The 144,179-nt window shown below is 38.1% G+C and overlaps 1 protein-coding gene across 4 annotated transcripts; it reads right to left on the reverse strand.

Moving 5' to 3' along the window:
* Positions 1-7,102: 7,102 nt before the first annotated feature.
* Positions 7,103-107,404, reverse strand: FAT1 (FAT atypical cadherin 1). Of its 4 annotated transcripts, XM_071556361.1 has the most exons (29): positions 106,940-107,110; positions 96,984-100,269; positions 71,165-71,479; positions 57,284-57,345; positions 54,204-54,533; positions 53,462-53,672; positions 49,178-49,317; positions 41,142-41,417; positions 40,713-40,923; positions 34,293-38,360; positions 33,466-33,662; positions 31,962-32,115; positions 30,341-30,574; positions 28,737-29,126; positions 27,044-27,258; positions 26,512-26,649; positions 26,066-26,209; positions 23,526-23,723; positions 18,707-19,508; positions 17,753-17,884; positions 17,484-17,647; positions 16,438-16,900; positions 15,752-15,905; positions 15,401-15,511; positions 14,580-15,211; positions 14,210-14,347; positions 12,183-12,242; positions 9,447-9,482; positions 7,103-8,543 (listed from the first exon to the last, which is right to left on the reverse strand). In XM_071556361.1, exons 2-29 carry the CDS (start codon positions 100,246-100,248, stop codon positions 7,918-7,920), a joined length of 13,866 nt encoding a protein of 4,621 aa, XP_071412462.1. In that variant the 5' UTR covers positions 100,249-100,269; positions 106,940-107,110; the 3' UTR covers positions 7,103-7,917. The 4 variants fall into 4 exon arrangements, with proteins under 4 accessions (XP_071412462.1, XP_071412463.1, XP_071412464.1 ...); XM_071556362.1 differs by lacking the exon at positions 12,183-12,242; XM_071556363.1 differs by lacking the exons at positions 9,447-9,482; positions 12,183-12,242.
* Between the last annotated feature and the right edge of the window lie 36,775 nt (positions 107,405-144,179).

Here is a 144,179-nt window from a genome sequence, read left to right on the forward strand (position 1 = left end):
TGCCAGAGTTTGTTCTTTCTTTTTCTCACTTTTGTAAGATTTGAACCTCCTGGAGTTCATAGCCTTTCTTGCTTTCCTGTTGTACTGTGCCATTCTGCTTTTAGTCTTTCAAGTCTTGCTGACATAAATGGTACAAGCTTGCCAATATGACATCTTTGTACAATCTGTGCTCCATGCTAAGAATTGCCTTTTGACCTGTCTCCCTTGGCTCTCTCTTAAAATTTTGTTCACTTCTGTTGTTTGGATGGTTTTGGTCATGGCAGAAGTTCTGTCTTTTGATGCTCCTACAAAGTTTCATTTTCAAACTCTCTTTGTTAAATACTATGTCTTCAGCAGTATTGGTACTTGTTGGATGGTGTGTAGGGACAAATCGAAGAGCTGATTTGGCTCCTAGGGACTCATGGCATATTTTATGCATTGAAGGAGTCACTGGCAGAGCCGAGGCTGAAAGATGTTCTGGGTGTGCATGAAATACGTTTGCAAGTGGGAACTGGGGAGAGGAAAAGTACCCCACTCATCTTAAGGCAAGGTACTGTAGAACTAAGCTTGCAGGAAATGAACAATCATTAATTACCCTGAAATGCTCTGTTTAGAGGATTCCCTCTTAAACTTTCTTATCTCTTTTGAGACTCTGTAGGTATTTTCTATTAATGGATGTCAATATATCTAGCTATTCTTAATGACAAAACTACTTAAACATAGTATAGGAATGAAATGTTTTTCAACTTTGTACACTAGTCCCTGGACATGGATGGAACTGTTCAGTACAACCTCTGTACTTAAATCATCTTTTTCTACTAAATCTGTAGAGAGATAGACAAAACATGCTTATTACAAGCTTTCCTTAAGACTTTAACTCTGTTGTGAGGGATTGGCCAAGCTGGACACTCCTGAATCTTTTACCTGAAGACCATTCTTTTCTGTATTGGATCCTAAAATGGTTTGAGTTGAACAAGTTTTTGGTAGAGTGTTTAAATTAAATATTAATATGGGGGAAGATATTTCTGTCTCTTCCCATGAAAATTGACTTTCTGTCTCTTCCAGTGAAAACTGACTAGTTACACCAAAAAATCCCTGAAACAAACCCACCAGAAAACCACAACAAAAATCCCAGACACACCCCCTAAACATCAGGGGTACATGCTTCACTTCAGATACAGGGAAATAATCTCTGACATTTAAAGTACAGCATAACTGTACCTGTTCCTTGCTTGAGAGGTGACTCAGTAATATCTGAATTCAGATATAGTCAGAGCTGAATGTCAGCCCCTTAATGCAAGATCTTTTCTCCACTTGTTTTAATAGCAAGTGTGAGTACCATTGCCTTCTGGAGATATAAATCCACCCCTCCCTCCCATGTGAGTGTGCTGTGAGGCAAAGTGGATGTAGACCATTTAGCAGGGCTTTGACAACAGGATTTATTAACCTCAACTAGGACTGAAGTTAGTGGAAGTGAAATGAGGTGCTGTCCCCATGAGGCTGAGGAGACTTAGTTTTGAGTCCGGCTCACTTCGTCATAGTGTAAAAATATTGATTGTGGTATTTTCAGGATGGTTAATGGGTAAGTCATGGCAGTAGTAGTGATGCATGCAGATTCTAGTAGCCCTGCTAAGATGGAAACTTATTTTCCTCTTAGGAAGGCTATTGAGGACAGCTTAGAAATGTTTACTATATCCCAGATAAGATGGGGCTTTAACTTGAGGAACTCCACATCTAACTCTCAGAAAATCTTCCATACTGAGTAAGAATAAGCCCAACTAAATCAGAGGAAGCCTCTAGGCTATGAATTTAAGTGTCTAAAATACTTAAAACACAGCCAATGAAAAGACTTTGAAACTGCTATTAGGATATAATTGAGCTTAAAGCAAAATCTCTCTCTGCTGCAGCCATTCTACTTTTAATAGGTGTTTTCCTCTGCTTTTCAAAATTCCTCACGTTTTGCTCCTGTGCATGCCTGGCTCTGAGCTGGTAAGTTGCTGTTGTTGTGAGTTGTGTGTTTGTGTGAGTTTGGTATTAGTATTTGGTGGGGTTTTTTCTGTAGTTGTTTTGTTGCTCATTTTCATGGGGCGCCAGGTGCATCTTTTGCCTTTATCTTTTCCTGTTGCTCAGGTTAGATGGCTTTCTTGCTTTCTCAGCCTTTTCCAGCTCTCGAGGTGGGCAATCAGTGAAAGATATGGATTTAAACACTTTGTGTCTAACCTAAGCCAAAGTGAATTTTGTTCTCCTGCTTTCTAGGTGTTTCTGAACAGTCACATTTGAGTTTTTGGAAGTGAGTTCTGCGAAATTTTAGTGGGACAGAACAGTGTTTGGCTTTAAACCAAACCAAAAGCTCAATATGTACAATCAGCCTCCCAATTGTCAGGGTAATTATATTGTCAGCCTTTTTCTCTGTGAGTTGAGCTCTTTTTACGCCTGCGAAACTCAAAGCAGAAGTTCTTCTTACCTGTATGGCCATAGTGAGGTATTAGTCATTTAAATAGGAGGCCTTTGAACTTTCATATTATAAATTACTGTCAGTGTTTCAAGTTTTCTAGTAAAAGATGAAATTAGAAAATCAACTTTTTGATGCAGCAGCACAATCCTTCCCTATGTATTTCAAAGTTAAATGCAAGCTCTCAAAGCAATTCATCTTGCTTAGCATGTTTTCCAATTGGGACCCTGGGGATTAGCAATAGAATGACTCATTGACATAATTGGGCTTCTCAGTGCTTTTTCTTACGATGAAGGTTTCAACTCCAAGCCTATAAGAAAATAAGAAACTGAGAAATGACCATCTGCAGCAAAAAGTATAGAAAAGCATGTGGCTCAGCTTTGATAATGCTAAATGAGACTATTTGTTCTTATTCTAATGATAACAATGTTACATTCTTACTGATAGCCTTGACTCTTGGGTGACTGCTTCCAATGTCTAACTTGTTTCTGTGTGAAATTTTAGATGTGTGTTGTGATTGGAATGCTTCTGTGAGGCAGGGTTAGCAATGGATGTTGGGCATTGGTAATTAATAAGCTTTTTCTATTATCAGCAAGCTTCTTCTTTACATGAGGGGAAATAATTTAATTAGTTTCTCTTAAACTTTTTTTCCTAAGATCAAAGTGAAGATCTCATTTTACTGCTTTGCAGCTGTACTGGATATTGCACTGTGCTTCTATGATTTTTATTCTCTCTCAGTAGAGCTGTGGAAGACTGAGTAAGGCCACCAAAATTTATGTCTGCTTCAGCATGCTTGGTTTAATGGGTCTTCATCTTTTTAGTATTTTTATGAAGGCTTGTGTAGGCTTGAAAGCTGTCTAATGCTAAAAATTAAGAGCTATGAAAAGAAACCAAGGTACCCACCTCTTAGTTGTCTGAGTTTTGTGTGTGGAGTGTGTGCAGAGCTTTCAATGAAATGCATAGACTCCTTGTGTGGATGCTGTGGGTACCTTGGTGTGGCAGTTTGCAGGTACTGTTAGTGTGCAGAGCTGTCTGAACAGAGCTTCTGAATCACATGGTTAGGGTTGAAGGGACCTTAAAGATTATCTTGTTCCAATCAACACCCCCAAGTCCTTCTTGGCAGGGCTGCTCTTGATCTGTGCATCCCCCAGCCTGTATTGATTCATCAGGGTTTGCCCCAACCCAGGTGCAGCACCTTGCACTTGATCTTATAAAACCTCATAGATTCCCATGGGCCCAATTCTCAAGCTTGTCCAAATCTATCTGGATGGCATCCTATCCTTCAGGTGTGGCAACTGCATGACAGCTCAGTGTCATTGCAAATTTGAAGAGAGTGCACTTTATCCCTTCATCTTCCTACCCCTTTCTAGAGGATGGACAGCAGGATGGGGACTGGGGGAGCAAGGTACCTCTGACTGTAGGCAAAGATCAGGGTCATGACCACCTGAGGAACCTGAATGTACGTAAGACTATGGGAATCCTGAGGGAATTTGCTGGTGTAGTTGCCAAGCCACACTGCATAATATTTAAGAAGTCATGGCAGTCAGAAGTCCCAGGTGACTGGAAAAAGGGAAACACAGTGCCCATCTTTGAAAAGGGTAGAAAGGAGTACCTTTGGAACTATTGGCCTCATCTCTATGCCTGGGAAATTCATGGAACAGATCCTCCTAGAAGCCATGCTAAAGGCACAGGGAGGACAAGGTGGTGATTCGAGATGTTCAGCATGGTTTCTCCAAAGGCAAGGTTGAGTCAGGACTTGGTGAACCGCATTTACTCAGCACCATTTCCTTTGGAGAAAGGTGTCAGCCATGACCTCTGACAGAATATGGACTTATTCCTGCAGCTGTCTTCCTTCAAGGGTTTTATAGGTAGATTCAAGGTGGAAGTAGTGTATTCCTTCTTACTCCTTTACTCCAGTAAAAAGTGGATTTTTGTGTCTTGTGGGATTTCATACCTTCTTTGGCTTGTGCAGATTGATTTGTATCCCTTGGGCAGTGCAGGAACTCTTCTTATATGTGGTTGCTTGGGCCAGTATTTCTTTCATGGAGGCAAGAGGGTAGAACAGGGAACAGTAGGAAAACATTCTGAGTAAATATCCTTGAAGGAGAAGCCAAAACTTGGTACTCTTGTCATGTTCCTCCTACTAAGTGTATATACCTCAACCCTGGAGCTCTCAGACCAGGCATGGATGTTAAAAATTAAATGAAAGACGTTTTATAGGGTTGTCTGTTGCTGTTTCTTCCTCAATTATTCCTGATCAGCAGTCTGTTCTCTATTTCAAGGCAAAGTGACATTTCATACACTGCAAATAAAATGTAGAATGGAGAAAACAGCAATGAGCTTGACTCAAATCTACTCAGTAAAACTTTAAATTCTACTAGCTCACAAGTATTTTAAAATAGAAGACATTACTTCCATAGGGGAGTTAACTACAGTTCAGCAAAGGGCCAGTAAGATGATAAAGAGACTAGAAACTCTTTCATATGAGAGGTTGAGAGAACTGACTGTTCAGTCTGGGCAAAAAAAGAAGGCTCAGTGGAAAACTATGATTATAAATACCTGATCTGAGATGTAAGACAGAGATGGGCTCTTCTCAGCAGTGCCCTACAGCAGGAAAAGAAGCAATGGGTACAAATTGAAACACGTCTGAACATAAACCTCTTGCTGTGAGGACAGATGAATACTGGCATAGTGGACGTGTGACTTCACTTCCCTGAAATTCCCTATTTTAAAATGTTTGGCTTATAAATTAAATCACATTGCCGATGCTTTTGAATATCTTGGATTACTGTTGAGTCAAACAGCAATGGTCTGCTGTATCAGTTTTAATTGGATTTAAAATGTCACCAGCTTGGTCTGGTGTATTGCTACCTCTGTATGGAAAAACAGGTTTAATTGCAGTTACTGAACCTGAGTTAGGTAATAAAAGCTCCCTACAAAGGGAGCATTTGTCTAAGTGGTCTTGCTTTGCTCACCAACTGCAAAGCTGTTGTGGAGTTGAAAATGCCTGCTATTTCTGCTGCTTTGTCTTCTGCTGTGAAGTATAACCTGGGTGTTGCATGTTGCCTAGCAGCACAGTTCTCATGAAGAGGGGGGGAAAAAAAGGATATTCTGATACTTTCAACAAAACATTTTCTTACGCTGACTTGGAATTTCATTGTAATGAGACATTATTTCTTTTCAGCATGAGCTATGTTAGCCTTCAGTTCACAGTACTGTGAATAAAAGTATATTTAAATGTTGATATTCCTGTCCTTCACACTTGAATTTTAAAAATCTGTTTTCAGGCCTTTCTTCTGTAAATGAGTAACTTTAGAAAATGTATATGTAGGGCAGGCTTTCATATTTACTAGGAATCCTTATCAGCTGAGAAAGGATGCAAATCTGTGCAGTGTTTTTCTCTTGCTGAGTCCTGAGGCTCATTCCTACTGAGAAGCAGGTACTACGGAATCTTAAGCAGAACTGCCTTCATAGTTCAAGATGGATGTTAAACTGTGATCTGAATTACTAGTGTGTGATACCCTCTATTCACAGTTTTCTAAGATTCTTCTGAGGCTATTCAATAAGAACGTGCTAACACTCAAGCCAATTATCAGGATGAATATTGCAGCACAAATTCAGAATGTGGTTTTTTTAAACCCATTGATTTTTTTTTTAGCCTTTTTACATAAGTCATGAGATTCTTATCTGCATATGGGCAAGTTAACACAGAAATGTCTGCGCCTGGCTTTTTGGCTCTGTCCTGTAATCCATCCTTTTCCATTATACAGCTACCAAGCTGGAAGTTGTTCCATTTTGTACATAAATAGCACTCCAAATACAAATCCAGTACTCTTTTCTGCTAGATGGTGGAAAGCTGAGGCTTAGCTCTCATGACAGAGAATCTAATACTGTACCTTTCAAGCTACAAAATTTTATGACAGTATAAACAAAATAGAGGTGGAGCTGAAAGGATTCTGGGCTATATTAAAAATGTACAACTGTGCCAGGAAATCTATTCTGAACTTAAAAAGCATTCCTCAAGCAAGAGACAGAAAACACAGTTATTATTCCTTTTGCTTACCATCAGGGCAAATTTATGCTAGAGAACTCTGTTAAAGGCTTTGTTCTTCTCTAGTCAGAAAAGCAGCTGGATATATGCAAAATGTATCCCATTTTGACTTCTTTAAGGTACACTTCTAGCATGAACGTCATGTAAGAAACCGCAATTGAAATATAATTGCATAAAAACACCAATGTATTTAGCACAGACACCGGCACAGACATTTCAGCATTCAGGTGCACAATTCAGATGTTAAAGAAGGGGAGAAACTGCTTTAAAGAGCTTTGGGAATTTTCTTGTATATATTTGGGACTTCATAAAAAATACTCAGTAATTTACATAGCTGATAAAGAAAAATGCAAACTACCGAGAAGGCTACTGCAGGTTGATACCCATCAATCTTTATTCATACTGGCCCGATTACTTTTAAAAACACCATTAAGCAGACACACACTGCCATCTCGTGAGCATCTCTAACACAGCTGCAGGCTGATTTCGGAGGAAAGGAAAACGAGTTGCTTGAAGCAAGTAACTTAATACAGTACAAAACATATACAGACTTAAAAAATGCTGCACTGAATGCTTTGTCAATGGTATATAATAGAGATACACAGAGAAAAGCTAAAGTATTTTATTAATAATTTATTGTCAGTAAGAAAGACTGGCTAATGGTAATTTTCAGTAAAAACCTTTACAAGACCATTGGATCACAAATATACAGACACTATAAAAACTGTGTCATGGTGGTTTTGGTTCTAAACTGGTATGTAGAGGGTCCCCAACACACTTTCCAAGAAGGGAAAAAAATGTTTACATTTCTAAAATACAGCAACCCATTTAAGACATTTCCATATAGCTGACCCAGAAAAATATCAGACCTAACATATGTACAATTGAAATTGTGTGAATATGTTGAATGTTTTAGAATGAAATGTCAAACCTTAGTGATGCCCTGATTATAACAAGTCAGGGTGCTCATTTTTAATGGCACACTAACACCACTAGTTTCAGTGGAAAACAAATTCACAAAATATCTACAAAATCTAGTTAAAACTATTAAAATCAAAACTGTACATAAAATTTACAAAAAATAGGAGAAAATTAATTGCATTAGAACTATATAAATATATGCATCATGCTAACATGGAGAAGTGGTACGTGATTTTTTTTAAACATAGACAATGTAAGTACAAAAAAGGATGTTCAGAAATGGCACAGCCAATGGAAATCTTGGAACTGTCCAATTATCATAGGTCAGGAAATGGAAAGAGGCCGATTTAGTGAAATGAAGTGCATGATCCAATGCTGCCATGCCAGTTTAGCTCACTGGAACAAAAAGCATTCACTGTGGCTGAGAAAAAAAAAAGAAAAAATAAAAAAGCTCTTGAAAATTGTTCTAGATTTGATAAAGTTTGTTAGAGTCCAGGCACTTTTGTTGGGTGTGTCAGACTTCTGTATGTTGCTGGGAATCAAGTGGAGGAATTTTCACATCTTCAAAATGACCATCATCTCCACTCTCATAGTCACTCATCATGACTTCAGACTCCATTTCACAGCATGCCGACACATCCGAGCAGGAAGCTGTGGAAGCATACACAGACATGGACATGTTGTCTACAGTGGGTGCTTCAAAGTCTCGATTGTACCCTAATGTGTAAGGAGCATAAGGTTCTCTGTAACTGCCGCTGATACCACTGGTTGTGGTCTGAGGTTCTGACATGTCTGCAGGGTAGTGATGAGGAAGGTACTGGTTAAGGTTAAACCTCTGCCTGCTTCTCGTAGAAGAACCCAAGCTACCTATGGCTGGCATGTCTCTGGGTGGCTGTATTGACTCAAACTGGTCGCTGTATTCAGGTGGTAACGGTGGAAGCTCATCAGGTGCAGGGAAGTCATCAGGTGGAGGTGGAAAATCACTTTCTATGTCATAACCGCCAGGGTAATAGTCTGTATCGATGGCATTTGCATCTGTGTAGAGGGGAGCTGACTCCTCAACCACTTCGTAATTTGGATACTCTTGGATACCTGGCAACTGAACACTTGGCATCCAGTCTGATGTATCCCAATGATAACCTGAAAAGGTAATTTAGAAAAATAAAAAATAATATTACTATCTTCTATTCCAGTCAGTCTGAACTGAGAATACACTGAATACATGTATTAAAACAATGCAATCACTGTGATTAGGACACTACTTGTTAATCAGAGAGCAGTTTGCCTTAGTTCCACAAAAGACATTCAACACAACTTTACATTATGCCATGCATTAGACAGCGCATCATTCACACTTTAACTTTTAAATTTTCTCAGACATTGCACCTAACATGGGAAGGGCTGTAGTCACCTATGAAATGTGATGTCACAATGATATAGAATGGATAGCAAAGAATCAACAGCCTCCCTGGTGCAGCTAAACTCTCAATCAGTTGTTGAGTAAATTAGGGTGATAGCAACAGCCTATTTTTCTTAAGAAGGTATTTATTACATATAACCCATGAATTTTTTACAAAGAAGTTGTTTCTAATTGGTGAAGTATTCAGACCACTTAGAGTGACTTTACCTGATAAGTGAATTATGAAGTTAATTTTACAAAATGCTGTTAGCTCTACTGTAAATGTCACACCTCTGATAAAAATCTTTGACTATTAGTAAAGACATTCCACATTCAAATACAAGAACAAAACAGGAAAATCAAGCTTTATCATGCATAAATGAGTGAACTTGATCCCTCTCACAAACTCCCCTTGAATAGGTTTGTATTTGTCTGCTGGAAACTAGATGTCAGCCTAGTCTCATTAAATACCAATCATTTCTCTCATCTGAACACCAATAAAGAAAATAATACACATCTGTAAAACAGTGCAAATCTAGTAAACAGTAATCACTGTGGACAATCGCGCAGCAAGCAACTGATAGTAAGTCTGTGTTAAAACCAAATATTTTGGTGAGCATTAATCAACTGCATGCAGAAGTCACCTCTTGAATTGCTGAGGTCAGGAACAGCAAAAGATTCTTTAGGTGGCAGAATGAGAAGAAAAAGGAGAAAACATCTGTAGTTAGGAATCAAATAGTAGAACCAATATTAAAGACAAACACTGACTGTCACTATAATGTTCATGCTGCTTTTGTCCAGTTTACTTAGCAATAGTAAAGTTGGCTTTTGTGCTTTTTTCTTCTGGGCTCCTTATTTGTCAAGACTTTAACTGTAGGGCAGCTACAGAGTTAATGTACAGCCCACCTGGGACATGGCTTCATGGTGGCAAAATCTGCAGTCTGTAATTTGCTGAAATCCTCATATCAGTAGATTTAGGATTTCTCCTACAAAAGGTAACAAGACTTGATCTGATTTTTTTTCTTTCCTTGTATGAGCCCTTGTTGTTGCATCTACTAGGACTTACACTTGCAAGTATCTCATGCAAAGAAAGTAACTCTCCCATTAGTGTCTAGCTTCCATTCACAAGGCACTGCGAAACCTGCCTCCCTTTGTACAGCAATTCCAACAACTCACACTCATCAGAGAATTGTCCTGCATTATCTGACCAATTTTAAACCTCTCTCTTTTCAGAAATCTATATTCCCTATTCAAATCTGTGAGGATGAGTGATGCCTATCCTAATAGCAGAATCTCCTAAGAATTAATACTTTCATCTACTCTTGGAAGACTGAAGCGACAGAGGTTGATTCTTTGGTGGGAAGTTCCTCTTTTTTTTTTAAGGTTGCCTAGCCCAGGCAAGAAAAATACTGTTTAGACCAATAGAGATATCAGTCTGAAATCTGAGACTCTTAAAACGTCCCTGGCCTCATCTCCAGAGAAGTTGCTGACCACTAGTCTTCTTGAAAGACAACATTCTTTATTTTTCCAGGGAAATGGCTGCAAAACTAAACCAAATAGGCACACTTTGGCCTTAGGATTTAAAGCACCTTTACCAAGGAATGGGAAGCTCTTGGTTTTCCTCTTCTTCTAAGGCAAAGATTCTTTAACATAAACAAGAACCTGATGTGCCCATCTTTCTAGGTGATAGTCTGCTAGACTGGATCTGTATTTCCTCTTGCAGTGGGCGTCGGTGATTTGCATTGAGCTACACCCGGAGAAGCAGTGCAGAGAATGCCAACCTAAAACTATTCTAGGATGGGATTCATGCTTTCAGGATACCTGTTGGACAGAAGCACTTGAGGAGACTAAAAAGGTAAAGACCATCTTCCCAGAACCTGACCTTGCTGAAGGCTTGAGCAAGGATCCCTGCTGCTCAAACTTGCACCCTCCTGAGGGTGCTCAGAACTCTTTACCTAAGATGCTTTCAAAGAAGAAACTTATTGAGAGTAGAAACTTTCAAGTGTTAAGAAGCAGCTGAGCAGGACATGTTTAATCTCTCTACTATAATGCATAAAATGTTTGCATTTATCTTACAGTGATACTAAACCACCAAGCAATACTTTCAACTTTCACTTGAGAACTACATCCATCATTTTTAAGTTTTATCAATTAAAATCTCAATGTAATTATGAATAAATTATTAAATATTTCCACTGATAGATTTTGCCTCTTCTAGTCAAGTAATTCTCCCTTTCCCAGTACTGTGCATTGCAATTTTTTAGCGTTGAGGACTACAGTCCATAGGTACATATTAATGAAATATTCTTATGTAGTTAGAAGTCTTTGCATTTGCCTACTCTTTTGTGTGTCTGCATAAATTAAACAGGATGTACTTCAGAAAACGAACCAAAGAGAATCTTTGGGTACTATAACGGATTTTGTGTTTTAAAATGGTTTTATTTTTAGTAGGACTTAGTAATAAATGTAAGGTTTTCTAGTCTGTATCAAGAAAAAGGAAGTGTACACTGTAGATATTATTTCAGAAGTAACCTCTGTAGACGCATGGTCATGGAGTGAATTACTTGGTTATTACTGGAACTTAAAGTACTATTAAGTCAATAGTTAGCATTGTATAGACTCACACATTTTTATTACTACTATTACTTTGTAAATGAGTTTGTGTTTTCCAGAGTGGTTAGTTCTTAAATGTTGGCAGAAATGAAATAAAATTCCAAGGAAAATGTCTACTTTGCCTCTTTCTAACTTCCAATACTACTACACACAAATATATGTGTGTGTACATACATACACCCAGACATATCTTTCAGATACTGTTGTAAGGCTGGATAGTAACAAACTACTTAAACTGACAGGGACATGTATACCTATATACCTCAGCTGCATACTAGAAATAACTTTTTTCTGCTTAAGAGACAGATCGATCTGAAAACAAGGGAAGTGAGGACTGATACTAGACTACTCCAATTCTGCTGAGCTGGACAGGGTAACAACAGATGTGGGTGGGAGAGGAAATGGAACAGGAGGCTGCTACTTTTTCATCTACAGTACTATAGGTATTTGTCTTTGATGCTGCCTCAATTCCACTGGGAGCTTTAGTGTGAGTATTTTCAGAAGAGAGTAAGCACCAAGATCTTTTTGCCAATACTTTTGAATACAAAGAAATCACACTTTGAAACCTGTTCACAGGGCAGCTGCAGCATGCACAAGAAAGTATTACCAGACATACATAATAAATACATTATTTGCTAAAACTTATCAGAAAGTCTAAGTATTTATAATGCACATCTGCTAGGGCTACATTACTAGAAGATAATACTAGAAGACAAATGTGTATTATTCTGCCAAAGCAGTAAATAAATATGAAAACATGTATATACCTTCTTCTTCCACCGAGTCAACAACAGCATTGACAAGGTGTATTACAGTCACTACGGAAGCTTGTAAAAGGTATAAAAGGAGCAAATTAAAACAAACCTAGAGTTAGTATCACTTTAAACAGCATACAGATATGCAAAAAACACATAAAATTGCAGTTCATTACTATTTATAGAGTAAGATTATTGGTGTAGATATACATTTACTCTCGATCTAGAAAGCAGTTACGTATAGCACACAAAACACATCAATTTTATTCTTGCTAAACATGCAGAAGTACTTGTAACTACTCCTGAAGCAAACTTTGCATAGGCATAAAGTTGCTTTAGTTGTGTTCGAATTTCTGAAATGTTGCCTAAACACACTCATTTGCATAATACTTCATCTACATAAGCAACAAGCTAGACTTTTCTAAAGGCTTCTGTTGGGTGAATTAATGAGTACTGCATTAGACTTCCACTTTAAAAATGCAAATTACCTTTCCTTCTCCCCACCCCAGTGAAAAGATGAGGGAAAGAAATTTTCACTGAAATGAATTAGAAGTTTAGAATATGAAAAATATCCACTCAGAATTTCTGTTGCTAACCTACTTAAGTTGTGTGTGAACAGTGATATATATCATAATACGAATATCAAATTCAGGCTGTTACTTTCTTATTTAAAAACAACTAAATTGAATGTATTTTTCATGTCTTCCCTTTCCCAAGACACTTTTGGTAGTGAGGATTTCTTATAAGGTAGAATGAAGTAAGCACATGCAATTGTTTTGCATGCCTCAGGGATTAGATTTTGGAAGGAAAGGAAGAATATCTATGATGCTTACAGCTATTTCTCTTAGAATGATGTGTTAATAATCAATGCATGTCAAGAAATGGGAGTAAGAATATATGAAACATACAGGATGGAGAGGAGGGGGAAACAACATGTACAACACAAGACTTAAAACCACAAGAAAAAGGTTGAAAATTGGTATCAGGTCTACTGATAAAATGATGAGGACTGTTAAGTATAACATTTTACTTTCACCAATCATTAACACAGATTTTTTGTTTTGCTGTTAATAACAAATCACTCTACTTCACTGAGAAGCAGAATGTTATTTATTCCTAAACTGAAGGAATTTCAAGTTCTTTTTACCACACGGAGAAAAAAGAAGAAATTGGCATAAAGAATCAAAACACCTTAACTTAGTGAATTAAGTTATGAGACAACTGTAGCTTTGTCCAATCAGAATGAAATGTTTCTGAATACACAGATGCATTCATATCAACTGTAAAAGCATCTGTCATCACAAAAGGCTTCCAATTAATAATAATCAAACCCACAAATAGGTATGCAGATTTTATTTTGATGGAGTTGTGATCAACTTTTTAAATGTATGAAATGTTTTTATTAATTCGTTGTAATCATGGTGAAAGCCAAATATACTGTTCTATTATAACAAAATTCCTTTTTGTGCAGCTTCCTTCATTACTAAAGTAATCAAACTTACAAGTAGTCCCTTATACTCTGCTCTCACTCAGAACTGATCTGATCCATATGGGAGCTGAGGTCGCAGCAAGAAAAAGAGAAGGAAACAAATGAAACCGTAACACCAGAAAGCTTTTTACTGAGAGCTGAATGGCAAAGCGAAAGTTATATTTGTGCAGAGGCCATTGTTTAAATTCAGTGTATTCTCGTGTAAGGTGATAAATAATGATAACCTAGAAGACTTCCTCATATTTTACCACCTTTTAAACACAAGGCTCTGAAAACACTGAGCTGCATTTTCATTGTAATATTCCAACAGCAGAATGGTTATGTATAATTTTAAGGTAAAATAATTTACACGAGGTGTAAGATAGGTAAAACACTTTAAAAAAATTAACAACTTTGTATATTAACATAAGTAAATACAGATATATATTAAATAAGCTACTATTTAATATATATTCAATATATGTAAGTCCTGCTGACACTAAGAGATACAGATGCAAAGACAGAACAAATGAATCTAAGTGGCAGTACAGAGTGATTGTATTTTACATACCATTGTCATCACATGATTCAGACTGGAAGGAGCTGAGAGACTGGACCTCAGACATGCTTTCTCTAGCACTGTAAGGATGGGAATTCTTTTCATCCAGAGGCTTTTTGGAAAGGCAGGGGTCAAGATCTACTACTTTTGCTGAAAGAAATAGTTTCAAGCAAGACAATTAATAGATTGTAGAGTTAATAAAATTTAAGGCTGAGATTTACACGTTACAAAATTTAATAGAGCATGAAGTCTCATCACACTCAAAACCCATTAAAGTCACGATGTCCATTGTACCCTAACAGGCACAGACATAGACGTTCCACTCACATTATATCAGCACACACACTTAACAGAAAAGAGAAAAAAAAAGAACATTTCTTACTATCATAGTCAAAATCCCAGCTGGGTTTCTGTATTGAATCACTGTCTGAAGGTGAGTTGGAGGGAGGCGGAGGTGGCAAATTGGGCGCTACACTGCAAACAGCTACAGCCTTCCGATGACCGTGTACAGAATCAGGGTTAAAAGTACTAAACTCTGGGTGCTCAGGGATAGCAGACCCCTCAAAAGAATTCCTGTCAAGATTGTTCCTGGAATCACTTGGAATGCTTGGAGTGTATGAAATGGGACGAACAGGAACCTGTGGAGGGATGTCAGAATAGACGTTCTTATTCAATTTTGCATCAAAATACGGTCTTTGCAAGAAGGCTGTTGTAGCTCCCAGTTGCTTGTCTTCAGGTTCTGGCTGGTGCTTCTTCTTTCTACTAACCACTTTGCGGCAAACAACAAAAATCACAACTAACAAGAAGATTCCTGCGATGAAAACAATAATCCCAATCACTTCAGCTAAGCTAATGTTCCAAGATGTTGAAACGTATTTATTCAGAACAATGTCTGTGCAGTGTTTTCCTCCAAATCCATGGCTACAGTTGCAATGATAGGAGCCGTAAGTATTCTCACAAAGGGCACCATTAAGACATGGATTTTCTATGCATTCATCGACATCAGTCAGGCACCTATCAGAAACAGAACAGAGCAATAATTAGTTTACACTGGTAGTCTTTGTTGTAATCTCCTTGTTCTCAACAATTTTGGATACATTTAATGTAGAGTACTGCACACTATCAGGCGACATCTGCCATTTCAAGCAGTTTGAACTGTTAAGTAATGCTATTATAATTCAATATATGTGGAACACTACCTACCTTTCTCCACGAAAGCCTGCTTCACACTCACAAACAGGTCCATCCAAACTGTCAATACACTTGCCACTGTTTTTACAGGGATTGTCTTTGCAATATGGACCCAGTTGGCACCTGAAAAGCCAAACCAAACAAAAACAGATGAATGAACCCATACCTTACTTCAAGTGACTATACAGGGTAAGATTCGGGGCTGTAACATAAGAGCTGACATTAACTTCAACTAACTCCAGTGGGTCTCAAAACTCTGAGCTTCTTACGTCAAAAACAGACAAAAAAGGAAACAGAAAAAGTATTACATTTGTAGCCTGTTCTCTAAGGGGTTCAATGGTACAAAACACCATACAAACATACCTTTGACCTGTGTACTGTCCTCGGCACTGGCAGATAAAATCATCACTGACCGGGATGCAAGTCCCACCATAAAGGCAGGGGTTGGAAGCACATGGGTTGACACTTACATCGCAGTGAGTTCCCATAAACAAAGGTGCACACTTGCAGTAGTAACCTGAAATCAAACACAGACTTTGTGAAAGAGGCATATAGCTTTACTGGATTTGAGATAAAATCCTCCTAGGCCACCTACAGATTTAAGATAAATTCCTCTCTACCTACCTATGTGTTCAAAGAGATAAAAGATGGGAAAGAATAGAAATATTTTTCTTGTAAAATGAAGGAAAAGTCTAACAGTAAGGTTTTTCTTGAACATGACTGAAGGATAACTTCCATTTCTTTCACAAGACTCAAATTGACACAATAATTTCAGAATTTTTAAAGGAAGACTCAAAAGTAGGCAGTTAAGAGGATGGACCCTAGGTGTTGACACTGAAGATTAAATCCACACTTTGCCAGACAGACTTTGTTTACCTCATATCCAAAGGAATTTAATGTAGACACAGCCTTCCTACCTGCTCAACAACCAACTTTCTACAACTGTCTGAGAAAGCAAGAACTATGCACAAAGTTGTTTTGTCCTTCAAAGCAGGGAAGTTGAAAAGCAGTTTTAAAAACTAAAAGCAGAAGAATATAGCACCGCTTACCTCCATTTGACAATGCATTGCAGATGCCCCCATTCTGACATGGGCTGCTTGAACATCCATCTGTGGTAGTCAGTAAGCATCCAGGAGTGACATCTACAGATTCTTCCATGTGTGCGTAATTTCGTGGCTTGCTGTTTAGAGGTAGCTCTTGTCCATTAAGTACAACAGAGTCCATACAGCCTCTGAAACCATTGCTAACCTGGGGACTTCTACCATGTCTTGTACCTTGCTGACGAATATGACCACCAAAAAACACGTGATTATCTAGATTTAGTGTCCTAAGTGTACCAGGAGCAGTACCAGATGCAGTATGCACCCTGTCCAGAACAAGTCGTGCATAGTTTCCATCCACTTCAAGAGACACTGAATGCCACTGGCCATCATTTATCTGAATGCTCTGAACAGAAACAATCCCAGGTCCACTGCCACAATCAAATTTATATTGCAGTCTTCCATGATGAATCTACAGAGGAAAGCCACAACATCAATAAATGGTCTGCATACTTGAAGAGTATAAAATATTGATGCCTATAAAAGTTTATGTTTGCTGGAGAGACAGAATGATGGTGGTGGTTCACAAAAGGCTGTTTAATATCAATTGTTTTCCAAATAGACACAGAGACTGTGATTCATTCTATATAGTTCTTTTAATTAAAACATACACTTTGTAAATTTTCTTCCGCTAGTAAAGAAGTCACAGATCATAATCAAAAGATTACAATACTTCAATACCTTTCATCTTGTGCTCTAAGTGACTTACTCTGTATGGACTTTGGTATTATAGCAAATAAAGTTGTTTAAAAAAGATGATTTGCGAGGCTTTTTTCTTTATTTTTAAAACAGTAAAGAAAACAAATTCCTTTTACACATTTAAAAAATTCTATACAAGTTTGTCACTCAGATGTATAACACACCCTGCCTTGAAGGCAATTATCAATTGTAACAATTCCACACAGATGTTATGACTCTATCTTTTAATCTGGCACAAAAAATGGTAAGAAGGTGGTAGGAAGTAAGAAAGAGATATGCACTAGATTTTAATATACCTCTAAGATACTGTAGTCTGTTCCTCGAGCATACATAACAACTGCATGAGCAGAGTAAGTTCTAAGTCTCATTGTCAGCTTCATTTCCTCTTTGTTCTCATTTTCTGTGAGACGGTATTTCACATAGCTGCTCCCAGTAAATGTCACAGCAGAAACAGCTGGTGCTTAGAAATACAGACAAACATAAAATGTATTAGCACAGGACAGGAATTAAATTTGTATTGGAAAAAAAATTAATTTTACAGAGTTTTTTAGAGTTAATTCCTTACCAGGACACTGTCCAGCTTTGCTGTCTTGGCAAACACAGGTATATTTTCCTTCCTTTGGATCTCCTAAACATTCGGTACCTTCAGGGCATGGGTTTCCTTCACACACACTGTTCACCAGGGGGCATTTCCCTTCTGTAAAACAAGATCCATTATTTCTCTTCTGTTGGTGCTAATGGTGTTTTGTGAAAAGGGACTCTTAATTACAGTAGTTGAAAGTAACACAAATGATATTCCTAACTATCAGACAAGGAAGTAACAGTTATATGACATGACTGGCATAGGTTAGACAAATGGCACACAGAGTGGCCGATACTTATCCTTATCTTGACTACTCAATTTGTTTGATAAAACCAGGAAACTGGTGCTGTGGTTTACCATTACTATTATTCACCATAAAACCAACATGCATATGTTAAACACAGAGTGAGCTGAGGAGAGCAGGAAAAAAGCATGTCTGTATCTGAGACAGAAAAGGAATGGGCTTTAAATATTCACTTCATATGCTCAAGCTCAGCCAGCAATGTTAAGTCTTGATTTTAAAAAGCGATGTTGTTCTCCTTGAGCTGAAGACAAATTAATCTTCTATAACAAATCTATATACTTATATGTATTTTAATGAACATTCATTTCCCACATCACCCTGTCATTCTCAGCCAAGTTTGGAAGTTGTGTGGGCCACTTCTCTAAGCACAAACAAGGAAGTGCTTCACAAAATGGAAAACTAAGGTGTAAATATAAAAAAAAAAACAAAACCGCACCCATAAGCTTTATATTATGTAAACTCTTAAAATGAGGTAAGAAAGAATTACTCTTGACTCTGAATAAAATTAGGAAAATGTTGCAGCGAGGGTTACAGAACATTCTTAATCTTGTCCTGTGATATAAATTTCCACCTGTGGATTAAAACCAGAACAATCTTTTCAAGAATATGGTTTCCCTTACTGCTTTTCTTACCTTTACAAAGACAAACAGCTGTTCTGTGATGACGGGGAGTGACAAAACTCAACCTGGCTGTGCTGTGGGTTGACATGATGTTCTCATCCACTGTTACTTTTTCTTCACAAAAATTCAAAGGACAATCTAGGCCTGCGCAGAGCTTATGAAACACAACAATTATCCGTACACCTAAAATCTCCTCTAAGTCAGGCACGGAAGAGTTTATCTTGTTGAGCAAAATTCTTGTTGGGTGGTGAGAGCTACCAGACTTTTCAATATTCAGGAGGACATCAAGATTTGAAGGAGGATCAGAAGGCTGCAGACTAATAATCTGGATGTCATTTCTCCTCACGCCCAAGATGTTTCTTAATGCTCTCTGGAAATTGCGCCAATAATCACCAATGAATTCTTCAGGGGACAGGTTTGCAAAGCGTATTGCAATACTGTGATTTAGTAAATCTTGCGTGATTTGTCTGATGTGTACAGTAATATCAGCTGCAGTTGTAAATTTTCCATCTGTAACAGTGACATTTAGGAGGTACTGTCCTACATCTAACCTTTTATGTGCTATTAGTTTGCCGCCAGTACTGGAAACTGAGAACAAGGATTCCATTTTGGGGTCCAGACTGTACGTCAAAGTATCATAAACATCTTGATCAGTTGCATGAATTTTTCCAATGACACCACCTGAATATTCTTCCCCAAAGGCTGTGATAAAGATTTCTAGAGGCAGAATTGCTGGAGAATAAATGCTTTCCTCAATAACTCTAATATCAATGTAAGTCAAAGATGACAACGGTGGTTTTCCATTATCCGACACCTAAAGGAAAAATGAGGATAGATTAACGTTTTTGCTTTATCTCAAATTCTACTGTAGATATTTGTACTGTATACCGTAGAGCCGTATTTTTCTACAAAAAAAACCCCAAAAACACCAACCCTGAAAATTTAAAAATTTATATAAGCAGGCACACACAAACATGTTTTCACTTCTTCCAAGATGAAAAAGCTACCAGTGCTCTTATTACCTGAAAACGCCAGGAAGCTACTAACACTGGTGGCAAATACAGAGGAAATGCACAGTAGCTGACTTCAGACAGCAGATGGCACTTGAAGCTTTTTTATATCAAGCATGGAAACACACTACAAACTTGAAATGACTCATGAACTAGAAATGCACAACATGCTTCATCAAAGTTAAGAGGTAGTCTGGAAGACAAACTAATGCAGTACGCCCAACAGCACTTCAAAAGGAAAACAATACATGCAGAAAGTTACAATGAATGATGTTGTCTTTCATGATTTTTGATCATGAAGAGGGAAAAATCCACCTGTAGTGCTATTTGCTTCAGACATTTAATGTCATTATCTTTAACAGAATCAGGCCAATTCAATTTTAAAGCCTTTTTTGAACACCCTGTTCACCCCTTTTGGACAACATACACTGTTGTTGTATAAAGATGAGAAAAAAAAAAGATTAGCAAAGTGCGAAAAGAGCATTCCTTGGGTTCACTTGCTTTCTGTTTCGCATCTCTTGTTTCCCATCTACCTTTTTTCCCAGAGCTCTTTCCCAGTTACTGAAAGCGACATGATAAAAACAGGTAAAGAATTGTAGAGATGTAAAGGTACAGAGGGGGATACATATGGCTCAAAAGGTAGAAAATAGTCTGTATTGCTCAAAATATTTTGCAGTAATTTAACAGAGACTACAGATACCCTTTGAAGATCTATGCAGAGAAGTTGCTTTTGGTTTTCCATATAGATTTAAACAAAAAAGGAGTAACTCCAGGCACAAGATTATCTGTAGATGTGCACATAATCATGGCATTTCTAAAAGGTAATACATGTCTCATAGAACTTCATCTGTTAACTCCAAAAGACAGGTATGGCTAGAAACTTGCCCTCTTAGTTACTCAAACATAAATAACACGAGAAAGAGAGGGGGAGAGAGAGTGAGTGAGAGAGCACTCATGTTGGCAAAGTTTTGTTTTGCCTAGATTTTGCCTGGAAACAAGACAAGGCAGGCAGTTTAGCTATGGGAGAAATGCCCAAGGGAAACGAAAAGACTCAAAACAAACAGACAAGCAAAATTATAACAAATGAACAACAAGTAGAAAAGAAGAACCCCAGGAAAAATGAATTTTCAATAGTGCAGATATTTAAAAATCTGTGTTGGTTTTAAACTAAAGACCTCAGAGTGTGGCACAAAGGACTGCATGACTCATAGCTGAAAATTTCACACACTAGTGCTGTGAGACATTCGTTAATGGATGATCTATTTCCTTTGGAGAGAAGGAAAGCAAATGTGAGTGGCATGCACATGTAAGGTGACCACTGGAAAAAAAACCCTAACCTTATATCTGTGAAAAGCACAGAAGTAAAGTAAAATAAATACTCCTATTAAGCAAAGTCTGGAAATACTGGGTGTGTAGATTTCATATGGGGAGAGTTGTTTGTGTGTTTTTATTGCATTTTATGGTTTGTTTTCATTTTTTTTCAAATTAAAGCATGCTTGTAAGTTAAGACCATCACTACCTCATCAATCCATTCAGAAAGCAACTAAGATGAAAGATGTCAATACTGGAAAGCACACCAACGAAGGCTGGCTAAAAAATGAAATAAGGGGTATCAAGACACCACACACAGCTGTGATCTGCATGATTAAAGTGCAGAAATTAAAAACAGTGCAAACTTGAGAAAAAGCCTGTCTACAACCTTTGAAAAATCCTTGTTTTAAATGAACAGGGGAAGAATATTTTCCCACAAAAGTCATGCCTCTGGTTTTGTGTGTATCATGGAATTGAAGTCTTGAGATATGGAAATGCTAGTTTGAGTCTTAGATACCTTCATACTCATGTATTGTAAGAAAATAACAAATAATAGCAGCATGTCCATTGAAAAAAGCTAGCACAGTACAAAATGACAAATGGCAATTAAAAGATGGTGCTGTATTTCCAGAATTGTAAATCAACATATTAGACAGGTCCAAAATACTGAAATTGGATAGTACAGCACACAAAAAAATGAACATTAGTACAGTCTGCTCTAATGACTGACAATCTCTACGAAGCCTTTTTTCTAAATGAGTACATTTGTTTTATGACACTATTGGATGCCATTAAAAGTAGCCCTTATTCATTCCCTGGAAAAAAGGCTTTTTTCAAGTGCTGTGCTAAAGACAAGATAGCTGAAGTACTGACAGGCTGGAAACAGGCAGTTTAGAGTCCAGGAAGGGGCTTAGAAATTAAAGAACTGCATGATTCCACCCAGATGATGTTAGACAGGCATCTCACACTTAAGAAAAGCCAGGCATGTTAGACAGGGCCAAGGGTGTAGCTAAATCATGAAATGTGACAAAGTCAATGAAACAGCCTACACAGAACAGCCATAACTGCCTGCAAGTGCATGTGTAAGAATATGTTTTAGAAGCAAAATAAATAGAAATTAATTATTGCTTAGAGAAGATTTAAAATAAAACACATGAATCTTGTACTACACTAATTCCACATACAGGAAAAACATTGCTGGTTCTTCCATAAACAAAAAAGTGACTTTGGGGGAACCGGCACCGGCATATCACTGTAGAGCAAAAATAGCTAACAAGAAATGATATATCTACCTTCTTTTTCATCTCAAATCTTTAACCCTAACTAAACTACATTTAAATGAAACTATCTGTCCTTATACTGATGGTTCGTGCTAACATATTTTAGTGACTCAACCATCAAATTACAGTACTTGTGGGAATTTCTTCTTCTTTCCCCAAAGAAAACAGACTTTGTATAAATATGTCACAATTATCCCAGTGCGGACAGAATTCAATATACATGGTTGCAGACAATATTGCTCTAAAACTCTGCAAGTCTATGTTTACTCAGAAATTATCTGCAATAGTGTGTATAAGAATAATTTGGAGATTGAAAGAAATTCCTCATGTAAAAATAAAGGTAAGAATTTTTCTTAAAACACAAATATGGGAATGAAGTTTAAGAATTAAGGCCAGCTATTTTTTGCCTACCAATTTTAAGTCCTCTTTTCACAGCTGCTTAATTTATAATTGAATTGGAAAGAACTAGATAAAATTAAAAAAAAAGTCTGAACTTTTCTTACACTAGGTTACAGAAAGTATTTGAGAGAACTTAGCTCAGTAACCTTGAACATAGCCTGGTCTTTTTGCACAACAACAGCAAATGCATATTATATGAACATTATTGCATGCCAGGTAATTTTTTGAGTTTTATGGTGCATCTTCCAGTGCAAGATCCTGAGATCTCAAACTACTGCACTGCAAGTTTCAATGCTATGAGAAAGGTGCACTGACTTGGTTTTCCAAACTTAAAAAAACATGTTTTCAATTGCCATTGGAAAATAGAATGTGGCACTGCAGAAAAATTTTTCAGTACTGCTACACTGTGCAACTTTCAATATTTCTATCATGTGCGTGTAGTCCAGCATACAGCTTCCAGAGTCAAAGTGATAGTGACAAGAGGAATTCTGTAGTCAATAAGTGGGTGGCTCAAGGGACTTGTTCCCTGCTGGCTTTTCCAGCATCCCAACCAGAAGGCATAAGGCTTATCAAGACCACTTACCCAGTTACCATTTCACTTACACCTTACTCCTACTGTGAGTTTGATTAAACTTGCCATTATACCTGTGAAGATTTCCACTTAAACCAACACACTTTGTCTCTGAAGATGTTACCTCAAGAGACACGCCTCAAATGACTACATGGCATGTTAGGATCTTGTAACAGAAAGACAAGTTGTGGACTGGGCATGAGTGGGAAAAGTTCACTAAATACTTACAATGCAACACAGCTAGAGGAGGCATATCCTACCTTAACGTGAAGTAAATAGTGATCCCTCACTTTGCGGTTCAGTGTAGCACTTGTGGTCAGAACTCCCTGCTGGTTAATCTGAAAAGAGCTCTCTTCATTTCCACTCAGGATGGTGAAGAGAAAAGGAGGGCCATTGTGAGAAGAGTCCTTGTCTGTCACCACTAGTTGCAGCACACTAAATCCAATAGGTTTATTTTCCTATAAATGCATAATACAGATTGCTTTTGTTAAATTGAGGATAGTCTGGAGTTGATTTCTTCTTCACAACAGCAAAAAAAATCAAATTATTGTCAAACCAGTTAATCAGTATTAAGAAAATCAGAATTACAGTACTGTTGAAGAAAAACTACTACCATCTGAGAATAAGAATAAAAAACAGTAAAAGGAGAAAGGTAGTACACTTTGAAACTTTGTATTATATTTTTGAAGGTAGCTCAGCTTGACACTTTACATTTCCCACTTCAATCTGAATTAATATTGCTGTAGCCTAATTACCAAGTCATCAATGATTTCAGATTTAGCTAAAACAACTGTTAAGAATAATCCAATGCCTCAGTTGGGAGGACTATAAAAACACACTCCTCCATCTGACCCCTTGTGCCCCTAATTAGTGTTCTGATTATAGTTGTGGCTGCTACAGCCATAATCCAGTTAAAATATGAAATCCAGGTTTTAAAATTTGCATCAAAAAATCCCTTCGAGTTTGCGTCATGTGGATGCCTGAGGTTTTACAGACACTTCAAATACTTTGGCTTACCATGTAGCTTACATACACGTACAACTTTATTTAACACTTGTAACACCTCTCCCAGAATAATCATACTATACTGTATTGGACAGATTTTTTTATATACATACCTATTTTAAAAGCAAAAAAAGTAGAAAAATTATTTTGAAGTACAATACAAAATGCTATCCTTTTCCAGTTGCAAAAACTAATGACAAGCATGCCCTTTTTGTTCCTGAGAGAATAAGTAAATTTATTTACCAGATATTGCAGCTGAAGCTTTTTTTCAGACAAGGACCATTGTTAAAATACAAATATTTACGTCTGGACATCTAAAGTAATTTGATTTTCATAACAGCTAAGCACATTTTTAACTGTGTCCTAACATGTCCATCTCCAATACATAGGGAAATGCACACCAGCATTCTTGGGCAACTCCTTCAGCTTTTTCCCTGCTACCTTCATACTAGGACAGGCTCATATGAAAGAACCGTAGAACAAGAGGTCTTTCTTTTTAATCAAGTAAGGGAAATATTACAGACAGCAGCGACATAATCTGTAGTTTTAGGAGATACATAACTAATATTCAAGAATAACTTCAAGAAAGACTGTAATTGCAGAAAAGAATATACCTGTGACAGCACACAAACATACAAATCTGTTGTGATTTTTTGGTTGTGTTTTTTATTTTGTTTGTTTTGGGGTTTTGTTAGTTTGGTTTTTAAACATGATCCAGAAATTCTCACTTGCATACTCTATGTATTGAGTAGAGATTAATCACTTTGTCTTATTTTGGAAAGCTGCCTTTACAGATCATGTACACAATCTCAAATGGAACTGGTATGTTAGGATAACACAGTGCATGAGATAACATTGCCTGATCCTCACTGATCTATTGTACTAGGCCAGGCACAGCAACAGCAAAAGGACCCAAGGGATTGAGCTCATTTACACTTCCAGTAGATAAAGGACTTAATGCACTTTCTTTGTTGCCTTCCATTTACCCTCTATTGGATTCAGGAAGACAAGAAGTACAGACCAGATGCTGCCCCTGCTGTCTTTGCTTTAGTAGAATTTTTTGAACCAGACAAGTACATGCCAGACACTTGAGAATCTTGCCCATTGCTACCCTTCTAAGATGCAAAATTAGTCAAAGGATCGGTATGCAGCAATATGAATCCTACTCCTGTTCTAACTGCTTCTGATTCCAGAGGAGGCCAACAGGAATTAAGTCTTAAACTATGTGCCACGGTGCACAACACTAGGTTCACAGTAATAGGTACCTGAAAGATCTTTTTCAAAGCAGTAACTCTTAAGATTAAAAAGAAATAGCAAAACCATTATGGATTTTAACATCCGTATGACACTAAGAATGTTACAAACATAAATGCAATGTACAATAATACATGTACAAGTGCACACACGAGGAACATGGAAACAGAACCACCAGAGAGGTTGTGGTCTCTCTCACTGGAGATATTGAAAAACATCTGGATGCAATCCTGTGCAATATGCTCTAGGATGACCCTGACTGAGCACAGAGGTTGGACCAGATGACCCACTGTGGTCCCTTCCAACCAGACCCATTCTGTGATTCTCTGAACTTGTAATGCAAGTTTTTAAATAACCTCCACAACAGGAACTTTGTAGCCCTTAACACTTATTTGGCAAGCAGTCTCACAGGCAACCTTAAATAATCAAAAATACAGAAAAATAGAACTGAAGCATTACATTTATCATATCTTGCAACATTTTTTAAGTCACAACAGTCCAGTAATATTATCGATGTGCCTCCTTCCTTATTTGTACTTACCTGGATGATAACACTATAGTTTCCTTTTGAGAATACTGGAGGATTATCATTTACATCAGAAACATCAATATTAACTGTGGTTGTGTTAAGTCTAGGTGGGCTTCCATTATCTGAAGCTTGAACTGTCAAGGTATATCCTGAAATCTAAAAAATTAAAAAAAAATAAAAAAATCAAACATTCACTAAAGAGCAAAAAAGTAACAAACTCAGCTTTTGTTTTATAGAAGAAATATTCTAGCATGAACCTCTAGCAAAGCTTGTCTTCATATAATTAATCCTTTCTCTTCTCTTATGCTCCCCAAAAGTACTGATATAAGTAGATGCTTTCCCTTATGAGAGTTATATTAATTTTGGAACATGAAATGGAAATTTACAAATAGAATAAAAAATGTAATTATGGTATAGTTACATTAATCCCAAAAGCTCAAAAAGCATGAAAAACTTACCTTTTCTCTGTCTAGAAGCTTAGTCACTTTTATTTCACCCCTGGTAGGGTCAATTGTAAATGGATTTCCTTGATTGCCATCTATAATTGTGTAGTGAATGCGGTTGTTTGAAGGTCCATCAGCATCATCTGCCATAACCTAAGGGACATTACAGTTTCATTTAAAACAGGTTGAAATAGATTCTAGCATGTTTCAGATAAATTCACCCTGAAGATGAGCTGTTTTAGTCTAACACACTTCATAGTTTTAAGAGAAATGTCATCCAAACAGAACATACTAACATAATTTAATTTCCTGAATTTCTTTTGAAAATTAAGTCATGTTTTCATGAAGAAAACATAAATATATCACAAAACATCATCTATTTTCCCACAGCATTTGAAGTCCTTGGTTCTGAAACTTTTTCAAAGTAAATTTTCAATTCACTCACATCTATTCATTTATGTTCACCTACAAATCAATACTTATACCTTCAAGACAGAAAGCTTGATCATCATGTCAGAGTATTTCAAAGGAAAAAAACCTTACGTACTGTAATAATTGATTGTTCAAGCACAGCATCTTCACTGATTACTGCAGTGTAAGTGTCTTGGCTAAACACTGGAGTGTTGTCATTGATATCCGTGACATTAATATTCACTGTTACAACATCACTTAATGAAGGTGTGCCTCCATCCGTGGCTGCCACTGTCAAGTAGTACTCATGAGAACTTTCATAATCCAAGCTCTCTATGACAAAAATAGCTCCTAGGGAAGAAGAAAGAAAAAAGCCTCATACAAACTCTGCTATTGCTGTAGTATCATGTATTGCAACTTTTTATTTTGGCCTGACAAATACTGAGCTTTCTTCAGGGCTTGATTTGTCACTGTAAAGCTGGAGCTACACAGTAAAATGATCATGCTTTACATGTGTACGTAGAAAGATGAAAGCTTCCTGCCATTACCACAGAAGATTCACGCTTTAAACCCACCATATTTACACTTTGTGAGTTTTCAACTGAGTAGTTAAGATAGTGCGGCCCCTAGCATGCACACTGATTTGCTGCTTAAAGAGTTTTTCTAGAACCTTTTGCCTCTTTTCAAAAATACGGAGTTTATCTGGCAAAGTACTTCTACACAGCAGTTAAATGCCTCCCTGACATCCGATCCCGTCAGATCTCGGAAGCTAAGCAGGGTCAGCCCTGGATTAGTACTTGGATGGGAGACCTCTTGGGAAATACCGGGTGCTGTAGGTTCTAGTCCTGAGGACTTCACTGGCACTGTCCAAGCTCGCTCGGCCGTGGCAGATGAACCTCGGGACTTAAACGGTGGGGCCAGTTCTGTGCACGCTGAGCCTCGCCTAAAATCCACTGCGCAGGCTGGAAGGGCACACCCACATGGGGAGAGCCCTGCCCAAATCTTCGTTCAGCGAAGATGAGCCACACTTCTACACTACAGAACCAGCATGCACAGTGGAAAAAGCAGCTGGAAGAATTATAATTTCAATTACACTGGTACAATTAACTACAATGAACTTTTGGGTAGAAATCTTATTAAAAACAAACAAACAAACTCAACAAACTTTGCCAAAAATTAGCTCTAGAAAGAGAACTATGTAAGAAAACAAAACTAGAATTGAAGTGTATATTGATTTTTAACAGAGAATTGTCATTAATAAGGAAAAATGATATATAGAACCTAAACAGTTTCTGAGACTAAATTTGGCTATCACGCAAGCCTAAAATCTCCACTGTCATGCTGGATATACAGTTGAACAGAATGTTCTTCAACACCGTATCAAACTCCACTAGGGTTACTGTCTTCGTGGACCAATGACTAGTTTTCATAATCAATGTAATTTCTGATCCTTCTTTTACCAAGTCTAGCAAGTCATTCTGACTATATGATTATATTGTCTTTTGTGGAAAGACTATTATGGTTCCACCATTACAGATATGTCTTTCCACCCCCTCTGTTCCCAGGGTGGGCATTATTTCAGTTAGGAAACCCTTACTCTTGCAAGCTACATGAATCTAATCCAAGCAGCAACAAATAAAGCTCCTATTCTACATTGTACTGTACTCCTCTAGTAAGCATGCTGGCAAAATGGGTGAAAAGACAACAGCAGCAACTTTAAAGCAAGGATGCACATGGATTATACACAACCTGTTTGACTGAACTAGTGCAGAACACAGTATAGTATTGTGCTTGGTTAGCTTACTATATTCACAGTTGTAATCTGTTACCTGTTGTTGAATCGATGCTGAATTTTCCATGTTCATTCCCACTGACTATTGAGTATGTGATTTCAGCATTGGCTTCAATGTCCCTGCTTGCAGCATAGATCTGGAGAACTTCTGTTCCAACCAAAATGTCCTCTGATACACTTGCACTATACTCCCTATGCTCAAATACAGGTGGGTTATCATTAATATCCAAAACAGAAACTATAAGACTACTTGTTGAAGACAGTCTTCTAGGTAAACCTTCATCTGTAGCCTTCAAAGTTAGTGTGTACACAGCTTGTACTTCCCGATCCAAAGGCTTCTCCAAATGAATGATTCCAGAGAATTCATCAATAGAGAACTGACCCTCTGCAGAGTTCACCAGTGAATAATGGATTTTACGGTTCAGCCCTGCATTTTGAAAATAAATATTCAAGTACAAAGCAGCTGTTAAAATACACCAACATAATGATTGATCTGATAGCTATAGAAATAAAACATGCTTGCTAAATATTATCATTCATGTCAAAAGTAAATTTTAGCATGCGTTAAAGGCTCTTGTGATGGGCAGGATGTTTTCCAGAAAAAATTAACACTTCACTGCACTGATTCTCTGCCATAGAGAAAACATGGAGCATGGTACTGCTTCAGTCACAGTACTAGCTAATATGAAACAATTAGTAATAAAAATCTAATTATAACTTTAGGACAACAGCATCTACTTAGTAGGCTTAAAATATTAGAGGAGGATACAAGGGAGCTAGGTTGCATCAAGTAACTAGTTTATCTAAGAACCATGCCCCAAAATTAGCGGGAATGTAATTTCTGGCAACCTTTCTGTATAAAACAAACAAATTACAGGTTTTGGGACTGAGTATTTCCGTCCTCCTGAGCCTTAAAGACTAGTGAAGTGTGAAGACATCTGTCTGTTACCTTCCCAGTGAGCAACTTAGCTTTATCACAGCACACAGATCAGTTTTATTCACAAGAGTGAGACAACTATTGATTATTATCACTTGCTTAATAAACTGATGATATATGGAAATTATACACTTCTAAAAATATTTTATGCTGCTGTATTCCTTGCAACAAAGTCTATGTCATTTTCAATTCATGTTCACTTAAATACTTGTATCTGAACAATCAAGATAAAGAGACAGCAAAAATCTTAACATAGTAGCAGATAGAGAAAACTCCAACTGACCAGGATTCTCTTGATGGCATCATGATCAATGGCTACCCTGAGAAACACACATTCAAAAATCTCTGAACATTTACATGAACAGACATAACTTGACAGTCCCACTTTACAGCACTAGAAAAAGGATGAACCTAACACATCATAACATTAATACATTACCAGACTAAAAATATCCTAAATTTTGTTTCTCCCCCTCTCTTTTTTTTGCAAACACACAAAAGGGATACATTCCAACCTGCTCACACATGGAAGGCAGGTGTTACATGATTTAGTAGACCTAAATATATCTTTCAGGAGTCTAATCCTGGGTAGTGTTGAACATCTGTCAATCGTACTGAAACACTTGACATCTCTCAGAATATGACTAATAAACATTACTGTAACTTGGAGATGATGACAAAAGTATCAGTCAAAGAATGCATACCTGCATCTGCATCCGTTGCCTGCACTCTTGTTAAAAGGGTTTTAGGCTCTGTGTTTTCAAATACTGTAATGGAGTAAGTATCAGTTGTAAACTCTGGGGCATTATCATTCACATCTTCCAGAGTCAGAATAATATTAGCTTGGCAAAATCTCCCTCCTCCATCTGTGGCTTTCGCTAGAAGATGATAAACTGCTTGCTGCTCACGATCGAGTGCCATTAATGTCTTCAGTTCACCTACAAAGAGAAAACACACATAAGTTGACGAAAGTTGCAAGATTAAAGTCTAACATGTTTTCTCCTAAAATCAGAAAAAACTAAATAATTTACTTCTTTACAGTAATTTCATCAGTACCTAAGTCAACACTAGTGAGCTTCACTTTGGCCAAAGCATGTAAGTGACCTGCCTTTTCAGCTTGAGAAGTTTAAACACTAAACCCCACCTTTTTTCCCTAATGTTCTTGAAACAGATATTAGCTAAAAAAAATAAAACCATATGATGTTGAGAAAAGAGAAGGCATGTGTACACATGCACAAATCCATGTTTGTGAAAAGACAATGAAAATATTAGAACTGTTGCTTTAAAAAAAATGCAAGGTTAAATCCTGCCTAGTTTTTCTGGGTTATGTAGTTCCTCCTCTAACATTCACTGAATAAACAGAGCTATGCCATCAGATATAACCTGCTGCTACAGACAAACATGTAGAAGTCTTAACACATACTTTCTTTCCAAAGTGACAGAAAAAAATGAAAGGCACTATGTGCAGTCATTGTCTCCTTTTAACCAATTCAAAAAAGCATTATGAAATACTGTTTAAGAGTATTCTATCCCCATAAATTCTGATTTTTTGGTAAAAACATACTAGTACATCACATAGGTAACATTCAAATTAAAAAAAGAAACAAACAACAAACAAACCCATAAAGTAAATTCCTTGTCATTTATTTTGTGACTGAAGTATTCTAATATCTGTATTTTCATTGCATCTTGTATTTATCTTATTTAATTTTTCTATGTTATTTACTACTCCCTACTGCTTGTCTACTGCAGCCTGCACAGTATGAGATTTGACATTAGTGGTGACCTGTACTAAAATCCAGAACATACAAGTGCCATGAAAACCAAAGTCAAGCAAATTAAAAGTTAATTTTATTTATATAATGCTTCCAATAAAACTGAAGGCACTTTTGCTGTTCACTACAGAATTTGTTGCTCCTCGAATTTATATACCTCATTGCATTTAATATACCAAAACAAATGATGGCAAAGGTATTTTCAGTTATAAACAATTATTACTACTACTACTACTACAAGGAACATAAAAAGAATTATTGCCTATTTTTACTCCAATCACTTCAGCATGGAAGTTTCTGGTTGCAAGGCAATTACCCTGTTTACTCTTTAGTTCCTCATGTATTAAAGTACTTGCCTTTTTCCTGACTTCTATTCAATATATTATTAGCGTTCATGTAGTCTATAAAAACTTACATTTTAAACAGTTGTACAATAAAGCAACCCTTAGTGGAAAGTTTTAAGTACTGATCTTTATGTATGTCTTAATGTAACATTAAAACATTTTGTAAAATGAGGTGATGATCAGAATCTTGTATAAAGTATTATTACCTGTGTCTGGAGTGAGTCTGAATTTTTCTGCTCCTGTGCCATGCAATGTGTAAGTAATTTCTGCATTAGAACGAATATCTGCATCTGTAGCAGATACCTGCATTATCAATTTGCCAGGAAGGGCATCCTCAGGAATGGAATCAGCATATAAAGTCTGCAAGATTTTAAGGTTACATTGAAAGACTTTGAGGAGAAGAAGGAATGACAGAGGAAATAATATTCTGCTTGAATATTTGGTAACATATGAAGTAAACCAGAGGATGTTATATCTGAAAATGAAGGGAACTTAAGATTTTCTAATTAATTACTTCATATTTATTAGATTGTTCAGAAAGGAATTTAATATTGGAACTATAGGGACTCTTGAACATCACTGAATTGCTAAGAACTCTAAAGACTTGTAACTCATTAACCAATAATTAAATGCGTTACCAAAATAGGATTTATAAATTTTCCTAATTTGATTTTTTCCTCTTCTGGTGGATCATTTTTTCTTGGCCTCTCTCAATCTACAAGAAACTGGTATCTGCCTTTCTTGTAATAACACAAAAGCTTCCTGATTAAATAAAAAAAATAAGAAAAAGTATTCAGAATTTAAGGGCATTAAGCACTCTTACAGCTCAGCCATCTCAGGAATATACATTAAATTAGAAGCACTGAGCCTTGTAACGGCCCATTAACAAAGAGAAAAAGAAGGCAAAAAAGCTAAAAACATTGACTTGGCAGTCTGTACCTAACCAACATAAACATCAACTAAGAGAAGAAACTCAGTGTTCCCTGTATACTTGTCCTTCCTAGTATAAGGTAAGATTTCCACCTGATAATATTAAATATGGGTTCAACTATGCAAACTCCAAATGTGCTAAACTTAAAAAAAAAAAAAACAAAAAAAGCTGGGCTTCATCATAAGGCAATTGCACATCTTGCAGGGGCCACCTTTCTGGGTTTTTTCCATTGCTTATTTTTCATGTCCATTTTTACAGAGTATCTAATCTGGTAACGCAGACAGCTTTAAAACAAGAAAAATTCTATGGATTACAGATTTTTGCTGCTGTTGAGTGCAACTGCAGGATAATGTTCCAGTCTTTTCAACTCTTATATCACAGGTAATACACACATGCATCACCTAAGTGATGGTATAGCCTTCTTTCAGACCTTGATTCTTTCATAAAATAAGAGCATATAAACTATCATGGCTGCAGCTTAAAACAATTTCTTTTGGAAAAGCATGCATTAATACAGCAGAAATGTACTACAATTCTCCTTGTATTCTTCAAATACCCAGTGAGTGTCAAAATTCCATCAATGAAATGTCTTTGGATTTTTAAAAAAGGTGTTTATGAAGTTTCTTTTCTTTGATAGCATTCTAACTTAATAGTTGAAATTTTCATTACTGGTTTAAAAGTAATAGCTATTTGTCAGTCTCCTGAAAAGCAATTTCAGAGAAAGTGTAGATTTTATGTATGAAAGCAGCTGGATGAAGAAGACACAAGGCTCTGCCTACCTTTTCACAAATAGGGCTGTTATCATTAGCATCAAGAACTTTAACCTCTACCACAGCTTTTGTTGCAAATGTTCCATCAGTAGCTGTAATATTTAGAAGATAATTATCCTTTTCTTCCCTGTCCAGAGGCTTTTTGACATAGACCTTCCATTCGTTTTGTATATTTTCAATAGCAAACTGTCCCAAGGGATCACCTCCTGAAATTTGAAAAGAAGTATTTATTTCAAGACAAGAAGGACATTGCTACTGTAACTTTATCAAAATTAAAGCCAAAAAAATAAATAAAAAAAGGAAATGCAAATAAGCAGCCACTCTCTGTGGCTTTACAGGGAAACAGCTTCATTTCCCAAGTAAAAAGTGCCAGTAGATGTTCATAAACAAATTTAAATATGGCCAACAGAATCCATAAAAATCAATGTAGAAATTTGTGCAGCATTATAGGAAATATCAAGCTATATGCTATGTAAAAATAATAAAATACTCCTTTGGCAATTAATAAGCTATTATTTTGTGAATTTTTTAATTTGTTCTTTGCATCACTAGTCTAACTGTAAATATATATTTAAAAATAGTATTTGATATATAAGTAAACAACAAACATAGGAAAGCATTTTAATCAAGGCACACATGAAACAAAGCCAAAGACCTGCTTTCTAAAACTCATTTTTGCACTGCAGTTTTTAATATTCATATTACGACACACACATTGTCTCTTTGCAGCTCTATGGTTTTGAATACTTTCCTAATTATTTCAAAGATTAAGTTATATCTCACATCATTCTAGGACCACTCAAATTATTATTCTGACATTACTCAAAAAGATTTACCTGTAATGTAATAAAAGACTTGTCTATTGCTTTCTTCTGTATCAGCATCAGTTGTACTCAGTATGGCAATTACCCCACCAGGAGCATCATCCTCACTGACTGTTCCTTTATATATCTCTGCAGTAAATCGTGGAGGATTGTCATTCACATCCGTAACAGTAACTTCAACCACAGCTGTAGAAGACAGTTGATTTTTTTCACCCCTGTCAAATGCAACAACTGTGATTTTGTATGTGTCTCGTTTCTCATGATCGAGTTCTTTAAGAGTGGTAATCCAGCCAGTTTCCATGTTTATGGTAAAACAGTCTATTATCTCTAGCTCTTGAGAAGGATCCAAACTGTAAGTAACCTGCCCATTGAGTCCTGAATCTAAGTCAGTTCCTTTAACCTGTATGACTCTTGTTCCAGCTGGTGTGTTTTCTACGATGAATGCTTCATAAGGATTGGACTCCAAAATGGGTTTGTTATCATTTGCATCTTTTACCTGAATGCTTACCTCTACTGAGGAAACAACATTATAATCTTCATTTGAATACAGTGCTCGAATTGAGAACTGGTACCATTTGGTTGTTTCATGATCAAGATTCTTCTCAAGTTTCAACTCTCCGGTCTGTCGGTCAATCACAAAAAAGTCATCTCTGTTGCTTTCAGGAGTGTTCCCTTTAATCAGGCTATATATTAAAGTCTGATTATGCTGTGCTTTGATAACATCTATCACAGTCCCAATTGGAACATCCTCAGAAATCGCGTAAGAATAAAATGGTTCTGAAAATTTTGGAGGAGGCACTTCTGGTGGGAGTATTCTAGCATAGACAGGAACAACTGACTCTTTTTGGGGGGATCCACCATCAACTGCTCTAACCAGAAAAGTAAGAAACTCATTTTCCAAACCAATTAAGCTTTCTTTTGTAGTGATTATACCAGACAATGAATCAATTTCCAGGTTCTCTTTCACATTTTCAGACTCTGCTTCAATAGCATACGTGATGTCTGCATTTGTACCCTCATCAGCATCAGATGCCCAGACTTTAATGACAGAAGTACCCCGTGGAACATCAGATCCAATATTTACTTCATACTCTGTGGCTCGGAATTGAGGAGCATTATCATTGTCATCTGTAAGTATAACATTAACTGTACAGAAAGCAACTCTTCCTCCTGAATCTTTGGCCATTAAACTAATGGCAATTACTTTTTCTGTTTGTGTTTCACGGTCAAGCTTTTCAGAGGTAAATATCTGCCCTCTCTTATTTGTATGAAATCTGTCTTTGGCAAAATCATTCACAATGTGGTAAGTGATGTGGCCATATGTACCAGAATCTTCATCTGTTGCTTTAACTTCAGTCACCAAAGTATGCAACGGGGCATTTTCAGCTAGTTCAACCTCATATTCATTCTGGCTGAAAACAGGACTGTGCATGTTGGCACTGGTTACAGTTACATGGACTTGGGCTGAGCTTCTGAAGACCCCATCAGAAACAGACACATTAAGATAATAATGTGACTTCAGTGTCTGTCTGCGTAGGTTTGAGATGGTGATAATGCCAGTTTTACTATTAATTACAAAATTCTTCTGATCATTGCCTGTCAGAATGGAGTACTCCAGCTTGTCAATATCTGAACTATCTGCATCTGAGGCTTGCACGCATGTCACAAAATGCCCTCGAGGAGCCAGTTCACTAATTTTAGCTTCATAAAGCAACTGGCTAAAAAGAGGGGGGTTATCATTGAGATCAGTTACATCAACAGTTACAATGACATCAGCGCTCAAGGGCAGCATGCCACCATCTATGGCCCTTATTAGTAATTTGTGTTGTGTAAGTTGTTCATAGTCCAAAGTTCTTGCTGTAAGAATGAGTCCAGTGCTGCTATCTATGTGAAAGTAGTCATGACGTTCACTATTATCCTCAACCAAGTGATAGGATATCCCCCTATTTGTTCCAGAATCAGCGTCTGTAGCGCTCACTTGTACAACAGATGTTCCAATGACAGATGCTTCAGAAAGTGTTGCAGTATAAGACTGCTCCGTAAACACAGGAGGATTATCATTGATGTCTTCCACTATTATGTCTACAAAAATATCAGCATGCGCCCCATTTAGGGAGTCTGTTGCTCGAACACTCAGTTTATAGGCTGGATGAGACTCAAAGTCAAGTGGGGCAACAACATTTATAACTCCAGTGTTGAAGTTGACAGTGAACTGATTAAAAGGATCTCCACCCGTGATGCTGTAAAATACCTTAAGTCCTTCTGGGCTGTTAGCTTGTACATGTACCACAGGACTATGAAGCTGAATGTTTTCTGGTATCTCTGCACTGTAGAAAGACTTTTCAAACACTGGCATAGCTTTACTCATAACGGTAATTGGGACTATGACTTCAGCAGAGAAAGCAGGCTCTCCTCTGTCTTTTGCCACTACTGTGACCAGATACTCTTTATTTAGTGTGTCTGGTTCAAACTTCTTCTTCAGTGAGATTTCACCAGCAGGATCAATCTGGAAATGTTCATGATGTTCTTTGAGATAATAATGCACCTCTCCATTTCTGCCTGTATCTTTATCTACTGCAGTGACACATTGAATAACATGGCCTGTTTCAGAGTCTACTTTAACAACAGCATAATATGGAAGATTGACGAAAAATGGAGCGTTATCATTTACATCTTCCACTGTGACTTTAACTACAATGTGTGCAACAATTGATGGTTTATTTTCTCCTGTCACTTCTATGACCACATCAAAAGATTCTTGCTGTTCACGATCAAATGGTATTCCTGTTGTTGAAAGGACTCCTGAAGTGGGGCTTATTTTAAATCTGCTGTCTGGATTTAGAATATGGTAAAACAAAGGCTCATTTATTTGATTCCCTATAGCAGTAACAACAGCTATTTTCTTGGCCTCTGTGGAATTCTCCTGCACAGTCGCAGAGTAAGAACTCTGTGTGAACTTCAGCTGGCTAGCTTTACTTTCTTTCACATTAATTTTTACAGATGCAGTGCTTGCAAATCTGCCATCAGATGCTCTCACTGTTAATTCATATCTGCTTCTTAACTGAGTTGTATTTTGTACCGTTATATCTCCAGTCTTAGGGTTTATTGAAAATTTTTCTCCAATGTTGCCTTCAATAATGGAATAAATTAATTGTGAAAAAATTCCTGAATCAGCATCAGAGGCGTTTACAGTGATGACTTTCACCCCTTTATAGGTTGGAACCAGAATGGATGTCTCATATAACTCTTTTAAAAACACAGGAGGGCAATCATTGATGTCAATTACATAAATAGTAACATTAGCTGCATATTCTGCATATAGACGTGGCATACCCATATCATGTACTTGCACGGAAAAGTGGAAAATATTTGTCTCCTCATAGTCCAGACTCATTACTGTCCGAATGGCACCTGTGCTAGAATCAATGGCAAAATACTTGCGGACAGATGGTTCAACAATTTGATAAACAAGCAAAGCATTAGATTCTTTATCAGCATCTGTAGCTCGAATTACTAGTGGGATATTCTTGTCAGTCAGAACGACACTGTTAATTGAAGCTGATTCACTGATGAGTCCTGTATATTCAGCCTGCATAAAAATTGGTGTATTGTCATTCTCATCCCGAAGGTGTACCAAAACTGTTGCATTAGTGGATAAGCCAGCCATGTTTGTTCCTTGCACAGTTAGAGTGTAAAAAGGCAAAGTTTCAAAATCAAGTATCTTCTGAGAAACAATGACACCTGAGTTCGGGTTGATTGCAAAGGCATCATCTGTATTACCATCTTTTATTTCATAAACTACAGAAGACTGACTGTATGCTGTAACCATTCCAACAAAACTGCCAATGCTGGCACTTTCACTGATTTCTGTAGAATATTCTTTGGCCACGAATTTTGGTGAGGCATTATCAGAAACTGTAACAAATATGTGCACAGAGGTTACTTCACTCATTGGAGGATCTCCTTTGTCTGTAGCTTTTACCATCAGGTTGTATTCTTCCTGGTTACTACGATCTAATTCCTTTGCAATTTTAATCATGCCCAAAACAGGATCAATAAGGAAGGAATTTCCAATATTCCCTGTGAAGAAAGAGAAAAGCAATTGTGAAAGAGGTATACAGAATTTAAAGGATGACTGCTTATTTAGCTCTATACTTAAAAAGACAGAGAACACAATGAAAGTTTCTTAGTTTTGTTTAAAAAAACATTTGTTAATATCTCTGAAAAGTTTTCTGTAATCAAGAGTTAGCAGTAATTCTAAGTTTTCTTGTGGAAATATTGCATCAAATAGTTAACAAAGCCACCCATGCCTTGAAAATAAATGCTAAAATCTTGCTTTAGCCAACTTAAATTTTATCTATGGTAGCTGAAACATACATTCAGAAGTTAACATTAGTGGAATAGAAATTACATTTTATAATTTAAAACTAGACTTTTTTCAGAAAAAAAAAAAGAAAGAAGGGTTTCAATGAATAAACACTTGTGAATCCTAATTGTTTATGCAAGTATTGTTTAAATCACTGATTCAAAAATAATCCTTTTGAATTGGACCAATAGCTATCTCTCCTAGTTTTCTACTGATACACAGACAACTTACTGCCTGTGATAGTACTATTAGAAAAATAACACCTGCTGAGAAAAACCAGCTGCCATTTGATATACACTTGTTTGCTTCATATTTTCAAATTCATAGATTAACTACACTGCATACAATATTCAGCTCATGCACTAAATATGACAAGATTAAACATTTTATTACCCTAAAAAATTACATTACTAAAGCAATGTTCTCAGTGTAGGAAAAATTCATTAACAACTTCTGAGTTATGCACACAAGTAGGCAAGAGGAGTTTTTTGTGGTTTATATTTTTTTAGTGGAGACTCTAAACACAGTGGCATTCTTAGAATAGCCCATTACAAATCTAAGCAGCCATTACAAGCATTTAAGGAATGTTCTTTCCATATGCTTAGAACATCAATTACAAATGCTTAACTTTCCAGTAGATCAGTCCTATAAAATAAACTTTACAGGTCTCTCATTTTCTCCTGCAGAAAGCTAAAAGAGAGGAAGAGAACGGGTGCAGCTGCACTCTAGACAGCACGTACACACATTTTTTTCTTGACATTCTTTATAATTCGTAATATAAACAGTACCAGAATGGGAAAGGCAAGAGAAAAATTTCATGAACCTTAGTGTCTTGCTTAGTAAATGTCATCTTTCCAGAAATAATAGAAAACAAACATACATATTTTAAGCAACTTACATGCATTAATTCTTTTCAGAGAATCATAATCAGAGCTTTGCTTTAATACAGTGTTAAAGTATGTTCTCATATAAAAAAAACATTTTGGGGAAGAAAAAGAAAATATCTACAGTAAACAAGTCCTATCCTTTACACAGCAATATATGTCAAATAAAAAAAATCATTTGCGTGTATCACTTTGCATACAACAGTAGCTGAATAACTTTTATATTTGTTTTTTTATGATTGTTACTGGGATTTTTATTTTAAACTACTTTCTGCCTTGAAAGTAGTACTGCACACAGGTAATGAAATTAAATAACGGTTTTTTTCCAGTCTACATAGCTCAGGACCTTGGTAATGGCAAGCTTGTATCTAGATTTAAGGCACTGAAGCAAAGCAAACTTCCCTCCGGTAAGTGAACTCAATCAATGTTTTCATATTATACAAAATTGCCATAATTTGAATCACATTGTTGTAGGCAAGTTCAGAAAGATACTCTGAGGTAAAAAATAAGCCGTAGCACCTAATGCTCTTTTCTGGCCTGCAGTCTGAAAGAAGTTTTAATGTCAACTTGACCAACTATTAAGGAATTTCTTATGTATTTTAATAAGCCAGAATAGCAGACCCATTACTTAAAATCAGCCAGAGGGAACCATGGTAAGCAACCCTTCCTTGCCACATTTATCCTAAAAGTTTAACTTAAAATCTGGGATTATGTAGGGGTTAAGTATATAGGTATTTCTAAGTTAATTTTGAACTCCTTACTTTCACATTACACTAAACACGAAAGTACTTGTCTCAGGCTCTTACTCTTTTCATCAAATCCTTGCTTTGCCTGTGTCACAAAAAAATATGACTTAACATTATAAAAGTAGAATGTGTTTTTTAGACCTAAATTTAAAGCTTCTGTCATTTCTAAAGGACACACCCCTTTTAAGAATTAAAAGATACCTTTTTCTTATCTTGCTACTAAAGTATTCCTACAGGCTGACATAAATAGCTACAGGATGGAGATGAGTATTTTAAATGCTCTGAGGCTCTATCTTCGATACAACTCTAAGAATATGACCCATAAACCTCCACTGCTCCCCTTTTTTTACAGCTGTTTTTACATGTCTACAGTTGAAACAAACTATCAGCAAGCACTGTTTCAAAATAAACTGACTATGTAAAAAAGTCAATATACCTGATTCAATAGAGTACACAACTTCTGCATTTTTTCCTTTGTCCTTATCTAATGCTGTAACTTGGAGTACTGCTGATCCAACAGCTGCTGACTCATACACCCGTCCTTCATAGGAAGAGCTGGTGAACCATGGAGCATGATCATTTGTGTCACTGACATTAACGATGATTCTAGCATAGTTGCGCTTCACAGGAACATCTTGATCTCGAACCTGCAACAGTCAGCATATTACTACTAATCACACTGCTATTTCAGTAGTTCATCAAATATGAGTAATAATTCAAGGTTTAATCTGTACCAATGACAGAGCGAAAGATTGCACAGAAATTAAACATACAAATACATGTTTGAATTATAGAGACAAATTCAAAAGACATTAAAAAGTATCTGTTTGTCATTGACAACAGAAGAAAGCCTGTATTTATTTACCATTATTGTGAGAATATGCTGGTTCATGGTCTCATGATCCAGTTTTTCTGAAGTATAAAGAGAGCCAGTTGCAGGGTCCAGACGAAATTTTTTAAGACTGATGGGATCAGTGCTGCCCTGCATAGTATAAATCAGTTTATTCTTCTCATCTCTGTCCGTTGCACTGACTTGCAGAATTTCTGTCTCTGGTATGGCATCTTCTGGTATAACAACTTCATATTTTGAAGCAGAAAACTGAGGCCTGTGATTATTTGTGTCTATAACTTTGATGTACACCTGAAACGATATAATTGGAAGGGGAAAGTTTTGATGATATTTGGTAAACAGAGGTGAAAGGAGGACGTTTCATTAAAACCTGGACCATAATACTGAAATAATTTCACCACAAGACAATTTTATTTTTCTGGGAGCAGGAGATATCCAAGCGGTACAGACAAGACCATTACTAAACCCAATCTGCCTCACCTTCCTCAGAGTTGAACAAGAAATCTGTACGACTGGAAACATCTTAGGTAATAGATCTTAAGGAAAATGATTTTTGTCTAAAGCAAAACGAAAAGCAATTCCTTCGTAGTTTTTGAATTAAAAAATAAAAAATTCTCAATATGGATTCTAGAGTAAGTAAAAATTCTTTTTTTTGGTGCAAATTTAGAATTTTAAGCAATTTTTTTTTTAACGCTGTGGATACATAATATTATTCCTTGCCCTCACACAAAAACAAGACTCTATCATCTCCTTACATTTCCAAGCCTAGGCAAGAATAGGAAAGTGGTGGGATTCCCACAAAAGTGTAATATTTCAAAGAACTGCAGGTATTGTTTACTCTTCTCCAGCAATGTAGCAGAAGCTCAGCATAGTTCACTGGTCATGAACACAATTTCTCCTAAGTTACAGTTAAAATAACTTAGATGCTTTAAATTGCATTTTTCTGCAGAAGTTCATCTGGCTTCATCTATGTGCAATGCAGGCAATGCTCTCTTTGTCTAAATAATAATGTTCACTGGAACCACACAAGACCCCTGTACATCCACTTGCCTTTCACAGCAGCAAATTTTTGTATAAAAAAGGGTAAGACAGTCAGCCACCATCCTGTTCCTTCAACAGTGATAACATCAGATGAATAACTGTAATGCAGAGAAGTTGGAAAGTAGACAGCAAAGCTCCAACAACACAGTTAAATCCAGTTAAAGTTAAGTTCTTTATGTGCTGCACACACAGCCATGCTTTTAACCATCCAAAGGTTAGGTGCCTTGTAAAAATTTGTTAAGGGCTATCAACAGGTATTTATGATATCATAAGTGGGTTAAGTTTCTCTTTGAAGACACTTATTGCTTTCCACTGGTAACTGGTGGAATTTACAGATATGATTTAGACAAGGTACCAAACTGTATGCAGTAGAAAACTAGATCAGATGAATCCTGATGGTGGTAAATAACTTGGAAATGCCATACCTCTTGCTACAGGAAGAGGGAACTTTACCCTTACAAAAGTTTTATATTGTACCAAGAAAAAATAAGTGTTAAGATTATCAACAGGAGTCATACAATTTCATAAAATACTTATTTCAGATGTGAGGCTATTAGCCCAGGTTGCAACTACTATCTAAGCTCCAAACCAACAAGTTCTTCCTAACGGTAAATTTTAATAGAAGCTGAAAATATTTAAACTTCCAGACAGGCATAGGCAGTCCTTGAATATACTCTGCAAATGCTACCAAGACTTTAGGAGACTGTGGGAAGGATTCAATTCTAAGTAACAACAAAAAGACTTCTGCAACTAAGTCATGAAGTTCTGCACCACCAGGCAGACTGATTAATAGAAGTGAGAATCAGGAAACACAAATAATTGGATATGAAATTCTTGGAATAACTTTGTATTGTAAGATAGGAAAGTCCTCCCAAAAACTGGGATTTGCCAACTCTAGTAACTGAAAAAACTGTCAGCTTAAAGACTGTTTTCACTGAGAATTTCACTTGGACAATGAAAAAGAATAAACAAGCATATAAAAAGGAATATAGGAGCAGAGATGAAGATGGCAAACATGGAATTTCAAGAGTCAGAAGTCAGATATGGAATAAAAAGCCAGGTAAGGAATAAAAAGAGTTTTAAATTCGTATCAAACTGTCAAACAACCTGTGGGTAAGCAAGACCACCAGGAAATATAAAGAACGATTAATGAGGAGGAGAGTCTGACCCAGATGACAATTTTGCCTCAGTCCTGTCCATCAAGAACAATAGAGTACACGGCTCTGCACAAAATTAAATAAAAAATTGAGACTCTGGCAAAGCAGATGGGCTGCAAGAAGCTCCTAAATGGAAACAAGTCACCAAGCCAAGATGGAAATCACTCCCACGTTCTGCTTGAAAAAGAGAAAGATGGTAATAGTCCTAATGTAAGACATGTTGTTAATAATACAGGGCTCCACCTCCAGACCACCAGTCAGGGTGGGGAGCGGGGCACACGTGCACATTTATGCACGCACACGCTAAGGTCCACAGCCTTTAAAAGCTTTGTAGTAGATGCAGTGTAAGACTACTATGCAGGTCACTGTATACAGGATATACATACTCCAGATTATAGTACATTCAGGGAAACCATTCATTAACATAGATAGTTTTTCAGTGTTTGAAACAGCCTGTTAGGATAAATACAGACTACCACTGCAAAGGAAAATCATGCCTCCTACAATCTATTAGATTTCTCAGAAAACTGAAGTAGTAGGAAAAAACTGAATCATTTGGCACACTGATAAAATCCCTTGCAAGATGTTGCTGTGGAGACTAAGGAGTTTGGGTTTGTCATGGATTAGAAGCCCATTAAAGAAAAAAAAGAAAGAGTTGGACTAAATATTGACTTTCAATGGGCAGAAAAATTAATAGTAGATCACCCAGGATGCATATTAGGACAAGCTTTTACACACATTCACTAAGAAATTCAACTGGAAAATGAAAAGCAATAATGAATATTATCATTTAAATGGGATATTTTTATATTGTCATGATTAGAGAGGATGCAATAAAGTAACACAAGCACACCTGTTGTGTTTAATGCCTCTGGTACAAGGTAAGACAGAGGGGTCCAATACAGTCATTTAAAAAGCATTTGAGTAAAAACACCTCCTCACTGAAAACAGCTAAGGAAAATGAAAGATGATACCAAATGAAGATGACCAACAAATTAAAAACAAAACCAAAAAATCCAGCAGAAAAAGCCAACACTCAATACAAGTCAAAATATAAAAATATTTTTTTATAAATAAAAAGGTGTAAAGGCCACATGCAATTAAAACACTTCATTAATGGATACTGTGCTTTCAAATGAACTCATCACCAGTTTTGTTATTAAATTACCACCTTCAAAAGATTATCAAGTTCAGATTCAAAAAAAAGCAACTGAAAAGATAAAATATAAATTGTGATAAATTTAGATGAAAATAGCTATTTAAGTTCATGTCTCTTTCCACCCCAAAAGAGAAAATACAGAAACTTAGGTCAAACTTAGACGTGAGAGGGTATCTAACTGCAGGACAACTGCATTCCATCAGTCTTTGGTGGAGAAGACATGCCCACCTGTGCTGCTGGTACTAGACAAAATGAATACAGAAAATGAGCATTTCTAGTATGGGATACCACAAAAAAACATGGAAAATACTAAGGTAAATGCCAGGAACATAGTGACTGTGAAACCAACATCAGTGCCTGCGGGAATAACCACATATCCAACAAAGCATCCTATCTGAAAAGTGATCAGTTTATCATACCATCTTGACTTAGCATCAGCTCTCTGGTATTAGTTAGTGAACCAGTTAAAAAGACACATAAGGAAACATCCTCCAAGAAGGTACTATTGGGTTAAACAGATAAGGATATAGCTCCTCAAAATGTACAGCATTATTAAATGTGAATGATTAACAAAAATATTTTTACTAAGGAACAAACATGACTCAGTCATTAGAAGTGGTTTGCTCAGGTACTCCATTACTTGTCAAATTGCTTGCTCAGGCATGCAGTTTTTCTCCACACTGGTAAACACAACTACAAATACACAATTTGATATATTAGTGCAATCATTTTAAATGTACCCAAAACCTTAGACTCAAGTGAAAGGTGTTTTATCTACATACTTTAGGATTCATTTCTTACTCACTGATGTTGTTACTTTATGCCCTTGCACAGATTCTGGTGGACAAGCATAACATGAATCGATTGGAACCCTTTTGGTAACTTGTCTGACTTCACACTGGGCTGCTTTAGTAAGGTGAGCAGCAGGTAGGCGAAAAGAAATTACCCCCTTCTATTTGACACTTGCTGGTGGGAACGTAGATCCACTACAGTTTTAGGCCCTGCAGTCCAAGAGAGATCTCGACAAAATGAAACAAATCCAGTGAAAGGCCTTTAAAATCAGTGGGGATCAAAAAGCTCTCTGTTCACTGTGTAAAGGGAAGGCTGCAGGAAAAGACAGACTCTTCTCACAGGTGCATAATGAAAGAACAGGGGTGATATTCACAAGCTCCAATAAGAGAAACTAAAATTAGAGATAAAAATATTTCAAGGAGAGTTTTTTAACAATGATATAAAAGCAAGTCCAAAGAAGAGGTGTTGTACCTTGTGTGAGACACTGGATTATTATATTAGTTATTGGCTAGGACCAACTCAAGTATGTGTGTGGGACTGGGCAGCAAAGGAGTAAGTCAAATTTCACAAAGGTGAGGTGATGTCCTGTCCCATGGAATCTCCCTGGGCAGGCCTGGGGCTGCTGTGAGCCAAAGGCAGCCCAGGAGCGCTCCCCTCACCACACCGCAGAGCCCCCGCCCCAGACTCGACTGGCTGGCACATCTGCAGTCCTGCCTGAGGGCGGGAGTGTGGCCACAGGAGGCCTGAGCAGCAGCACTTGCTCTCCATGGTCGTTAGGACCCTGCCATCTTTCTGGACTCCTGTAGGTGGAACTATGCTGGATCTAGGGGTGGTAGCTTTAATTCACTCTTTTTCTCTTGTCTTTCTTCAGTACTTCTTGTAATCTCTTAATATTTTGGGTAGCTTGAGACTGGATGGATTGGTTTTCCTACGTTGTATGTGTCAGCCTGTGCCAAGTCAATACTTTGTGGAATGCTTTATTTTGGTTGAATGTTGCTCTTTAAACTTTTGCCAAGTTCTCTTATTTTCTAGAGTTTACCAGTAAAGGTACTTCCTGAAAAAACAATTGCAGCATTTCTCTTTTGCATTATCTCTTCAGGTTTTATGACAACTGAAGGCTCTTTTAATAAATTTGGCGAGTATATTTTTAAAGTAAAACTCCTTTAGTGAGCTTGTAGCTCAGAGCCTGGTGTCTTACACCCTGTCATCCCACACACTTAAAACCTGATGAGTCCCTGAACAACTCAATCAACTTTGCAGTTTGCTCTGCTTTGAGCAGGAGTTTTAACTAAATAAACCCTACTGGCTTCTTCTAGTCTAAACTATTGAATAAATTACTAAGGAAACCCTATTTTCAAGTCAGGAATTCTTATTACTGAGGCTAAGTGACAGATGCTAGACACATAAAAGGTCACCAAATTTTCATGTAAACTATTAAGGCCTTCAAATTAAATGAAAAGCAATTGAAGTAATAATTGGGAGTGCAGTCTTAAAGATCCACACAGAAAAACATGGTTTAGTGTGCCTGAGAATAAAACACATGAAGAACTTGTGTTATTCTAAAGTAACACGTACAATTCGAACAGCTATTAAACATTTTCCCATGAAATTATAGATTAAATTCAAATGAAATATGCTAATATTATCTTTTAAGAAAGTGATTCACAGTAAAGAAGCATAATATAGAAAAAAAATTGCCATTAACAGACCATAATGTGATCTTTGAAACAAAATGCTCTGGAACGAAAGAAACTTCACTCATTTTACAAAGATACACAGGGACTGTGTTGCACAACTGCCCCTCTGTTCACAGTTCTCACTAAGAGCACTGCAAGAACAGATCAGCCCAGGATTATTTTGAGGAAGGACTTAAAATCTATTATTAATTTGGCAGGTGAAACCTAAGTGTGCATAGAAGTGCACTATTTCCAGGAAGTTATGGAGGAGATATATCTCACTGACAAAATATATTCTGTGAGCAATATTTAAACACAATGTTCCTTTGGATCATTTTAATATCATTTTTCATTTACTGATTCCATGTGGAGTTTAAAATCTACTCCTCTCCCATAATTACATTGTAGTTACACTGACATGTTTATAGTAATTTTCATAAACAAAACTTGTATTATCCAAAGATAATAAAACTTCATTCCAGTTCTAAAATGTCTCCATGAAGCAGTGTGGTGATTGCAAGCAAAAATGCATATTTAAAAAATGAAGAATATTCTACACATCATTCCCCAAGTATAATATCCATATAAATTTTGCATAAAGCAAGATTAAATATTCTGCAATAGTACAGCAGTAGATAAAATGCTCCAATTAGCTTTAAACCATTTCAAATACTACTTTCAGTGTAAAATAAAACTGATAGACATAGCAATGACTACAAGTGGCTACAGTTAGAAACACAATTTTTTCTTTCTGTTTTCCCCCATGAAAAAATTCAATAATTCATATATTGCTACTTACAGCTTGTGAATAACCTTTCCTATTTCAGTAAATAAGTATGTTGATTTGGTTTTTTTAAGATTTATTATTTGCATTTTTTAAAATTTTTAATTCTATTCCTTTGTAGTGTGTACTAGTCATCTCTAACATCATCTGTCAAACACCACTATTGCTGGCCTGGAATTTGTTTGTCCTTGTTTTGCATCATGCATTTGGCATTTAGATGCATGCAAAATTCTAATAGCCTCCACGCCTACTACTGCTTTATTTTTCAAAAAAGCTATTTAACTCAAGTCCTGAAAGAGTCAAATGCACTACAGATGTTAATGGCCTGAGGCCAGCAAATGTTATCCAGTTTAAAGTCAGATTCAATACACTGCTTTTACACAAAAAGATTTTCAATTCTTGCACCCCTCCTCAATTTCTTGCAAATGTCATTTCCTTTTTCAAATTAAATGTAAAATGACTTATTCTGCTGTTAATCAAGGTCTGGTAAATTATTTACTATATATGCAGAGTTTATAGCAATTACTTTGTAAGCTAAAAGCTGTGTACAGCATATTGTTTTGGAAGAAAAGTGGAGCTCCTCTATGTTCATGACTTTCCTGACAGCAACCTCAGCTAATCTTTACTTTCAAATATATTCAGGTTCTGGGCTATGGAAAGAAACTAGATGAGAAAAACAGAAGGAATATACATTATAACTTACTTCACTATGAGTTACTTCTGGTAGTGCCACAAAAGGCGTCTGTATCTTAAAGTGAACTTAGTAGTCCAACTGCAAAGGATTGCCACCACCAGAGAGCCTTAGAAGAAAGGTAATCTTAAAAAACTGGTTTGCCTGAGGTTGTTGCTTTTTGGGGATTGTTTGGCAATCTCTACTTCCACTGGAGCTAAAATAAAGTACTTGGGAAAATACAAAGAGATGTTATAATCTAAACCTTATTTCTATATGTACACTATGCAGAAGAAACAGGTCAGTTTCACAAAACATTACTTGGATGCTGTACAACTGGTCATCCACATATTGTAGTGGGAGGGGGAACCACAAAATTTTACAATGGTTGTCTTTAAAGTACAGTAATCAAAGTAGTGATTTTGTGGGAGCTTAATAAAGAGGAGTTATGCATATAAGTAGTATTAATCCTTTTCTTGAGAGAATATCATTCATGCAAGGTCTTAGTGTCTTTTTTTCATTTTTAGCTGTAGGAACACGATATAACCTAAAAGCTGTTGGCTCAGCCTACAGCAGCATAATACACAGCCTTCTAACTAAACCACCAAATAACATGGCTCTATGAATATCAGAATCCACTTCTGTTTCAGACAGAGTTCCTAATAAACTGTGTTCATTGTCCAGGATGAAAATATGGTAAAATGCAACACTCTCCTCACCCTTCAGCTAAAAATTTCTTCTTCTATAAGCGCTTCATTAGAAAGTCCATTACCTGAGTGCTGATAGATCTGGTTCCATCTGTTGCCTCTACTGTCAAGTTGTAATTTGATTTCTGTTCTGCATCAAGAGGTCTTGCGACAATGATAGTTCCAGTGCTCTTGTCCACATCAAATCGACTGTCATAGTTCCCACCTTGTTCAGGAAATTGGGAGAGGGATAAATTAATAAAACACATCATTGTTTCATTATTCTCATGTATGAACATGTTCTGTCTTCAGATGCTTAATGAAGGTGGAACTATATATACATAGACTTATACATACATTTATTTTAAACACTTTGGGTTTTTTTCCTGGTAATGTGATATACTGCTACTTAAAGATATATAAAACTGAGTAGTTTTGGACAAAGCTCGTTTGTCTGACTAATGGAAAGTCAGCACATAAATTCTTATTTGTAAGATTCTCCACCTTTTTTTTTTTCCAAAAAAAAGGTATTTAATGATTCCAAATAAGAAGAAATTGAGAATTACTGGGTAATTTTGTGCAGATTGGACTAATTAGTGAAAAAGATATTTTGTATCAAAATAACTGAAATCCCAAATCAGACATACAGTCAAATTTATGTCTTTTGGAGTGCAGTACCAATTGATATATTCATACAGAACTACAGATAAGGCAGAAAAAGCAACAGTACCTCTGAAGAATTCTCATCTCAATGTTGACTGTCTAAAGTATTCACGAGCTCACCCCTACTGAGATAGGCAGCATTCAGATGAGTGCTAATGTTTAAATGCCCAATGTTTAAATATGGTGAAGTTCCTTTTCTGAAACAAATGACCTTAATTTCCCTTGTGAAATGTTCAAATTACATTTTGAGCTGTAGTTAAATAACTGTGTAGATCAATAGCTACACTCAGTTGTTTAAACACTTAACTGATCATCATCATGCCACCCGGAGCAGACTGTCCTGAGAATACAATGTCCATTAGGTCCAAATATTGTTAGCAATGATAAATATTGCCATTTAACTACAATTGCTTTAGACCTCTCAATAAACTGCCTAAAATGGAAGAATCAATTTTTATTTTGGTCAAGCCAGCGGGGGATATGGCAAACCAATTTCTCCTAATTACGTACATGTGTTTTTCTAATTACATTTTACAAGGATAGGAGATAGCATTCAGATATCACCTGAGTGCCATTTTTTATTTTAACAAGTTTTTACATGGTAAGCTTTGTAAATCATTAAATGCCGTTTATGAAAAGCCCAGGCTGGAATTGAGAGGGTAAAGTTCCAAAGATTGCAAGTTTGTACTTTATCCAAGAAAAAAACAGGGAATACTGAAATGAGCCTCCATTCATATGTAAAAACGATTTCACCTTTAGAAGGTTTCACTGTATTACAAACATACCAGTTTGGGAAAGATGGGCTGGATTCTGCTTCATGGATTTGAGATATTTGATAATGACCAGCATCATGTAATTTTTCTAGTTTAACTGAAAGCCAGCACCTCTTACTGGCCCAGCAGCAGTTTCACTCAAATGGATAGAAACTGGAAAGCATGAAAGGCAGCAGCTTTTTCTTTTCTTAGCAGGTGTATGTGAATTTTTTTAATCGACTTTGTGCAATATGTCAGCTTTAGAAAATGACTCTAGCTTTTCCTTTTTGTAACTGGCAGGCAAAACCATTTTCTCTGGTGTCTAAATGAAGTCATCTACATTTTAAGGGAAGAGTAAAGGGAATGGGTATGAGTCTGTTCAATCACTTTCCCGGACATAAAGACAAGCTCTCTAACCACTGCTTTTTTCCTTCCTTGTCAAGAAAATAACAAATGCCTTCACTAACTTTTGTAGTAGTGGTATCTGGTGACCCGCTGAAGCAGAACTCAACCCAAACTTCTGCATCTGGTACACTGAAAGTGTAACAGCAACAGTTTTGGCCAAAGCCAAAACTGGATGCTCAGAATTGATGCTGTATAAATGTGATGATGACAAAACAAAACAAAAACGAACCTGTCACAAATGCAACCGTGAGCACTTTGATTTCCGAAGGGTTAATAAAATAAATAGTTTATAAATGTACGCTTTCATTTCAGATCTCATAATCTGGTAATAAATTATGTGATCTCAGCAGATACCTTCTGCTGTACAGTTCAGGTCACAAGCCATCTGAAAGATGTAAAATACTTCACTAGCAAGCTTGTCTCCTGGCTCAGCCAAAAAGAAAGAAAGCATGGAAAGCAAGCACAGAACACAAAGGAAAGCTGTCAATCAAATTCATTCATGCTATTAGAAACAGTAAAAGAGGGCAGTAAAGTGGCCATCTGAAAGAATATCTGATAACTTCACAATATAATCACATATCAAAATTTCCAATATACTTTTACTAAGAACACAGTCAATGATCAGACAAGTTCTGCTCTTTCCCCCTGGAGTTTTCTGTATACGTCTTTCTAAAAAGAGCAGGAAAAGATCATCTATTTCCTGCATTAAGCATACAATAAAAATATATGTAAATGTTCAGACTGTGCTGCATGCTTAGGAGCAAATCAACACAGTGCTATCATCAGAATTCTGTTCACATGTACACACCGTTCAGAATCCATAGCAGTTGAAGTGCACTAAGAACAACAACAGAAAAGTACCACCCCAATCTGATTAACAAATTTTGCTGTTAAAAGACTTCAGAAAACACCAATGCTGTACTATACTGAAACTCCCAAAACCTTTGAGACCTTTTCTATCTACTCTCACCTCCATGAACTGCTCACCTTTTCCTGGGAATGTCACTTTCTTAACCTTTCCTTTAATGGATACTCTCTGGTCTACAGATGTTCCTGTTTGCTCTTCACTGGATAACCCTAATTTGGAGTACACAAAACCTACTCATCTTTCCTGCTCACTTATTTTCATATTTTCTGCTTTCTACTGCTATGTCTATGTGCGTCTATGTGTTGCAGAGAACAGTGAAAGAGCAACCTCAGTCCCAAAATACATCTAATGCAGAAAGCTTTTCTCTTATGAGAATGCAGGAAATCATCCTGACTTCCTCTACACAGTTGTACAGGTCCATAACCCCATGGTTTGTCCAGATGCAAACACTTTTTATTCAATTATGCGGTATTTGAACAAGTACTCTTTCCCCACCTCTGCCAAAAATACATTTAAAAGAACAATTTAAAAAACTCTATGTAAATATTTAATGAATTAGCAATGATTGCCAGTATCATCACAAGCTGTTCACACATGAAGCATGATTTTAGAGAAGAATTGTACCTGTTCTCATGTGCTTGAAAATTTTTTGAGAATACCCTGAAGTATTTGGCATTTATATATCCCTGTTATAAGTGTTTGTTTCAGAAACTTTAACTGATGCTGTTCGTAGGATTCCTTAGGAAATACATACCAGCAAAAGAGATGTTTAAAATACTTAAACTTTACGACATAATTAAAAACAGGCTCTCGTCAACAACTTAACACCATAATCATGCCTTAAATTTTCAGCGGTAACCAAGATGAAAAAAATCCTTCTCTCTCCTGTGAATATGGTGGAAAAAACAGTCTGATAGGGTTATCTTAAGACTAGAAACAGTTCAGTACAAGGCACCTCTCCTGAAATAAGGCTATGACATTTTCCTTAATTCTAAAGCACTTAACACACATCAGAACTTGGTTTTACCATCAGCTACACAGTGAACACTCTGTGTATTACTGGTGCTCATAGGTCTAGCAACTAAGTCTAAACTTTAAAAGTACTATTCATTCTGTCACTATGACATCAACATATAGTCACATTACTGGTTAGAATTCCCCTTTCAGTGGTAGAGGCTAAGATATGACAGAGTAGAAAGAATATGTACAGGAAGAAGCTTGCTGGGGTTAGGAGCATTACAAGATTTCCTTTTAGCACTAAATCAAGGGACAGCAAGCAGCCCAGAGGAGAAGAAATCAACATGAACAGTATAATCTCTGAGTGTACTATCCAGATTTGCAAAAAATAGCATTATATTTTTTCCTATCCTACAGTCTATGAGATTAATTATTATTCAATTAGTTTTAATTTCAGTGACAGAATATTCATAAGTCATTTTCAAAACTGCAACACATCAGATATTTTGCAACTTCATTTTAATCTTAGATATACAGTGGCATTGATTAAAAGTAAGTGATTTTGATTTACAACAAAATAAGGCAAAAAATCCACATCTGCAGCTAAAAAATGCCAAAATCTTGCATAACTTAGAAGAGCAATTAAAACCAAGCTGCAATGAACTCTCTAGCATCTGACTCCATGCATTTGTTTCTAATAATAAAGGCCCTTGAGGCATCCTTACCCGTTATGTCAAACCAAAGTGGTGTTCCAAGAGGTTCAACAGCTATTACACCAATCATGTGAGCAACTGGGTCACTTTCCATCACGGTAAAAGAAAAAAATGACTCCTCAAAATAAATAGGCTCTGCAGGCGGGACAGGCTTTGGAATCCATTCTATGTGAAGCCGCGTAGTTGAAGATTTTTGTGGACGACCATTATCTACAGCTTTAATCTGTGAAACAGACACATCTTTTAGGCTACAGGATCACTTAAATCATAATGTCACAATAAATACAGAGCAGTAATAAGCTCCAAGAATATTTGCTCTTGTGAGATATATCCAAGAAGGTTAAGTGTTTCTCCAAGTGCCACTTGCCCTTCTTTATCTGGGCAGCAAATGGAGAAAAAGTATGCAGCACCTGATAGCAGCACAAACTCTAACCCATAAATTCACTTTTGTTTTGCTTTCTTCCTGGAGGTGAGTCAAACTGATTGTTTATGTTCCCTCATCGCATACATTACCTGTCAACTTTAAGAAAAGAACAGAAGTTTCTTGATTCACAATACAAACATCTGAAATCTTCCTTTAACAAAACCCAAACCAAACTAAAAAAAAGTAAACAAATGCATAAAAAAATACTTTTGGATTAGGTGCAGCTTTCTTCCTTCAATGCTGCAGTCACTCATCTGCCATCTGCTGAATAGGAATTGAACAAATAAAAGAACACTTTACACAGTCATGACATACAAGATTTTGACTCACTGAAAGGATATCGTAGTCCCTTGCTGCAGAAAATTTCTTTGATGAAACAACTCCAGTTTTTGGTTCAATAAAGAATTTGCCATGTTCATCACCATCTTCAATGCTGTAGGAGATCTCTGCATTGGGGCCTTCATCTTTATCTGTAGCGATAACTCGATAGATTGGCTCTCTCCTAGCAGTTCTCTCTCGCTCTGGCTTACCACGCTCTGGAAGCCGAATTTTGTAGAATTTTTGCAAGAATTGAGGCTTATTGTCATTCTCATCTAAGACCCTGACAATCACCCGTGCAATTGTTGATTTTGCAGGAGTACCATTGTCTGTTACTGTTACCTGTTTTTATAAAAAAGGATACAGTTAGTGCTCAATTCAAACATGGTCCTTGAACAATACCCTTTCCAAATCAGATTTTTCTACAACTGCCTATGACAACCCTAACTTCAGTTAAAGACAATTGCATAAAGCTACTAGATGAATATTTACAAAAGGCACTACAAAAGATAACTCTGCTGCTATCAATATCTTGACACACGGAATGCAAATGGTCACCTCTATCAGATGGCATGATTTCCATATATGTTCCCTTTAGTACTTGTAACGCAATACCAGCATATACCTTTCAGTTAACAAAAAAAAAAAACTCAACCAAACCCCACCAAAAAACCAAAGCATATCCCAAATGAGGAAATCAATAGGGGTGTGTAATAACATGTCTGTTAACATAAAATTAGCATTGCCCTGGGCCAAGCAGAAGACAAAGGCAAATTTGAGAAAAATCTTTTTGATTTGAATACAACATCAGTTTTTAAGGCATTGCTGACATTAACAAAGAGAATACTAAGACATGAAAAAATAACATGAAGGCAGCCTAAAATAACTTCATAAGAAAGTGCCAATTGACACTCAGAAAATAGGTACAAATTGATATTAAAAAATGGGGCATATTAGTTGCCATTATGTAAGTGGACATGCAATCAAGGAATAGCAAACAAGTAATAAAACAACCAACCCATCCAGTCAATATTTCAATGCTCATTTAACTAGCCAGAGGCTCAGCATTTGGTTCATATTAATGCCCACCATTCTGAGCATTTCTGGGTTTCTTTCCAACCTATTTTAAAAAGTTGTAAACATAAAACTAACACGTGGGAAAACTGCTACTTTGGGCCATGCTGTCTGTGAGTATCACCCTGTAATTAAGAGTTCTTCTACTGGATACTTCACATACTGTTGGTTAAAACTTTAAAAACCAGCTAGGATTCAAAATGAAGAAAGAATGAAGGATTATAAATAATACCAACAAGCAATAATGTTACAGACTAAAGAACAACCAGCTTAAACTGCTATTTTATAGAGAGTGATGAAACCAGGAGGATTTATGTACCATTACGTGACATTGTAATCTTAAAAATAACCTTTCCGAATTCTGTACGTTAGCTTAAGGTTATAAACTTAGGGTTAAATTAGCATGACTGTTATCAGGCAACTGTCGATAACATTCCACTGTGAGTTTGACCACTGGCATAAGTTTTGGCCCGGAAAAAGTAGCACAAACACACTGCCTAGCTGCAGCCTGAGAATTCACACAATTCAGACACCATTATGAACAGGCAATTTGAGCATCGCCAACCTGCTCCAGGGATAAGGTGTAAGCAGTCAAAGCCATACTGTGCCAGGTGGCTTCAGGGTCAGAAAATAATCCACAACTCATTCTATTTACTGCATAAATCTAATATAAAAGCCAGTATAATATGTATAGAAGTAAAAGTCATGATATACCAATTTTACAACCAATATATGCACAGCAGTGGTCAAGAAATATAACTGACACAAAGTGCTCTGGGAAACTTCCACAACCGAATGTAATGAGAATTAATTTGAAAAGAGAATAATATAATGACTCTACAATATACAGGAATAATATGTCTAGTACCAAATTAGATTTGCCACTCAATTAACTTTGTTACTACTACTACTAGAAATATACTGCAGAGGAAATTCTACCTTATTGCTACTTAGGTGCACGGAGATCTTTTCAAAGTTGATACAGAAATGAAAATAATGATAAATTGGTCCAACAGCTGTATTAATCCAGCTTGCAATGCACCAAAGGGATAGAAATGGGCCAGGAAGACCGCATGTATACTGCAACTGAGCAAAAGGATAGTCAATGCTATCATGGAATGCAATCAACTCCAAGTCTATGCAGTCATTGCATTCCTATTACAATACCTTTCTAAGGGTTTCACAAATTTTGATTAAGTCCAGACTTGTTTCTCTGGCTTTAATGTTAGTTTTTGCCAACTGCTATTGCAGTCTTTATTTGTAATCCAGAAGTAGAGGCATGATAAAGGTTTCAGATAAAACTCAGTACATAAGGATCATTGTGAATAGTAAGTTTTCATTACAGGTGAAGTATCATGCTGTTATACTGCTTGACAACATTGTGAAACTGGATGACTTGAAGTTGTCTATGTGTTTTTCTTTCATGTTGTTTGACACAGAATGAGAAAAGTTATATGAATTCCAGGCAATCAATTAAATGCAGCTAAATAAAAGCATTATGTAATGAATTTCATGGTCTTGGACTCTGACTCTACAATGCATGTTTTGCAACTCATGCAATTGGTAAATATGTTACGCAGGAAATAGGGCTACTCACATGCAATCTGTATTCTCAATGTTAAAAATACCGTTCTGCACTTCTTTTTCAGAAGCCTATAGTCAGCAAAAAGTTAGGCTGAAATAGCTATTCCAATAATTACACAGGAACATGAAAAAGGAATCACACTCCTTTTAACCGTCATGCCTTTGTATGGTTTGAAAGTAAATCTTAGTTTACAGAAATAAAACCAAAAAATTGCATTCAATCTGTACCTTTACTCTTTTTCTTACAAGAAATCTGCAATACACTGTTTTTATACATAGTTTTGCAACAGTTTTCTGCAGGAAACATAATGAACATAAAGGAAGTTACTTCTGAAATTCTTCATATAGTAATCAAGCCTGGTAAACTTAACTCTGCGTAAAGGACCAATGACCTTACAGTCATTGTTTTTCAGAGAACTAAAGAAATTATTTACCTCCAGTATGTGCTCTCCCTGCTGCTCTCGATCTAGTTTTCTGGAAGTGGTTGTAATTAGACCTGTAACCATAAGAGAATAATTAATCAAATCCTTCAAGAAAATAATCTGAATGAAGGTTAGGTTAAATCAGCCGTTACTGATATCCTCAATCTCAATTTCTTCTTAGGTGGCCTCTTCTATTTTTGCAGAATTTACACCTTCATTAAGAGAAGGGATGAGGAGTTTCTAATCCTTAAAAGCCACGAAAATATTCTTTGCAATGTAAAAACTAAACTGTTGCAAGTCTGAAGACAAACAAAGTTCAGTGTTCCAGCACATCTGTGCATCTTATGCTTCTGACAAAAGTAATGTATGTAATGCTCTCACATGAAGTCTTGTTTTCAAAGGGTGCTCATATGCCTTTTTCAAAGGGTGCTTACAGACATTCTCTGAATAATTACCAATCTCTTCAGGAGAAACACTTGTATTTTTAGTGGTAACAACAAAAAAAGCATGACCTGCAGAGTTGCATAATGGTGAAAACGACAGCAATTTGTCTGTGTTGGGTTGATTTGGCAATGACAAGGACTCAAACAGTTGCTGTTGACAAGAGCAGAGAACGGCCACAAGTTTTTGATTCATGTTGTTACATTTTGTCACAAAACTTTGATACACCCTTGATGCAAGATTAGGAAGGTGTGATGGGGTTTGCTTTATATGAAGAAAGTCAAAGAGTAAGAGGTGACAAAAAGAATTAAATCTAAATACAAAAGAATCTTACTTGAAATAATTCTCCCTAACAGTCAGTTCAAAATTGTAACTATTGAGTTTAAGGAAAAGTAAATTTGGTTAACGCTTAATTAGAGAGGAATGGTTTGCTATGGTGTGGGTTAACTGTGCCATGGATGCAGATAAAAGAAATAACTCAGTTTCTTTGCTGCATAAAAGCTATTAATCAGTTTGCAGGTACAAGCTGGCCCCACAAACACCATTGCTGTGTTCAAATGGCACTGAATCTTTGCTAGTAAATCCTGCTAGACCAAATTTAGCTTTTAATGAAGCAAACACCAATGGATTTGCCCAGCTTAAGCCACTACTGGCTGAAGTATCCCATACTGTCTGAAAAAGGAATCCAGCATACACTATCTACAAAGAATGCTGCAATGTCATGAGACATTGCTTTTTACAGTGACAGGAGAGCATTGCCATCTTAATCCTTAAGTGTCAAACTGAAAAACAGGGAAGCAATTGCCAATTAAGGATGAAAGAGATATCAAAACACAGGTGGTATACTTCACGTTCCTTTTTCTAATTATAGCGTAATCTTTTTATTAATAAGACCTCATATAAGCAAAATTAAAATCCACTTATAAAGTTTTCAGGGTTGGTCTGCTACAATAAAAAAGCCTTCCACTTTGTCCCACAGTGGATAAAAAGCAGAGCATGTAAGAAAGGCAATAAAGATTCCAATTTCACTTAAAAGAAAAAAGCCAACAGAAACAGAATTGCACACCACAGATGCATAGCTACTCAATGCTTCTGTCAAAATGCATCTGTAGTCTACATATACCATCAAAATAGGCATCCTATACTAAATAATATGAACACAACCTATATAAGGCAATATTAGAGCTGTCAAATGTTCAAACAATTATTCCCCAAAAACAGACAGTGCAAATAATGGCTGTTTCAATTATGGTCAAATCTTTATTTGTTTTTCCAGCAGTTTGGTTTGCTATCATATCAAATCTTTTCCATACCTATTATTCTAAACAATGATGAATCATCTTCTCCTGCTTTATATTTTTATGCTTTTACAGCCCATAGAAAACATGTATGCTATGGTTAAAATACATAATTTGGTAAGTTACAAGTAAAAGGAGGTGAAAATTAAACAAAACCCCCAAAATAAACAAAACAAATAGCAAGGAAAAAAGCTGCATTATTACTGTGAATTTATGAAGAGGGGAAAGAGAGAAAAAAACTGATATGACAATTCTCTATTAACCTCCTTGAGATATTATCTTCACATGGAGATTACAGAGCTGTGAACAATGACAACTGAAAATATTTATTGTCACATATTCTAAACGAAGTTTTAATTTCCTGGCTAAGGCTGGTCAAGCTACACATTTTCTTTTCCCGGGCTCTACTGGAAACAGCACAGCACGATTAATTGTAAGTGAACAAGTGGCAGAGCTGATACCTCATCTGCTTCCCTCCAGCAAAGGGCCTTGTAGGTGATTTCAAGAAACACAAGTTCTCCTAAATACCTCTTTCTATTAAGTACCTCTGGCGAAAGCTGGCATTAGCCCTCCTCTGAAGCATTCATCTCAAGACTCATCAGAGTCGCAAGGAAAAAGGGTAGATTTCAGCATAGCAACTAAAGGAATTGGCTGTTGAATAGCTAGGTTAAGGATGGGGAAAACCTCAAAAAGCAGAAAAAAATAAAGTAATCCTAGCAGAAATACCTCATGATGCTTGCATTTCTCTGAATATTCAATAGTTAGTCTACATCCTCTGACAAGATTCTATCTCTCACAGCAGTAGCAATTAGACATAAGAGCAGAAAGACAGCACCTTTCAACAGTTTCCTATCCACTTCTTCCTCATCAAGAGATATTAAGACTGGGGCCACCACCAGTAAATGACAACTAATACTTGGAGATGAAAAAAAAACAACTCAAAAGCTTCTGCTGCAAGCACTCAAGACAAAATTCTACCATGTACTACTACTCTACACACTAGTTTGTTAAAGAAAGTCTAATTTCAGATAAAATCCTGTTAATGAAGTGGGTCAATAAAACTCAAATGAGTAAGCTGAAAAATATGCAGAAAGAACAAAATATATATGCTTTGATCTGTTAAAATCCCCGGTCTTTTTGACCAAGCATACCACACTTCTGTTAAAACACTTCAGACAACTAACAGAAGGGCTTAGTCTTCACCATATATATCCTGTATATTCAGCAGAAACTAATGCCAACAAAGGAAATGTAACACTTCTGGATTTAGAATCACATACACATGCATGACATTCTTTTTACTTAACTCTTTACTGCTAGACATTTTCCTAAGTGCAAATTTAGCTTTGGTGAAGTGTTTCACTTCAGCTTAAGACTGTAAAAGGTTTCATTATGGTAATCATTATATTTTTCCCTTTTTTCCCAGTTTTTCTATATTATAAAATGTTTAATGGTGCACCAACAGATTTCATCCATTGTTGAAGAGCTTTTTTGAACTACAGCCATGATAATAAGGTCGAGTATTCCTATGCAGTGTGGCTTTTATGACTACCTATTAAGAGGGTTGGGGAGAATCTTTGGACCTAATATAAGTCAGCTCTGCAAAAAGAGTCCCCCACTCTGCTCTTTCTACCGAAAAAAGAAGTTCTCGGGTTTTTTAGATTGAGCTCCTTCTCCTTTCTGTAACACTTTGGAGATCTCCATTGCTGTGCCACTCCCTCTTCACAAATAAATGCATGACCACACTTCTGCATACACCACACCCCCACAGGAGTGGCAAGTGAAAGATGATTTCACTTAAGCTCTGAAAAGTCTGTAGAACAATCAGTTTTGAAATTCCTGTTATGAGGTGGGGAGAATTTGTTTATTGTTGTTAATGAAATGACAGCATATGTGAGTAACAGGTCACTGTACCAAATGTTTCAATTTCAAAGCAAAACTGACTTAGAGCATTATTTTGCAGTCATATTCTTGCATTTTCTTTCTGTCTCTTATCATCACCACTCCCCCATCCTCAAAATCAACAGGAACAATAGTAATTCATATTACTGACTATTGTTTCATCTGAAATCAATGGCAAAATGGGTCAAACATCCTTGAGAAACACAAGTTTATAACAAATATTTCTAAGATAATGATGAGCAAAAAGTATCTCTAGTGAATTGGTACAATTTTTGTATTTAGTCATATTTCAAAAATCACCTCATCGGAATTATTTTCACAACAGCAGCTTAGTAATTTAAAGAGAATTTGGATAAATCATAGTTGTTCTGCCTCACTAGGTGGAGAGCTACTATAATTAATTGAAACTAACTGCAAACATCCATAACAAAATCAAAACAACAAACCTGCACTAGGTAACAAATATAATTGTGTTCTCCCTTCGTTCCTTCTTTGAGTTTACATTCTGGTGATAGTTGCTGTCTATTTGAGGTCTACTGAAAAATTAAAATAGTCGCAACTGCATTCAGATAAAACTTACTTCAGATTTCTGTTTAAAATAGTTGTAAAACAGACAAAAACGCAAGTACAGCATTCAGTTATGTAAATATAAATAAAACTGCTACATTTGGAACAAATATAGTACAAGGCAGCAGACATTAGCAGAAATTTTTTTAATCTCAGTTCCCAGCTACATCAAGTTACCTCTGTATCTGAAAAACAGCACATCAACAACTATTTTCCTTCAATGCTGAAAAGGCAATCTCTTTAAAAAACAAAAAACTGTTAGGTGGGCACTGTGTTAACAGTACAGTTTATCACTATTTGAATTGCAGTATATGAAAAGAAATACAGTTTCTCTGATCTTTGAATGCATTGGCACTGAAGATTGAAGGAAATATGGAAAGCAACTACAACACTTTTTATAACTAATTTCAACAGTGTTGTAGTTTGGGATTATTATGTAAATTCTCTCCCCTGCCACTAACTGACCATGTCAGCAGTTAACAAAAGAAGTAGTTAACTGCTGATCACTTGGATGGGGGCAAGTTTGTCTCCTTTGTTTTGGGGGACATCTTTCCCTTCTTAGCTCGGCAGAACTGGGGGGAGCGGTGGCTGCGGAGGAGGGAAGCCGCTCTGCTGGCTACTGCTAGGGTTTCTGGCTGAGACGTTGTATTTTCTCCTCGCCGTGGCTGTTTCTCCTGGTTCCTGCATCTGGGATCCTGGTCTCTGTTGCAGTCACCACCGCCTGCACCGTCACGGCCTGCCCGCCCTGGCTGGAGCAGTGACCCAGGAGAGAGAGGTGTGCAGCTGCTTTTGCAGGACATGTGGTGGTTCCCCACTTTCAGCTTTCTTTTTCCTTCATCTGGGACAAGAGACACAGAGTTCATCTGAGAGCTCATCACTCGTCTGTCTCGCTGGAGAGGGACTGGGAACTACTGGGAACTCACTCCGCAGCCAGCCGGACTGTGACATTTGGCACTGCTTAAGTATAACTTTCCTCCCGGAGGAAAAACCTGCTGGGTTTTGTTGTTGTTTGGTTTTTGTTTTTTTTTTCTCTCTCTTGTGGTGTTGGGGAAGCAGTTTGCACTAGTCTGTTATATATATATATATATATATATATATATATATATATATATATATACACATATATATATATCTCAGTTAAGAACAGTTATCCTTCTTCTATTAAAACTCCTTTTTTTTTCTTAAATTTGATAAAGAGTGGCATGATTATTGTGGAGGAGGCCCCCTCCCCTGCTTGTGGGTAAACATTTTGGTTTTCTCCCCTCAAACCAAAACAAACAGATAAAAGACATAAACTAAATATAAGCGAGGGCGTATTTGGTCACTGAGGTTTTTATCCTCTGTTAAATGCAAGCCATAACCAGTCAGCAGAAATAGTTTCTCTGGATTACATCAGTTAATTACCATTTAAGTTCTCATCAGTCATGGTTACTGCAACCGAGTCAATTATTATTTAAGCTCTTGTTCCCCCACTTCAATCTCAAAATGGACAAATAACTAATAAATTTTAAAGGCTATTTTTTAACATATTGTTATATATTAACATCTGTTTACAAGGTCTTAATATATAAATCAGTCTAAGAGTTGAAGAAAGTATGGATTTTGAATTCAGATGTGGCTATAATGAAAATCTAGTTTAACTACTGCATAACATAACCTGAAAGTATTGGGGAAATTACAGCATACACTCTGTAAGCTGAAGACCAATTTTGTCTCCAGGTAATAAAGATGCTGTCCCTCTTCAAGGCTGGATTTCCTACTAACCATCCTCACTTAAGAAATGATGTATTATATCGAATTCAAGAGAGGTTTCACTTCCAGACAGAGGACTATATCTTTCTTTGGTTTGAGTCCCTTGGAATCAGCAGTTTCCCTCTCATGAAAATACTAGATGTGATCAAGTCATGTCTTAGACAACTCTCATAATACAGTGAGTGTCAAGTTTTACTCTCTGAAAGTTCTCTTATGACATTTTTTGTACTGCTTCCAGTATCCCACCACTTCCTGAAATATGCACAAAATGACTTATAACACAATAATCCATGATTGTTTCATCACTGTCACAGAAAGACAACAATTTTTTGATCTTCTTTCAACTGATTTCAAGTTAACTGTTTTACACCTAGCTTACCTTACAATGACCATCAGAAAAGGCCTGTATTTAATTTCTAAAGGTGTTCAGATAAGCTTTTTGGCAAGACTGTAGTCAAATCTTGTCTTCTATGGACTTCACAACCAAAATAAATAAATAGGTTAATAAAAACAGGTCACTGAAAATTAATAAAAGACACCTTAAAGAACAGATTTCATCTTTGCAGCTGGCAAAAAATAAATTCCGTGTCTTACTAGCCATGTACAGATAATGACTATAAGCTACAGACAGGGTGCCACTGTAATTTATCACCATCAAGGCAGGTTGCTGAGTTAAAAAAGAAACAAGATAGTCCTAATAAGCTATCATACTGAAGCAAGCTTATCATAAAGGAACTGAACAGCTTTGGTTGACATGGTCTTAAAGATAGTTCCTTAGCAATTTCACTTGCTGTTTATTCCTAAACTCTTCCTAAACTGGTGAAGTTTTCAGATAGAAAAATAGTATTTCACCTAGAACTACATTTTTGCTGGGATTGAGCTTTTATTTTCATTGATTAAAAAAAAAAAATCAAGCCAAGCTAGACGTGAATCAGTGCATTAATTCTGAGTAATCTCTTAATAGGAAATTAATCAATACTAACGTTATAGCGTTATTATATACACAAACTCCTTTAAGTTACACTATTATTTGAGCCTGCCAATGAAAGACTGGTATGTTTGAAAGCATATGTAAAGGTGCTACTTTGGAAATAGTGCGTAACAGTGTCTGATCACTGTATCTTCCACGGATAGAATTGTAATTTTGCACCTTACATACTCCAGCTGAAAAGAACATATGATATAGAGGGAGTCTGTCTTCACACACAGCAAGCTTGCAGATGACATGAAGATGAGCGGTGCAAAGGACACAAGAGAAAGATGAGATCCCATCCACAGGAACCTGGACAAACCTGAGGTAGACCCAAAAGAACCTCGTGAAGTTCAACAAGTCCGGGGTCAAGGTGCTGCATCTGGGTTAGGGCGTACCCAGACAAGAGTTCAGACTGAAAGATGAATTCATTGATCGCAACCCTGCAGAGGGTGTTCTTATAGATGAAAAGCTGGACATGAGCCAACAATGTACACTTGCAGCTCAAAAGGCCAATCACATCTTGGGCTGCATCAAAAGCAGTGTGGCCAGCAGGTCAAGGGAGGTGATTCTGCCCCTCTACTCTGCTTTTGTGAGAGCCCACCTGCAGTGCTGTGTTCAGCTGTAGGGTCAGTCCTCAGTACAAGAAAGACATGGATCTGGTTAGAGCAGGTCCAGAGGAGGGCCACAAAAATCATCAGAGAGCTGAAGCATCTCTCATATGCAGACAGGCAGAGAGAGTTGGATTGCTCAGCATGAAGAGAAGGCTCTGGGAAGACCTCATAGCAGCATTGAAGTACCTAAAAGAACATTATTAAAGAGAATGACTTTTCACATGGGCAGATGGTGACAGGACAAGAGGGAATGGTTTTAAACTAAAGGAGGAAAGATTTTGATTAGATGTTAGGAAGAAATTCTCTACTCAGTCAGAGGGTGGTGAGGCACTGGCACAGGTTGCCCAGAGAAGCCGTGGATGCCCCATCCCTGGGAGTGTTCAAGGCCACACTGAATGAGGCCCTGAGCAAACTGATCTAGTGGGTGGCATGCCCGCCACTCATGGCAGGGGGATTGGAACCAGATGAGTTTTAAGGTCTCTTCCAACCCAAGCTTTTCCATGATTTCATGAGTGCTGCATCAGAATATGGGAAAATTGAAAGAAAACCTCACTGTCTTTTAAACGCTTGGTTTACAACACAGATCATGCTGAGCATGACCTGAAGATTTCATGTAGCTCCAGGGACAAGTAAAGGAAGAGGAAAGGATGGCTGCGCTTCTCATTTATTTTCACAGCTCCTACCATTTCTCTTTTTACAAGAGATATAGGAGAACAAATAAAGTAAATTTTAAAAAGCCCCAACACCACTACCTAAAATTTAGAAGAAATGTTCACTACATAAATATTTAGAAGCAATTTTTAAAATAGCTGCCTCTATTACAGGAAAATTTCTATCTTTTTAAATTCTAAATCCTTGGATATTGTAGAGTAAGTGGATATAAAGATATTACTAGAAATTTCACAGATATGTTTTACCTGTTACACGAAAAGACCAGGTTGAAAACCACTGGTCAAGTAGCACTTCAAGTGCTTTAAGCAATATTTAAAAAGAAATATAAAAGTAGTTTTTTTTCAGAATTAAACTCTCTTTTCAATTGTATGTCCATATAAACTTTCACCTACTCATGCAATCCTCTGTGGCTGCAAGAGTTTAACAAACATTTGTGTTAATTCTGGTCACATTTTCAGTAAAGCTAAAGAAAAAAGTCTGTTCAAGAGACAGTGTAATCAAATATTTTACTTTCTCTGCATGTGAGAGATAAACAGTTGAACACATGGAGACTGCTACAAACACTGTGAGCTGTGTGACATGTGTGACCAATAATTAAGTATGGCATTGTTTGCCAGCTATGAAAGTTTCAAGAGTAATTTCAGCATTTGGATCTTTATTTAACTGTAAAATCACATAAGGTTGCAATGCAGTAATACTGGTTTTATTCAAGTTCCAAAATATTACATCAGTTGGGATTAAAACTCACAAGTAGTTAAACAAAGATTTCCTTTGTCAAGATGAAGCCAATACTACTGTGCGGTCACTGGCCCTTCATTTCCTTACTAAGTAATTCTCTGGTGTTATCGGAAACCCATGGAAGTTGTTCGCAGCTGTACCATTTCCTATTTCACTTCAGTCTCGAAATCAGACAGATACGCACAGATGCTGCTTTAAAGGTTACTGTGTAAAATGCAAAGGATACAGTTATGTACTGAAACGGGTAATTACTCAAAGCTTCTACTGAAATTCCCTAGCTAAAAATCTTTATCTAAACAGACTTACTCCTTTTATCAAAGGAATGTCCACAGCATTCTCATAATAATACCAAAGTGTTTCGTATATGAATTAACGTCCCTTTACAATGCTCTGAAGCAACTGCATCATACAATTATTTCTGGTTTACAGCCAAGTAGGGGAAATGAACAACTCAACTGTAGTCTTCCCTGGCCCTTTACAAATGTTCAGGATTCCTTTCTATTAATCAGTAATACTAAGGAAATCTGGAATTCTTTTCACTATGCAAGTGCAGATTTTGCCATTCTAATGCAGACACTGGCATTTATAAGTCAGCATAAGCTTCTTTCAGGCATCTTAACTCAGCAATCTTTGAGATACTTATCATACAAAGCTTGTATCATTAAGAAGTAGCCATACTTTAAAAATGTTTTCTGAGCCTCAGTGCAATAGCTCTAGTGTTAAGTGCTGGGATTAACCATAAAGTCCCAGGACGTGTGTTCACAACAGATACCAAATTATGCAACTTCAACTCCTGCCACCAAAATATATTAACATGAGTTGAAGCTTTTCTGTTTAGTCAATTACTTCTGTATTAATTACAAGCTATTTTGCAAAAACCATAGCTTACATGTTTGTCTATGGCTGGGTTTAGATTATGAAAATCGTGCAATCAGTCTTCTAATTCTTTCCTGTAAATAATATTACGATAACTGCTTTCATTCTCCTTGGACAGGTCATATGTACAGCAGTTTCTTTTCATTACATGGAAACCCCAAACCTAAAGAAAATGATATTTCGTTTGCTGTAATGAAAGGTCAAGTATATATGAAAAGATTACAAAATGTCCTGTGATGTACTGTGTTATATATCCTGCTCCAACAACTGAAACTGAATGCAAAGAAAAACTTAGCAGTGTTTCTTTAACTATGTTATTGTGTAAATATTTAAAATATAAAAGACATTTTTAAGTGTCAATTAAGACTTACTAAAGGAGATACTTGGAAATTGATTGCTAGAAGCAGCACACAGATACTACTTCAGCTAGTAGTATTTTTGAGAAACAGATCTATAGTTCCTGTCATGCAAAGAAATCTCCTCTTCCTGTAAAGATGAAGTATATCCTACAAAGGTCCACATTGGACAGTTTCTAAAAATACAGGATTATTATACAAAGACACAGACATCTTAGTGTGAAGCCCATAAAATTCTAGAAATTAATCAGCTACTTCAGGAGAACAGAATGCAGTGTTTCCATTGACACAGGTTACATCTATGTTGTTGCTATTTATAATCTGTATTACTACCATGTGTAGGAGTTCTAGCCATGGACCACAACACCATAGCATTAAGTTTTATAAAGAGAAAGAAAATTATGGATCCCAGACCTGGAGAGGAGACAATAACATATTACAAACTGAAACATACTTTTAACACTCACCACATATTTTAACACCAGCTTTTCCCTGACATTACAGTCCCCAGCTTGCCTTTGGGACTGCACAGCAGCACCTACTTAACTCTTAACTGTCACTTTCAGTGTTACAATGGGATACAGTGAAAGACTTGATTCATGTTCCAGCCCTATCTCCCCTGTGGTTGGAAGGCAAATCTGGGCCACTGTGAAGGTATCTCTGACAAAACGCCTTACAGGGTCCAACAAGGGTATACCCACATAAGTAAACAAGACAGGATTTGGCCTCTCCAATTCTAGTCAAATGTCTCCTCAGCTGAGCCCTATTTTAATTAATCAAGAGAGATAAAATATACTGTCTTATAACTAGAACGATAGCTTTCAAAGTGTTTTTTTCAGCTCCTTAACATGTCAATCCTAGTGTAAGCACTTTCACCCCAAATTAGATCTATTCAGGCTCAATGTATCTAGTAGACAGAAGAGAGACTTCAGAAGTTATGAACCTGGTAGCCTCAGTCAAAACTCATCTTAACCACTATGTTAGTGCCCACTGCAGACTGACAGTTGCAAACTGAGCACGTACAGCAAAACCAGTACAGCTCATTAGCTCTAGTGAAATCCAGGCTCCTATTTAATGTGAAGACAATGTACTTGAGCTAGCAATTTAGTACCTATTTAACTTACTTGAGTGCACTCTGGGAACACAACAGAAACCACTCAAAGGGGATTCTCCTCTCTGCTCTGCCCACCTTTTGTCTTCCCCTCCTCACTATGCTTAATATGTCTTTCCAGCATTACAACTTTAACAGTAGCAGGCACCAATGAAGGGTGATATGAATGGTGCATGGTGGGTGCATAACTACTCCTGTGACTTTAATTATATTATGGGAAAAAAAATTCTACTGCTGAATGTAGATCAGAGGGAGATTCTTTTCTTTTCAGTGGTTGTGTCCTGAGATATAATTACTTAATTATTTCCAGATGCTCTTTTTTGTCTTTAATACTGAGCTTAGAAGGACTGCTTGCTTCTATAGGATGCGTGCTACAAATACAGGCAGGTAAGAAACTCTTGATGGAAAACCTTTATTACTTTTCTGTAAGTGTTTCTTCTCACTTCACCACCTAGTGTGTTGAGCTCCCTCAAGATCCCTTTCTAACATAAATGAGATCGGCAGTAAGCTACTGACATGGGAAACTACAAACTGTCTAAAGACAAGTCACAATCTCCTGGTACCCTTAGTCTTCTATCCGTTAAATGGAATAAAGATGTTTCTTTTTCTCAAAACTTTGGCAAAGGAGGCAGACAAATGTCTTTCTTAAAAACACAGTTTGGAAAGTGCTCCATAATGATACAGAAGGCAGAAAGGGAAAGAACTAGAAAAAAAAAAAAGAAAGAGAAAATGAACTACAGGAAAATTAAGGACACAGCAACTAAAAATAGCTGGCCAATTACATACAATAAAGAACAAATGAATGTAGGTAGAGTTTATGTTCACGTGCAATTTGAATACTGCAGTCACAGAGTTCTTTCCACCCAACTTACAGGTAATTTTATTTCTATTTTTATAAGTATTAGTAGTTGAGACAACAGGAAAGACTGAAGTAGCAGGTAAAAAATCTTTTCAAAATCTTTTCAAAGTTATAAAGGGCAAGGAAGCAGATAGACAATCAGATATTTTTTCCTTTGACATCATGTAAAATGAGAGAAAACACAGAGAAAAACGAACAGAAATAAGCACACAGTTTCTGCACTCAGTTTAGAAGACTCTGGTTGAATTTTTAATGTTTTACTTCTCAGGTTGCCTTTTTTCTAAAACCAACACTCTGCAAATATGGTATTTAGATGCAGACTTTAACTATGCTAAAGATCTTCTGTCACTATAGCCAATTCATGTTTCTCTTGGTAGTGTCTTCACAAGCAGATGCAGCAAATGCTGACAAAGAAATTATTGTCAGAAGTAACCCAAATAACATACCTGAGTTTGCTCTCAGAGCTTTGCTCAAACAGCAATTACAGCTGACAGAGCACATAAGTCTTTCACACCCTGAGTTGCAGTAACTATGAAACAGAATGAAGGCCGCAGTGTCAGCACAGCCTTCAAAACATATTTTTCACTCCACTTTTGCTCCTTAAAATCCACCTAAGTTCCCTATATGAATGAGCAAGAGTTAAATTAATAATGTTTCTATTGATCCCTTGTACTTACTGGGTTTGTTACAGAATACAGTCACTCTGCAACTCTGCAGCAGCTCTAATCTAAAAATCTCTGTACTGAGACAAAAAAAATATATCTGGCAGAGTGAATCAGAAGCATCTTTTGTAATTTTTATTTTGAAATAATACCTAAACACAACATACGAAAAGCTAAGTTGTGCCTAACCCAGCAAAATATTATTGAAATAAAACTAAACTCTTTCTTACTGTTAAAAAATACCTGTGGGAAAAACATCCAGTACATTTATTACTTTTTCTACACTCATTCAGAAGGAAGGGATGGTAGGCAACCCTTACAATGTTTTCAAAATTACTACGTAGCTTCTTTTAAGACCGATTATTTTGTTTCCTTTATCTCTACCATATACACATTTCAGTATCTGCAGTTTAAGTACTGAAAGGTTACTTGGTTCTTGCTTTTCTACTTTCTTGTTAAAACCTCATTGTGTTTTTTCTGAAGCTTTCCAAAGAACCACTGAACTCACTCTTTCTTTTCATTACATAACAATCAGTTCTGCAAATTATCTTCCAGATTTTGTTTTTTCTTACAGCAGCAACGGTTACTTAAAGTCTCTTTAGACTGTGGGACAAGTGAGTTTGCAGCTAATAAATGGATTATTTTGCTTATACCAAGACTATTTCCCCTTCACAAAAAGAAGAAAAAAGTCAGACAAAAATCTCTTCACAAAGCTTTGAAGACTGAGACTGCCAAAACCAATTTGGATGAAACTAAGCTAAAATATGTATTTTTACTGTATTATTTACTGCACTACAAAAGCGCCTGGACATTGACCAGTTTAGAGTGGTGCTACTGGGAACTAAGCCTTCTCAAAACATGTAGGACGTGGATGTCAAGTACTTTGAACCAAATGCTTCACTCTCAAATCTTCTTCTACATCTTTGTATAACTTACCAATATTGACATAGCCAAGATACCAGGTTAACTCTAACCTTGTTTACAATGCTAAATCAAAGACCTTGATTTTATCCGATTTATGTATTTATGCAAATACATTAATTTATTAATACATAAAATACTGTATTGTACTTACCAGTTTTGGGGTTTATTGCAAAGAATCCCTGTGGATTTCCACTTGTAATCTTGTAGGTCAATTTTTCACTTGAGCTAGAATCTGGATCAAATGCCTCAATCTGAACGACAGATACATCTTTAAGGGAGTTTTCCATCACCTCTGGGTAATAAACTGGTTCTGTGGTCTGAGGAGCATTATCATTAACATCCCCAACTTCTATGTAGATTTCAATGAAAGATGATAAAGGTACAACGCCTTGGTCTGTTGCATAAACAGTTAACCAGTAATGTGAAGTTGTCTCATGATCCAGGCGATCTGCAGTCTCAATTATACCTGTTTAATAGGAAGAAATAAAAGTAGAAAATGTTCAATATATACGCAAAAATGTGTAAAAATAGAATAAATGTGATAAATGAATAAATAAAAATGAATACAATGATATTGATTCTACAATCTGTGTTAATATATACAGACAAACATATTAAGGCTAATCCAAAGCTACAAGAAATAAAAATATTGTAACAGCTTTTGGCACTTATGTACTACATATTAAATAAATAAATTACTTGATTTCCTTTCCAACATCCTTTGAAATTTATCAGACCAGCCAGCACTGCTCATAAAAGGTATTTTGCCTTTGGGACCTAAATGACCCTCACTATTCATCAGTGATAACAGTAAATTTTATACCGTATTAAACTATATGATTTAGTTGCCAAATTCTTGAAATTTTTATCATTATACACATTAATGAGCAAATACTTAAATGTGAAACATTCTTATCTATGTGCCCAAATGAATTAGTTGACTGAATTTTCTTAATGTGCTGATTTATGTTCAGTTAGAAATTTCACAGAAAAGAAAATATAAGTTAACTTTCGTAGCATTAGGACTAACCAATGCCTGCCATTATTCTGGGAATGCAAAGCAGCAAAAATGGAGCAAAAATGCGCAGTATCTTACACACATAAAATTAATTACAAATTAAGGAAGAGCTACAGAATTCACAAACAAAATAAAAATCTGAGTGCTGAGCCTGTAAGAGATGGTCTAAGCCAGAACTGACTAAAGAATTTATCCACTGTAAAGAAATACAACTTTGTATTTATAAGCAGCTTACTCTACAGGTACAACCATAACATGCATGTATCAAAAGAGTACATAACGTGGTGTAATGTGGGAAGAATATTAAATGGATTCACAAAGCCATGGCACAACAAAACTCTGCATTTTCCTTTTCCCAATGCACTAGCTCCTACAGGTTGTCTGATTTGAGATATTTTCTAAATAGAACATAAAATCAACCTGATATATGTCAGGATGATGAACAGAGCAAGCCCTAGCAGCTATTTCAGCGGAAATTTTGAAGGGCTTTGTCACAGCCCTTAGTGTCTGTTATACTGACGCAAAGGCCTAATCGGGAAGGGAGCCAAGATGAGTCAAACTATCACCATGACAGCCAGTTCTGGACCCTGGATAAAGCCACATAAAGTGACTATGCATGATGTGGCACTTCTCCTGAGCTCATTTACTTCACACAGATTATCTGTCTGTCTATCTATCTATCTATCTATCTATCTATCTATCTATCTATCTATCTATCTATCTATCTATCTACCTACCTACCCCATCAGTAAAACAGGACCTCAATAAAACTATGCCACTATGTTTTCAAAGGAGTTCTTCAGGAGAGGAATTAACTTTAAGTATTGTGTTCTTCACACACTACAGACATGTTTTTTTAATGCATTATACTGGCTGAGCAAAATATTAAGCAATTACTCATTTATTCATTACTTTTTTGCCTTGTGGGAAGCTGCAAGTCTGACAATGATAGTTTAAAATTTTAAGACATCAATAGGATCGTTTTAGAAGGGCTGGAGGGGATAGAATCTAATGCTTAGACCTGCAAAATACTCATATGTGGCATTTCAAGCAACACAACATTTCAGAACTACCACCAGATGTCAGTGTGGAAATTGGCTCAATAAAGTGTCAAAGGCTACAAAAGTGAAAAAAAAGGAGCGACACTACAATCCCAAAAAACATGTGCATTGCATGCAGTCTAAAAACGTTTTCCTGAAAGCAAGCTAGTGACTTTATAATTTCCATTTTTATTTTTTGCAGAACATCAGCAGCAGCAACTAAGCTCTGATATATCACTATTTTACATTTCCAGTCTCTCTACCTCAGTATTTATATTTTGTTTGATGGTAGATTTACTATTAAAAAACAACAACAAAATACTCCTATCCAGTAGTCACTGGATTTGTGCTGTGGTTACCTGCAGTTTCTGCATAAATTTGCGCTTAAAAATGAACACACAGCCTTGAGCATGCAGTTACCTGGATTCTACTCTTGATTCATGTTACACTTTTTGCACCTCTAGTTTAGTCAGGAGACTTGCTTGAGAGTAAATAAATTTGTTACTTATTGTGGCCTCACTTCTAAACCTAAATGATGGATGTGGCATACAAGTACTTCATCTGAAGTCAGCGTAAACTCTATGTATGCCCTGGAAAATCCTGTAAAACCTTTATGTCCTACCAAACATAAGACTCGAGTGTACTAGTTACCTTTCTGCAAGGCTGCCAGCAATGCTACTCTATTGCTTGTGATTCGTGCAGAACAGAGTTGGCAGGCTAATGTGCTGTACAGAGTAACTCTTTATTTTACACACATCCTGCTTTCTTAACAGTAGCTGTATCATAAGTGGCAGATTAATTTTAAGATAGCCTTGACCAATTTTGAAGAAAGATAAAAAGATAACTTTTGTGGAAAGAAGCTCTCCTCTTGCAATCTGCTCACCTAATATTTACAAATTCTGACTCCTTAGTTATCAAAACCTACCTCAAGGAAAAAGAAGACTGAACCGATTTTGCTTTTGTAGAGAATCAGTTCTCATGTGTCTGTACTCTTAAGTCACATTTCAAAAGGTATGAAGGGGGAAAAAGTACCATACCAAAAATAACAGTATCTCAAAAAGAAATATGTGTTGTAGGGATAGTGACTAACAGTATGATATAGCAGACATAAGCAACTTTATCTTTTAATTAATTTTTAATTTTATATTAGATCTGAATTTATAATATTATTTCTGTATATTTTACACTGGCTTTTGCATAAATGTTTAATGAAAGGCTTAGAATCTGTCTGGTCATCTGACCATTGAAAAAATTACATTATACAGATCTTTATTCAAAAGGGCAGCTCTGGTTTTCAGAATGTCTCTGATTTTCTACAGGGTCACTCACACTCTAAGCATGCACTATCCAAAGTAACCTGACATCTCATTAGTTTTCCATTTTTCTCGTGTTTGTCACCCAACAGATCCTGAATTGTTGGGTGAACATTTTTTCTCTATGTGCTCTTTATAATTCCAATCTGAAATAGAAAGCATCCAGGAAAACCATTTTATGGTCAGTCATCTATGCAAAAATGTCTACCTAACAAACTGTTTAACACTAATCAAGAGATTAATTCCTGAATGAACTTTTTTAGAAGCATAAAGGGTATTTAAAAAACCCAGTTTAAAATTGATGGAGTAGACAGGTAAGGTATGTGTATGCAAGCTGAAAACCCTGTATATGCGGATGGCCCACCCCTGGCAGTGTTCAAGTGCAGCTTGGATGGGGCTTTGAACAGCCTGGTCTAGCAGAATGTCTCCCTGCCCATGGCAGGGGGTTGGAATTGGATGATCATTAAGGTTCCTTTCAACCCAAACTGTTCTATGATTCTGTGATTATTAGAGATGGGCACAACAGAGGAGTGGATTACTTTGACAATATAAAAAATGAAGACTCAAAATAACATTCCTCTATTATAAAAGCTATGCAAAAGGGGATGGGAAAATGAAGAAAAAAACTTCCCTTCACCCCTCACACACTGAGGACGGTGGAGGAAAGGCCACCACACCTAGTTCTCCTTCATCTAATATGACTCAGCTTTCTTTCTGTTGTTTCCACCCAGCAATAAAATGAACAGATAATAATCCAGCATCTAGGGGTGGGGGAAGCTCTGACTACCAAAACGTGAATTTCTTCTGGTTCTACATCAGCATTTATGTCACAAAACACAATCAAACCCAAATGAATGCAACTGTATGGAGTATTTAGGGATTTTTTCCCCTATCCCCTTAATGCTACTGTACAATCTGACCTTACATCAGTATTTATAAAACATCATCCTATTGTCATTATTCTAGTTGAAATTGATCCTGCTTCTGCCAGAACACTAAATCTTTCCTGATTTTGCTTATGAGAACACTAATAGCTTAATTTTTAATTTCTATGCACAGTAATGAATACTCATGCATGTAAACTTCAGTTGTCTACTATATCTTCTAAAGAGAATACAATGAGTTTAACTGTTAACTTTTTTTTTAAATAAATATAATGATTCTCCTACCAAATCACAGGTCTAGAACCAGTCACTGATTGGTGTGACAATGTTTTGCTTTTGCAAATGTTGACTAGAGTGGCCTGTTTTACATATATGGGCAGCCTAAGACTGGATGCTATGTGAAAGCCAGCACTTAGCACTCATGGAGTTTATAAGTTCACTGGCTTCTTGTTCCAGTGGTTCTCAAGAAAGCAGAGAAAAATGATAGGAACTCATATATCGAAGAGAAATAATAAAGTCAGATTTAAGTAATAGTTCATTTATTTTAATCTTGCAGTCGTGTAGATCCAACATGGAATAGTAAAATGTTGATTCATATCATCAATTTCAACAGCATATTCTGACTCCTAGAAAACATTTTCACTTTTGTGCTCCTATTATATCTTCAGTGCTGTAAAAGCTCTATCTCTGCTCCAATTCTTCTCCCATTCACAAAAAATCTTTAATCATCTAAGTTCCCATCCATGTCCTAACACTGAAGGAATTTGGTAATTTTAGTTTTTACAAACCATTTGCTTTTTATGTAGCAAGACAAGTAGAGAAATCCTCTACCAAAGAATATTTAGGGTGTAAAGTTCTGGTAATCCCAAAGACTTGTAGTCAGGATAAAAAGAAATTCCAATTCAGTCACTAACCACCAGAGGAGTTCAAAAGTGATCTGATGCAATGTTTGTCAGTCATCTTTACAGGAAAATCAGAGCTGATTTCATAATATTCACGTCAGAAATTTTAGACAACATATTGTTCCCTCTTGATGCAATAGGATTTTTCTATCAATTTCATCAAAAGGAAGTAAAATTCCTAAGTGAATGCTATAGAACAGAATTTGGACAGAATTTAATATGGAAGGACAGGATGGTTTTTGAATACAGCAAATGCGAAAAAAATTAAAACATTAACCCCATTCTTAACAAGAACCAGCATTTCTTCCAATTGAAATTGACGACCCAAGTCTTACAATCAAAATCACCCTTAAAAACAGAAATAAACATAAAAATACACCTCAAATCTGACAGTCTTACATATGCCAATTCTATCTTATTAACAAATGCTCAAACTATAATACTCCCAATTCCCGGGGATCATCCTCCTTAAGTGTGCTTATCCATGAGAACTCTAATTAACAATATTAATGATTCTGTAATGGAAATCAAAACCAGCAATCATTTCTCAGCAAAGCATGAAAATGCAGTTTAGCAGAATTTGCACTGAGAGTGACATTTTGAAACAAACTATAAAAAATCCCTGGTCTGGAACATGATGCTTGAAATCTGATTACAAACTCAATTAATCTAACTTCTAGTAAGCTAGGCAAATAAAAAAGCTTTTTCAGCTGCTTTAAAAGCAATGGAAAGGGAAAGCAGTATTTTAAGAATTTCATGAACAGAAGTTAGATCAAATATGACCTTCAATGAACAACCAATTCAAATCAAAGTTCTAAACACAGAAGCATGCTGTCCCTCAATGGCACAAGTCTGCCAACACACGAACCCAGACTTCAACTTTGTCCTGAATTCTGAACAGTTAAGTCACTGCAGCATAAACTATCACTAAGGTCTCCATAACCTCTTGAATTAAAGATAAAATTGGGGAAAACACTCAGCACATACTGCAGTTTACTACTTGAATCTCTGATACCTCTAGATAGTCATCATGTATTTCCCAGGAAGTTCTTAACATTTATGAAATTAGCGTTTTATGTGAAAAAGGGCCAAAGAACCTCAGCTCCCAGAAGTTTACAGTTTTTATGGCCAAATCTCTACTTTACATTTTGTGAAACTTTGCTTAGTTGTCAAAACAAAGAACGAATCACATCACCCTTGCTTATTAGAGGCTTGGTTGTTTTGGTTTTTAAGTAAAATCTTATTTAATATAATATTACCATATTTTGTCTTCTAATGTTAAACAACTCAGAACAGACGGTTTACAGATTGTAATTAAAATCTCCACTTGCACAGCTAGAATAGGCCAGAAAAACAAAGACATTTTACAAAGCTGGTATTTTCCTCTTCATTTTTGTTTCTGCTGATTTTATTTTAAATAGTATCTGTTCTAAACAGTACTTTGCCTCATACTGCATGTTAGTGACAGTGCAATTCTTGAACACTATCCAGATCAAACACAGATGAACATAGACAACTTCCTTGGCAGACTTCTTGTTCCTATTCATCTCTTCTTATAAGCTCTATTTTTCTTATGTTTTTTTTTTCTTACCTTACTAATTACTATGAAACAATAACCATTTTTCTGAGCAGTATGAACACACAGGCTATAGCACAGCTGACAGGATTAAAAAAATAAAAACACTACCAAAACAACCCAACAAATCAGGAAAGAGCATCTGGCATAGGAGAAGATGCGGTTCTTGTCTGCTTCTCAGCAGTCCTCAGAGGCCTTAAACAGGAACACATCCATACTCTTTTGTCCTCCTTTTCCCCTTAAGTAACTTCTAGAGGCACAGTCAAATCAGGACAGTTGGCAAGTGGAACCCTGTGTGTTATGCATAGGGACTTTTTGATGTTTTTTTTTTATTCCCACCACTTTATGGTCCTTGTCAGAAATGCTAAGAAAAAGCAAGGTAACTTGAAAAAAAAAGTTAATTCATTAATAGTTATGACATCCAAACGTACAACATAGACTATGGAAACAGTGCAGACTGGAGTGCACTGTTTACAAGTACTATACCCTTCTGTAGTACTCAATAAAAATTGTGATTCTAGCACTAATTGTGGCCAGTATCATAGATCAGATTCTTTCCACTTTTACAGCAACTAAAAAAAAAAATACTTCTATCTGTGTTTCTGTTAACTTCTTAACTTTCTGATAACTTCTGGCCATCACTATAGTCTGGCACTGGGAAACACCTTGAAGCAGCAGCCAAGTACAGTCACAGCCTTACATGACAGACAGAGTTCTCTAAATTGAAGGTTTTGAAACATGTAACTCTATTACGCTGAAGAAAAAAAATACTATTTCTCTGAGGCTGCTGTGCTACTGTAATTCAGGCCTCCACCAAGTGCCAGAGTGTAAGGGACAACTGAGCCTTAGGCCTGTTGTTCTTCTAAAATAGCATTCAATGCTAATGTCAACAAAATTTAATATTATTTCATCAGTCAGGTAATAAGTACTTAGTAAAACCAAAACAAAGACAGCACAATATCATTCCATACTTCATTCTACACAAACCAACTATCCTTAAGTACACTGAAAATTTCATGTATGTCCTGCCACAGACAACACTCTATGCAGTACTTAAAACACCCGCTGAAAAGACGAAAATCTCCATCCTGTCAACTACTTGAAACAGTCTGCTAAAGAAGGATTGGAATGTCAGTTCATCCACTCTATAAACACACCAGAATGCCAAGAGAGGCACTGCACTCTAACTCCTGAAATATTAAAGATGTGTGGCAGGCAATGTGGATTTTTTTAAAAAGTACATACAATCTGGTTTTTAAAAGAAGTTATATTCTTGACAAATAAACTGATCTGGCAAAGTGCTAGCCTTACTTTTATCACATGCACTTTGAACAGGAAGCATTATGTGATTATGCCTCTGTGGAACAAAGTCAAAAAGCCACCCAGAGAAAATATGATTTGCTCTTCAGCTCCATAGCAATTTAAAGCTCACCACCCACAATGCAAACTACTCACATATCAGACCTCTTATATCTCAAAATTCACACAGACTAAACTGTACCGTCTCAGAATAGAAACAATCCTTGGTTGCAGCCCTGAAGAAAAGCAGAAAGTTTTATCAACTATTGCCTGCTGTTGAATCATACATGAACAAGAGATGTTCACTGCTTTTCTCTCTCCTCTCCTCCAGAAGCATTAACTAGGCACAACTAGAAAGACTGTAACCAAGCAACAACCCATCGATACTGCATCTTGCATACCCTGAAGAATTCAAGTGACTTGTTTGCACGTCTGAGGAACCTGAAAGTGCATAACTAATGATTCAATCTTGTTTGAAAGAGTTTCATTTTAACTTTTTAACCACTCAATAATTCTACTATTTCACCTAAGCTGAATCTTAAATTAACACATTCTAATTATTTTTTAAATAATTTGGTGGCTTTACCTCTTACATGCATCCTGGTTAACTGTACTTTAATCTTAGAAACAAAACAAAACAAAACCAAAAAAACATAAACACAAAAAAAGGCAAGAAAAAAGAAAAGCAAAAGTAAACTAAATGACACCCCACAAAAACACAACTAGTGTTGAAAGATTCAGCAACAAATTATATTTGCAGCTATGGAGTTAAGATTTTCACATGCACCCCTAGAGTCTTTTAGCAATACCATCTAATGTTGTCAGTGAAAACCTGCCTTCAATAGTTACAGCTTGTCACGTATATTTTACAGATTTTACACATTTAATATTCAGTAAGTTTCTATGAAGTGGTTTAAATCCACTTTATATATATATAAAACATTTCTTCTTTATAAGAACGTCAATGAAAATATTCACAATTTTGGCTTCAGAGAATGCACAGAAAAATATCACTCAGGAAAAGCTATGAAAATAATACTTAAGCTGAAAGTATCATATTGGAATTGCAAGTCCTTTGTCAACATCTATAAAGGCAGATTGCAGAAAATTTAATTAAATCTCATTTATAGCTCTTTGAAATAGAAACTATACACATTTCAAGTTACGTGTTGTACTACCAGCTGAGTATTAACGCTTAGCCAGGACTGTTAAATAGAAATTGCTCATTTTCTAATTCAAGGCTTAGAAAGTTTCAAGTAAAATCACTACCAGTACCAGCAAGTTGTTGGCACTGTAGCAGTTGTAAGACTTTCAAACATGTTAAGTCCACCACTGCTTGCTCTCTTTCCAGGGACCACTTATTGCAAGTTCTGCGAGGCGGAAGGGGAAAAATATCACTCCAGCGCATACCTGGTTTCTAGAGCACACAGAACCCACCCTTAACAGAGCATATGAACCATAGAGTCACTATTGGTCTCTGCTACATGCAGCTTATACATCAGGTACACAAAGATTTGAAGAAATACAGAATGTTCAACAGTTAAGAGCAGCTCTGCCTTAAATAAGCATCTGGAGACAGTACAAAGACCTAAAGACGTGCATAGTTAAAGCTCTCTACAAAACATAGACAGCATTTAACACATTGAGAAAACAGATTTTTCACATCTTAATTAAATGGGGAAAGTAGAATAGAAAAGGAGGAAAAGAAAGAATTGAAGTAATCAGATGCAGAAACATTTCAACTTTCAGTTTCTCCCACATGGCTTTCTACATATTTGTACAAAAACCAAGAAAAGTGAATGGAAAACACAGTGGTTAGACCATACATAAAAGGAAAAAGTTCTGAAAATATGTTCCTAAAATTGTCTACATAAAATATTATGCCCAGAAAATTTTGATTTGCTACTAGATAGTCTAAGCTACAAGCAATAAATCTGCTAAGGTCCACAAAGACTGTGAACTTCCTTTCAGGAAGCTGGGGGTTGTCGAGGGGGAATTTTCCCAATTAGAAGATCCCTGATGGGGTTGCCTTAGAACTCAACTGATTATTTCCAGTTCAAAAAATCTTTTGGGACAATGGCAGACAGCTCCCATTGTCAGCCTCATTTATGGTTATTTTAATAGCTCCAGCTTATTTCTGTCAGCTAGGCTGCTTGTATGTCAAGCTTTTGGACAGGCTCTATAATTGCTATACAGAGGAACAGTACCATGTTGCTAAAACTCGATATGGAGAGACATAAAAACCCCCTGATGAGTACACATTAGGAAAATGAAATGTTAACTCATATGTCAATAGGAAAAATTATTGTAATACAACCATATATGATCTATGTTTCTTGAAGAGAAAGCAAATAAAACAAGCTTTGCTGTCAGCATGAGCAGTCATTCATGATTTTAGAGAAAGCTTGCTGAAAAAAACATGACTGAACTACTACATCAACATTACAGAATATTTATAAAATATTAGTGAAAATGGAACAAACTCCCAGCAGATTCTCAGCCAAGCATGTGGGCTCTCAGTACCCACAAAAGCTTCTCCCACTGTGTTACATGAGCAAGGTTTGCAGGATGTGATGCAAGTCTCTTTATTCAGGACATTTTTTGTCTTCAGGTAAAGACACGGCCAGTTTCTATCAGTCCCAAAAAATACAACTGCACAATATTATAAAATAAGAAAAAGAAAGTATGTTTAAGCAAAATACTTTAGGATAATATTGTTAGCTACTCAGTTACCTTCATGACCAACGGAGAACATCTGTAGCTAATTAAGAAACAAGTGAAGGCTTCTACAGGTCTACTGTTTGTTTACTTATGAACATCAAAGACGAAGAAAAATGTATTTAATCAAATTTTTGGAATGAATTTGTACCTGCCTTTGTATAAAAACTGCAAAGGTTTAATTTCTAAGTCCTGTGGTAAAGTTTATAAGCATTTCTTATATAAACACACAAATGAACTCATACATGCTCTTCAGAACTCTGGCTTCAACCCTGCAAAATCCCTCTAACTTCACTACCAGTGTTCTTAATATTAAGGAACTGTTGACAATGGATGTGGTAATATTACCACTCTAATAATTTAGCTGGGAAATGGGGAGCCTCTGAAGGGGAAATTCCTCTGCAAATGGCCCCAGGAATTTCAAAACTAACTGGAGCTGACAGATTAACCTAGGTCCCCCTTAGGCAGAAGAAGAGGCTACAAGGAAAATAATGAGACACATGGGAAGCCAATTATGCACAAGAGCAACACATTTAATTGTTCAGAAACTGGTTTGTTGATCCAGAAGGATCAAGCTGTTTAGACCTTTGTAAACTATTAAAACCTGGACAGTTCAGCAACAAGTATACTTTAAACTCTAAACTTTACAGTTCACAGGGGTTTTTTTCTGTAAATTTTGAGGTTTAATGACCATCTTAAATAAGGAAAACCGCTCCATACATCCCAAGAATCTTTTTCCTGCATACACAGTATTTCTCTCAGATGTTTTGCTGGCAATTAGAACAACAGCAGCCTACCTTGAATTACCTCCACAAAAGAGGCACTGAAGGCCCAGCAAGTCCAAGAGAGCAGACCTACCCTTCACTAAAAAGCAGTTACAGCTGTGTTTCACGGCAGCACTGGCTCATGACTAATGCACACAGAAAACACTGTCAGTTAGCACGTGCATGTTATTTATTTGTGCTTGTGCTTCAGACTGCTGCAGTTCTGGTTCCAGCTTTCTGTCTCCACATTGTTTTCAGTTGTAGAAACTGCTGGTTAACATTGACCATTTCCAGACCAGCTCTGAGCAAGAAAAGATACTGACACCCATCAAAAGGCTGGCAGCATGTTGAGAAATACTGGAAATCAAACTATTACTGCAGTTCACATTACTACACCACGTAACTATATACACAATGGCACTTAATTACTACCAACAGAAATGCTGCTTCCCAAGCAGATTTCTGTGTACAAAGAAGAGCTGGTGTACCTGTGGGCATGTGAGTGCTAGGAGAACAAAGCAAATTGAAAAAATCATGAGATTAAAGCATCTGGGATCCAGTGACATAAAAAGACATTTTTATCCTTGTTCTGACAAAGTCAGATTTATTAACTTACAAAGTATCCATTTATTTATTCAGACTTTATTTCTACTCACATATCCAGGGGGGATTCTACACTGATCAGTCAGTACCTGTTATATACTAATTTTTTATTAGCCTTATTAGCCTTTGCATATGAATCAAATGAAACACAAGGCCATACAGAAGAAAATGTCTGAACATGTCTGTCTTTGAGCAAAAACAGCAAGATAGGGGAATCATGAAGACAAAGAATTTTGGTACTACAAAATTATGTTCATTCTCTTTGGTTATGATTATTGTATCAAGTAAATGAGAAATCCTCCATTTGTAAGCAAATTCTTGCATGCACACTGAAGAATCAATACTTAATATCTAAAAAGGAAACTTGTAACTAGAAAACTAGAAATTACTTACCAGATGTCAAGTATATTTATTTATAAGGGCCCTGTGTGCTTGTTGGGAAATGGTTCTGTCTTTATCACATAAATAATGAATAACTGCCTATACAGTTTTAATCAACACTCTCTGGAAGAAAAAGTTACTAAAGGTAGCAGAAATGAATGCAAGTTAACAGTTAAGAAATAGAAAAATCTACAAACTTAATTGACTTTATTGCTTACTAGTAGAATCTGCAAACATTGGACGAACAGACCACAGAGACTCTCTGATAGTTGCCATTAGAAAACCTAGTAATTATTCTCCATAGAAAGTTTTTTGCTGAAGATAACTTCAGCCTTCATAACAATACCAAAGAAAATGGGTGATGTGAATAACTCCCCATAAAACTATTTTTCATGGAGCCATAATAAATGCAGATCAACTGTCTAACTAGTACACTTAGTACAAATGAAAGAACAATACAATATTGTAGGTAAGCAGTAGACCATTTAGGCACACAATGCAGTTTGCTGCTGAACCACTGAAGATTTTTCCCTTGTTTAAGAAATTTAGAATCTGCAGTGACTAGATTGACTTGCACCAGGTGACCGCCTTAACTATTTGTGCACAACTGTTGTCAAAAAAGTATTCTCAAATGCTGGCCATTCTCCTGTTTGACTAGACTGAATGACTCAGTTTCCAAAGGATTTTTTTATTACCCCTAGAATTACAGAATTAGTATCGCGTATGTATTTCTTACTCCATGCTGGATCAACATTCACTCAAACATTTAATCCAAATAATCTACAGTAATCTTGCTCTCACTCTAATCATCACTCCCGTACCTTCTTATTAAACAATGTACATCAAAACTAATGTGTCACTTGAGTCAATGACACTTTTATGACTCATCTTCTACTAACAATTTTTGAACCTTCTCACACTTTCCTCCTCTACCTGGTCTGTATATCTGCAAAAATTAAAGTCAGTCCAAAATTTCACTACCAAATTTCACCATTCAGTTATCACATTTTTAGCAAGCAAACAGCTAATTGAAAAGTGCAAGTTCTATTTTTTTGGTTTTGGGTTTTTTTTTAAATATTTACAAGCACAGTTCCTGGTCTGTGGTTTCTGTACTCAACAGACAAGTCCTCATTCAGAAATCTCATCAGAAATGGTGTGAAATAGTGGGGACTATGAACTGCGTAGATTTTTATCACTTTTTTTTTTTAGCCATGTTTTGCCTATATCCATACACAAAATAATCCACTTATTAACAAATTGCCATCTCTTCTTTCATCTTTTTTTATTTTAAAATGCTCTGGGCAAACACAGGAAATCCAAAATATTACTGTACTAGCTAGGAGCACAGGTAGAAACCACATACGTATAACCAAACATCAAAGAAAGGCACAAGTAAATTTACCATTTCTGATTAATCTGCTAAGATTGGTATGGTAAAATTCAAACTACCTTCAAAGTGAACTATCATTCCAGACTTCTTATGCAAAGGCATAGTCATCTTTCCTTCCCCCCTCCCAAAGTAATTAACATTCCTTGCACAGGCAGCTGGACATTTGTTAATCATTAACTGTTCGTGAAATAAAGACATGGAGAGAAACAGCTTTTCCTCACAGTGGTACACCAAAAAATTCTGTTAGACAGAAGATACAGTGAATAATGTAAAATTATTTACAGTAACAAAAAGATGTAGTATCATAGCACATTCAATATTTAGCTGACAATATTTGCTTTTGTAAGCAAGACTTTCCATGTTCAAACCTAAGTAATTAACTCAGGAATTTAAGCAATAAAAAACTAGCACTTTCAACTACAACAGAAGGAAGGAGGTATCTTTCAAGAAGATGAACTATGCTGTTAATCTCTTGGATAATAAAATAACTCATATAACCAGAATTGCAATAGCATATATAATAGAGGCATAACCAATGCACACATTCCAATCTTATCTAGAATCACTTTGATTCACTCTACCTTGCTTTCATTACAGGAAGGGCACAGCAAGGGCATTCCTGTCAAATCAAACAGTAAATTCCACAGACAGAAGTTTCCACATGTCTGATTCGTTGCAGATTAAACCCTTATCATTAGACAGCAATCTTTAATTTTCATAGAGACAGGATATACCCTGTCAGGGCAAATCTACAGGCAAAGAAGGGAGGCAGACTTAAAAAAAAAAACTGTAAACCCTCTGTAGAATGGAGATGTAGTCTCTTGGAAAGAGCTATGCATGTCACTCTCACAGCTTTGGAGAAATGGAGAGGACAAGGCACCAACATTAAAGATCACATACATAATTCGATAACCTGTAATTCCACCATAAACTTCTTTGCACTGACAGTCTTTCTAGCTGAACTACCAAACTCCCTCTCCCTCATAAATACAATGCATATGAGAAGTCTGTATCAATTTTTACCACAATATTCATTCACTCTGTATTCACTTTTAGAACATTATGTTGCCAATATCTTCATTCTTTTACCCACATGACTGGAGCAGTTCTGTAATACTCATGTACATTACCAGTAATAGCAAAATCAGAAGACTAATCTGTATCCATGCTTCTTGTGTTTTGAAATTTTAATAGAATAATCTTTTAATCCTTATATCATGTACAAAATACAAGTAAGTGTACTATGCTCAGTAATTTCAAAGCCAAAACACAGGATCACTTTCTTGAGTATAGAGATGTTTTCAAGCTTTTTGCATCAGCAAAATAAAAACCTGCATTTTGTATAAACATCTAAAATGACTGATTTAAAAAAACATGCAGATTTTCTAAGTGATTCATGTCAGTAAGGATTATTTCAGAGAGATGATCAGGCAACAAAGCAGTGCAATTACCCAGTTTTCTGTGTGTACCCTTCCCCGTCATATAAATAGATACTCAGTTCTGGCATCAGTGATACCACACTGATAAGTTTGCAAAGACACAGAATTCTGAGCCAAAAGAACGATTAACAACCACCACTACTAGTAGGTCAAGTCATTTTACATTCACTAGCTCAGCAGTTTGCTCTTTAACCCTAATGCCTATCAAAATGATGCAACTACTTATAAGAACCATGAAGATACTGATTAACCTTTTTCACAACTAATTCAAAATTAAATAGAAGCAGCTATTAGAAACATGGATAGAGATCAAAGAGTTTGGAAAACCTCAGTTCTAAATAGAAAAATTATCTGCTGCAGTCCTGTTGCTAGATTCTTTGGACAGTTCTGTATTCCCCAAAATTCCACTCTGATGGCACTGAAATGTTTGGAATTTTCTTTTCTTCAGCCATGTGAAGAGTGATGAATTGAAAATTCATTTTTGGTCACGTTCAGATGTCCAGTAGAATGAAGTCACAGATGCAGTAAGAATGATACACAGATTACAAAATGGACCTGCAAAGTATAGTGTCAGCAAAGTCCAAAGTATTTTTAAATCCAAGTTCTAAAGCTCAACTACTGCATGTAATAAGTTGTGGAAGTTTGCCAAATTCTCATATAGGTTTGTCCTTTGTTAAATATGTCCAAATGCTGTATGATTAAAGTCTAAAATCTTCAAAGAAAAGAATAAACATTATGCAATCATTTCAAGCGCCCCTCCTTCGACCTTAATATTTACTTCAAAAGATCAGCAGATGCTTAGTAGGAAATAAATCCCCAATTCAACAGATGTACCAACAGTGATATAGCAAGATGGACCTTCCATAGCTTTTGGCAACCCTTCCCTTTTATTATTCCTCTGCTTATAAGTACTTTTCAACTCAAAGAGAGACCCAAGCAAGTTAATAGGCCCTTAATATGTATCCTGCTGCCTGAACTGATTGCTGTTTATAAGATAATCTTTGGGACCCCATGTGGCTCAGATCCGTTCATCTCCTACAGACACACAGCCCTCAGGCAGCTCCGTTTTCATCAAACCAAGTTGTAACCCAATCAGCCTCTTTCACAACAAAACAAGTCCCTTACTTCCAGCATGCCTGCAATAGAGGAGAGGAGCCCCAGCTTTTGTATGGGATCGCTATTTGGCAGCTAAGGTGATGGTTTTCTCAGCAGGATACCTACAAAAACTCTCAATCTACTGTGGAAGATCCCCCACTAACAGAAAACATAAGATGAGTATGTTTGTCTAAAACTAATTCACCTTTTTTCCAAAGACACATTCTAAAAGCTACATTAACAACCCAATAGCACTTTGGGGGTTACCACCGTCACAAATGCAAATTACATAGTTTCCTTCTAGCCTAAGAAAGAAAACTAATGCCCTAGCTCCAGGCTGCTCAGGACCCTAGTCCAAACCCAGGCCTCCTTAAGCTCTGCCAAACTGAAACTCAACATTAGTTCTAAATTCCAGGCTTAGTTTACTGCACCTGAAAAGAAACACCAATGCAACAGCATCATGCCACAGGTCAACCCAGCAGCACCATAAGTTCCAGACCTTAGAGTGAACATAAGCACACCCTCAGTACAGTAGTGCAAAGCTGCAAACTGCAGTCAAGACCAGATGGCCCCTGACAGGTTAACCAGGTAACATCTTCTGAACTTGAGTGCTCAAATGCACTTGTCTAAATTCAGGTGTCAGGCAGCCAGTCTATGGCACCAGCAACCAAGCAAAGTAACTCACAGCCAAAAGTTAAGTTACCTTCCAGGAAAATGCTTTCTAGACTGCTTTGTGTGGATAGCAGCAAATTTAGGACTTGTCCTCAGTCTAATGAACAGTGAGTGCCTGGCTCTTATCTTTATTTCTTTAAACAGACACAAATTGTACTGAACGGAGTCTATACTTCTTAATATATAAAAAAAGAATTTTTAAATTTCTCCTAATACTACAGAGAATCTAGGAACATAAGAGTCATTATTAGTAAGCTGCTGTTATGACTATTTGTACTGTCTCATAAAAGACATCCTATGTGCCAAATGCCTCATTTTTAAAACCATAACAAATTGGTGGAAAATATACTTCAATTGCATGAAATTTTAAGCAAATGTTTTTAAAACTCAAAATACTACTCGATTTAGGCACAGGGTTTTTTTTTTTTAACATAACTAATTTCTTACTGCACAATGGCATGATTTTGCATTCCTGCTACTGAAGAAAAATGACCTAAAACCAGAATGATACCATACATCATCTGAGTCAACTTCACTCTGCTTTTCAATGTCATACTGAACACATGGAAACCCACCGGGTATCCTTAACTAGAAATCAGAAAATAATACTGTTTTTAAGAAATAGTCTACACAAGACTCTTAATATCTGTAATTAACAACCACAGATATGCCTCCTCAATTTCAGCATCCCACATAGAAACAGCTGTCTCTCTCATCTTGCTGATTAAACCAGGATTTCAGTTCTGTTCCATGTATTGCATGCTTGACTATCACTGAAAACTATGCTTGGGAAGAGGAAGTCCTAAAAACACGGGATAAATGCTTTAAAAAACCAGGTTACTGTGCTTGGGTGGGCATTGCACTGTAAGTGGCTTTACTATTTATTGTCACAACAAAACCTTTCTTCTGGTGGCTGTGGAGAAGCTTGATAAAGACTCTTCCACAAAGGATTCACAAGACTGCTGGTGGAAAAGTTGAAATGTGTATATCTTGTCTCCCAGTCGAAGTTTATCTCATGTTGCTCACCTTTCTCAATTCCACATCAAGAGGAGGAAATGCCCAGGGAAAACCAAAATAAATATGCCACTAGGAAAAATACTTAACATATATCAGCATTAAAATATCTTTCTAGGAAACTTAACTACCAAAGAAATCTTCACTTGCTCCACCACCTTTTTTTAAAATATGGTATTATTTTTACTAAGCTATTCGCACAGAGAAAGCTACGGGAATAATATTTCTCCATCTCTGACCTAAATTATTTCATGTTTCCTGAATAACAACAGCTGTATTTTTTAGTATTATTTAGCATAGGTAAGTGAAATTTCTTGAACAGATGTGTTCCTAGCATTTCTCGAAACACAAAAAACCTCAACCCAACCTACACTTTTATATTGGTACACATAAAAAATGCATCTCAAACTCAGAAAGTATTTAATTTTTTTCAAGAGCTTTAATTATACAATATCTGAACAAATCAATGTTTGCCCCTGTATTATTTTCCAAAGAAACAGTGAATTCAAGAGTTTTTGTTTGAATTACAGGTTTTGGCCCTAAATTCTGTTCCAGATGTCAGTATATCACTGTGACAATTGACCAGCCAATTCCAGACTCCAAGAAAAATCTGCGTAAGTCCTTTGGTTAAGAAAAAACTTCTGTCTGCTGACTAGAATGTCAATCAAATCTCCAGCATACATTAGAATCAAGTTTTAGCTCTTAACTGAAGTGCTGATGTAACCCCTCATTTAAACAATTAACTTTCCAAATTAACATTTACAGGCTTAAGAGTTTTAACTCCAACTTGGAGTTTATAGAACCTAGCAATTGTTGTGGGTTTTTCTTTTTGTTTGTTTTAGTTGTTTTGCTCTGGTTCTTTTTCATTGTTTTGGTTTTGCTGGGTTGAGTGCTTTGGTGTTTTTTTTTTTAGTTGGAGTTTTTTTGTTTGGGTTGGGTTTGGGTTTGTTTTTTTTTGGTTTTTTTTTTTTTTGCAAGCCACATCAGAATAATCTTAAATAGCTTAAATACCATTTATGCTTCAGCCACTGAAGAAAGTTAGTTCCAATACCTATATGGCAAATCATTAACTTCAGTACAATGTAATGTTGTGTTAGAGAATTCAGGGTAGGATGAAAAAAAATTGCCCGAAGAGCTAATTAGATACCTGGGAGATTAGTCTGTGCTCTGAGCTTTATTCGTGACCACACCTGTAGTACAGCAAAAATTTATTGTGCAAAAAGCTGCAACCACTTAGTATTCTGCAGAAACAGAGAATCTCCTAATTCATCTCTCTCTTCAAAAGTAGTGGGAAAGACTACTGTGTTTTGCAAGAAGAAAATCTTATGAGAAGACCCTGTTCTGTGACAGTCTTCTTCCTATTTAGTCCTCATTTTTAACTGGTCAAAATACTCACACATAAAGAATTTTAAAGTGCAAAACCTACATGCCAATGCCACTGCATCTGTGGACAGAAGCCAAGAGCCAAGCAGGAAATGTCATTGTCACAGCTTTTGTAAACAAACTTAGGCTGTGAGGTGAAGATACTGTAAGATTTAGTCAATCATACTAAACCCACTTGGAATATTCTTTCCTGACTATCAAAATCACCTAATCGATTATAATTTTTAATGTAATGTTTAATATTTTTCTTAAAAGAAGATTGGTTCCTCTCTTTTTTTTCCTATTAATAGTTTTCAGTGACCTATAGGCTCCTATAACCTGATGGATCTGAAAGGACTCAGAATAAACACAGCACTAAGTCAACACCAACATGGACCTTGTGAAGTAGAAAAATGGAAATCATTAGGAACTTCTTGGTGGGGTTTTATTACTTTTTCTTTTTTTTTTTTAATTTAAACTGAGAAAAACTAAATTTTTTTATAACCTGGTGTTTATATCCATGACTTATATAGAAAGGGTAACGAAGTATACGGAAGAAGCAATTTCAAGATGCATCATTCACTGAAACAGTGTGAAGAAAGTCCCATCTTTGTAAGGCTGCTTAACTACAATTAACTTAAAACCAAATCATACTAATTTCAGTTTTGATTAAAAATGCTTCCCCTATCTTCATGTAGTTTATGATTGTGTCCATACAACAAACAAACAGAAAACATTCCTGGGCTTTAGAACTAGATTCTGTTAAACTGCTTTTGGCTTGTGCTAACTACCACTTTTTCAAAGAACACCGGGGCAGGGGTTGAACTGCAGTAGATATCATTCGCAACAATCTGGGTGCAGCCACCCTGCCTAAAGGTATGAGAGTTGTTGGCATGGACACAGGCCAGTTGGTTTCTGTTCCAGACAACACGCTGGTTTAATAGCTATCATCCAGTTAAGTGTTCTACTCCACTCACAATCATAGTATTTAAACTTTGCTAATGCCTGTCTTCATATTAAAACTCAAGAACTATGAGTGGTGGAATGATTTGAAAGCTCAAAAGCCAAAGATGACTGAAGAAACAGAACCTGAAGCTATCCCTTATGCATAAATTTTAATCATATCCTGCATTTAAATTAATGTAATTACATGATTACTACAAAGAAATATTAACATACTTATAACATGTTAGCCATTCTTTGTTCCTTTTAAGAGTATAATTCAGTACGTTGCTTTACATAGTCAAAATCCTATTCATTCTCCTTAATGGATTACTGTCTTCCCAGCTGGAAATAGTGCTGGTAATATTAAAAATAGCATCTTATAGCCATTAAGTTGTATTGATGGTATTTTATGCACACAGAGATAATGCAATAAATGGCTCCGTTAACATTTTCTTTTATTCTCTCCTTTAACATTCTTTACTAAAACAAATCATCTTTCCTTACCACAATAGCAAAGTCATACTTGAAAATTACATGGTTCGAAGGTGCCAGTGCACAAGAAAGATAAATGTGCTAAATGTTATAAAACCACATGTGACTCGAAAACTGCCCACGCAGAAAATAACCAAAGACTGAGAAAGTGTTGGAAGGAAGTACGTGTGTGCCCTGCCTATATACTGGAGACAGCGTCTCAGGCTAGACAGATCTTTTGATGTAATAAAGCACAGTCATACTTACATCCTTTTAAGTCAGCAAATTAGTTTAATCACCTTAAACTTTGTTCTTATTGTTAAAGCAGAATTACTGTTATTCTGTAACACTTATGGCCTAATAACTTAAACTCAGATTAACAAAAGAACAGTAAGATTCCTGGTAACAGATAACTGTATTACTGATTTAAACACAAGTAATAAGGTTATCATGCATGAAGTTCAGACTGCCATATTATCCTTAACATCATTTTGGAACTAGTTTATGTGCTGGGAAATACCCTCAATTGCAGAAGTTTAGAAAACATCTGCTGGCAGCCTTACAAATTGAACTAGCTGCTAAATTTCTGATAATAATGCTTTTATAAAATTTACTGTCGTTTGAAACCTTATTGGGCAGGGCCTATATGTAATACCCAGCATCTGCATCTACGAGGGTTGTAAATGCAACCAAACTAGTATTCAACTGATTAGACACAACAGGACACCCTGGAATTAATTGCTTAAACCTTCCTTCATTTCTAAACATCAGCGTCCAGGATGAGCCCCCATCTTCTATAAACAAGATCTTTCTTAGGCTAAATATCCCATGGCATCTACACACCCAAAGTCTATCTCCCCCAGTTATCTAAATTTTGAGAACTAGAAAGAAAACCAAAACCAGAAGAAAACAACCTTGAAAAAAAGATAAAAATTGAGCTCTCAATAATAAGCTAGGAGTCCTCATATCTCAAAGAAAAGAACAATGTGCTTGGCAAAAATTCTTTGTAGAAGGCCAGATACTGAGCAAAATTACTAGCAGTTCTCATTTGTACAGCTGAAAATCAGCATGGAAACTTGCCTACCACACATTGGTGCTCCCATGACAGTGTCACATCCAGCCCACTGAGTGACATTGTTCACCTACCTATACAATTGAAAGAAGTACAAGTTCTTTCTAATACAAACTAGAGCTTCCATCTTTCGTTTAACCTTTAAGGAGTGTAAATATCTAATGGAAATGCTCCATCCTTGTATCTGACAATCAAAAGTTAAACAGAAAGACATTCTCTTTTTCCCTTCTTTCCTGATGGAATGAAAACTGTGACAAGGAAGCAATATTGCCTCAGTCCCACAAAGCTTCTGCTTCAGGTTCTCCAGCAATTGCTTCTATCATTCCTTTGAGTTTTTCTAAATGGAAGTAACAGCATGGTATTGACATGAGTTATCTCACTTTTACTGCTCAGTGCTAATGGGATTTAGATGGTGCATGGGCGGTTTTGGTGGCACACTGGGATCTGCATCAATAAAATGCATTATATTATTAATATACATACCAATCTGCTCAACTCTTTATCAAATTCTTTGAGAAAATATTTTACAGCTGCTTTAATAGGCAATTTAAATAGCCAATTGATCACCTCAGTTTACAGACTTCAATCTAGCTCACACATAAAAGCTATCTTAAATTCCCGAAACACATACACAAAAGATAAACAAATTGCTCTGTTGTATAAATTCACAGCATAGAAATCTCATTTTAACATTTTTCCTCTCATACTGTTAATAATACTCCAAAAAAAAAAATCTCAATTTATTATGTAATTTTAAGTTTATCTCTGTACAGTAACAGTCACAATGCACTGTTATACTTCTGAATCATATATTGAGTGATGACCTCTGATCTCCCTCTCTTACCCACTTGGCTTCCAGTTAACAATTTATGAGCTGGAGATAGCATGAGGCTGAACTTCAAAATAATCTCATTAGTACCATTTATTTTCTTTAGTTATACTTTCAATCTCTATAACTTCCTGAGGAAATGAGTTTCATGACTTTATTACACTTTTAGCTTAGAGAAGGAAAAATACTTCCCTTAAAACCTCTTAGCTGTGTGTGCCCTATTTCTTGCAGTGCAAAAAACAGACAGTGATACAGAAACTATTGCCATTTTATAGACTTCTATCATCTTCCTCTCCTCCTTTCCTGACATTTTCTTCAGCCTGACATCCTTTCCAGGCTAAAGAATACTTATAAGGAAGCTAAAATATGACTGACTACCAAATTCACTCCTAATATACTTTTCTCTGTGTCTTCTTGAAAAGCATGAGAGCAGTGAGGAAACTAAGTAATCAAATCAACTCCTGAGTTTGGGAGTACTGATGTTTAGGGCTCCCTGTTAAGAGATTTACTTTTAACAGTTTGGGCACAAATGCAGAAAATCGTACCTATGAAAACCTGCTGACTTAAACTGAACGTAGGTCTTGGAAAATAGTAGTCAAGACTTCATGGCAAAGATTTATTAAATTCTCTTGCAAAAATTCTAGAATTACAGGTACAAATATCAAACACTAATATAATTTTCCACCTTTTGAACTGCAAAATTAAAAAAAAATAACATGGAAAAGACAATTTGAAAGTCAACAGGAGTTCAATGCATGGAACTAGCTATTTTATGCTTCTATGATCATCATCACCTAGTCCTTCTGTAGATGTGATTGTTGTTCTTAATTCCTTATAAGCAGGGGATAAAAGGATTCCCCTTAGCTACTGAATAGTTAAGTGTTGACTCAAAATAACTTCTTAAATCTGGTTTATCCATCTTTGAACTGAAAGTGTGCTATGATGCTTTGCAGGACGAGATGTATCTCAAGGGTAAAGTCAGAAGAGTCCTACTGCAAGCTGAGAAAGTCAGTGAGTTGTTTGACAGATCTCCTCTTTCATAAATTCCTTAACACACTTTCTTGGCTAACTATTAGTCTGCTCCCTGTAACAAGGCCAGTCCATTTTGAAAAACATGACAAATATTCACACACTGCAGTATAATGAGTGCCTTCAGTAACAATTCCGAGGGCTTCTTAAAAAAAACTCTAAAAAACAAGAAGAAAAAACACAACAAGAAAAAAAAAAACACAAAAAACCCCATCACAACCAAAAAAGGTTTTGGTACAAAATTCAAGCTACACTGTTACATTGTCTATACTCTGTGTTCTTTCCCATGCTCCTTTACATCACCATTTGATGGAAAAAACACATGTACTGAACATAAATACACACTCTCTTCCCCACGCCAGTGACATAAGTGGAATTTTTTCATTAAGATTAAAAATTAGCAACCCTTCACAACCATCTCATTCCCACCAAATCCCTCTACTTTCATTCCCAAAGAACAGCAAAAACTAGATACCAGATACGAATACAAACAATGCCTCTCCCCTAGCTTGAAAACACAGAGCCACTGCCCTGGACAAGATTATTAAACAGAAGCTGGCTTTGCCCCAAGCTCTGCCAACATTGTAAACCCAGCAGATAAAAAGCAACTTACTCAAGATCACACCAATTCATCAGTCAAGCAAACCATCCCTTTGCCAAAAGAGTAAAGAGGCATACCATGCAGACAAACTAATTCTGCCATGCTAATAGCATCACAAAAATATGCATACCTAATAAATAGGTACATACCCATGAATAGGTACACATCTACAGACTGGCATCAAAATATTTGTTTACTCTTTAATTCTCACTACTGTTATCTATCACTTGGACAGTATATTGCCAAAGTCCAACTCATTCTATGGGACAACTAGTCACTTCTAAGGTACTACAACACACAGTGAACTTGAATATACTTACGTCAAAAGAAAGGCATAATGATACACAAATGAACATTCTTCAAAAATACCAAATATTTAAAAATGAAACAACGAGGTCTTGGAAAGTATTAAATTCTCCAGTTTTAGAAAATTTGTACCACAACCTTAACTACGTGCTTTTTTAAAAGCAAAGCTAAGAGAAGCAATGCTACATTTCAACCTGTAGATCTGGTTCTATGGCCACAAACTACACAATTTAATAACTAACTTTCTATAGAAGAAAAAATACTGTCAGTAACAGTTTGTTCACCTGAACCCTGAAGAGTGATTTCCTGACTCTGTATTACCCACATTCACAATTGTGGGAAGCATATAGAACACACAGAAGGGCTACTGGATGAATCACATATGATTGTCACTTTTATTCTCAGTTACAAGTCTTTTTTTCTGTAAAACATTCATCACATATGTTGTCAGTTACCTATGTGTAACCTGTAGCTGAATTTTGCACCAAATTCTTCCTCAATTTATATTAAGAAGATTAGATAATAGCACAATATCAATATTCTACCTTTATCAAATGTATAAATGAAAGGGTAACTACACAGACATTCAACCAAAATGATCAAAATCAGCACTAAAATTTTATTGAAAACAGAACTATATTTCTTTGAAATATGTGACAATGGAAAAACTCCCACCAGTTGCTCATCCATCTACATATTATTACTGAAGTAAGTCAACAGTTCAGTCTGCTTCACTTAGACAAGATTTTTTTGAGGCTGCATCTATGCTTTCTTTGGCAGAAGCTTTTTGATGAAGACACTACTTACTAACTTCCAGGTACCTGTAACAACTCTGAAAGACAACTAACAAAACCAGCATGTATGGCGTTATCACACCCATGCGTACCTCCAGTAAAAGAGGAGGTATCTCACTTGAGATTAAAAGGCATGAAAATCTCTGCAGAAAGCAGAGACAGTAGGGCTCACACAAGGCAAACCTTCATTTTGTATCAGTAGTATTCTTACTTTTGCTAGGTAACATATTTTAAAACCTAAGCATGGCTTTAGGTAGCTGAATGGAAATGAGGACAGAAGAAAATCACCTATCAAATGTAAAATTTCACTTAGTGGTGACAGAACTATACATTTTTGGCAATATCTTTTTGTCCTAACAACACACATGTCAACTGTGACAATGCTGATTTGCTGAACTCTTTCCTAGCGTATGATTTTATTTAGCTGACAAAAATGGCAGAAAGTCATCTTACCTTTTTCTTCATCTATTCGAAAAACTCCTATACCAGATCCATCTCTGATGGAATATCTTATTTCCCCATCTCGTCCTGCATCTTCATCATAAGCTGATACAGTCATTACTGAAGAGCCAATAGGGGCATCTTCTTTTATAAAGCCTTTATCTGCAAATATGGAGAACCGTGGAGGGTGCAAGTTTTCATTTACATCAACTATCTCAACCTCGACGAAACAGGTAGAGGACAATGAAATGGGTTTTCCTTTGTCCTTGGCCCGCACAGTCAAATTATAAAGTTGTGTCTTCTCATAATCCAGTCTTTGTACAATACGTATTGCTCCACTTAGTTTGTCAACATCAAAGGTGCCATCTCCACTGTCCAAAAGACTGTATCGTACTTGACTTGACTGGCCTAAATCAGGATCGTAGGCTTCTAACCACGTAATAATGGTTCCCTCAGGAAGATCTTCTCGAATTTTAACATGATAATTAGAAGGAATAAACTTGGGAGGATTGTCATTAACATCTTCTACAGACACTTTCAAAATAATTGTTGAAAATAATTGACGTTCTTCAGTAGGTTGGTCCCTAGCCTCGATTTTCAAGAAATAGACGTGCTGTTCCTCACGATCCAGAACCCCTACAACTTTCACAACTCCTGTCACAGAATTAATAGTAAACTTGTCTGTATCTGTAAGAAGAGAATATTTCACCTCTCCATTAGCCCCCAAATCTTTATCAGTAGCTTCTACTTGAATTATTTCACTGTCTGGCTCTTTGTTTTCACTCACTTCAACAAAATAACTGTCTTGAAGGAACTCTGGTGGGTTGTCATTAGCATCCAAAATTTTTATATCTAAAAGGGCCCAGGCAGACTTTTGTGGTATTCCAAGATCGTATACAGTAATATTGAGAGCATATTTATCTTTTAGTTCTCGGTCAAGGGGAGATAAAATTTTCAGCATTCCGCTTTCCATATCAACAATGAAACTACTGTCTTCATTACCTCCAGAAATAACATACACTAGCTTTCCATTGAAGCCGGTATCAGGATCAGTAGCATTCATAAGTATTATGCTAGAGCCCACAGGCTGATCTTCTCTTATCTCAATGCTACTGAGAGTACTTCTAAACTGAGGTGCATGCACATTGACAGAGTGAGTATCAAAGAAAACATCCTCAACTTCCCCACGACTGTGCAATTTATTTGCTTGTAAGAGCTTCTCTGCAAGCATTTTGGCAACACCAGTTTCTTCACATTGCAAGTTGACTGGTTTGCGGCTATTAGCTACAGTTATGTTGATATACAATGGTTCTGCAAAGTTCTCTCCATCTGTAGCTGTAATTTTCAAACTGTAAAAAGACATTTTAGCACCTATGCCATCTATTAGTGACTGTTTGAGTGAAAGTACTCCAGAATTTGGATTTAGGCTAAATAAGTCCAGTTCATTTCCAGATTCTATTTGGTATCTCACCAACTGGAGCTCATCAGCATCAATAGCAGATACAGTTGCTATTTGTTCTCCAACACCAAGATCCCTGGGGATTATACCCTCACAATTTATTTTCTCAAAGAGAGGTATATTGTCATTCAAGTTGTTTAAAATAATAGTAACAGGAACTTCAACTTCTCGACGATATGGTATACCCCAATCAGAAGCTCGAATCCTTAAACTGTAAACTCTCGGCATCAATTCATAATCCAAGTCTTCTGAGGTACTAATAATTCCACTGAAATGGTTAATTACAAATGGTAAAGGATTTAGGTTTGCAATGCTATAAGTCACATAACCATTTTCCCCTTCATCGGGGTCTTTTGCGGTTACTCGCATGATACTCGTACCTATTGACACATTTTCATCGAAGGAGGCTTTATAGGATGTCTGAGTAAATTCGGGAGAATTGCTGTTCATGCCTAGTACCTTAACTAGTACTTTTGCAGAAGCTCTTCTGTCACTCGTCACAACTTCAAGTTCAAAATGGGATGCATATTGTGCTTTTATGGGTTCTAACGTGGTAATAAGGCCGGTGTGAGTGTTTAAATTGAATTTCACTTTTCCCTGTGTGTTTTTGAATGCGTATCTTAAGTGTGGGTAAGTAGGCACAGCTTTCACCATTATCACAGGTGTGTTTGGAGGGGCAAATTCACTTATTTCAGCTCTATATATCTCTTTTTCAAATCTGACAGGACCAGACTTAAATTGTGGTGATGTTACATGAACAACCTTCACAGAAGAAAACTGTGGGGGATTTCCTTTATCTTTAGCTTGAAGGGTAAGGTTATATCCAAAAGGGTGACTCTCCCAGTCAATGTGACCAATGGCTTTTATTCTGTATTCTTTACCTCCTGGAACAGACCTCACAGTTTTGAACTGTTGGAGCGCATCTCCTGCAACAATATTTAATGATGCTATTTCCCCATTTGAACCCTGATCATTGTCCTCTACAGTTACAATTGCATATGTTGGATCTCTGTCTGATTCCGATGGAGTCAGTGGAACAGCTGTAATAACAGGAGCGTATTCATTTGCTTGCTCCACATGAACAGTTAGTTTTGCCATACTGCTTATGCCACTGCTTCCATATAGCTTCAGCCCACGGTCCACTGCAAGAATTTCCATCTCATACTGCTTGGTGTCTGAGTAGTCAAGTCTACCAGTTAGAACTACCACTCCACTAGTTGGATGTATAGCAAACACATCTGTTCTTTCTTTAAAGCTATAGTAGAACTCTCCATTTGTTCCTATGTCTGCATCTGTTGCACTGACTCTTGCAATGCTGGTCCTTATTGCTGTGTTTTCAGGCAACGAAACACTGTAAGATGTTGGAGAAAACAAAGGCCGCAAGTCATTTGTATCCAGTACCTGTATCCTGACCTTTGTGCGTGTTTCAGCATTCGTGTTTTTTTCAACTGCTTTAACAGTCAGTATGTAATGGTCTCTCACCTCTCTGTTAAGGATAGCTGTGTTTCCTCCCTTGGTCCGTATTCTCAAAAAACAAAAGTTTCCAAGAACATATTCTTCAGCTTTGAACAAGTTCTCATTGTCGCCAGAAATAATTTTGTATCTTAGGTCCCATAATGGATCTGTAATGTAAATGCCCATTTTGACTGGATGCCCAACGTAAGTCTTGGCTGCAGAATTCTCATACACAGTAGCATTATACTGTACTTGGGTAAATTGCATTGGTGAAGCATGATGTGGCCTTTGATTTCCTTCACAGTTTTCAAAATGCTGCATCAACAGCATCAGCAGCAACAGCATAGTCCAGTATCTTCCCATGGCAGCAATTATAAAGAAACCCTGAAACAAGATAGAGATGTGGTAAGACTAACGACTGTTCAAATGTTTATCAAATAAACTTGATGCTAAGTTCAGAATTCAAATTTGAAAATAAACTAGAAGTTACATATCTAGATTATATACAGAAAGTTTCAAAATTATTTACAGTAATATAAATGCAGATAAATTTAAACTCCCGAAAAATGCTAAGAATCCATGAGATCAAAAGTCTAGGAATTACTAACACAAGACAAGGTTTAGGAATTAAGTTCAACGAACAACTCCATGAAGTAACATGCTAGAAGAAATATGTCAGTGATATCTGCTATAAGCCAGCAAACTAGATCTGAACTAATCTGGAGTAATGAACATTCACTCTGGCTCTCTACTTTGTACATGACATTGACTTCTAATAGAAAATTCTCCTCCCTCATCTCACTCAAGACTGTAAATGGCTGATGTCCAACTATGTGGAAGTAAACTGCAGAAGTTGGCTTGAAATAACCACGAATTCTTTAAAATATCCATGTGCACCTGTTTCAAGAACTATAAAAGTTATAAACAGAATAATTCTGTATTGTACTCTCTCCAGCTCCGAGTACCTGTGTAAGAGTTGTGTTTATCATGAAAAAAAAATTTTATCAAGCATCACTAAGTTGTAAAGCCAATAAAGAATGAGACGTATTTCTTTATTACCCTCTCAGAAGAGATCTGAAACAAATTAGTATCAAAAGCTATGAGAACAGAAATCTATTAGAATCACTAGATAAATGCTTAAGCCGTTATTACTCCAACACACTCCAGAAATGACAGAGAAAGAACCTGGAACAGCAAGACAGACACAGAGGCACACCTTCATTGGTTTCCCTTTTGAAAAAGTCAATGTAACACTTCCACTACCTAAATCCAGGCAAGATTGCAGTAAGAAGGTCAGAAACCTCAGGAACAAGACAAGTTGGACCACTTTCTTTATCTGGGTCAAGAGATGTCTTTGGATGATATTCTTGGGCACGTGGTGTGACTCTTGGGGATGGTCCTGTGCAGGGCCAGGAGCTGGATTTGATGAGCTTTTCCAGCTTAGCATATTCTGTGATTCACTCCCCAAAGTCTCACAGGATAACAAATCAAAGTCTCAGAAGACTCCCTCCATAAGCCCAAGCTTTCAACAAGATCTTGGGAGCAAAATTTCTTTCCAGGAAGTAGAAAGCAATCTTGCACTGACTCAACTACTTTAAGCAGTACAAACTGATTTCTTTTACCTTTCCCTATTTATCATAAATATTTTTTCCTTACCTCTCCTGTTGCATTTTCTTCTCTGGCCAGTCTGCTATGTAAGTAATACTAATTACTTACTTACTGTAACATTCATTGTTTCTGATTTTTTTCACCCACATTTTAGCCCTACTTTGTCCTTACCCCAAACTCTTAGTAGTTAACTGTTTATACAACTGGCATTGTATAATACTTCAGATATTTACCAAGGTTATATTATGTTGATTTTTGGATAATCCTAGATCAACATTTATTAGTTTCTAGTAGCTTTGTAAATTATAGTAAGATGGAAACAGTGTCACATAAAATGAATGACTAACCACCCCTGGAGGTATTTAAGAGACTGGATGTGGCACTTAGTGCCATGTTCTAGTAGACAAGGTGGTGTTAGGTCAAAGGTTGGACTCTACAATCTCAGAAATCTTTTCCAATCTAGCTGACTCTGTGATTCTGCAAACAATTTAAGACTCATATCCACACAAACTATACCAAGTATTGGAGAGGAGTAATAAAAAAGAGTATCCTTTCGGAAGGAGAAAAAAAAAGTGTCTGTCTTCTCAATCTAGCAATTAAGTTGCACAATTTAACTTACAGACACCGCAAACAATAAAAAGCAAATAAGCAAATAATAAAAAGCATAAAAGCTTTTAAAAGCAAGTAACTAGCTGGAACCAATACTTACAAGGTCTTAACACTGAATGAAGGAAAGGTTTTGAGGACAAATGAGTGTGAGGTTGGAACAGTAACTGTTACAATGGGTTAACAATATTATTCCTCCCCCATCTACTTTTCTTCCCAGGCTATGACATGTCCTGGAAATATAGAGACACTTGGGTCTCCAGGGCATGATCCCCTAACATACTGCCAATTTCACAAATACTTGCTTAAAATGAAAACAAACAAACAAACAAAACAAACAAACTCTCATACACAATGAAATCCCTGCAAAAAATAACTGATATCAATATTCCAAAACTCTGAGCAATTTAAGGTGCCATTAGAGGGCCTAAAAGACATGTTAAGAAATTATTACAAAAATTTTAAGCAATCAACAAAACCAGGTTCTTTTCCTCCATCTTGCTGGAATTTTGGAAGCTATTATCAAAATCTGCATAATGATCAGCCCTTATGCTGATCTGATCAGATCTTATCCTCTTTTTACACTAGCATTTATTATTATAACTGTTATTACTACTACTAATGAAGATTTATACTCAAGTCCAAAACCCAGCTTTACTTCTGATGCTGTGGCATCTTCTAACTCATAGCCCATTGCCAAATGGAAGTATAGGCATTCTGACGTTGTGTATTTATTATGTAAAACACTGTATCTGTTTGTATCTTTTATCATTTTCTCCTCACATCCCAAGTACATTAGACACAATCTGTACCACAAGAAGATGCAGTAGACTGCTTTAAAGTATCCAAACGCCTCCTTAATATTCAAAGTTGAACATATGTGTACATTTTACTATTACTGTAAATATTTTTCTGTGCCATAGTACCTTGAGCATTTTTTGCCACTCTTCTGTAATAGCTTCAAATAGAGTCTGCTCAGAACTAACAATATGCAGCCTATTACAAACAATGATGCAACCACCAGTAGGAGAATCCATTCCTCAGCAGCAACTCCAAAGATTTGCTGAGTCACAATCAAGAACTTAAAAGCATCTCTCAACTAAACAGTTAACCATGGCAGATAGAAACAAGTTAGTCATTTATTTTATGTGACACTGTTTCCATCTTGTTATAATTTACAAAGCTACTAGAAACTAAAAAATGTTGATCTAGGATTATCTAAAAATCAACACAATATAATCTTGGTAAATATCTGAAGTATTATAAAATGTCAGTTGTATAAACAGTTAACTACTAAGAGAAAGTATGAAAGTGTTAAAATAAAGTGATAATGTGTTAGATATAAACTCAGATTGCTCATATTAGTGTGCCAGATGACTGAATTTCAAAAACATTTTAGCCAAAGGCTACACTTTAAACTCCTGAATTTTTATTATCTTTGGCGTATGACCAGTTTAGGATTTTCTGATTCCGTTTTCAATACAGAAGGCAACTGTTTGCTTAGCAAAACATCATAGCTCTAAATTACAAGAACTGCATATGGTATTCTGAAAAGCTACTTTCAAACAAACTTTGATTTCTTATTTGGAAATTCTTGTTCAGCTAATTTTTATTTTTATACCTATCCAGGTCCTTTTTATTTATATGTATATTCAGCACTGGGATAGCTAAGAAAGTTTGTTACAATGTTAACAAAATTATGTAAACATCAAATTGTTAACGTAATTTGTACATAGGAAAAATACTAACACAACCGACAAATACAAAAGTATCTTTGCATTAAAGGCATAAGAATAAATATAATTTTGGGCCTACCAGAGCTCAAACTGGTAATTTACAAATAAGTAGGACTGGATAAGATAGCAGTCATATAAAAGACCATTTATCCTAGCAAAACGTTTACCATATCTAGACTTAGAAGTTTATGGTTTCAGATGTGAAAGTTTTAGGCATAAAATAAAGAATTTAGCAAACAGTAACTTCAATGCCAAGAAAGCAAACAAACAAAAAAAAAAAAAAAAGAGACCAAGAGACCAAAAAGCTTCTCTGCTACATAATGTATACGGCAGTTAAATGCCACACTGACACCCAATCCCATCAGATCTTGGAAGTTAAGCAGGGTTAGCACCAGTTAGTACTTGGATGGGAGACCTCCTGGGAATACCGGGGGCTGGAGGTATTCCTCATCCCTGAGGACTTCACTGGCACCATCCAAGCTCGCTCGGCTGTGGCAGATGAACCTCAGGACTTAAACAGTGGGGCCAGTTCTGCGCACGCTGTGCCTCACCTAAAAAATCACTGCGCAGGCTCGAAGGACACACCCACGTGGGGAGAGCCCTTCCCAAATCTTTGTTGCTGAAGCCTAGACATGATGATGATAGTGTATCAATGGTGAGCATACACTGAGAGATTTATTCCACCAGCAATAAAAAGTTGTAGGTAGAAAAAGAATGTAAATCAGGTGACATACCCCAATGAGTCTTAGTCCCATTGCTATCCTTTTTCTATATGCAAGATCTACTACTTCAGTCCAGGAGAATCTGCTATAAGACTAAGCTATATAATTTTCATTATAAGAATGAGAGTCTGTAAGCAAGGCCTGTTCCACCACTCTTGAGGCACATCAGAGCACTCTGAGAACTAAAAGAGGTTCTTTCATGCTGTTTCTACAACACTTGTCTACTGAAATTATTCACTAACTTTTAACAAATGTAGTGGGAGTTTCACCCCATTTGTGCATCAGCTTCTTTGATTCGTAGAGTTATTGACACTGTCTCCACTAAGCAAAAGATCACCTACTTACTTTAGAGGTTGGTTTTAATCAACTCAACTAATGCTATTCGATAGAAAAGTACTGTGAAAAGTTATTTTGGCAGTAACTAAACCATCATGACAGAGTTGCTACCATAGTCATCTACAAGACATCATGTGACTTTGTGAGCTGCACTAACTGGGGTTATGCTACTCTTTCAATTGTTTAAAAGCTATTATTTACATAGACTGAGTAGAAAAAAAGATGACCAGGTTTAGATGTTTCAACATGCTTAACTTTCCAATCAAAAAATTTAACAGTGTTTTTTGCTTTTCTGGGAGGGTGTCTGTCTGTTTTGGTATTCAGAAATTAACACATGATGAGAGTGTATGGTAGTGTTACTTAAGCAAAGCTGGTAAATTATTCAAAAAATGTACACTGTCGCATAGATTAACATAACAGTTTCAACTTGTGACTGAAGTCCAGAAAGTTTTATATTTGTATTCCCCACCCACATTGTGAGTTAATTTCAGGAGATACTTTGATTTATGCTTTCCAGATCTTTATTGTTAAAAGCAAAATGCAGCAGCTGTATTTAGACAGCAGAAAAAGAATCTGAAACCAGAATGAAACAAAGATTCACACAGAGATTTTATACTATTTATCTGTAGGCAGTTATTTACTAGTGTATCCAATATCGAACTCGCCAGCTGTGCAAGGAAAAGCATACCGACAATCTCTGGGAATGAGAGTTTGATCGAAATTTAGCACAGCACCTTAAAATTGGTTATGACAGAAATAGTTCTACAGATCTTGAATCCAGTTTTAAACTTAAAAAATATGACGTATCTAAATCTTTGAGAGCCTAAAGGTATTTACACTTGTTTACTTGCACTGGTAGCAGGGTTAACAGCCATACAAAGTTCTTTAGCGTGCTGAATAAAAAAAAAAAAACAAAAACAAAACAACTACCCCACTGATGGGGTGACTCCAAAAGTTTGCCTTCAAGTCTCCTAAAAGCAAGATTTTAGGATTTCACGGAGAACAAAGCTTAAAAATGAAATAGTTTACAGTGTTAAAGATATTTTACTCAATAAATATTGAGTAAATATTTCCACATGGCTAGAAAAGCAAATGAGAAATACACAGCATTCTTGTCTTTTACAGAGAGACAGCAGAAATGGTAAAGCAATACAGGTAGTATTTCCTATGCAACTGCCTAAGAACAACTTGCAGGCAAGTATTTAAATCTCATGAAAACCTGCTGCTAGAAAGCAGCATGTCTTTAACTAATTAATGTGTGTCCAAAAAGAAAAAAAAAAGTCTACAACAGGGGGATACTACCAGCGGTAAGACACGGCGTCACTAATTGACCCAAGAGACTAAAAAGCGCATCTTTCAAACATTGCTTTGTTCTGTTTCAACTGCCCTGAAGAGGAAGAAAGGTGGCAAAATCCAACTGAAGGGTCAAGCCGGGACCTCCCGAGGAGGTGCTGCCAAACGCCACGTCCTGGCGGGCGCTGCCCTTTACCTTTAGGAGGAATCCGGTGAGGAACGCAACGAGGGACGCAGTGTACAAGTCCGAACAAAGGAACAAACTCACACCAAGGTACTTCTCGCTCGCCGTCAGTCGCCCCTGCCGGCTCACCCGGGAATGAAGTTTGCAGTGGCCCATCAGACGCATTAGCAGACACCTTGCCTCAGGGGAAAGCACCCTTTCCTCTGCCCAACTTAGGCGCAATCTGGCCGCTAAACTCGGCTGACTCTCAAGGAGCGCGGCCCCCGCTCCATCCCGGCTGGCCGCCGCCAGCCGCGGGGGGGCCACGGGGCGCCAGGGCCGCGACACCAGGCGGGGGACAGGGGGGATGGGGCCGGCGCCGCTCCGCAGCCGCCCCCCTCCGACCGAGGCACCACGAGGCGGCCGCTCCCCCAGCGCCTCCGGGCGGCCCCACCGCCGTCCCGCCCGAGCCGCAACTTCCCGAAGGGTCCGCGCCGACCGACCGCCTTCTCTGCGCGCCAGCGCTGCCCGCCGGTCCTTCCCCACCGCCAAAACTTCTCCCAACTTTCCCGGCCGGCCCGGCGCCTCACCTCTCTGCGGCTCGCTGCCTGCTGGGCGGGGATGCGGGCCGGGGCCAGCCCCGCACGGTGCCCGCCGCGCCGCTCCCCCTTTCTTCCCCGGCCACCAGCGTGCCTCGTCGGTGCCCCGCCGGTGCCTCTCCGCCCCCTGCGGCCCCCGCCGCCGGATTCCTCCGCGGCGCTGGACGGCCGCCCCTCCGGAACTCGTTTCTGCGACGCCGTGTAGAGCCCCGGCAGCCCCCGCACCTCGGCCCGGCCCGGCCGCGGGAGGACGAAAAGTGAAGGAGACTTGGCGAAGGCCGAGCCGCAGCCCAAGCTGGTCCTCCTGTGGCTCGGGGTACCCCTAAACCTCAGCTGCGCTCGCCCCGCTTCAGCCCGACGGGGGCGACAGGGAGGCCGGTGCCGGTCCAGGGACGGGGGCGCCTTCGCGTGTGGCGAAGTCTTCCCCCAGAAATGCTACTTAGAAACTTCGGAAAGCTGCTACTCGGAAAGTCTTACGGGGATGGCGAGGGAGACCGTCAGAGCCCACGGAAACACGCGGTCCTCTGATGTCCGAGGAACAGCGAGTGCCCGGGACAAGCCCCGCGGTCCCCGCCCGCACCGGTGGCAGCAAGGAGCGCCCAGTCGCGACCGCAGCGCCGCGGCGGCCGCTCTTCCTCCCGCAGGCGGCCGGGATGCCGCCCCCGGGCCGTGCCGGCGGGCTTGGACTCACGCTTCCCCGCCTCGAACCCTTGAGCTGGGCTGGGCGAGCAGCTCGAGAACGGCTGGGCGGAGTCGGGAGGTCTCTCGGCAGAAGCCAAGAGCGACTGGCGGCTGCCTGGCACCGCTGAAGGCAGTGGCGCCCTGCTCCAGCGTCGGGAAAACCAGCGGCGAGGAGAGCCAGTGCGGAGCCGGGTACAGCCGGGGAGCTCGGCGGCGACCGCTCCTCGGCCTGCGGAGGGGGTACAGGCTTACTCAGGTGGAAAAGCGGCTTGCCATAGTAATGCTTATGCGATGTCTGTCAACCTGACAGCCCGGTGTTAAAGATTAATACTCCCAAACAGTCCTCGAAGGATTCCCCGCTCATTCATAAGTGATTACACTTAACGATCAAATGTTTGCCTGAGGAATCCCGTCCCTGCGGCCTCACAGTGAAGTCGCGTTGCGGGCGGGTGACGTCGGCGGGGGTGCATTTACCGCGCATTAGCCCTATCACGTCTTTTACTAGCCACATAATTAAATACAGCCAGCGGCGCAGCGGGCCCCTCTGCAACCACAGCCTCATGCGCAAAGGGCCGCAGGTCAGAGGGAACCGACCCCGTTAGAAAGCGCCAGCTCTCAGGGTCACCACAGAGTACGCTCCACCGTATAGGGTCCGCGCTCCCTTCCCGGGCCGCGGCGGCAGCCCCCGGGCTGGGCAGCGGGCACCGGGAAGCGGCAGTTCTGCGGCGGGCAGGCAGAGGGCGCCGCGTCACAGCGCACGGGGAGCCGGGCACGGCGCGGCTCCAGAGCCAGCGGCCGGCTCCGGCTCTCCCGAACCGAGCACAGCAGAGCCGGTGGCCCCGCGGTGACGAGTCCGTCTCCGGCTGCAGGGCTTGGAGTCGGGAAACCCGAGCCTCCCGCCATCCACGAAGAGCTGTATAGCTGGGGGTACCCTCAGCTCTAAGTCCACGTAGTTTCGCATGCAGTCGCTGTGCGGGGTATACATACATACTGATATATACATAAACACACGCTCTACACAGTTACAAACTACGGGCTGAATCGAAGACCCGACTGTATTCCGTAGCGCATAAGAACTGGAGCACCAGAACTCTCATGCGGATCATCCCTCTCAGCACCCTGCTGATAATAAACTAATAAAACAAAGAACTCACCAGACCAGCTGGACTCGGCACTCTTCTCACAAAGTCCGCTCCAGCTCAGTTCATCTCCGCACGCTTCCTCCCCCCCTTTCTTTTCCGTCCTTCGGAGAAGGCTCGAGCAATGCCCCGGTGCCCGCACGCCTCTAAAGCTTGCGCCCCGCGGCGGCCCTGGCGCTCACCGCGGCCCCGGCGCGCAGCCAGCGCGGCGCCCGGCCCCGCCGCCACAGCGCGGCATGTCGGCTCCGACCCATCCGCTGCTTCAAACTTCAGGGTGGGAAGGAAAAATAGACGGGGAGGGGGAGAAGAGACGAAAAAAAGAAACAAAACAAGAAAGAGAAAAGGAAGAAACAAAGAGGGTGAAAGGGAAGGAGAGATCCAACTTTCTTAAAACATGTCCAGGCAAAGAACGGGCAGAGTTGAGGAGTTGCAGCAGCGGAGAGAGTGAGAGTGGGGACGCTGTGCCGGATCGCCGATTCCTTCCCTCCCTCCTTCCTTCCCCCGCCTGTCTCCTTCCTTCTCTCCCTCCCTCCTCTCTCCTCCTCCGTCTTTCGCACTCCGTCTGTCCCCTTCGGACCCTGCTCGCGGCAGCTCCACCCCCTCCCTCCCCTCGCCGCTGCAGCTGAGCGCGGCGGCGGGAGCAGCGCGCACCTCTCCGCGCGGGGGTCCGCAGGTGCGGCGAGGCGCCCGGCACAGCCCCTCGGCACAGGCCCGGCGCCCCGGCCCCACGCCGAGCCGAGCCGACTCTCCGCCGCTTCGAGGCCCCGCTGGCAGCGCCGCCGCAACGCTGCCCGGTTCGGCGGGACGGCTCTTCTCCGCCGCACGGCTGCGGGCGCCCCGCATTAGTGCCTCACGGCTCCTGGGCGGCGGGGCACAACCGCCAGGATCACCGGTTGGCTCCAAGGGGGCTGAGCACAAGAATCTCCCACTCTCTCCCGGCCGCTTTATGACTAGAATAGTTTCCCCCTCCTTTTTGTTTTCTTCTTTTCCCTTTTTGTCTTTTTTCCCCCCGTTTTTTTCTTCTTTTTCTTCTTCCTCTTTTTCTTTTTTCTTCCTTTCTTTTTTCTTTTCTTCAGGGGATGTATAGTTTTCAAAGCATAGCCAAAAAAAAAAAAAGAATTAGCAGCTCCTCCTGAAAAATAGTAAATCATAGCTAAGAAAGACATGTTTATAATGTGGTTCTCTCTCATTCAAAGTAAGCCCTAACCAATTACTCCTGCTTGACAAAGTCCAGGAGACATGGCACTTCTAAGTGGCAGGGATCAGCTGAAAGAAGGGACCTGAGTAGGTCCTAAATCGTGAGGTTTATAAAATTTTGGGATAATTACAGAAAATGCTTTAAAAGTTACTTGCCTGAGAGAGATAGTGCAACAGGAAATTTGTAAAGCACTCTGAGATTCTTAGAAGGTAAAATATTCTTGTGCTGGTTTGAAGGTGAACCAGCAAGGGAAAATGAACTCACCACGAGAGAGATTATAAGTCAGAGCTAAAATTTAATAATAATATTACTATAACAACACTGACACACAAGGGAAATTGCTTTCAACTCACAATACCCCAGCAGTATAACCCAGTGTCCTGGGGCACAAACCCAAGGGGGTTTGTTTGCCCTTGTGCTGAGACCCCTGTGGCTCCCCCAAGTCCAGAGCAAAAGGAAAAGAAAAACCTGTTGGTGTAGGCGAGGGCTGTGGTCTGGGCGAGAGCGGTGATCTCCTGCTGTCGAGGTCCTGCTGCTGCTCTGGATCCGACAAGAAGGTTCCCGAGGTCTTCTTACCCACCACTTATGTACCCTCAGGGAGCACTCAGTCCCTCCCCCTGGGCGGGGACTCACACAATGGGTGATAACTCTGGGAGCCAGGGGGTGTTGAGCTGTTGATGGCCCATTAGCAGCTCCGCCCCCCTCAGGCTGGGTGTGAAGGAGATAATGGCTCCCTGGGCAGCTGCTGCTAATGGCCCATTGTCCTTGGGGAATGAATAGAGGGGGTGGAATACACAGGTTTGATCACCACCACACAGGGTTAGCTGGTCCCTCCAGCTGAACTAGGACATTATCCACCCCTTATTCCACTCCATCTAGTCATTCCCAAATTAATCCCCTTTTTACCTATACATATATATATACACATATATACAATGAAACATTACAAACTCTTCTCGCTCAAAATTAGGTCCCCTTGTGGTACACAACATGTTTCTCCATCTTTTTGCATTACCCACCAAGTGCAGCCAGGTCCTTGAGCAAAGACAATCCCTCGGATGGGTTTGCCTTTGTTTGAGGTGGGACTAACCCAAACAGTCTTTCCTAACATACCTCTCATATGGACCACAGGGACTTTATCTCCATCTACAGTATTCAAGAGTTCTGATTGGGCAGGGCCAGCTCGATTGATGGAGCCCCGGGTGTTGACCAACCAGGTGGCCTTTGCCAAATGCATCTCCCAGTGTTTGAAAGTTCCCCCACCCAATGCCTTCAAGGTTGTTTTCAGCAGTCCATTACATCGCTCAACTTTCCCGGCAGCTGGAGCATGGTAGGGGATATGATACACCCACTCAATGCCGTGCTCTCTGGCCCAGGTGTCTATGAGGCTGTTCTTGAAGTGGGTGCCGTTGTCAGACTCTATTCTCTCTGGGGTGCCGTGTCTCCACAGGACTTGTTTCTCAAGGCCCAGGATGGTATTCCGGGCAGTGGCGTGAGATACGGGGTATGTCTCCAGCCATCCAGTGGTTGCCTCTACCATGGTCAGCACATAGCGCTTGCCTTGGCGTGTTTGGGGAAGTGTGATGTAGTCAACTTGCCAGGCTTCCCCATACCTGTATTTCGACCACCGTCCACCATACCATAGAGGCTTCACCCGCTTGGCCTGCTTGATGGCAGCACATGTGTCACAGTCATGGATAACCTGTGAGACACTGTCCATGGTTAGATCCACCCCTCGGTCACGAGCCCATCTGTATGTTGCATCTCTGCCTTGATGACCAGAGGCATCATGGGCCCATCGGGCTAGAAACAATTCACCTTTATGCTGCCAATCCAGATCTACCTGAGAGACTTCAATCCTGGCAGCTCGATCCACCTGCTCGTTGTTACGATGCTCCTCATTAGCCCGGCTCTTGGGTACATGAGCATCTACGTGACGGACCTTCACGCTCAGCTTCTCTACCCGGGCAGCGATGTCCTGCCACATCTCAGCCGCCCAGATGGGTTTCCCTTTGCGCTGCCAGCCGGCCTTTCTCCAGCGCTCCAGCCATCCCCACAGAGCATTGGCCACCATCCACGAGTCAGTGTAAAGGTAGAGTCTTGGCCACTTCTCTCGTTCAGCGATATCCAAAGCCAGCTGAACAGCTTTCAGCTCTGCAACCTGACTTGATCCACCTTGTCCTTCAGTCGCTTCTGCAACTCGACGCGTAGGACTCCATACAGCTGCTTTCCATTTCCGGCTTGTCCCTACAATGCGGCAAGAGCCATCTGTGAAGAGAGCATATCGCTTCTCCTCTTCTGGTAGCTGGTTATATGGTGGGGCCTCCTCAGCTCGTGTCACCTGCTCCTCTTCTTCTTCAGAGGACAATCCGAAACTCTCACCTTCCGGCCAGTTGGTGATGATTTCCAAAATCCCAGGGCGATTAGGATTCCCTATCCGGGTTCGCTGCGTGATCAGAGCGATCCACTTACTCCATGTGGCATCAGTGGCGTGATGGGTAGAAGGAGTTTTTCCTTTGAACATCCAGCCCAGCACTGGTAGTCGGGGTGCCAGGATGAGCTGTGCCTCAGTGCCAATCACTTCTGAGGCAGCTCGAACTCCTTCATAAGCTGCCAGGATCTCTTTCTCAGTTGGGGTGTAGCTGGCCTCAGATCCTTTGTATCCCCGACTCCAGAATCCCAGCGGTCGTCCTCGAGTCTCCCCAGGTACTTTCTGCCAGAGGCTCCAGGATGGGCCATTCTCCCCGGCTGCAGTGTAGAGCACATTCTTCACATCCTGTCCTGTCCTGACTGGCCCAAGGGCTACTGCATGGGTAATCTCCTGTTTAATCTGCTCAAAGGCTTGTTGTTGTTCAGGGCCCCACTGGAAATCATTTTTCTTCCGTGTCACAAGGTAGAGAGGGCTTACAATCTGACTGTACTCAGGGATATGCATCCTCCAAAAGCCCACGGCGCCTAGGAAAGCCTGAGTTTCCTTCTTGCTGGTCGGTGGGGACATAGCTGCTATTTTGTTGATCACCTCTGTTGGAATCTGACGACGCCCGTCTTGCCACTTCACTCCTAGGAACTGAATTTCCTGAGCAGGTCCCTTGACCTTACTTCGTTTAATGGCAAAACCAGCTCTTAGGAGAATCTGGATTATCTTCTTTCCTTTCTCAAAAACCTCCCCTGCTGTGTTCCCCCATACAATGATGTCATCGATGTACTGTAGATGTTCTGGAGCCTCACCCTTTTCCAATGCAGTCTGGATCAGTCCATGGCAAATGGTGGGACTGTGTTTCCACCCCTGGGGCAGTCGATTCCAGGTGTACTGCACCCCCTTCCAGGTGAAAGCGAACTGCGGCCTGCACTCTGCTGCCAACGGAATGGAGAAAAAGGCATTGGCAATGTCGATGGTGGCATACCACTTGGCTGCCTTGGACTCCAGCTCATACTGAAGCTCCAGCATGTCCGGCACAGCGGCACTCGGGGGGGTGTGACCTCATTGAGACCACGGTAATCCACCGTCAGCCTCCACTCTCCACTGGACTTTCGTACTGGCCATATGGGGCTATTAAAGGGTGAGTGAGTCTTGCTGACCACCCCTTGGCTCTCCAGCTCACGAATCATCTTGTGTATGGGGGTCACAGAGTCTCGGTCAGTGCGGTATTGCCGACGGTGCACTGTGGCTGTGGCCAGCTGTACCAATTGTTCTTCAACTTTCAGCAGTCCTACAGCAGAAGGGTCCTCTGAGAGGCCAGGCAAGGTGCTCAGCTGTCTGATTTCCTCTGTCTCCACAGCAGCTATGCCAAAGGCCCAACGCAGTCCCTTTGGGTCTTTGAAATATCCATTCCTCAGGTAGTCTATGCCAAGGATACACGGGGCTTCTGGACCAGTCACAATGGGGTGTCTATGCCATTCCTTACCAGTCAAGCTGACTTCAGCTTCCAGTACAGTCAGCTGTTGGGATCCCCCTGTTACCCCAGAAATAGAGATGGATTCTGCCCCGACGTATCCTGATGGCATCAACGTGCATTGTGCGCCAGTGTCCACTAAAGCTTTGTATTTCTGTGGGTCTGATGAGCCAGGCCACCGAATCCACACAGTCCAATAAACCCGATTGTCCCTCTCCTCTACCTGGCTAGAGGCAGGGCCCCCCTAGTTCTGGTCATGGTATTCACTGCGCTCTCCCTGTGAATATGACCGGGAGGTTCCTTCAAGAGGATCAGGCATAACATCATCATTCCTATACTGTCTGGAGCCTTGCCCACGAGAGACCGGAGCAGCCTTCAACCTTGAAGAATTCCCTGTGTTGGTTGTGCCTCTTTGCAATTCACGTACCCGAGCTGCTAAGGAAGAGGTGGGTTTCCCATCCCACTTCCTCATATCTTCTCCATGCTCATGGAGGTAAAACCACAGATTGCCGCGTGGAGTGTACCCTTTCTCCTTAGCTGGAAGACGCCTGCTTCTGATGGCGGAGACTCTTGTTTGTTCTGGAGAGATATGGAAGAGTCCTTCCTTAATCTTCTCTTCCAGTTCAGCCAGTTTTGTTTCCACAGCTGAGACATGGGCTCGTAATGGAGCAGTGACAGTGTCTTCATAAATCCTGAGTTTGCTGACCAGTGCACCCACCTTGTCTTCTCCCTCTCTCCACTGCAATGTTGCAAGGTAGCGAGAATACATTTCTGGCCCAAGTCGTGCAAATTTTAACCACATCTGGGATGTGCACTGGACACCATCTGGACTTTTAGGGAATCTCTCATCCTCTGAAAAGATTATCTCTAAGGTCTTTAAAGCCATGGCCTTCCTCCAAAAGTCAAATTGACTTCTGAAGATGTTGGATCATTATTTCCTATAAGATACACCACTAAAATCTATCAGCTGAATGAGCATACAGCGTTCTGTGCTAGGAAGAGGAGATAAAAACTTCAGTATATAAGTACTAAGTACATTTCCAAATAGTGCATACGGACCATTTCAGCCTGGGAATGTTCAGTTTGAACAAACCTGTCTGGAAAGTTTAATGTGAAAATTCTCTGGCCTTATAGATTTCCACAACAGACACAGCTGATTAATTTATTTAGCATCTCATCTTCTTTCTGAAGACCTCAAATGGAATTATACAGAGTCCTTATCCAAGTGCCACTGGGCCAAATGAACTTTCCTTCTGTGAAAACTGCTTTAAAGTGAGCTTCATAAAGTAAACTGCATTGAAAACAGCATTCCAGAAAAGGGCTAAAAGGGGAACACTTTAAGGGCATTATAGGTAAGGTCTAGAAACAAATGTAAACCACACTTCTACTCTATACAGTTGCAAATAGTTCATAATTTTGGAGTATGAAATTTCCTGCCTTTCAGATTTATGACCATATTGTGGTTGATTGCTGAGTTGAGTAACAAAAGGTAAGGGCAGCAGATTGCTTAAGCTGTTGTCTAAACTTTAATTTTTAATGCCTGGAGAAATGCAGTGCTAGTTAGTGGCAATAACCTCCTGTAAGTTGGACAGGACCATCTCTCAAAAGTATCTGTTAAGGATAACCAAAATCCCAGAGGCTTCTGATTTGGGTTTCCTGCTATACCCATGCTATGCTGATAGTAAGTACTTGAGATGAAGAACAAAGGGACATGCCGTTACTCTCTAACAGTGGGTAATGCTGGTTAGTACTTGAGATAAAGTGTTGGAGCCAAGATATCCAGGCAAGCGTATTCATAAGTCTGCTTAATATGTATAGGTTTACATTCTAAAACAGGTTTCTAACACTGTGAATAATATTGACAAAGTCATTCTAATAGTTACTGAATATTTCATTTTTATTTTGTGCTTTCTCTGCCCTTATTTTTTTTCTTGGAAATAGTGTCAATAAAGCAGTTATAATTACTGTCTACTTTCATGTTTAAAGATTAATCTTCCAAGGGTATCTTTTTGATATGTTATCCTAAAAAAAAATCATATATTCTGTTACATTTTGCTAACTTATAGAAAAGGTAAAAAGAGAATACTTGTAATCACATTTGAGTGTCTAGGGCACCATTCATGTATCTGAAAATCTTCTATCTTAGAACGATTATAGCAAAATATGTTTAGTTCTCCCTATCATCTATTAACATATCTCTGTCCTTATCGAACTATCTAAGATGAAACAAGATTTAACTCAGCTCTCAATAATAAAAAAGTTGTCTGGATTAGACAGTTTTCTTTTAAGAGAAACATGGATCCTTCAATTTTGGAATTATTTCCCAGAAACTGAAATAGAAATTATATTTACACATAATCATAATCAGCATAATCATCTTATAAGGCCTTATGGTACTAACACTCTTCTCACTAATATACCTCAAAAACTAGCCTCACAGATTTGAACACTTATTTGCTATATTTTTAACAAACAAGAGCTATCAGTTCAGCTGGGTAAGATCAGAAGTAAATACCAAAGCCAGTTGTCCTCCAGAGAAATTTTCCTGCTCCCAGCCCCAGGTATGCACTTGGGAAATGATATCTCAAGTACTTTGGACTGATTTCACAGCTCCCATTTTGTAAAAGAGAAGATAATTTCAAATTGTTGTGACTTCAGCTGCATAAAACTTTAAAGATCAAAACTAGCCCTTTGAATATTGCACCATCTCAGAGGTGGCAAAGACGAGGATAATTATGGCTTTGTCTCTATGAGGGTAAACCCATTGCGATTGCTACTAAGTGCAGCTTCAAAAAAAGCACTTTTGAACAAAATAGCAGCCTGTAACTTGGACAATGAAGGGCCCATAAACATTGAGCCTCCATGGCAGAGGGCAAATACATCTTCTCAGTAATGGGGTCAGACACAGTTTCAAGTGAGTTCACTGTCAGTTAAATATGATCTTTATCTGACATTGGTTTTACAGTAAACAAAATTCTCTGAAGTACAAAAATCTAGTGCAAAACCTATACTCTATCTGAATCATATTTATGCAGAGAAAAGGAGGCTGATTATTAGCAGCTCCGTTCTGGTCATTCTCCTTTTCTTCATCTGGTCTTAGGAAGAACTCCCCAGCACCTCAATTACTTGTAGCCTTTGGAAGTAAAAACAAAACAGAACAACTCCCCAAAACTTGGTAATCATCCTCTCCCTGTCCTGCAGTCAAACGTGCATACTCCTTTAGCACTCTGGTTTCTTTCCTGTCTGGTAAACGCAGATCTGGGCATTAAAAAACAATTCTGCTTTTCTGACTGTTCTTGCCTCCTGTCTGCAAACTTGGGTTAAACCACAAATGCCCACTTCCCTCCCCTCACCGCCACCTTCCCCCCCTCTGCCCTTTACAGGGGGAAAAGAGGGCAAATTCTATAAGACAGACATTTGAGAAAATGCTGACATTTTCTTACCTAAACCAAACTTTTGTAAAACTCCTGAAAATCTTTAGGATTACCTTTGCATTCATCTCTTTATCTGACAGAATTTGAGCAAGGGTATTTAACTTTTCATATTTTAATTATTTTTATTGACATTCTTTTACTCTAGAGAATTATTGCTGTGTAAAATACCACGGACTATTTGATTAGGTATTCTTTCACAGTGCTTTTTAAGACTTTCAAGGCAGCAACGTCAAAATAATAGTCATATATCAACTTCCATATAATGAAATGCTAAACAATCTCAGCCACTTGACCATGTATTGTGTGCCCTGTGAACCTAAAGAGGAGCTTACTGAGGCAACTCAATCATTAAACCTACAAGCTACAGCTATTTGTGGATATGTATTAAATACACTCATATGCAATAGTTAAGAAAACCTGGAGTAATGCTAGAGAGGAAAAAAATTAAAACTTAAAAGTTATTTTATGTTTCTAGGTCCTAGTTCTTCAGGTGCTAATAGAGTGAGGACATCCAAATATTTGAAATAGTTATTTTCTGAGTGAATAATTGTTTTCAGCGACAGCTGATCTGAAAAAGAGTGATTTTTAATTTTTTTTTTTTGTTTTTGGCAGCAGGATGGAGAAACACAGTCTCTAAACAGAACTGAGGTTGGCAGCCTCATATTTACAATATTTTGATCTTACAGATTACCTCTGTGTTTGTCATCTTTTGAGAAACATTCTAACATTGCTTCAGAAACAAGACACTTTTCTACATCACACTTTTCTTTCCCAACCTATCTCCATAAATGCTTGAAAAAATCACTTAAGGTAAGTTTGCTTTTATGACTTATCCTACTGTATGCCATACTGGCAACTGGAATAGAACCAGAACTGTTATTGACAGTACCGGTATTTTGAAAATACAGGTTTGGATTAAAGTTAGGGTAATGGTTTGCACTAGTGCATTCCAAACAAAAGTGAAACATTCCTTCTGTTTTCAGTATTTCCCAGAATGGAATGACAGTGAAGATCTGCAGGGATTTTTGTGTTGTCTGGCTCAGCAAGATAGGATGAATCTGCTTCTCCATTAAGTGTTGTTATCTTCCTACTGAGTGATGCTTGGACTGCTTGGAACTATTGAGTTCAAATCCACAGAGCTCAAGGCAGAAACTCATGGGTTCACAGTCTCCTGCTTATAAGATGAGTAACTATTGAGTTTAGATTTAAGTCATTATAGTACAATTAAATCGTTTGAAAAGATCAGAAAAAGGCTAGGCTATAATGCTGACTATTTTTTTAAAGCTGTGTAGGCTGGCATTTTTGTTTTGTCAAGCACAAGCTTAACACTGGAGTTGGAAATGGAATTTTCAGACTCACAAGTCCAAAGCCAGCATGGCTTTGGCACTTACTAGGACAAAATGAAGTGAAATAAATCTGCTCTCCACTGGATCTTAAACCTCCTGTTTTCTGGAGCTGAATGTTCAGCTCTTGTAGGGATTTCAGAACTAAAAATGTTGGAGTCCAGGTGGTATTTATATGACATAGTGCTAAAAGATAGTGATAGCTTGGCTTCCTTGATTTTGAGTAGTTTGAATTAGTTGTCCAGGTTCCATTAATCTCAGAACTGGTGTGAGATCACAAAATTGAATTTCTAAGAGCTCAAGTGGCATTAGTATTACATAGGGCTGAATGAAGTAAAAGAACTGGTGAATGAATGCTATATTCTGTTTTGTACTAAGGTACTGGTCCTTTTGAGTCTAAAAGTGGTCTTAAATCTAGAATGAGGGTTTGAAGAACTGTAGAGAAAAGTAGAGAGCCCTAGCGACTGTGGTACTCATGAACACCATAAATAAGTAAGTAGTAGATTTACCTTAGTATTCATGGGTTGGTAGACCAGTTTTAATTTAGTGTAGAATGATTAATGTTGGGATATAATACTCTGATCATCTTCAGAATTCTTCAGGTCATAAAAAAGTAGGAAAGACATAGGTCTCTACTGAAACTAAGTCATTATGTCTCTTTTATTTTGGTCATTGATCCTTTTATATAGACTAGGCTTAGACTTACAGCTATATAGAGGATTAAAATATAGAACCCAATTGACTTTGGTGTACTGCGTGTCTCAAAGAGATTTTAATTGAGCTGATGTCTACAGTGTCATAAGCTTCATGCTTGTTTAAGAGGTATAGCTTATTCCTCCAGATTTAATTAATCCTAGATTATGGTTTTGTTTAGGATTTTCAGATTCAAATGGTTAAAAACCTAGGTTACTCCAGAATTTGGAAAAGCTGATAAATAGAAAGGAAGCTGTTTTCCATTGTCACAAGGTTCAACGTTTTTTCCATAGTATGGAATATTATACCTGGTTCTTCTGCAATTAATTTGGATTTATGGCTTAGTTAAAGGTTTTTTAAAATAAATAATTGAGAATCTGTAGAGATGTGCGTAACATATTGCATCCTCTTTTATTGTGTGCTCAGAGCCCTCAGATTTCATCAAGATGAAGATTCCTGGTCTTTGCTGGTGTTTTTTATCCCATTTCACTAATATTAGGATTAATTTCTAATTAAGCTTTGTATACATGTATCCAGCTTCTAGAATTCAATATATATGGGAATATTATTTCATCCAGTGGAAGAGAGGACTCTCCTGACTAAACATTCTCATCCCACATGATTTGTTAGCTACTGTAAACTGAGTTATTTGATCCAGAAAGAGTATGTATGTGGAAAAACCCTTTCTTCCTTTGCTTACATGGTGTTCTTCTCTATATTATTAATCAGAATTTGGCCTAAATCAGTGAAAGGAATCTGGGTTCAATGAACACCTTGGATCTTGCAAGTGCCTGAACAACTGGGTAACAAACACAAAGTGCTCAGCATGACAAGTCCCCTTTCCTTTTAGATGTCTAGTTAAAGCTAAAAAAATCTACTTTTCCTGTGTATGAAAATGATTTACTATCCTTTTTTGGTTACTTGGTGTAAAATAAAGGTCTTGTTCTATCTACTCTACCTGATCTGAATTCAGAATTTTTGTCATAGAGCGGTGACATTTCTTTTCTGGTATATACAAAGGAATAATATTGCCAAAATAAAATTTCTAAACAAAAGGATTAATATGTATATTTAGCATAAAACTTAACTATTTTCCCATGTGTTCTGTATTACTGAATAAGACTTGACAACCTGTTTTTTCTCTTATTTTTCAGCACACACTAAACTTCTGTCTCTCATTATAAACAAAGAGAGTATGATTTGGTACCTTTACTCTTTTTTTTTTTTTCAAAGGTCTTCATTTTAAATAGCTAAATCATTAAAAGCTTTACAGAATGTCCAAGATCAATATGACACATCATCTTCCGTAGTAAAGTTATGTAGTATTTAAGCTTTAGTCTCTATACTGTCTCTAGTACTGTATACCATCTTTAGTACTGATATGGCACATCAGATAGGGTTATTACTATGTAAATTAGCTAAATAATGAACACCTTAGAAGTGTTCATTAAGCCCGATACTGTATTACTCCAAATGTGTGAAAAAAATCCCTCATATAAATGGGATCACATAAAGGTCAATGTCTGTAAAATAAAAGCCTATATCAAAATAGGATCTAAGTAAGAATCAATATCAATATATCCCATTTTCACATCATAAGCATACATAAATGTGTCAGTCACAAGAAATATATTATGTTCTGTTCTGCTTATAATTGCAACATCATTGCTTACCTACAACGAGTTATAAAGCATCCCTTCAGGCATGAATTGCCCTTAAAATAAAATTCTACTGTACTATTATTTTATATTGACAATTTTTATAAAGTTAGTGTCTCAGAAGTTGAAGCTGTGTAATGAAACTTGTGTGCCACCTAAACTCAACTCCTAACCAGTTTCTTTAAGTTCAGAAAAGATTACCCTTATTCTAGTTCAAACTAAATAGAAAGACATATCTCCCAAGAATAGGGAGCAGAAAGAAGAAAAGTAGATTGATGAGGTAGACTGGGTAGAGCTCACCAGATGAGTTTCATAAGAGAGAAAGAGGGAAATATTTTCACTTTCAGAAAAGGTGCAGTGTGAGCTGTAGAGGTGGCATTCAGTTAAGATGTTTAAACTTACCATTGTACTAGGCAATTTTTGTGGGTTTCATATATATTTTTCAACTAGGCAATGTAACTGGATCTATTTGTACCTTGAAAGCAGATGTAATAAAATGCTTGTGCTGATTCATTCATCTATATACATCCTGCACAGATGGAATTTTTCAGACCTATGCAAGGAATGTTAGATATGTTATTCAAGGCTGATGAGTCAAATACTCTGCCAGGCCCATTACAATATCCTAAGTAAATCCCAATGCCCAAAATCTGGAATAAAGAGTACTTCAACATGTATTTATCTAACACAAACTGTACAAACAAACCTACAGAAGAATGTAATTCAGTTAATCAAAAACAGTCCAGTAAAAGAGGGCAATGAGGAAAAGATTGCTTTAAATTTGACATTTGGCATTTTCAAGGTATTATATCAAATGGAATAATTTGGAAGAAAAATCATACCTAATCCTGCTTTTCCCTGTCTGATATTTTCTTAGCATCTTCTCAGCATTTTCTCTCCTTCCTTCTTCTCTCTTTCCCTTTTTAACAGGTTTTAAGGGTATTTCTGTTAGTGTTGTCTGTCTCACAGCTTTTCTGTGTACTTACCGTCCCATAACTGTAATAGGAATCTGAGTACATAACAGAAGGCTGGCTTTGATGATAACTCTTTCTCTGCTCTGAAGTTATTGACTTTTCTCCCTGCTTAGTTTTCTCTCCTACTACTGTTGCCACTATAAGTGTTCAGGAATGGGCCACTCCATTGAACTTTCATTTAAACTTTTGCTGAAAATCTACCCAAGATCAGAAAAATATCAAGTGTTTCCTCTAGATAAAGAAGAGGCCTTTCTGTTTCAGGAGGTCTTGATTTTTTTTTTCTAATAATTTGTATTATCAGGACACTATTCAAATGGAAAAAATCTAAGGAGTGCATATCTTGAACTAGAAAATTTTTACAGTAGCATGTTTAATTGGTGACCCTAAAAAACCTATATAAAATAAATGCAATAATTTGGCATCTGTACTTTCCTTTTGGGGTGAAAGTATGTCAGGAAATCAAAAGCAGTTGAGTGATTATTTCTCATCAAATCACTACCACAATGCTCTCACAGTTCTTTGCAATATGAAAGTAAAATGAAGACTGGAGAAAGACTCACTGCTTTCACAGCAATAGAATAAGTTACTATATTCAGTAAGTAACTATGTGCTGGCAAGAGGCAAGTTTTTTACTGAACTGCTTGACAAATTCTGGCTATCTCCTTATTTCATTACTGAAGTCAGCAGGCAGAAACTATATTATGTGAAACTATATTGCTGTATACAAATCTCATCTTGCTTGATTTAAACAGTGAAATTCATTGTTAAAGTGTTTCTTCTGTATGGTGACAAGGACTGAGCAACTATCTAAGTGCATAAATAAAATGCTTATTAAAATGATTTTGTTTAGTTCTTGCCTTCATTCTGCTGAAAATGAGTGTTTTCAATCAGGAAGGCTCATCAAAAAAGATTCTACATAATTAAATTGCAGTGGCTATAACAGAGCACTACTTGATTGTATTATGTTGACTGCATTTGTAAAATGTGTCGTGAAAATTTTGTCCTTTTTTCATATTTGGCAAAACTCACTTTTGTCTTCATTTTTGATTAAAATATTTTTCTAGTGTATCTTCACACAGAATGGGACATATTTCTTATTTTGTACTTACTCCAATTGTGTTCTTATTGCAAATACCACTGCACAGAAAAATAAAAGCTCTGAACATGAGAGAGTGATCCGCATTTTGATGAAATATCAAATATAGAAGTTAAAGTGTCTGTATCTTACCAAGCATCATACAGTGCTTTAGAGTTTAGTGGAAATAAATAATTACAGAGTGAAAAGGCTATCTGAGATGATAAATGCTCCAGGGAGTGAGAATGGATTTTTCACTGCCAGGTCACTGGCTTGAATGTGACCCATTTCAGTGCAGACTGAATGTAGTTACGTTCTGATAGCTCATCACTAGCTGTAAGAAATTTGTTTGTGAATTATTCTAGTTCTGTGTAGATGTGTATTTAGGATGCAGATGAAGGTGTTATGCACACTTAAAATTTCAGAAGATGAAAAGGGATACTTCTAGAGACTTTGTCATAAGACTAACATTTTTGCTGAAAATGCAAATAAGTGGTTAATAGCAATAGAGTGAAGCCTGTACTGTCATGCCTCTATGTTTGCTCTGGGCACCAAGGACTTGATTTTGTCAGTCTATTCACAGATTACTACAGACAATAATGCTTTCTAAAAGAAACGTGGTTAAATGTAAGGAGAAATTCTGTAACTAGTACTAGACAAAACTCCTTCCATAAGCTAAATCCAGTCTAAGAAACTGTTGCAGAATTGGACCCTAAAAAAAATCAAGATCAAAAATGTTTACCATAGTCTTAAAACATAGAAAAATCCATATTTTTTTTAAATTAAATTAAAGAAAAATGTCACACAAAACCCCAAGGAAAATTTTCTCATGATTTATTTGTCAAGACATCTTTCAGATTTCTGGTTGTGAGTTATTTAAAAGGAACATAGTTAGACAATGAGTGTTCTTTTTCAACTTCCTTCTCCATTTGGTTAAGGTCTTGAAATATTTCTCCAAGCCAGTCTGTGCAATATGGTCTAGTCTAAGAGAGAGCTCCATAGTTTATTCATGTATGCATTTCATTCTGTTAATAAAGAAATATTTTGCTTGGCTTCATAATAGACAGACACAAGTAGGTTCCTCCTTACAGTGAAAGTGTCAGGAATGCATTAAAAAAAATGAAAATAAAGCCTTGCATTCTTTGATTATTTCCTCTGCCCCAGAAACTAAGGGATAAGAACTAAGGAACATAAGGGATGGCTTTCCTCTGAAATATTTTTCAATGTGTTGTGCTACATTGCACTACTAGATGGCAAAAGTAACAATATATTAACTAGAATTTGCAACTGACCCTCTATCCTAATGCACTACAAAATGATCCTTCCATAATTTCCTCCACGTTTAAGGATTCATTACTATTGCTGTAATGCTCAGTGGCTTCATAAGAAGTGTAGTCTTTGGTAAGGATGGTCAGCCTGAGTATGTCTGTTGGCTTAAGAACTTCATGTTTTGCTCTGGGTAAGCAGTTTTCATTTGCTTCTTCTAATTACATCTGGGTTGATATATTCTGTTTGCTTTGATAAGATATTGTTTGTATGTAAACAGTTTGAACAGTAAGACTCTCAATTTATTGACTAACCCAGTTCCAGATGGTTTATTTAATTTTCTCTCATGACATTGTTCTTTCTAGATCTGTGGCCATGAAACTCTCTTCTTCATTGCTCTCAGAATCCAGATGAATCAACTCTTTAAGAGTTGGTTAAGACTCAATGTTTTTAGGGAATCTGTAAGATAGGTGGTTACCTGCGCGTGGCAAACTCACAATTTGATTATTTCCTTTACTGGAGTGTAAACATCAAGATTTAAGAATGGAAATCTTAAACTTGTTGTCTGATTATATAAAATAAATGCAGTTCAGTAGCGTGCTGTTGGATACTATTGGCATTTTAGTTTCATTTGCTTTGCAGAAAAAGTAAAACAATGTATCAAAGCTAACCTTCTAGTAAAAGATAAGTCATTTTAACATAGACCTGTCATACAACATTCATCTATCTCCAAATCCAATGCTAAAAGTCTATGAAACTACCATCTTACATTGTCATTTAAACATTGTTTACTTCACAACTTCAATGTGTTTCTTTTTGTAATAATACTTTGTGTTTAGAAAGTTTTAGTGTATTCATTTTGAGCTCAAGGAAGAGAAACACAAGAAAGATCTTTTATTAACATGTCCAGGACCCATCTTTTAATTACTTTAATGCCAAAATCTCACTGAATACTATAGATATTCAAGCAACTAAGGGCCAAATTTTTGGTTGTGAAATACTGAGGCATCAAAAATCAGTCAAGGCAGTCAGAACAACAATAATTAATATTTATATGAAACAACATCAGAACCAAATGCATGTTTCCACAATTTCGTCATGAAAGAGTGAACCTGGTGAATGGCTTCAAATCAAAATTTTTTTCTCTCATGCCTTTGGAAAGCATACAATAATCATTTAGGAAGGTAACGTGCTATTGCAGTGTAGTAACATGATAACAGTTTAAGGTTTGGGAGTTGAAGACTTCAAGGATGACATAATTCAAGAAAATTAAAGAATGAAAAGCAAAAAGCTAACCTCATCTTCTATCTGAGCACCTGTGTCTCAAGGTATGGCAACTCAAGACTTATATTATATAAATAAATTCCTATGGAATTTTTTAACTTCATGAAATTTTTTGGAAAGAAAATGAAGATTTGCATGAAAGAAATTTGCAGTCTTACAGGTTGATAAAGCTGAGCTATACTATAAAAGATCCTGAAGATATTTAGTAGATTAAGTGTTCTTAACACAAACTTAGGTAGCAACTAAATCAGGCTACATCAGCAAGTGCAATTTCCTATGTGACTTCCGGTATGCTCTAACTTAAGACATTAGGAATTGGTATTCAAAGGTGCCACTGTGCATTAAGCATTTACTGTGTTCAAAAAGTTAATGCAGACAGTGAATTGCATCTGCACTCATCTCTTCACATCTGTTAGTGATATTAGACCTAAATACCTTTACAGATTGTGGGGGGAATATTAAAAATATTAGACTAAAATTAATCTGTGGGTCTTGTGAATCTGCAGACAGACTGAAATTATTGCCTTTTCAAAGTGTTAACTATTTATTTGTTGTTTTAATGCTGGAAGAAAGAAAGAGAGAACAATATTACAGTAAACTATGAAATTTATGACTTTTCTGTTAAATATCAGAACACCACTTCTTCCTGAAAGATACTTCCAAGACAGAACATTCAGGAGAAATATCTCTATGTGCTTACCTTATATTAACATTCTTCCCAAAGCATTTCTGTTGTCACAGGATCACACAGGGTGTCTGGGTTGTTGAAGGGGATATGAGATCACCAGGCTAACCCTCCTGCTCAGTTGGCTGTCCAGGACCATGTGGAGTTGTGTTTTGAATAGCTACAAGTATGGAGAATCCATGAGCTCTCTGGGTGTCCTGTGCCAGTCTTTGACGACTCCCACAGTAAAAAGTATTTCTTACGTTCAGAGGGCACTTCAGGTGTTTTAATTTGTGCCCACTGTCTTTTGGCCTGTCACTGGGCACCACTGAGAAGAGTTAAGCTCCCTTATCTTCTTTCCCTCTCAGATGATATTTATGCACATTGGTAACATCCTCCTTGAGCCTTCTCTTTTCCAGGCAGAGCAGTCCCAGCTTTCAGCCTCTCCTCAGCTGAGGAGCGACCAGGTCATTCATGAATGTGTTAAAGAGCATTGACTAGTATCAACCTCTGGGGTATACACTGACTTGCCTCCAGCTGGACTTTGTGCCATTGATCATAACCCTCTGGGCCCACCTGCTCAGATGTTGCCTGATATTAATGTTCTTCCCTAGGTGTCTCTGTTTTTCACAGTTAGATCACAGGATACTGGGCCAAATGGATCCACTATTACCATTCTTATCTTCTTCTGTTAGTAACTAAGGTAAGAAGGAGATTGTTCTAAAATCATGTAGTCCCAGGATCGTCTGCTCTCCCAAACACCCCCAAGGCCTGCAAAGCAATAACTGCCATGAAGGAATTTTCTGTAACCATATTTCAAGCATATAATGAGAGTCACTTGGACCAATGTGCCCTTTCCTTGATATTAAAAATATGTGAAAGTAATAAGGCTGGGATGTTTTAGATTAGGAAAAACCCAAAACACCCAAATTCCAAAACAAAACAATAAAAATTTAAACAACTGCTCCCCCCAGATATTTAACAAATATCCAATTTTTTATTTAATTTTTATGCTGAGCAACTTTGTCTTTTAAATGTCCTTGAAAATTCTAACTCATTAGCTAAGTCCATAGAAATAAACATATGTCCTTCTGTAAATTACATAAGGAATGAATTAGTAAAAATTTCTTATTTAGTTTCAACCTCTGCCTATGCTGTATTGACTCAGTGTGAACATCTATGATCACGTCACATGCCGTTCTGTTATTCTTTGATGGCATAAAAAGAAAAGATGGAACATTTAACATATATTATAAAAATAATACATCAGAAGGAACAATCAGCTTTGATTCTCACATCTAGCTAATCACACACTGGATATATTTAGCTCATACATATGTGGGATAGTTACTTCTCTGTAAATGATTAATAACAATGGATGAACAGTTGTTTGTTTTTTTATTCCTTTCAAATGCAAAACCACAGACACCTACAGCTCAAACATCATGAAAGAGGCTAAAGCATACTATATCTGACCTCTTCATAGTTAAATATGCTATGTGAGGTCTGAGAAGCACTCTTCTTTGAAGGACTTTTCAGTAATTCGGCTCATAAGCAGGTAGAACATGTGTGCACTTCCCTGTGCATCATTTGTAAGTCAGTACAGATGGTCTCATACCAATCAGTAAAATATTCAAAGCAATAATTTATAATAGCTGGTGCACCAAGATCCATTTATTATATTTTACACCTATACAGAAACTGATGTATATTGCCAATTCCCTTGGTATATGTGAAGACCTTGAGGACAGACATAATATTATTTAGAATCATGAGGCACATTACAAGCTTCTTTGATCTAGGTATAAAAGGAAGCATAAAACAAACCTACTTTCAAAATGAAAACAGTCATGTAACCACCAAATGCTTTGACTTCTTTCACTGTGCCCAAAATGCTGTTGTTCAGAACTAAATTTTTAAAGATACCTTTCACAATATAGTCTGTAATGTTTACAATACCATTCATGCATAATACACATTTTTTTCTCTATTACTCTTTTACAAATTCCTGCCAAACACAACAGATATTAATCACCCAGAATGAGTGAAATTTACCTTCGGTTGCACAGCAGTAACTCATTGATTTGGCAGAGTATGATTTCACGGTGAATGAATCACTGTAAGGGTCTGCTGATTTATACTCTCAGTATGTTTGAGTATGTTTGTGTGCCTGTACCTATAGTACACACAATTCTTTTGTAGATGCACATACTTCACAATTTCTCTGGACAGCAGACATGGAGCAAGTGAAAGGTGTGTATTTTCCCAGGAGGGATCAAAGAAGAAAAACAGTACAACTTAGATAACTTTTCTGCCAGGCTCCCTCCAGGGTGGAATTCCCATTTAAAACATCCTTCCCAGAGCTGCATCTCCTCCCTCTCTGTACTTTACTCTTTCTACACCAACGTCTGTAAGTAGGAGGTGCAGTGAAAGGTGAAACCAAACTGTTTTCATGCTGGAGGCTTTGATCCTTCCTGCTCTTTTAGGATCCCTTATATCTGAAGCCCTCAATCAGGTTCTGAGAAACTTCTGGGAGGAAGGATAGTCTTAAAGAGGTTTTCGTTCCTTTTTTTGTTTCTGCAGTTTTTCCCACAGAAGGGCGTATTCAGATTCATAAAGAAGGCTTTGAAAAGGATCCAAAGAGGCAATCACATGCATGTGCAACTATTTTTTCACCAGGCAAGAATATATGGAATGTGAATGGAGTTGCAGCAAAGCTCTGCAAATGTGAGTATCAATTGAAACTGTGTAGGCAAATTCCATTAAGTTCTAGGTAAATTAATGTGCATATAGCCAGTGAATTACTAACTTCATATAATTGAAAGTAGGAAAACCTGTCTGCATTCAGTTGTTAATATAAAATTTAATTAGAAGGAAGATCTTTAAGGGTGAATAGGGTCACTGAGAAGCAAAGACTTCATAGTGTCTTGAGAATATGATTCTACCAAATATAGGATTTTTGAAGGGAAAAATGAATGTTAGTCAGGTTTCTCTTGTAGTCATGTTTCTCTTGTAGTAAGACTTTCCATCTATAGTTTAAGTAGGAATAAATATTTCCCAAAGGCTAGACAATATATTCTTTCCTCTCAGGTAAAAAAGTGTAATTGGAATCCATGTAACTTATTAACTCTTCAAAATACAAATTAGTTCAAATATATCTGATTTTCACATTTAAAGTAACTAGTAGGTACAACAGCATTTGCTCTTAATTATTGTCTGTTGTTTATTATTATCCTCCTGTTTAAAATAAATTCAAATCATCCTGCAAGACAACAAAAAAGCACTGCATGACCTAAGTGACTATTGCGAATACTATCAGAAAACTGACCAAGCAGACTTGCAAACAACATCTTGCTTATGTTAACTGTTTTCAGGCTGCAGATCAACACGCTGTAGCACTGAATAGGGGGCACAATTGCAGAAATTAGGTTTGATTATTGCAAAACATAGAAGCAAAGTAATGATACATTCATCAGATACATCCCTTGCTGTGAAAAATTAGCATTTGTAGCAATTATGTACTGCTTGCACAGGTGTTTTAAGGTAAGAGGAACTGAAATTTATTTTCTGTAAATTTTATTTTTTTTTTTAAATTTGATTTTCATCTTTATTTTCTAGGAATGTCCTATATTCCTATGTTTGAGACCTATGTGACATAATCCTTTTAGAAATTTGGCTAATTACTTCTCTTTAATTGAGTTTAATTTTCAAACTTTCACAATGCATAGAAATGATATAGATAGACAGAAAAGAAAAAAATCTCAAGAGAAAAACTTGTCCTGTTTATATGCCTCTGTCTAAAGAAAATACATACACTGACCATTTAGAAAAGTAGACTAAGTTAGTGTTGTTCAGAGGATGTTTACTGGGTGTAGTTTGTAGGACTTTAAGTGGAACATGACCCATTTGAGTTTGCTTGACTTTTCTCAGTGTACTGTGTCCCAGCATTGCTGGGTATGTTGTATATTTGTTTAAACTTTGCTCTTCTGTGAGGAGCTGTGGCTTCTGTATTTTTCAGCATCAATGTACCCCATGGATGACATTTCCTTTGATCCTTAAAATGCTATATTTCAGATGTTATATCACACCTCAGAAGAGTAACTTGCTAAGGAAAATATAGCTGTATTTTCCTGAGAAAACTGAAGCTACATCAAGTTGAATTTCACCCTGTAGGTTATTTAAGCACAGTATGATGTTATACAAACTGAAAACAGAGGGCAAATTCCTGTCTGCTACTGAAGAGATGTCATGGGGGGGGGGGGGGGGGGGAGAAAAGAAAAGCAAATACTCCAATTCCTTTCCACTGATATCTTAAAGGCAAAGATTTAATAGTGCTGAATGGGAGAATAAAATTATTTTCCAAAATGAGTGACATACGTGTAATTTGGCCCTTGCTTTGTAGCTCATGTTTATAAAATCAAGAGCTTACAGTTTCTTGGTCTCATCTGGTTTACAAAGGGTTAAATAAGGGATTTTTTTTTTTTTTTCCATTTGCTTATTTGTTTTGTTTTGTTTCTTTTTTCCCCTGGTTTCAAGCAATTTTAGATGACCTTTCTCTACCTTTTACTTAGGTTCAGACATCTAAACTCTGGGACAATCTGGGTTTTTTAGGGACTTTTATAAACTTTTTTTTATTTAATAGGTATTTTGTAAAGTTTGTGTATCATCTAGGTCTATCTTTCATTCTTTTTACCTACACTCTTTCTAGTGGTGAAGGTCTGTTGTAGTTTGGGATTATTATGTAAATTCTCTCCCCTGCCACTTAACTGCCCAGGCCAGCGGTTGACAAAAGAAGTAGTTAACTGTGATCGCTGGGGTGGGGGCAGGTTTGTCTCTTTTGGTTTTTTTTTGGATATTCTCCTCAGTCTTGGCTCGGCGGAACGGGGGAGTGGGGGCTCCAAGGAGGCAGGCTGCCCTGCTGGTTACTGCTGGGGTTTTCCCTGGCTGCCTTGCCGCTGCCTACTTCGGATTACTTTTTCCTGCCGTGCTGCTACCTGCCTTGGATTTGCTGCTGGTCGCTCGTACCTTTTCTGCTTCTTGGACGGGGAACACAAGGGAAAGAGACTGAGTCCATCTGAAAGCCCACTGCTCGTCTGTTTCGCTGGAGAGGGACTGAAACTCACTCTGCAGCCAGCGGGCTGTGACAAGGACACTTAAGTATAACCTTTTCTCCCGGAGGAAAACCTGCTGGGTTTTGTTGTTGTTGTTTTTTTTTTCCTCTTATGGTGTTGGGGAAGTGGGTTGCACTAGTCTGTTTACATATATATATATATATATAGCAGTTATCCTTCTTGTATTAAAATTCCTTTTCTTAAATTTGATAAAGAGTGGTGTGATTATTGAGGAGGAGGCCCCTCCCCTGCTTGTGGGTAAAACATTTTGGTTTTTCCCCTCAAACCGAGACATTTCTTGGCGCCCAACGTGGGGCTTGTAAACAAAGAAGGATAACTGCTATTTTGTGGCACCATGTGGGTCTTGAGCTTAGAGTTCATCAGGACCATCCTGTATAATATATTGGCTTTTTGTTGGTACAAATTCATGCCAAAAGGAGCGGCAGGTTTAAGTCTTATCAACAAATCAATGAGCAAAACTCAAATAGCCGCAATTATTATTGAGTTCTTACTCTGGATTTATGGTGCCATGAATTCGATGCCTTTGGATGTCATGTGGGTGGTGCTCTCCAGGCTGTTTTCCTGCCGCAACCTAAGCTGCTACCTCTGGGGATTCAGTGATAATAGTACGGACCCTTGGGAAGGAACAAAGGGGAATCTCTTCTCCCAACCCTTTGTCCATTCCCCATTCAAGTCTGCTACAACAGCTTTTGAGATGTTTAAATTCTCCCTGGATGCCAGAGATATCTTGCTCTTTATGGTTTTTCTGCAGGGTTGTATCCCTGCAGCTTACAGAATGTTTGAAGGTAGGGCCAGGGTTTTTCCAGAATGCATTCAGAAACCTAGCCCAGTGAAGGGGGAAAAGCGAGAGAATAAAACCCCTGATGCCACAGTGAAGGGAGAAAAGGATGAGGCTAAACCAGGAGGACAGGCCAAGCCTATGGAAGTTGCCCCTATTCAGAAAAGGAAATATAAGACCAAATTAGACCATCCAGCAGACGATGAGGGGGCTGCTGCACCTCCACAGCAAGCAGACCCAGAGCCTGAGATTATCACTGAGTCATTGTCATTTGATAATCTCCGTAGTTTGCGGAAAGACATTGCTCGACACCCGGGTGAGCCCATCCTGACTTGGTTGATCCGAGTTTGGGACCTTATGGGTGAAACCTTACAACTGGATGGTGCTGAAGCCAGGTTTTTGGGGGCTCTGGCCCAGGACGTGGCTATTGAACAGGTGTTCGTGAGGGAATCAAAGCCCCTTTCACTCTGGGCACGACTTCTAACGAGTGTAAGAGAGAAGTTTGTTTATAGAGAAATCCTGCAGGAACATCATATTAGGAAGACTTGGAAGACGATGGAAGAAGGAATTTTACGTCTGAGGGAGATGGCAATGATGGACGTGCTTTTTGGAAGAGGTGGGCAAGCCAATAATGACCCTGACAAGGTCAGATGCACACCACATATGTGGTGGGACCTTTCACGCTCGGGGCCAGCTGAATACACCGATTTCCTGGCATCCATGTATAGGGAAGAGAACCATGAAACAGTGGGCGCAGTAGCAAATAAGCTCCGGATATATGAAAGCATGACCCACAGCCCAATGCAGGCCCGTATTTCTGCTGTAGAGACATTGGTTGAGAGTCTCAAGACGCTGCCTGCAGAGGTAAAAGCGATCAGAGAGGAAATTAGGGAAAGTCTCCAAGTGGCACCAGTGCGAATGAGAACCTCTGAAGTCAGAGCCAGACGCCCCCCAGCCAGAGGAAGTGGACAGACCTCACGAACTGAGATGTGGTACTTCCTGGCCAAACATGGAGAAGACATGGGACGGTGGGATGGGAAACCCACCCGTGCCCTTGCAGCCCGAGTACAAGAACTGAAGGAGAATGGAAGAAGGTCAGTGAGAGTAAGTGCAGTCCCAGTTTCCCACGGGCAAGAATCTGACCCACAGGAGGGCACCTCCCAGGTGTACTCATCGAGAAAAGGTTCTGACCGCTATGACCAGGATCAGTGTTAGAGGGGCCCTGCCTCTAGCCAGGTAGAGGCACGGGACAACCGTGTCTATTGGACTGTGTGGATTCGATGGCCTGGTACATCAGACCCACAAAAGTATAAGGCTTTGGTTGATACTGGCGCTCAATGCACATTAATGCCATCAGGACATGTGGGCTCAGAAACTATTTCTATTTCTGGGGTGACAGGGGGATCTCAAGAGTTGACTGTGCTAGAAGCTGAAGTGAGCTTGACAGGGAGAGATTGGCAGAAACACCCCATTGTGACTGGTCCAGCCGCCCCATGTATCCTGGGCATTGACTACCTCAGGAATGGATATTTTAAGGACCCAAAGGGGCATAGATGGGCTTTTGGAATAGCCACTGTACAGACAGAAGGGATTGAACAATTGAACTCATTGCCAGGTCTCTCAGAAAGTCCTTCTGCTGTTGGACTGTTGAAAGTTGAGGAACAGCAAGTGCCAATTGCCACCACGACAGTGCACCGTCGGCAATACCGAACGAACCGTGATGCTGTGATCCCCATCCATAAGATGATCCGTGAACTGGAGAGCCAAGGGGTGGTCAGCAAAACCCACTCACCCTTCAACAGCCCCATCTGGCCTGTGCATAAGTCTGATGGAGAATGGAGATTGACTGTGGACTATCGTGGCTTGAATGAAGTTACCCCACCGCTGAGTGCCGCTGTGCCGGACATGCTGGAGCTCCAGTATGAACTGGAGTCCAGGGCAGCAAAGTGGTATGCCACTATTGACATTGCTAATGCGTTCTTCTCCATTCCTCTGGCACCAGAGTGCAGGCCACAGTTTGCTTTCACCTGGAGGGGCGTGCAGTACACCTGGAACCGACTACCCCAGGGGTGGAAACACAGTCCCACCATCTGTCATGGACTGATCCAGACTGCACTGGAGAAGGGTGAGGCTCCAGAACACCTGCAATACATTGATGACATCATTGTGTGGGGGGACACAGCAGAAGAGGTTTTTCAGAAAGGAGAGAAAATCATCCAGATCCTTTTGGGAGCTGGCTTTGCCATCAAACGGAGTAAGGTTAAGGGACCAGCCCAAGAGATCCAGTTCCTGGGAGTGAAGTGGCAGGATGGACGCCGTCAGATTCCAACAGAAGTCATCAATAAGATCACAGCAATGTCTCCACCTACCAGCAAAAAGGAAACACAAGCCTTCCTGGGTGCCATAGGGTTCTGGAGGATGCATATCCCAGCATACAGTCAGATCGTAAGCCCTCTCTACTTGGTAACCCGTAAGAAGAATGATTTCCACTGGGGCCCTGAGCAGCAACAAGCCTTTGACCAGATCAAGCATGAGATTGCTCAGGCTGTAGCCCTTGGACCAGTCAGGACAGGACCAGACGTACAGAACATGCTCTACTCCGCCGCCGGGAATAATGGCCTGTCTTGGAGCCTTTGGCAGAAGGTGCCTGATGAGACTCGAGGCCGACCACTTGGATTCTGGAGCCGAGGCTACAGAGGATCTGAAGCCAACTATACCCCCACAGAGAAAGAGATCCTAGCCGCCTATGAAGGAGTCCAAGCCGCCTCAGAGGTGATTGGCACAGAAGCACAGCTGTTTCTGGCACCTCGACTACCAGTGCTGAAGTGGATGTTGTCAGGACAGGCTGCCTCTACACATCACGCCACTGATGCTACCTGGAGCAAGTGGATTGCCCTGATTACGCAGCGCGCCCGTATAGGAAAATCAAATCGCCCTGGGATCCTGGAAATCATCACAAACTGGCCTGAAGGTGAAAATTTTGGTCTAGCAGATGAAGAGGAAGAGCAGGTGACACGTGCGGAAGAAGCTCCACCATACAATCAATTGCCAAAAGAGGAAATACGCTACGCCCTCTTCACCGATGGCTCCTGTCGCATTGTAGGGACTAATCGCAAATGGAAAGCAGCTGTATGGAGTCCCACACGACAAGTTGCAGAAGCTACTGAAGGAGAAGGTGGGTCGAGTCAGTTTGCAGAGCTTAAAGCCGTGCAGTTGGCCCTGGACATTGCTGAACGAGAGAAATGGCCAAAGCTTTACCTCTACACCGACTCATGGATGGTGGCCAATGCTCTCTGGGGATGGTTAGACCGATGGAAGAAAACCAATTGGAAACGCAGAGGAAAACCCATCTGGGCTGCCGATATATGGCAAGATATTGCCACCCGAGTAGAGAAGCTGATTGTGAGAGTCCGCCACGTAGACGCACACGTGCCCAAAAATCGGGCCAATGAGGAACATCTCAACAACCAACAGGCAGACCGAGCTGCGCAAGTGAAAGTATCACAGACAGATCTGGACTGGCAGCACAAGGGAGAGCTGTTCTTGGCTCGATGGGCCCATGATGCCTCGGGCCATCAGGGCAGAGATGCCACTTATAAATGGGCACGAGACCGAGGGGTGGATTTAACCATGGACATTATCTCTCAGGTTATCCACGACTGCGAGACATGTGCTGCCATTAAGCAGGCTAAGAGAGTGAAGCCCCTGTGGTATGGTGGACGCTGGGATAAGTATAAGTACGGGGAGGCCTGGCAGGTTGACTACATCACACTGCCACAGACCCGCCAAGGCAAGCGCTATGTGCTCACCATGGTGGAAGCAACCACAGGGTGGCTGGAGACACACCCAGTGCCTCACGCCACTGCTCGGAACACCATCCTAGGCCTGGAAAAACAAGTGCTGTGGCGACATGGCACCCCAGAACGAATTGAGTCAGATAATGGAACTCATTTCAAAAACAGCTTAGTTGCTACCTGGGCGAGAGAACATGGCATTGAGTGGGTGTATCATATCCCCTACCATGCACCAGCTGCCGGGAAAGTTGAGCGGTGTAATGGACTGTTGAAAACCACTTTAAAGGCGTTGGGTGGAGGGACTTTCAAACACTGGGATCAACACTTAGCAAAGGCTACATGGCTAGTCAACACTAGAGGCTCTGTCAATCGAGCCGGCCCTGCCCAATCAGAACCCCTTCACACTGTAGATGGAGACAAAGTCCCTGTAATACACCTGAGAGGTATGCTAGGGAAAACAGTCTGGATCAACCCTGCCTCAGGCAAAGGCAAACCCATTCGTGGGGTTGTCTTTGCTCAAGGATCTGGTTCCACCTGGTGGGTGATGCAGGAAGATGGAGAGACACGATGTGTACCTCAAGGGGAACTTATCTCTGGGTAAACGACTCATATTACTGTATTTGTAAACACTTAATTATTTGAAAGAAAATTTAAGTTTAATGTAGAGTATCGGCATGGAAGAGAATTTAGGGGTGGATAATGTTGTAGTTTGGGATTATTATGTAAATTCTCTCCCCTGCCACTTAACTGCCCAGGCCAGCGGTTGACAAAAGAAGTAGTTAACTGTGATCGCTGGGGTGGGGGCAGGTTTGTCTCTTTTGGTTTTTTTTTGGATATTCTCCTCAGTCTTGGCTCGGCGGAACGGGGGAGTGGGGGCTCCAAGGAGGCAGGCTGCCCTGCTGGTTACTGCTGGGGTTTTCCCTGGCTGCCTTGCCGCTGCCTACTTCGGATTACTTTTTCCTGCCGTGCTGCTACCTGCCTTGGATTTGCTGCTGGTCGCTCGTACCTTTTCTGCTTCTTGGACGGGGAACACAAGGGAAAGAGACTGAGTCCATCTGAAAGCCCACTGCTCGTCTGTTTCGCTGGAGAGGGACTGAAACTCACTCTGCAGCCAGCGGGCTGTGACAAGGACACTTAAGTATAACCTTTTCTCCCGGAGGAAAACCTGCTGGGTTTTGTTGTTGTTGTTTTTTTTTTCCTCTTATGGTGTTGGGGAAGTGGGTTGCACTAGTCTGTTTACATATATATATATATATATAGCAGTTATCCTTCTTGTATTAAAATTCCTTTTCTTAAATTTGATAAAGAGTGGTGTGATTATTGAGGAGGAGGCCCCTCCCCTGCTTGTGGGTAAAACATTTTGGTTTTTCCCCTCAAACCGAGACAAGGTCTCCCACATTTGCCACAGTCATCTCAAATTGCAGTAAGTGAGCAGGAGTTCATTTTGTGGTAGCAGCACTTCAGAGACAATATCTCTCTACAGTGCATCTGAGTGGAACCTGCTTCCTCATGTCCAAAGCTAGCTGGGGACATCAGAAGAGAGAACAGGTAGAACTATAAGAAAATTGGAGAAGGACATGTTAATCCTATTTCATATTCTTCAGCATCTGAGCTGAGTGAAAAGCTGTAGACATCCTGAAGGGGAGCATTTTCCAGTGCTGAGACCTGTGTGAAGCTGCATGGGTCAGGTCCTTCCAAACTTGGATGAATTCTCATTCCCTTGCCCATCTTTGAAACACTCACTGTAATATATAGTCTTTGTTATCCTGTATGGTTCTATCATTTCTCTGATATCGCCAGACTGTGCTATTCCTCAGCATGAGAAGTGCAGTGACTGATCTGCTTTGTTCCTTTTAGTTGTATCTCTTCCTCTAGTTGATATTTGATTATCAGAAATGCTTTATGCATATTTTTACTATATAAATATATTTCTATATCTATTTAAGTAAATACCTGTATAAATACATAAATATCTGTAACTTTCTTTGTGTTGCAGAAGCGAAGACTAGCGGAATTCCTTATGGGATATAAAGCGCATTATGATGGAAAGGTATAATAAGGCATGTTCTTTGTATTTTAAGACAGAGACCTCTCTAAAAATTGAATATAAGTTTAGTTAAACAAGAGAAGCAATCCAAGAATTGGAGTCTGTGCTTAGTAGCAACACTGGTTACAAAAGAAGTTAGCAAAGCATGAGAAGTCCAGGATTTATAAGTCCGATTAACCTGTATGTATGGTTGTAGGGACTAAGATCGGGTTAATTACTGGTCAGATGTAAAATGGCAGATATCTCCTTTTTCATCAGCTGTTTTCTCTGGAGAAGAACATTTCCTTCAACATTTCTTAGCTAAATTTCAATTTTTTTTAAATGCCCTTCTGATGCCTTGAGTGCCCCCCACAAAGCAGGACTCTGAGCCAAGTTAATGTGGGATGAGATAAAAAGGGATAAAAAGGTACATTCTTTAATGTCCAGGCTTAGGGCTTTTAGGAATACATGATGACATCTTCATGCCCTCCCTGAACACTGGTTTCCATGGCTTTTATAGTATGATACCTCAAATAATTTCTTTACACATTTCTCAGTCCAGCCCCAGTCCCAACCCTGTGCCATCCCCCAGGATTTTGGGCTGGGTTCTCTGGGACCCTCTGTCCTCATCAGTTCTTCCCTTCCTCTAGCTTTTGGAGTTCTTCTAGTGTTCTTAGACTCAAGGTTGTTGGCTTATGTTTGGTCTTGTTCTGCAGGCCTTTCTGATAGTCTTCAGCTTTTCTGCCTTGAAGAGAGTCTAAATAGCTAAAAGAATTTGAGCTACTAATCTGTGGTAGAGGTTAGGATGTATAAACATTGAACTTAAACTGTTGCAAGTATGAACACTGCATTTGCTACAGTTATTGTGTTCCTAAAATCTATAAAAATGAAAAATCAGAAAACCTTTCAGCATCACTTCTATTCTGCTCTGCTTTCTGAGAGAGTAAGTTATATGAGTACACACCCTCATCGGCATCTTACTATTTTAAAAGCATCTCTTTTTCACTATAAACCACGGTGATATATTGAAAAAAATTGCAAATTTTTCTCTCTTGTTTTTGTAGCTATCTTTGGCCATCAAAATGCAGGCTTCCACTTGTCCCTGTCAAAAACTACCCTGAGCATGTACAGCTACAGAATGAAAGACTGTTCTAACATATGCTTTTAGACACTGCTCTGGATCATTTTTTCACAGTATTTTTTAAATTCAGTTATAAAATTTCATCTTTCAGTTAGCAAGAAAAAGACATGGTTTGCCTGATGGTGAGAATACAGTTCAAGCTTTTTAGCGTCAATAAAGTTATTTTATTATGTTCAGAATACAAATAATGAATGTTGAATGACAAGTTTTCAGACATCTATCTCAAACTTTAAATCCTTCCCTTTTTCTTCCCCTTTCATGTCTCATCATTTTAGTTTATGCATACAATTTATATTTGAATAGAGCAATGGAAGCAAGTTCATTCTCAGTTCATGTCTTCACTTCCCCCACTTCCCCCAACCTTTTATATAGTTATATATTATTAAGCTTGTCCGCATTAAGTCTTTTGTCCAGTGTAACATGTCTCTTGCTGATTTTAGATGAGGCCTAAACTAAGTCTTGCAAAATGGCATTATTACCTTTCAAGGTTTAAATATTAAATTAGTTCACATTCTGCAACAACATGTAATGTCCAAACATAGGTTAATAGGTGAAGAGAAGGTTGGGCACATAGGCAGACTAAACATAATAAAACCAGAGATTATGGGAAAAGGAACAGGAAAGACTATTCTCCCCCCTCCCACCCAAAAAAATAAAAAGCCCCCCAAAACAAACAAATCAAACAAAACCCTAAAACAACCAAACCAAACAAAGACAAACAAGCAACAAAAAAAATCCACCCCCAAAACCAACCAACCAACCAAACTCCAAACCATCAAACCAAACCAAAATATACTTTAAGGGAAAATCAAGGTAGCTCCAAGTTAATGTTGCCACAAGGATTCTTAACAGTGAAAAGACCTATGGTAAAACCTGGTCCAGAACCCCAGCAGTGACATCCCCAGCAGCTGGCCACTTCCACTTCTGCTGATTTACAGCAGGATATTTCTACACCACATTGGGCCATGCTGTATTAAAGATGTCTCAGTTAACTTCACACAGTGAAGTGCCACACATAGTCAGGTTAAGATGCTTCACTAGGTACTCAGAGATCATAGAATAGAATCAATAGAATCATTAAGGTTGGGAAAGACCTCCAAGATCACATGTCCAACCTTTGACCAATCGCCACCTTGTCAACTAGACCATAGCACTAAGTGCCATGCCCATGGAGTGATAAGGTCACTCATGAGCCTCCTTTTCTCCAGGCTAAACAAACCCAGCTCTCTCAGCAGTTCCTCATAGGACTCACTGTCTAGACCTGTCACCACATTTCTTGTCCTACTCTGGACTTGCTCCAGCACCTCAATGTCTGTTTGTATGGACTAGCCAAGAACTGGACACGGCACTCGAGGTGAGGTCTCACAAGTGCGAAGTACATGATGACAGTCAGTTCCCTAGTCCTGCTGGCCACACTATTTCTGATACAAGCCAGGAGCCATTTGACTTCTTGGCCACCTGGGCTCAGAAGTTCAGCTTTTGACTTCTTGGCTCATGTTCAGCTGGCTGTTAACTGGCATCCCCATGTCTTTTTCCACTGGACAGCTTTCTAGCCACTCTTCCCCGACTGTGTAGCACTGCTTGGGGTTGTTGTGACCCAAGTGCAGGACTCAGCACTTTACCTTGTTGAATCTCATACCATTTGTATTAGCCCATTGATCCAACCTACCCAGATCCCTCTGCAGAGCCTTCCTATCCTCCAGCAGTTCAATACTCCCATCCAACTTAGTCTCATCTGTGAACTTACTGAGGATGAAATCAATCCTCTTATCCAGATCACTGCTAAAGATATTGACTAATACTGATTCCTGGTATCCCCAGTGGTGACTGGCAGCCAGCTGGATGTGGACCATTCACCACCACTCTCTGGGCCTGGTCATTCAGCCACTTTTTAACCCAACAAAGAACACACCTGTCCATGCCATAAGCTGCCAGCTTCTCCAGGACGATGCTGTGGGACAGGGTATACAGGGCTTTACTGATGTCCACCACCTTTCCCTCATCCACTAGGCAGGTCACCTGATCACAAAAGATCAGGTTGGTCAAGCAGGTACTGCCTTTCTGAAACCCATGCTGGCTGGGCCTGATCCTCTTTTTGTCCTGTATGTGCCATATTATCGCACTCAAGATAGTCTGTTCCATAAATTAGTGTGGCTTTGCTCTAGGTTATCAAAATGGGAGCCTAGCAGAATGCATCATCATATTTTCTCTCCTTCACTTCACCTAAGTATATAGGGTCCAACATCACACTGCTTCTAGTTTTAGAGCTACTCTATGTGACACTAACTAGGTATCTCTGAGAAACAGTGTGGATAAGTGTAGATACAATCTACAGTTTTAGACTTTTCTTTAGTGGTTAAAAGTCAATAAGAACTGATTAAAAGGCATCTGGTGGCTTTGTTATGAAGGTTCTTTGGTTTTCAATCTGAATTTATTTCAGTCATACAGTTCATAACGTCTGCCCACAAACTATTGTATGTGTGAAGGAAGAGTGATTGGTTGTGTGGGTTTGTGAATGTCTAGTTTCATTATTGAAATAAAAATATGTCATCTGCAGAACTCCTGAAATGAATGTTTTTCTGAATGTCTCAAATAATTCTACCCATTTTTGCTGAAACAGTTGAACTTCTGTACTGCCCAATTTGATATTCATAACGAAATTGCAGCTGAGACGGAGTTTACTGCCCAAAAGACAAAGCATGCACAAAAACCTTCTGAGGAAGCTATTGCTCAAACTTATTGAGAAGGAAAATTTGAATCCTACAATAGATCTGTGTTATAATATCATATATGCAATCCCTCTCTCCCCCTCCATCACAATTGAGAAATCAAATATATTTTTGTCCTGTGAAACAGGTTCAAAAAGATGAAAAGATTTTCCACTGCTTGTCTTTAAACATCTTGTGGTTTTCGCACTATTGCAAAACAGCTAGGGTTTCATCTTCAGGGAGACCAGCCTTGGGTTAGGAACTCCAAGCTATTTGATTAGCACTTTGACTCTTGCCAGAAAAAACATGGGGGAAAGAGGGTTTTTATGGATCCTGGTTTCACATACACGTGATAGGAAGTGTTTGAGTATGTCAAATAGGTAGAGAAGCTGAAGATATAAAGTGCCTAGAAGATGGATCCTTGTTGGGTTTAATATCTATTATGTGACAATGAAGCATTAGGAACAAATTCTGTGTTCTGAGAAACAGAACTTCAGGTGCTTGGCAAATAAGAATGTTCAGACCTGTGTAGGGATCACAGCTGTATTTCTTGAGATGTGTAGAATATATTGGACAAGTCACGCGTTTCATGAGAAATTTATCCACCTCTGGATTCCAGTAGACAAGCAAGCACCTAAAATTAAAAGTTGCCTAAATAAGGTTGAGTCTTTTGTACAGAGATTGCTATTGATTTCAGTGTGAATGGGACAATTAATTTAAGAACTTTTCAGAATGTATCCACTTAATTAGAGTCCTAGAACTTTAGATGATTCTTCAGAGACATTTAAGTAATTTTAAAAAATAGAATCTCAGTTTTACTTTAGAAATGTGATTTTAGAAATTCTGCTCATGCATGATTTCTGCTATTCTGCAATATCAAATGCAATTAAAACTGGAGAAGTTATGTGGTCCTACAAAAGAGTTGTATTTGTGCTTGAAATATTTGTACACCTCTATGTTTTGTCTGCAAAAATGACTTTCTGCCACATTACAATTTATTACATGGCTTTTTAAAATCTCCTTTTGAGACTTAGGCCTGCTTGTCCTTCTTAAAACATAAGAGGAGATTAAACTTCATATATCGGCTTCTTTCTCTTTCAAGCTTCTTAGGACCTAGTCAAGATTATGTATGTGTTCAAACTTCTGGGTGATGTGTATCAACAGGCTATCACATGTGGCATACAGTGCAAAGTGTTTTGTATTGGTTCATTCTGATTTGATTTTTTTTTTCTTCAGGAAGTCAATCCATCAAATAGAGAAGGAAAACATGGAAATTTTTTTGTAATATTATGATTTTCTTTAGACAGTAGTGATTGTTATTCCACAGTATTAAATAATCATATAGTTTTTTATATGGTTTCTATTACAGAATAGTTTATTAAGCTGTTGGTACCAAGTATACTGTAGAATTATAATAGTCAAACATTTGATATTTACCAAAATACCCTTCTGACTAGAGAAGCTGCCATCAAACATTTAAAATTAACAAGTTAATTTTTTTAAAAGACGAAAGTATCCTAAGTTCCTGCTATAGAAATATACGTATAAATCATATATAAAATTAGAAAATGCTCTGTACTGTTGGCATAAAATTTCCTGAACTAGATTTTCCTCTATTAAATCAGAAGGGCTTATTTCAACTACTGATTTGAGGAGGAGCAAGAACAAATCCTCACTTCACTACTACTGCCCTCAGACATCTTTTTTCATAACTGTGTAGTCAATACTTTAAAAATAAAACTTTCCTACAAATTGTGTTAGTGTATAATTCTCTTTTCCACCAGAACGCATAGATTCCTATTGGCAGGGGTTAACCACATAGCCTCTCTTTAATGACTATCATCTGAAGGAACATGCACATATACATTGCATTCTTCTCTGGGAGCTTTCTTTGTAAACTATAATATCCTTAACCAAAAATAACAGCTGTCCAGCTTCCTTTCTCTCTTTTTAAAATTCTTTTATTGTATTCAGAATTCTGTGTATCGACAGAGGTGAAATGTTGGCTCTAAAAGGAATGTCTTCAGTTCTGTAAATCTGCAACTGTATCTATCAGGGAAAAAAAAAATTCTTTACTCCTTTTTATCTCCTAACTTGCCAGGCTGACATTGACATAAAAGAAGCAATTAGTTCACATTTGTTTTTTTCAATTGTTTGTGTATTTTAAAAAGATTTTTCCCACGTTTCAAGACATCTAATTCTGCCATCAGAAGAAATCTTAAATACAATATCTTACAGTATTATTGACACAAGATTCCTCTTAAAATTACTTTTAAAATACTGAAAATAGTTAAAAGCATTTCTCAATTCCTATTGTATATGTGCTACATCAGCAACAATGATAGAGAAA

This window comes from Pithys albifrons, chromosome 5 (genome assembly GCF_047495875.1).
Source record: "Pithys albifrons albifrons isolate INPA30051 chromosome 5, PitAlb_v1, whole genome shotgun sequence".
NCBI lineage: Eukaryota > Metazoa > Chordata > Aves > Passeriformes > Thamnophilidae > Pithys > Pithys albifrons.

Coding starts and splice junctions, on each gene's coding strand:
- FAT1 (XM_071556361.1), bottom strand. CDS start 100,248: ATGGGAAGATACTGGACTATGCTGTTGCTGCTGATGCTGTTGATGCAG. Junction 17,648..17,752: donor CAAAGCTGGACAGTGTCCTG/GTAAGGAATTAA, acceptor TGTATTTCTAAG/CACCAGCTGTTTCTGCTGTG. Junction 9,483..12,182: donor TGACTCGGTGGAAGAAGAAG/GTATATACATGT, acceptor TGCCACCTAAAG/AATCTTTTGCTGTTCCTGAC.